At 37.8% G+C, this 120,247-nt stretch overlaps 2 protein-coding genes across 2 annotated transcripts in view; one reads left to right on the top strand and one right to left on the bottom strand.

The window, feature by feature from the left end:
* Nucleotides 1-7,574, bottom strand: part of LOC145985547 (uncharacterized) — a 9,986-nt gene extending 2,412 nt beyond the window's left edge. The window contains exons 1-2 of the mRNA XM_083119617.1: nucleotides 7,318-7,574; nucleotides 649-1,306 (exon numbers count right to left, since the gene is read on the bottom strand). Of these exons, the coding sequence (XP_082975743.1) occupies nucleotides 649-1,306; nucleotides 7,318-7,445 (786 nt within the window). The 5' untranslated portion in view covers nucleotides 7,446-7,574. The remainder of the gene's footprint in view (nucleotides 1-648; nucleotides 1,307-7,317) is intronic.
* A 9,085-nt stretch (nucleotides 7,575-16,659) lies between these two features.
* On the top strand, nucleotides 16,660-80,659 carry LOC145985802 (uncharacterized). Its single transcript, XM_083119889.1, has 8 exons — nucleotides 16,660-16,844; nucleotides 46,624-46,778; nucleotides 48,640-48,744; nucleotides 53,160-53,365; nucleotides 58,908-59,054; nucleotides 70,244-70,489; nucleotides 70,788-70,939; nucleotides 78,147-80,659. Exons 1-8 carry the CDS (start codon nucleotides 16,756-16,758, stop codon nucleotides 79,897-79,899), a joined length of 2,853 nt encoding a protein of 950 aa, XP_082976015.1. The 5' UTR covers nucleotides 16,660-16,755; the 3' UTR covers nucleotides 79,900-80,659.
* Nucleotides 80,660-120,247: the final 39,588 nt, after the last annotated feature.

Genomic DNA, 120,247 nt, shown 5'->3' with positions numbered 1-120,247 from the left:
CATTGCTACTACCATGCATACATCTCTATATACATGCTGAAGTCTATTGAGGATTTCAGAAGCAGGAATTCCCTCTCTAACAAGAAATTCAATCACAACATGTTGTCGAAACTAAACATCACTGTCAGTTATTTTGAAACAACTACCTGTGCTCACGCTATCAAAGCTAATGACGTCACACTACCTTGACGGGTTCAGTAAAGTCTATATTTTGCGATAATTCACTTCATTTGCGTGTACTGATGGATTCTGATTTTTGAAAAAAATGTTGCTCATTACTTTCATCAAGTTCCTCGTATGTATTTTCGGCTCTGTGACCTGTCAACTGGAAGAGGTAGAGACACAGCTAAAGTAAGCATCCAGTGACATCAGGGGGCATTGCAATTAATTGTTAGGGTGGCAACTTTCTGAGAGAAAGACATAAACACCTACTTCTGACTGAGGAATGTAAAATTGGGGTTCTGGTATATATTGTAACAGTAAATAATTTTCAAGTTTGTATCTATTTTAGTCATTTGTGACCTATTTATTGACTTCCTCTCGCACATTAAATCCAAATATAGGATCCTCAGAATAATTGTTTTGATTTAGCAAAACAAATTTGGCCATTCAGTTTACCAGAAGAACAACAAAATAAAAGCAGTATACTGTACCTGTTTTATCATGATTGCTAGTCTTCTGTGCCAAGCTTCCATGGTTCACAGCTAATAGGCTTCTAGAAACAACCTTTTTAGTAAACGTTCTACCTGCATTGCGAGAACTTCTCTCCAGTTGTACCTTGGATAACTGGCCAATATTTGAGTCATGTAATAAATAAGCACTAACGGAATCCACACTAGTTGATTTATTTTCGGATGAAAGTAATTTAGAAGTACTCATTTTCACATATGTAGAAGTGACACAAGAATCAGCTTCCATTTTATTATTATGATTTCTTATATCTGGTTCAGTCTTTACAGCAATTAATTTATTTGTAGTACACCTTTCCTGTGTAGCACAATTGCTCGTTAATTCTATTTTTAAGTTGTCATGCTTCTGTTGTGGCAAACATTGTGAATAATTGTGTTCACAGATATTGCTATCAATGCAGGTATCTTTGTCACTAGGAGTCTGGTCAGTTTTAATATTAAGCTTCCTTTCATACAGTGTTGGCATAGCATTTGGTCGTAGATATCTTCTACCACCAGACTCTCTCATCATGGAAGGTTCAAAGTGGTCACTGCAAAGCCTTACACTTTTATTAAGCCAGAGTGCAGAACATCTCATGTACTCATCTCGCAAACAAAATTTCACCCATTCTTTGCACCTACAAATAAAAATATCAAATGAATACTCGCTCTTAATTACATGGTAATGGTGTGGAATATGTCTTTCTGACCATAACATCTATTTCCAATATACCCTAGAAACAGTCATCCAGAAACGTTTAACATTTTCAAACATGGATAACTCAGTACCTACAAGTGATGTGAGTATAAAAATTCTATGTAATTAGAGTAGCAATTAAAAGACTTTCACTACATATAGTTTATTTAATTGTAAGTTGCATGCTTTACATATTGTTACAAGTTTAGCAAACCTAAAAGATAACACCAGTAGGATCATAATTATGGAGCTACAAATACAAAACTTGACATGTCCACTAACAACTGCAATGTAAACTTGAACTGTTAATCTTGACAATGAGAATGAATGATTAGTAAAATAATTAACACAGTGAAACTGGCAAGGATCTAAAATCACAATGTTTGGTGGTGAGCTAATGGGTCAACCACTCAACATGCTTAGGAACCAAGGAATGGCAAAACAAAACAGTCGGCTGCCATGGAGAAAGTTGTGTGTTACTGATGCTGTTAGGTCACCTATGTAGCTTCGTCATTTGAATTCACATTCAAATTCAATGTGAATTTCTCCAAACATGGAATTCTAAGAACAGAACAGTTTCAATGAGAAGGTGCACCAGCAGTAGTGTTTCAGTCTTCAGACCCTCCCACTCTGATGGACAGTAGCGTGCACAAAGGGGGGGGGGGGGTTGGTGAGGGTTATAACCCCTCTTTAGCCCAGTATTGCTAAAAATACAACATCACAGGTAGAAAAAAATGGCGAAATGAGAGCAGACTACCAGAAAGAGTCCATAACCCCTCCCTTTCAAAAATCCTAGGCACGCCACTGCTGATGGGTATATATACTGGATTTGTTTTTGAGAAAATTTTTGATCTTAAGAAGAATCTGATTATGTCTACAGATGATATTAAGTCTACAATAAATACATACATTCAACAACTGAAATCATAGCTAACATAAATCATATATTTGTTTTAGTTGTACTTCTACACTTACCTTCAGTATTTAATACAATAAAAATAATTGAATTGCTTTTCATTGGGTAATTCATAGGTAATGGTTCCAATCATGTAATGATTTCCACGAGTTGTAAAGGAGGATACGGAATATACTCAGAATACTGGAAATAAGTGTTGAAGTAAGTTTGAAGTTCAGAGAAATTCATTTGTGCACAACATATTAAATATGAATAATTAAGTACGGATGTCATGAATATTAGGTTGTGCAAGTGAAAACACTTGTCCAGTATTGCAATGTAAGGTTCTAGACATGAAATTGGATTAGAATAATCATTATGAACTGATTTAATTGAATTATCAAGTATTTTGAGGTGTCTGCTAACAAATCCAAAAATAAAAACTTGAGTATAACAGCCTGAATGTACGATCAACAAAAATGTGTTACGTGTGGTGCTTTAAAAATGTAGAAAATTTTGACTTTACTTATCTGTGAAACATACATGCTAATAATTTTTGTTGGTGATATGTGCAAATTATATGTATTCACAAACATTTGAACCTTCATGCAATTAGAAACAATAATAATTTTCAGATTCATTGATTTTGTTATTTACATGGGAGTAGGACCACTTTTCGTGGAATGCCTCCGTAAGTAATCAGAAAACCTATTCAGTATGTACTAGTAGACATGACTAGAATTTGAATGCATCCATGTATGTATGTGTGCATATAATGGAGGCATCGAAAATCCACAATCGGGACCCTGACCCGCTTCTTATGTACGCTTTACTTTGTAAAATGTTTCCATTTTTTTAGTCATTTTAAGTTGAAACAGAGAGTGGCACTGAACCTAATTACCTTAACTAACAAACTACACAAAAACAAATATTGTATGAGGGAACGTGTATACCTTACATATTTTTTTTATTTATTTATATATACTGAGCAGCGGTAGCTTAGTCGTTAGGGCATCCAACTACCATGCGAGAGACCCCAGGTTCGATCCCCACCGGGGGAGAACCAGGAATTTTTCCACCTGTTCAAGCAACTCCGGCGCCCACCCAGCATCGTATAAAGTGGGTACCTGGAGGAAACTCTGGGGCTAAAGGTGACCAGGGCCATTGCGCTAATCACATCACCCCCACCTTTGACTTGATCAAGAAAGTGTGGGGCCCTAACCCCACACGCCTTCATGGCATGGTGCATAGCACAGGGGTGCGCATTACCTTTTATAATATATATATATATATATATATATATATATATATATATATATATATATATATATATATATATAAAGGGGTATTCGGAAAGTTAGTACCGAAAGGGTGTAAAAAAATAAAGTAAAATAGTTTCGTACCTTTTCTTATTTGCATTGCATTCTACAGATCTTAAACTACTTTTCTACGTAGCTTCCACCGTTGTTCAAGCATTTGTCGTAGCGTGGCACTAGTTTTTGTATCCCATCATCATAGAATGTTCCCGCCTGTGACGAAAGCCATCCATGCACTGCTGTTTCGACGTCGTCATCCTCGTTGAAATGCTGACCAGCAAGAAACTTCTTCTTCAGATGAAGAAAGATATGGTAGTCACTTGGTGCCAAATCAGGGCTGTTGGCGGATGAACAAATTGTTCCCAGCCGAATGACGTGATAAAATTTTGAGTTTATTGGGCTGTATGCGTACGAGCATTGTCGTGAAGCAACAAAATGCCTTCGCTAAGCATTCCACGTCTTTTGTTTTAAATTGCACGATGCAGCTGGATTCATGTGTCACAGCAGGCATCTTTGTTGGTGGTCTGTCCTCTAGGCAAGAATTCAACCACTCTTGCATTGAGAAAACAAATCAAAGACCGGACTTCACAGTCGGCGGACCGATTGATTTTCTTGAACATTTCAAACCTTCAGAAAACTACGAAGAAAAAGCATGACCTGCTCTCATGCATGCCTGTGGCTAACTAACGGATGAAGGATGTTAGCGAGAACTCACACGGTCACGACTGAATTGCTACAGCGGCAATATTTGCAAACAGTACTTACTTTAGGAATATGCCTCGTGTGTGTGTGTGTGTGTGTATACAGGGTGTTTCGTAAGTTCGTTTACAACGCTTGGGAGGTGATTGTACGAGTGAAAATAAGGTGGAAAGTTCATGTAACGAAATTCCGGAAACGGCTTTCTTGCAGAGTTATTGACGTTTCAAAACGTGGGAAAATGATTTTCCGAAGTGAATAATGGCAAAACGGGTGGAGAGAAGTCGTTGGTGTTGGGCGGTCCACTAAGAAATTGGGTACGCTCTTGTCAAAAAATTACGCTGCAATGTTGTGCAATGTCGGCGCAAGGGATTCCCCAAAGGACGCGAACAAAGATGTTGATGGGAGTGGGGTGGGTGTGCGTTCTGCACATGGAGATGGCAACGATGAAAATGACGTCATAAATAGTCCCATCAAAAAACTCTCATTACTCCACTATAATACATCTCCTAAAGCTAAAAACAACACAAATCGTTCGTATAGAACATAATCTTCATAAATGACACAAAAATCATCGGTAAGTATCTGATTTCGCCCAAACGGATTTCTTCAAATTTACAGAAGAAACTACTTACTGAAATCACTTTCTGTATCATTGTCGAGGTTCTTCTAGGTATTTTCTTTCGCGGAAACTAAAAACTTCACCATAGAATGCTGCAGAACAATAAATAATCAGTTGTTACGTAAGAAACTTGCATCTTCTGTAACATAAGGCCATTGTTTCCATTATGTACGTGCAGATGGCACGAGCGTCGAAAGTCATGCGGTCTAGGCAGTGTTTCCAAACGTGCCTTTTTTTTACGAGATTTTTTTTTAACTATGCTTACCTAACCTTGCCGGAAATGGTCCGTGGGGCTATCATGAATGGTTTTTGGGGCTATCAGTCAATGGTGGAACGAGTTTACAATACCGGACCACTTTCCAATTTCTATGAAATTTCGCCTACTCACTAATTGTGAACTCCTTATCACGAATCTGCATGTAATAATTGGTGGTCAAGTATGGAAATAAGAGAAAAAAACGAAATAAACTATGTTTTCTTAATGTAACATAACCCTACCATAAGAACAATAGCTCCACGGAAGAAGCCATTTTCCCAACATGAAGAAATCAACAGGCAAGACAAGGTATAGTTCTCTTAGCTGAAATATTAATTTTTCTTTGTATTTATGCTAATGGAACCTAACCAAACCTTGTAGGCATTCCTCTTCTGATGTCAGCAAGATTGTTGTGCGTAAAGGAAGACCATTAACGAATTGCGAATGAAAGATGGTTCCGAATTGCTGTGTATGGACAATCACCGTGGTAAATCGCAAGGTTATTTTACAAGTTCTACACGTAAATGTACAATTTTAACAAGTGGCGGTACTATTATAGTATAAGGGAAACACCTATAAATCATATTTTTAACATTACTAACGTACTATTTTGGAATGCGGAACATTCTCTAATGTGAAATAATGCATTTCTAACTAAGATAATGTCTATTTCTTACATTTACGAGTACTTACTGTTACTTGTTATTTCGATTCTGTAACACTGCCCCGAAAAACATTCAGGCATGAGTTTACAATACCGGACCACTCTCCAATTTCTATAAAATATCGCCCACTTACTAATTTTGGTGCCTGATGACACATCTGTGGTTCATATTTGGCGGTCACTTAAGTACCATTATAGGATAAGGGAAACGGATTTCTTCAAATTTACAGGAGAAAGTACTTACGGAAATCATTTTATGTAGCGTTGTGGAAGTTTGTGAATCTAGTTTTGATCCATTTTAATGCGAAAACATGTAGTTTTCTGCGAAAATCTCTGTCCGACAAGCTGTTTCTGCTGCCGCCATTTGCTTTCTGCACGAGAGAACAATGTTCCGTGTGTTAAGATGATGCAACCCCATAGTCAGTGTTTCAGCCTCGCCATGTTTTCACTAGAACATGACGTGTCGAGTAATTTTTTTTTTAACTATGCTTGCCTAACCTAACTTAACCTAACCTTACGGAAAATGGTTTTTGGGGCTAACGTGAATGGTTTTTGGGGCTAACGTGAATGGTTTTTGGGCTAATGTGAATGGTTTTTGGGGCTAACGTCAATGGTTTGTGGGGCTAACGTCAATGGTTTGCAAGAAATTAGCATAATTTCAAATCTTGGCACGAAAGTAGGTATTTTCCGGTGAACGAGGTTGCAACACTGCATAAATCGACAAAACACTCACACAACGCACCCTGAACCAGTACGCTATCGCCCGCCATAATGTGTTACAGAATCGAAATAACAAGCAACAGTAAATACTCGTAAATGTAAGAAATAGACATTAACTTAGTTAGAAATGCATTACTTCACCTTAGGGAATGTTCGGCATTCCAAAATAGTACGTTAACAATGTTAAAAATATGATTTATAGGTGTTTCCCTTATACTATAATAATACCTTTTGGGGCTATCCATCGATGGTTCATGGGGCTATCGTGCATGGTTTTTGGGGCTATCCGTCAATGGTTTATGATGACATAATGAACACGAAAGTAGGTATTTTTCGGTTAAAAAGGTTGAAACACGGCTTACCCACTCCCAATCGACAAAACACAAGCACGACGCGCGATGATCCATGACGAGTGTACGCCATATTGTCTGTTACCCAAGCATAACAAGACAAATAATGACTCGTAACATGAAAAGTTGACACTAGCTTATGGAAAAAGGCATAATTTTACCTTAAAGAATCTTCCGCAATGCAGAATACGTAAGTATCAATGCTAAAATTAAGGAAATAAACGAATGAGAGATGTTCGGGCCTTATCGGATAAGTACCAGTTACTCTGTAATTACAATTAATTAATTAAACCGTTCTAATATTATGCATCTCCCGCCTTGAAATGGAGATATAATGATATAGAACAACTATTCTGAAATATAACATTTTCTCTTTATTTTTGCTGGTGTACACAAAGAGAGGATAGCTAAGAATATGTCCACTAGGACGTACCTTGATTCATCACTTGGGAATCGAAAAAGCGATAAATCTGTGCAACAGTTTCTAAAATTATTGCACCAAACTGCAGCACAAAACTGCCCTCTGTAATACATCCTTTTTGCGTTTTTCTCTGGTCCCATTATGACATAAGTGTCTACTCAAGCACGATATTTACAATAATTTCCATTTTGTAGGGTTCGGTCACATCGGATGCGACAAAAATATTGTTTTGTTTGCACACAGTGATGATGATCACACTCACAGATGAAACTTACGTTAGGTGAAGGCGGAGTGTTCTTTTTTGTTTGAAAACACAAACATCGTGGCAACATTGACTTGCAGACGACGCTAACAAGGATTCTTCTTCTTTTTTTCTGACCCTATCAACTGTTAATCGATTTTAGTGATCTTTCTGAGTTTTTTTGCAAAAATATGCACTTATTTTTCACAAGAATGAAAACACACACACACACACACATAGCCTATATATATATTCACACATACTGTTTGTTGTTAGATCGCCAAATTACATCTTCTTGCATATCCATAAAGATCGGTGAGCAGGGCAATTAGAGATGTATTATACTGAAAGTTGATATTTCTTCCATTAGCATACTGGGTTTGTTGGATTATAAGGTTGATAAATAAAGGATGTTTACAAATCTGATGATATGAGGAACTCAGCGCCATTAATACGCTTAAAGCATAGATGTTTAAAGCAGTAGCGTACGCAGGATTTCATAAAGGGGGGTGTTATTTTGAAAACTTTCTACAATTTCACATTACCATTGTTTTATTATACTTTAATTAATTAATAATCATAATTAATAACATTTATAATTAATTAATTGGTTTAATTACTAGTAATAATTACTACTAATGCAGCTGCGGTTACTACTTATATCACTACTATTATTAAGTAGTAGAGATCTACATAAATATATTTATATATTTATGAAAGCAATAGAACAAAATTACATTTATTTGTATATGATAAGTGAGACATTTTAAGTGTGAAGAAAATCCATAAAACAAGCAAATATATTAAATTTATTGAAATAATCGAAATATGAAACTCATTCAAGGAGCCGCGCAGGTCTAGTCTGACAACTTCGTGGGATATCCGGGTTCGATTCCCGGAATTGGTTGGAATTTATCCAGCCTTGCCTCCGCACCCAGCCTCATATCAATGGGTACCTGAGAGCAACCCTGAGGGATGAAGGCTGCCGGAGCATGGTGCTGATCACATCACCTGCAAAATGACCGAGATCGAGAATGTGTTGGGCTCACCACACCACTACGTGTGCCTTCATGGCACGGTGCTATATGCACGGGGAAATTTACATTACCTTTACCCGTGGAACTCACCCAGGATGATGATGAAGCGCGAGAATACGTGTTGCTAAATTCCACTGAATCTATGTTTTCGTTCAAAAGTAAGTTTATAGACATTCCAACACATTTATCACTTCTAGGTGATTCACAAAGCACTTCTTCAACATTATTTAATGATGTGGATGTAGACTCAGCATCACTTGAGAGTTCACAAGGGGATGTGAAATCAGTACCGGGAAGAACGTTTGCAATAAGGTCGGCACACTGAGACGAAGGCAGGAATTTTCTTAATTCTCGCGAGAGTCACTGCGCGACTTTTTTCAAAATAATTGCAAAATTGAACTTTGTGGCCGCTTAGATTGTGTTTGGAATGTTGTGCTTTTCTTCATGCTGCATGGCAATAATCATTCAAATTATTATTATTAGTATTATTATTATTATAACTGTCGCATAGCTTTGACTGTTATAAATTAACCATTTGTAATTTTTTCTATAGCATTTTCCATAATATTTCAAAAGCTCAAGGGGGAGTTAAAACACGGTAACTTGTCCACCTTGCGTACGCCACTGGCTTAAAGCATCTGTTATGCTAAGAATTTTTGCGTAACTTTCTGCAGTGAAAATAGAAGTGTCAGGTGGTAAACGGAATTGTTTGTTTATATTTTGATATGGAATGAAATAAGCACAGCTTTTACTTTTGAGATCACCACCCCCAACCAAAGTCGTTAACAATCGAAGAGGAAATAATAAATATGCAAAAAGCAGAGGGAATGTAAGGTTATGTTGGTCTACACCTTCTTTTATAATTCGGATCATTAAAAAAAGACGCATTCCTTTCTTGTGTTAACCGAGATTAGGGGAGTTAAAAATAACAGCCTTCCGCCTATTACCACTTGCTGCAAACATGTGTTGGGAAGAGGGGAAGGAGAGGGGAATGGCAGGCAAAAGTTCGTGAATAGGCTTCCGTGGGGTCAAGTGGTTTGTTATTTGTGTGCGTGTTTTCTCATTTTGGGTAATTCTTCTCCGAAAACAGTCATATTGCACACTGCATTGGCGGATCTAGGGCGAGGACTCCCCGGTTCACTTGCTCTTCCCAAAGGATGAAAAAGCATTCAAGAACATAAAATGATCGAGCAGTTCTTTTCCAGATAGTTAAAAGAATAAATCAAAGTTTGACACAAATGCATAAGGATACTTGTTGCTTGCAAGGCAATAACGTTAATTGATGGACTCAAATGGAGAGTATTTTTGATTGAATAATTCCGATGTAATTATGTCTCTTTCTGTAATCATTGCTCACACAAATACAACAGAATTTCATCTATTTCACACCTCTACTAATAATTGATTAATTGAGTTTAAATCCACTTTTATGCACAGATATGTTAATTCTACGGTTCTATGTGAGATAGGAACAACTATGTGCCTCCACCGGGTATCGAACTCTAATCCCGTTTATTAAAATGCGACGGCGGGGGGGGGGGGGGTGCTTTGGTGTATGCCGTTATAATAAACACGGTTCTGTTTCAAATGAGACAGTGCACCGAAAAAATGTGAAAGAGGTTTCGCGATGGCGCTGTGGTAACGTTGTCGCCTCGTAATCAAGGGGTCCCGGGTTTCATACCCGGTCCATTTAATTGTTGTCATACTACGGAGTATATTTATTATTTTACGGCCTTTATTGATTAAATGCATAATGTGCGTATTTCATGTGAATCGCCTGTCAAAATGTATACCTAAATATTTATGTGCTTCTATTACTTGGATATTAGAAATGTGTGATATATTGTTGGGATAAGTACCCAATCGCTTATTATTAAAACAAATATTTTTTTATTTTCTTTCGCTGATGGATAATCCTTCGTTGAAAAACCACGCTCTTATGGCTGTAATACCTTGAGTAGCATCATCTGTAATGTTATAGAAGCAGAAATCATCTGCATACTGAAGGGGGTGAAATGGTTGAATTGGTAATGCATGTATCTCATGCATATAAATATTGAATAATAGAGGGCTCAGAGGTGAGCCTTGAGGTATGGCGATTGAAGTGGAACGAGGATCGCTTAATCAGCTAACAAGGATTCACTTCGAACATCGAACCAGTGTTGGGAAACGAAGGGAAATTTCCCTATTTGCAGGGAAACTTTGATCTAATTTTAAGCCAAAAGGGAATTACGATGGAAAATATCAAAATTTCAGGGAAATTTGAAGATATTGGACTGAATAGTACGCATTATATTATGTTTTGCTTCCATATTCACATTTCTTTTATTGCTGGTATTTCCATTGCTTTGAAGCTTGTATGCATACTTTAATTTCTATTTTCTCGAACTTGGAACATCTGACCTGGTTATGTAAGCATTGTTAAACATTTTTCGTAAATACCAAGATGGACCAACGAAAATACTAGATACCACTAATACTTATTATTATCATCAGCATTTAAAGTAAACTTTATTATTATTATTGTACCTATGATTTTCTTTTGGCCGAGTCTGCTGACACGCACGTGTCAGCAGTAAGAATAAGCGAAAGTTTATGATTAGTGGGAACGAATGTACAGGTAATTTAGAACATTTTTCTTTAGAAAGCATTGAGGGCCGTTTTTTCAATGTTCAGATAAGGTTCATGTTAGCACGTAACTGGAAGTTAGTGAAAATTTCTGTTTTTCAATGTACATTTAGCTCGTAATTGGAACTCTGGTGGCGATTATCTTTACTGGTGCTTCTTCTTGCAGTTACCAGCCTAACTGGAAGTTGCGATGCAACATGGATGCCTCGTGCAGCTATCGAAGTTCCACACTCGCAACTTCACTGTCAGATTAAACAAGATATGATTCATAAAACTTTTAAATTGGTACAGAAAAAGACTCGTTTTGTTTGGCAGAGCTTACCAACATCCATGCAAATATGGAAATTAAGCAGCATAGTTGCTAGAATTCGTTTGGTAAGGTTGTTAGAGAATTTGTGGTCATGATATCCGGTCTACTAGGCGGGACAATCTCCCATCGGTAATTTGGTGTAGTGGTTAGCGGTACAACCTTTCGGAGCGTGTTGTGTTTTGTAATACGAGTTCGAGTCCTGGTCACGGGTATTTTTTTTCTTGTCAATTATTTACTATGTGTGTTGCATTTAATTCACGCCTTATTGTTGAATGATCTTCTCGGAGAAATATTACAGTAAATTTTAAAATTATTTTTACTCGTATCTTCATATTTTTAGAAGTTTAGAAAGCATGCTTACTATTAACATCATGTTTTTTCGCTCAACAACATGCATAGAGAGGTACAAAGCATGCAGTCAAATGTACAATATATACATATTAATAATAATAATAATAGTGTTTATATCAACAAACCGTTATTATTAATGTCTCGACTTTCGAGTTCTTCACGCTTCTTCTACAAGAAAGTATCTGCGCTTGCGCCTCATATCATCATTTCCCCCACGTGGAATTGGCCTTTATTAGAAGAAAACCAAATTTGTAGTGCTCTCTTTCGTTAATTTATTTCGTAAGCATACAAAATGGATGCGCAGCCATTGTTCCTATCGGTTCACAATGCAATAACGTGCTTTCGAGCGCGGCGTGCTTGTAGTTCTATATTTAAATGCCAGGCTGTGTGCCAGTCGACGCGGTTTGAAACTATACTAACAGATGGCGCGCAGATCGATTTCCTGTAATTTCCTTGCTTCAGAATTGCCACACTGTTTCGGAGAACGAACCATGGTTTAGTTAACTGGCAGTTACTTTCACATTGAAAAACCCGGTGCTGGTTAAGATTGGCTGTTATCTCCAACTGGCAGTTAGTTAACAGAAAGATTAACAGGACATTGAAAAACTGGCCCTTAGCGATATTATTTTTTTGTAACTACGAGAGCATTGAGGTTTGTTATTAGAAGAATGCTAAGGGACCTAATCTTAAAACATTTATGTGAAAGTAATCGCTACAACTTCACAGTATGTGTTACAGACGTAATTGCATACATAGCATGATGAAATCACGATAAAACAAAGACCGACTTTGCTGCCACGCGTATCTCTTTTGATGGTTCCAGCAGAAAAAGAACGTGGGAGTAGACACTACCATTATTTTAATGCTACGAGAGCATTTAGGTTTATTATTAGAAGAATGCTAAGGGACCTAATCTTACATGTTTGTGAAACTAATCACTACAACTTCACAGTATGTGTTACAGACGTAATTGCATACATACCATGATGAAATCAGGATAAAACAAAGTTGAGGTTCCAGCCAGTGATGTGCGTCTACGTGTAAACAACGATAGTCTACATTCTACATGTAGACTATTTTATACACGTAGATTACGTAATCTGTGTAAACAACATTGCGAAAGGTGATAACTTTGCAAAGGGCGCCGTGGAATTAAAAGAAAATTATACTGCATATCAGTTGTTGATGTGTGAAGAGAAATTTTCATACTCTTTCTTCCAAATTCGAACAATTTCTCACCTAGGAAGAAATCTAATATAGGAAATATTCTAGTGTTTTATGGAGAAAAGACCACTCTCGCCTCACGACTGCCATCTGTTGTTGTTTTTGCATACTATTTATCTTCTTCCATAGTTGATAATAGAAGAGGAGAGAAATTTTGGTGTAAATAGGATTCTTTTCATTTCGTTAGGAACCAATATAGTTGAAAATGTCACTTTCCTTTCATGAAACCCTTGAAAATTAATTTTAATGCACTTTAGATTGTCTACGTAGTTTATGTAACCTACAACCCAATGTAAAGCCCCTATCACACGGAACTGGATTTCTTTTTCTAGTAGGAACGCTCTAGTTGACGCTGGACTGACTTGTCGATAGTCTTTCGTTCCCATAATGGCGGCCGCGCGAGATGTAAACAACGTATCACTTCACATTTTTAAAATACGATAACTATTCAACCGAGAGGAATATCGCTTCGTATTAAATGGTTTTAGGTAAAGAAGAACGGCACTGATAAAATACATACTTTACAACGTTTACTATACACGTATGGAAGAATATTTGAGCTTTTTCAATTGTAAACATGCCTTTCGTGCTGTATGCACTCGGAAAACACAGACATAAAAGGCTACTTTGCAAACTCACAGATTATCTTCACATGGCCAAACGTTGCTCTGATTGGCTGTTCCACAGAATCTAGTCGAAGAAGTTAGTAGCAATTAGAACATGTCCTATTCCTCAAAACCAGTCAAGCAGTCAGCCAGGAGGCCATAATTTCTACCTAGAAAGTCAGTTCATCGTCAACTAGGGCATTCCAACTAGAATTCCAGTTCCGTGTGATAGGGGCTTAATCTACGCGTAGATTACGTGTAGACAACGCATGTAGACGTAAACTTATAGTCTACGGTACATCACTGGTTCCATCAGAAAAAGAACGTGGCAGCAGACCCTACCTTTTCTTTTAGTCGAAGGGAAAATTAGTCGGAAAAGGGAAATGTTGCTCCTTGCAGAGGGAAATTGTGCCATCAGATTGTGGCAACACTGCATCGAACAGGATATATGGCGGGAATTGCAATATTTTTGCAGGAATGCATGTAGTGATGGGTTCAAGCCGTTCATTTGTGCGAGTCGACTCATGAGCGCTCGCTCACTGAGAAGAGTCGTTCAAATGAGTCGTTCAAAAGAGTCGCCAAGCTTCTTTTTCTCGAAACACATGCCTGAAGAGGGGGAAGGGGGTAGGAGGTGTTGAAGCAGATGATTGTATTTAAGTAAACGAACACAACGTACGTCCTTCAAGATTAATAAATTGTATTGCATTTTTGTGTATATGTGTGTGCGTGTAGCCGACTAGATGGCCAAGATTCTGAAGTAATCGACATTTGATCTTGCCACAGAAGTTCCCGGGTTCTAGTCGCGGTCTGGTCAAGGATATTCTTTACGAGTGTCCCTTCATCTATATCATCACGCATCATCCTCATCGTCGCGATTACTTAAAATTTGAAGAAAAGCGGCATAAAATAAGAAAAATACAAATACGATCTGTATGTGTATGGATATACATATATGTGTAAACAGTAAACACACACACACACAAACAAAATTTATTGCACATACTTGTTTTCATTACTCTGCCTCATGAGTGAGATTTTCTATATTTGTATCTTGTTTCAGTTTACATTTCATGCTGCGGATAATGCAAATTATGCAGTACGATAGCATACACAGAAATGCTATATAATTATATCAACCTTTTATTAGTAATAACGTGCATTTACATATTCTTCCTTTTTTTCATTCGATCACTTGTTTTAATATCGCAACAAATGTGAGAAAGCGAGTCAACAAAATGCACTCCAGATCTGCGCTGCGACACATCATCGCTCGTTCACGACTCTTGAAACAGCACGAAGAGTCACAGCACAGTCCCACGACTCTTTCCCCATCATTCGTTCACGACTCTCGAGACGGCACGAAGAGTCATTAAGCACCTTAACGACTCGCTCGCCTTAGCGACTCTTCTGCTCACTCATCGTTCACGACTCTCGAGACGGCACGAAGAGTCGTGGAGCACCTTAACGACTCGCTCGCCTTAGCGACTCTTCTGCTCACTCATCGTTCGCTCGCGAGTCGCGAGCTCTCTTACACAAGGCGCGGCGGCGACAGTCTCGCCAGCAGACTGGATCTACAGTTTAAAGTAGGATGCACCCGCTCGCTCTCCGCGGATGGCTAACAGCTGTGTTTAAGAAATATATATCGCTCTTGAACATTATCCATGTCCATCCCATATCCATAGCTTTTTGTTGTTCTACAGTCATTCAATATAAGTTTCTGCCAATATCATAATGTATGATCGAATTTCTATAAAGCGGGCCAAATTATACGTATGTATTTTTTTTAATGTTGCTTTCTACTAGTAAAACACCTTAACGCGTAGGCTCACCGCAGATGGCCAACAGCTGTTTATATCACTCGTGAACATGACCCATGTCCATCTTACGTAGTTGCTCCTAATTCTGCAGTCATTCAATAAAAGCTTTTTTGCAGTATCATGTACGATGAGATTTATGATTAAACTTCTATATTTATTCTTTAATGCTGTTTTCATTAGTAAAATATTTACACGTTAATGTTAATGAAATATTTCACGTCATATGAAAACGATTTTGTCAGACAATGTTTAAAGTCCACTTTTATGCTCCAATAGGCTAATCGGGTCTCCCCGATGGCGTAGTGATAACGTCGCCGGTAATCAAGGGGTACCGTGTTCAATACAAAGTGGAGGTTCGGATCCTCCTTTAAACTGTAGGTCCAGTCCCGACTATCCTATCTGCACATAAAGGCTAATCGGAATATTGTAATCAAGAGGTCTGTGCCTAACACCTTCTCAAAATTTTTACAAGACTCCCCTAATATTTTTTACTAACATTTAATTTCTTGTAATTTTAGCGCTAATGGTTTGGCCGAACTTGAAACTACAGGACAAATTTGTTGGCTGTTCTTCGCTGCCCGTCATGGGCTGAGGTTGCGCGCTCTCTCTCTGCAAACAACACTCGCGAGTCGCGAGCTCGCGAGTCGACTCTTTCCTTCGTTCAAAGAGTCGCTAAGGTGTGCCACGACTCTTTGAACGAAGGAAAGAGTCGACTCGCGAGCATGCTCCTTCCCCTCTCATCGTACACGGCACGTTTCAGCCAGCTTTACGGGAAAAGGAACAGAGAGGACCCCCCCCCTCTCCTCTCCAGTCCCCATTTGCTGCCCGCAGAATCGACTTGCTTTCTTTCAAAAATTCCGGCCGCCAGGCGAGTATACACTTGCGCATGCGCCTTCCTCGCAAAATTCTTGGAAAGGAGAGGGAATAATGGAATAATAGTTGCTTGGCGGGGGGAGGAGTCGTGGCACACATACGACTCTTTGAACGTGTCGTTCAATTCTGGTGAACGAGTCGTTCAGCGCTCACAAGAGAGAGTCGTTACTTTTGAACGACTCGTTCACGAACGACCCATCACTAAATGCATGAGAATTTCTTGAGCTTAGTAGCAATTGTTATAGTAAAGTACGTTTATCTACAGTATACTTAAGACGATTTTATTAGCTTACTGACGACATTTAATATTGAATGTACCATCATGCCACTTTAATAGTTTTGCAAACCTGAATATAATTAAGGAATGACACATTGTGCAGCATGGTATTGCCATAATTCAAGGAAGGGAAATTCGTCTCTATCATTCTATCGCATACCACGGAATCAGGAAAGGTAAGCCAATATATATATAATCTGTTAAGCAAAGACCGCTCCTCAGAAACCTCAAGCAAGTCCTCTGCTGGTGGTTGTTGTCTTATTTTTAATGGGTCTCCTCGATGGCGCAGTGGTAACGTCGTCGCCTTGTAATCAGGGGGTCCCGGGTTCGATACCCGGTGGAGGTACATAGTGGTTCGGATCCCACTTTAAACTGTAGGTCCAGTCCCGATTAGCCTTTCTGTGCATAAAGTGGACTTAAAACAACAAATCAATCAATCTTATTTTTAAGTCTTCTATACAATATGAGGTAATTGATATTAACTATTATGGAGTTGAGTGTTTATGGGTGAGGATATTCACAGGTAATAAGACTTCAATAATTTAATTTTAGGCATTCATTACTTCCCTCCTGATATGAAAAATGATATTTTTGTTGAATATTTGGATGTGGTTATTAATAGATTTTGGAATTCTGATGATAAGATTGTGATTTTGGGAGATTTTAATGTTGGTGAAATTGATTGGTCACTTTACAAGCAAGGAATTTGTCAAACCAGGTATAGTTCTAAGAGTTCCAAAGTTATTAAAATGTGTGATCTTAATTTTAATCAATACAATATTGCTTACAATGCATCTAACCAATTGTCCGCACTTGATTTAGCTTTAAGCAATTTTGATGAAATTATTTTTAATACTGGTGTTGTACCTGTAAGTAAGGTTGATGTATTCCATCCACCTTTTGTTTTAGATGTCAGCTTTTCTCATATATCATGTAAGACTAATGCAATTCTGCCCTTAAATGAATCATATGATTTTAAAAGATGTATTTCTTAAACTTTATAATGATATAAAGGATGGTATTGAATCCATTAATCCGTCATCTGAATTAAATGAAATTGTAGAGTCTCTTCATAGTGTGGTACTACAATCTGTGGGGAATAATACACCTAAGAAGAAATGTTTTCCTCAATAAGAAGACAAAATGCTATAACACCGCTCTGCAATTTGAAATATTTTTTTTGATGTTTTGATTTCGAATGTCGTTTCCCCCTAATTTTGGGGCGCTGATTCCAAATATGTAAGCAGTTTTCTTCCATCACGTCCAGATTGTTGGGAAAAAATGAAAACAAAATTTGCATATTGAACCATTACCGACATATATTTATACCCTTGTACAAGATCATTGCCATGCTTAGAAACGTGGTGTACGTGTATATTATAATTATGTAATTGTAAACAAAATGTACGTACAGTTCACAAGAACTACCAACAAGTGATATTATTTACAGTGACCTCACTTATTTTACAGGCAGGAATTTTCGTCTTTGAACTTCTTCCATATGCATGAGAAGTACTTTCCCTTTTCAGAGACCAACAGTAGTCTACCATCATGTTCACAGTCCAACTACCATGGTATCTTCTTTCCATGTCTTTCAAATCCTGATGGAAACGTTCACCCTGTTCCTCGCTGTAAAATCCAAGACAGGTATCTGGAAAACAGTCAATGTGAGCATGTAGGAAGTGTAACTTCAAACTCATGTTACAACTTAGTTTTCTCAAATTTTCCAACATGGTGTTCATAATGGTTTTGTAAGCTGGACTCCTTCTGTTTCCTAGAAAGTTTTTTACATCTTTGTAGCTCTCCCAGGCTTGCTTTTCTGTTTGGCTCATTGTATCCTCAAAATTGGGGTCACACATTAATTTCCTGATCTGAGGTCCAGTATAAACACCTGCTTTCAGCTTATCTAGGGTCATCTCTGATAAACACTACATATGTACTAAAAACACTCACTGTCCGTATCTAGGGCACGTACAAACTGGCTCATGATACCCAATTTAATGTGTAGAGAAGGGAGAAGAACTTTTGTGGGTTCCACAAGGGGCACATGCATAACATTCTTTGTTCCGGGTATCAAGGGTCCTCTGGTTGGCCACTCCCGCCTTTGCCAGTGATTTTGTCTGTCTCGACTATTCCACTCACACAGGAAACAGGACATTTTTCTGTATCCCATTTGTAGTCCCAGTGAAAGGTTGATAACTTTGAAGTCACCACATACAACCCACCCATACTCTGAGTAATTCACACACTGCAATAGAAACTGCAAACTTGCATATGATTATTTCAAAGTAATAGAATAAGCAACTGGTACAGATCCAAGAACATTGCCATTGTGGAGTAACACACCTTTCAGGCTGCTTGCAGAAGAATCTATGAAAAGCCTCCATTGAGAAGTTACATACTTTACACCAAGCCACGTTACAAGTTTCGGTATGTCATTGCAGAAGATCACAGACCTTTCTTCTGAAAATAAAGAAACTATTTCTTGTTCCCGGGATCTGTAACATGAAATTTTAGTGCCAGGTAACAATAAATGTCTGTCTTTCAGTACAGAAGCTAACAGTTCAGAACTTTCCTTTGGTAACGTAAGATCACGTACCAAGTCATTCAGTGTGGTCTGACTAAATAGGTGTGGGGTATTATCACTTGTACTGATCCACTGATGTCCGTTGTATTGCTTACAACTTCCTTTCGAGGCGATGTACAGCTTGAAGATAGACGAGAAGGAATTGGTAGACTTTCGTCATGTTTGATTGGTCTTATTGCAGATCAAAATGTGGATACACTATGTCACTAAAACCTTGCACTTGAACTTGACAAAAATAACAGTCATCCGTATGGTGTAATTGTTCCCTCCATACCATTGGCAGAGCAAAATAGAATTTCTCTCTTTGTCCGTTCATCCAGAACCTCAAACCTTCAACACAAGTCTTACATACTTTCTGAGGTGCCCATTGTTTATTTTCATCGCCAAACACAGGTCCAAAATATGTAAGGTAGGGTTCTTTGACGAATGGCGTTATCTTTAGTCTTGGTTTACACAACATGTACTTAAGTATGTACTTAAGAGAAAGTGTTCCGGTCGTTAACTCTAAATACTCTCCATATCCTCCTATGGTATATAAACGGGAATTTTATGAAACACAAATTCCTGTTTTTCTCGAAAACCTGACGTGATAGGAAAAAACTAATTGCACCGTTGAACTCAGCGTGAAAATTCCATTTAGGAACACTCATTCATTTGAAAACCTCATTTTTACTGCAGAGCAGTGTAATAAGTTCAAATTACCAACAAGTTATCCTGGTATCTGAGATATGTTTCCCTAAGAAAGGAGGTTAAATTCGAAATTAGGCAAGCTAAGAAAAATTACTTGGTAAAAATTGACAATATAGAGAAAGTCTGTAATTTTGTTAATTTTCGGTATAGGCCTACTAAAAAATTTTGGTCTTCTAATCACGAATCTGTTGTTAATTTTCGGTATACTAACTAATTTTGGCCTCCTAATCACGAATCTGTTATGAAAAACCGGGGGGCACGTCTGGAAATTGTACATTCTGATGAAACATTGTTCGTTAGCCCCACAAACCATTGACGTTAGCCCCAAAAACCATCCACGGGTAGCCCCACAAACCATTGACTTTAGCCCCAAAAACATCCATGGGTAGCCCCATGAACCATTCACACGAAGTTAGGTTAGGCCTGTCAGGTTAGGTTCCATTAGCACTAATTTCACCCCTAAATTCATCGAAAAAATAGGTTCATACTAAAATTGAACATCATAAATCATTTTCTTGTAAAACAATGGCGTGGTTGGAGACAGGAGATTACATTTATATATATATATATATATATATATATATATATATATATATATATATATATATATATATATATATATATATAAATCAATCTGCTTTTTTCTTCTTCAAATTTCCAGACGTGACCCCCTGTTTTTTACAACAGATTCGTGATTAGGAGGCCAAAATTAGTTAGTATACCGAAAATTAACAAAATTGGAGACTTTCTCTATATTGTCAATTTGCTCTGTGCCACCTAACATTAGTGACAATGATAGGTATTATGAAAGTTTTCAAGAAACTTAAACCTAATGGCAACTCTGGTATACACCAAATTCCCAATCATATATTCAAAGGTTGTAGCTCTCTCTTTGCACCACTATTATGTCACATATATAATAAATCACTAGAGATAGGAATTTTTCCAAAACTGTGGAAAGAGAGTACGATTGTACCCATTTCAAAGAGCAAGGGTGATTATAGTATTTGTAATTTTAGACCAATCTCAATCTGTAATATTTTTAGCAGGATATTTGAACAGTTAATTTTTAATTCTTTCTCTTTTAACATGAAATGTATTTTAAGTTCATCTCAGCATGGTTTTGTTTCTGGAAGATCTACGAATACTAATTTATCAATACTGCTCTCAGATCTTAGTCAGTCTTTTGCTAATAGTAAACAAACAGATGTAATCTACTTAGACCTCTCCAAAGCTTTTGACAGTGTCAACCATTCAATTTTGTTAACTAAACTGGCAAACTATGGGTGTGCTCCTTTGTACTGTTCCTGGTTTAAGGGTTTCTTGTCTCAGTGAACTTTCAGAGTAAAGTTTAAGTCTAGTTTCTCCATCCCTGGTAATGTGTCAAGAGGTGTTCCTCAAGGGTCACCCTTAGGGCCCTTACTATTCAATATATTTTTGAATGATATTGAATATGTTATAAAACATGCAAAATATCTTATAACACCATTAAGCCTTGTTTCCATGATATGAAAAACTAAATATGCTGACCAAGACAGTAATTTATTTTATTAAAAACATAAACGTAACGTTTCAACCTTCTAGCAAGGTCTTCTTCAGACTCTGTATCAAGTACAAATACAAAAAAACAGGGCATTATATATACACAAACATTACTTCCTCCAGACTATTAGAAAGTTGTTCTGGAACTTTCTAGCAGGTGGCTTTCCCTTGTCAACTGTACTTTCACCTAAAAGGCTAAACATATTTACTTCCATATAGAATGTGGTTCGACATTTTATCTCACGCTCTTCCTTCATTTTTCTTCCTTCTCCTCTCATCTTTCTCTCTTGTCCTTTCTACTCTTTCCGACACCTTCTTCCATTCTTTGTTTAACTTCAGTCCCCCATTCCAGTTCATTGTGTCTTCTTCACCTTTCTTCTCTATTTCCTTGGCCTCCTTCCATTTTCTCACTAGCATTCTCTTCTCCCTACCTATCTGCTTAGCCTCATCCCACTCTATGTCATATCCTGTTTCTCTTGTGTGTTTAAATATCGCATTTCTCTTTCTCTCTTAAGTCGTACATAATTGCTATGTTGTTTCAACCTGTCTTTCAGCCTCTTTTTCGTTTCTCCTATGTACACACACTGACATTCTTTACATTTCACTTCGTAGATAATCCCTTCCTCTTCTCTGTTTTCCTTTTTCTTGTTAGCATTCTTCGCTATTCCTAAAATGCTTCTCCCTCCCTTCCTGTAAGTTTTAATGCCCACTTTCCTAAGCACTTTGCATATATTTTCTGTGGCCTTCCCTATACTCCTTATTCCAAACCTTCTCTATTTTTCTTTCTTTTCCTCTTTTCTTTCTCTTCCAATTCTCCCCTGCCCCTTTTCTTCCTTTTTCTATTAATGTCCACCCTATCCTCCTTCTCATAGCCATTCTTTTCCAGCTGTTTCCATAGGCTATATATTTTGCCTTCTTTTTCACATTGTTTCATGCATATTTTCTTGATTCTGTCCTCCATATTCTTTATAAAATTTCTTTTTGTCACCTCACTCACATCACTTCTTTTGTGGCAGAATATTCCTGTTGCACACTTCTTCTGATGCCAAGCGGTTTCAATTTCTTGTCCTCTCTTCCTTTTCATCAATATATCTAGGTAGATTAACTTGTCTTCTTCTTCTATTTCAAGTTCCAATAAAATCCCTCTTTCTTCATCTTGTATTTCTTTGGCAAAAATGTCGAGCTGCCTCTTCGTTACCTTCCATATGCCAAAACAATCGTCCACATATCTGCAAAACAGAATTATTTTGTCACCTCCTTTTTCTCACTTTCTTTTCCCATTCATTCATAACCAATTCAGCCAATGCTGGGCTTAGGCTAGAACCTATATTCAGTCCTTCACCCATTAACATTATTTTATCTCCCATTATACTGTAACCATTATTCTAAATGGTTTCCGTATATCTTGCATACGCCGACGACATTAAATTATATTTACAAATTGATAATAATATTTCTCATGAGAAACTTCAGGATGATATTAACTCAGTTTATGATTGGGTTAATGCAAACCAATTGACCATAAATTCATTAAAATCATTTGTGGTAACATTCTATGGGAAAGGAAATTTCAAAATTTTGAATTATTTTATCAGTAATAATATCATCAAACATGTGAAATCCATGAAAGATCTGGGCATTATTTTGGACAGACGCTTAAAATTTGAAGACTATATTAATCACATCATAAATAAAGCAAGAAAGCAATGTACCTTTGTTATAAAAAAATGGAGTTGTTCAAATAACTTACAATTTCTAATTTTAATGTTTACAACTTTTGTCAGACCTATAGTGAAATACAATATTCCGATTTGGTATTACGCATGTAGTGCTAAGATGAAACAATCAATAGAAAAAATACAAAACAGATTTTATCACATTTATAGCTATATTACAAATTCAAGCTATTCAAATACTATTATTAGTATGATAACCTGCTGAATCACCTAGAAATAGACAGACTGAAAAGAGCTGAAAAGCGAATTATATCTAATATGGAAGGAATCTTGGAGGGAAATTATATGGTACCAAAACTCCTTCGTATGATATGGCTTAAGGTGAAATCATGCAATTTGAGAGGAAATAGTGAATTATTATGGCTTGATAAGAACTACAAAAATAACAAGTATGTTCTGTATCTCATAAACAGTTATAATTTGAATACCGTGAGATAGATATTGATAATGTTGTTAAAACAATTTCAACTTCATATAAGGATAATTATTTAAGAAATCTTTTATATGTAGTTCTATAGTTGAAATGTAACAATTGTATATTCTTTAATGCATTTTTAAAATTATCGTAGTTTTAGGTTATATTTGCTAAATATTTTGAAATGCTCTCTTGTCCAACACTGTGGTTTTGGATACTTTGTAATATGTAACCTTGTAACATGCAATACTGCTGTATTAAGGCTGAAAAGCTGTTCTCTGCAGTTTAAAAACACTTTTAAGTAAATAAATAAATAAATCTACTAAAATTCAGATTGTGAGAGCATCAAGTAGATCAGCAGAAAAAAATCACCAGGTGGTGAGAATAGCATTATGCTATTTTCCCCAGGTGTTGAGAACAGCGTATGGGGCTATTTTCACCAGCAAAAGTAATTTTCTGACCATGGCATTGTATTTGTCGCAAGTTCCTTTTTTATTGAGATTTCATCATGCTACGAATACCACTTTGGGTAATTTTTAAGTTGTTTTTTTTCAACATAAATAACTTTTTTCAAAATCCAAACAGTGTTCATTACGTTAAGGAAGGTTCAAATTTCATGTGACAATGATTGCTAAAATTCTATGATAATTAGTCTTCCTGCTAGGATAATTTGAAAAAATCCTAGAACAATCGGAACCGTTGCCCACCTTGTAATCAAGGTGTACTAGGTTCAATACCTGGTGGAGGCACATTGTGGTTCGAATCCCATTTTAAAATGTAGATCCAGCCCCGATTAGCCTAACTGTGCATAAAGTGGACTTAAAATCTCACTAGCAGTAGTACTTAAGTTACTGCCAAGGAGTTAATTTAAATTAAAATTGGTGGAACTACTACTGTCACATAGTAATAAGAATAGCAGAAAGTGCTAAGACCAGAAATTACATGGTCTGGTGTTGGGAAGTATTTACAGAAATAATTTTAATGCTAACAGCCCTAAACCGGACCTGCCTAACCTAGCAACGAAAGCAATTTGGAATTCAATACTCCTTCATACTTATGTCACGTGACATATTAGCAACACCAATTCATATTGGCACACCTTGCGGTATTTTTCCAACTTCATAGTGTGCACAAGAATTACTTGTTGTCCATACGAAAATAAATGCATTCTGACATTAGCTTCATACACATCAAGAACTAAAGCATACACACATACATGTAGTAGGCCTGGTTGTAGATCATGTATATGCGTGGTTTAAAATCTGGTGAAAATAGCTGAAAAGCTAGCTAGCTTCACCACCTGGTGAAAATAGTCATTCTGTAGAATTATAGTACAGCATTCAATATTCTTGGCCAGTGAGGTACTAACTAGTGTCTTGGCAGATATTTTCTGCCAAAACTTTGGATGTATATGTTTCCCATAAAAAATATAGGTCTGATATGACATCACTTCCCTACGAAAAGAAAAATCCTAAACTTTGATTTTTCTTCAAAATTGAATATCAGTTTTGGTCCTAAATTTCAGTAACTTTCATTAGAGATGGTGAAAAAAGGTACAGAACATAAAATAATGCTTGAAATGTACTGAAAACAATGTTTTTTTACCACAGCTTTCTATCATTTTTCTTAGCTGAGTTATCCTTATTAACGCAACTGTATGCAAGTGCCAAAAATGCCTGAAGTCATGAAACCAAAAATTTCCACCATTTTTAAACAAAGTCACGTTTTAGAAAAATAATGCCTTTTTTGAACTACCCTTGCATAGGGGTTAGAACAGTGCCGGATCTACAAGCTGCAAAACCTCGCAGCGCAAGTTGGCCCGGAGACAAGTAAGCCTTTAAGGGGGGCCTCAGCCATTGACATAGTAGAGGCTTCGCATATGTAAACGTAGCTGCTCAGGGGTACAGAAACAAATAAAACATGTACAGGTAAAGTTAAAGTTCCCTGTGCACATAGCATCGTGCCATGAAGGCACATTTAGGGTATGTGTGGGTACCTCCATTTGGTGCAAGGAGCATAAATCTTCATCTTAAAACTCAGCTAGCTTATCTATAGAATATGGTTCTTTGTAGGCAATGAAACCAGACAGCATGCCTTCCAATGGAGACGTTTAAACGAATATGTTATTTAAACACAGGATGCATGGAGTAAGAATATTTACATGATAAGCTACTTTCTTCTATAATTCTCGTTTACAGTCAATTTTCATCTCACGATGCTTTTTATTATTTCTTTTCTCTATTTGAATATTCTTCTATCTGGACTTCCTTCGTAATGGACAGATCTGGATCTGGACTTCCTTCTTAATGGATGGTCTAGAGCTGGACTTCCTTCTCAATGGACGTTCTGGATCTAGACTTCCTTCTCAATTGATGGTCCGGATCTGGTAGTTCCTTCTCAATTTGGAGGATCTGGACTTCCTTCTTGTCTTTGTGAACTTCCCTCTGGATTTCAATTTATTTATGTTTTGACGATTTTATGAATTCCTTTATCTTTCTCCAGCTTTTTCCTTTAAGCTTTGGGAATAATACTAATATCCTCCGTTACGGCTGCGATAGGAATGCGCCAACACTAACTGGGTACAATAGAGTGTATACTTGGCGTAAACGACTGACACGCACATCCAAGTAGGTGCTACAGTTGAAACGTGCAACCAAAAAGTGCTGTGGGGCGTCGATTAGAACACTGGAGATTTGTAAACAAAATTTCTGCTATGGGAATGATAAATCAATCAGACAGCTGCAATATCTGTTCAAAGACACAAATTTGTATCAGTGCTTTGACTTCTTTAGTTTTCTTATTAACTTACATATGATCACTGATTTAATTTATCGTGCATATATATTAATTTATTTCTTTTATACAGTGCATTCAATTTAAAAGCGGTACGTAAGGTATATTTGAGTCTTGTTTTTGTTGTTGTCGTCCGTTATGTTCCGTTCGTTCCATTATGCCCATTGTTACAGGAAAAGATTATTGTAGCGGAAAAGAGGGAAGGAGAGGGACGGGGAGGGAAGGGTAGTTGATGAGGGGGGTAGGTGACGAGGAGGGGGGAGGGAGGGGATGGACACATTGTCAGTTGCAGGTGTTCCGCTGTACTGCTGAGTTGTGTTTGTTCTTCGTTGAGTTGAGTGAGTGAGAAATTGCCCTCTACGATGCCATTTAGTGTTCAGACATTTCAGAACAAATTCATTCAAAAAAAGCTGCAGTAAATTCACGGAAATGTTCGGTAAGAGTGCTCCTACTGTAAGTTCAATTCAGAAAATGGTCAATATATTCCGTGAAACGCCGACGTAGGAGGACTGTACTAACACAAGAGGCTGTGACTAATGTTAATGAAATAATGACAAGATTTCTCCACAAACCTTTACGACGCCTAAGCCAGGAGATGCAAATGTCCGTAGGATCAGCCCATACAGCAGTGAGGAAAATGTTGAAATTATATCCATATCGAATTCAAGTTTTTCAAGAATTAAAACAAATTGACTACCCTAATCGTGTACACTACTGTCAAAGGTTGAAGGACTTTATTGGGAATGACATCACTGTGTTGGACTACGTGTTATTTTCCGATGAAGCATGGTTTCACCTTTTTTTTTTTTACACACAATAGATAGTGAAACTTACCAAAACATTATAATGCAGTTTGTTGCAATGCAGGAACCAGAGGAGCTTTGATGCTGGTTTCAGCAGGATGGCGCAACTCCGCATACTTCCAATGAGACTATGGCTATGTTAAGAGATTTCTTTGGACACAGGATTAATTCAAAGGGACTGTGGGCCGCCAGATTCCCAGATCTTTCAAGTCCGGACTACGGCTTATGGGGAGTTTTGATGCAAAAAGTATACAGGCAGAATCCACGCACCTTAGAAGAGCTGAGGCACCACATCACTGAGGAAATTAGGAGTATAACTGTAGATGTCCTCCATAATGTTGCAAGAAATATGGAAAAACGTGTTAACCTGTGTATTCAAGAACAAGGTCATCATTTTCAACATTTGCTTTAAGAATCTTACTTGTATATTTTGTATATTGTATATTTGTGCTCCATACCGCTTTTAAATTGAATGCACTGTACTTATTCTTTGTCTTTTTATAATAGATTCTATTGTTTTCATTCTTTCCAATTTGCTTTGTTCTTATTTATAAAGTTATTCCCATATATTATGCTAATTCTTAATCTTGCATGCCTGGTGCTGCCATCTCTATTCTTCTTTGGCAAACTATTTACAATACTTGGTCCTATTGGGTACATAACACAATATTCCCCCCGTTGGCCATAAAATTTTTCATTGTAAAAATATGAAGATAGAAAATTTTTTCTTCATCCTAAATTTCTTTTTTCCTTCATCTATTCTTTGATCTTCATCAATCTTCACATTGGATTCACATAATTCTTTATGTGCACACAGCTCTCCTTTTCACAAAACTATATTTAGCATTCGCAGCATCTTATTTTGGCTTCTGTTTCATTGCTTTCTTTTCAGAAACTGGCACGTCTTTATTCTTTTGTTTCTCCTAAAATGCTCTATTTTTATAATTTCTGTAGCACTCAACTCTTTTCTAGTCGGCAGATATCAGTATTTTTCTGTACATGACAAACATATATTAAAGATGGTCTAGGCTCTTCATAAATGAAATACTACGTTTCAAATAGCACATTTTTTGTTTCTACTGTCTCTACTTTCGGGACAATCTTGCGTGCATCATCTTCATCTCATGTATCATCGACATATGCATTATAATTATCTTTCATTTTCACTATTCATTTCTATAACTCATATGTTATTCTTCATCTTATACACAAGATTCTCATTTTTAATGCACATTTCCATTTTTCCTCTTCGCAATTTCTTTTTCATAACACGTAGCCTATTCATTAATTGTCTTCTTGCCTTCCTTCGTTAACGTAGATCATGTCCAGCCTATTTTTCTCAAAATGTTGTTCCACCTTTGGCATTACACATTCAGCTTTTTGGTAAGGTTGAGTCGTCAGTGAAACTTATTCCTTGGAGATTCATATTCCCATCAACAGTTCCTATGATATTACGTTCCCTTTCTATGGTGATGACTTGTCTGATGTCTTCAGGTGACCTTGTAAGTCTCTTATCTGAATAATCTTTTGGCCTCTATTTAACTTCTGAACATATACTTTCCTCTTCGAACAAAATTTCTGTTTTATCTACGAGGACTTATCAAAAAGTTTTGAGACTAGTTCTGTAACATGCCAACAGATGGCAGTGCAAGGTTGCACACACAGGCACAGGGAGCACCAACCTTCATAAGTCAGTGTGCCAAGATACATCGTCCTGTGTACATCGTGACCTGTGCAGCTGGTGCTCTTTTGACCACGTGCGTTACCACGTCTGCGATTTCATCATGGACAGCAAGTTAGAACAACGAGCAAACGTGAAATTCTGTGTGAAACTGGGCAAATCTGCCACAGAGACGCTTGACATGATTCGGCAAGTGTACGGTGATGCTGCAATGAGTCGTGCGAGGTGTTTTGAGTGACACGCACGGTTCAAGAGTGGAAGACCATCACTGGAAGATGACGAGAGATCTGGACGAGCACAACACCCGAAAATGTCGAAACCATTCGGCAACTTGTGCATGAGGATCATCGGCGAACAATCCACAACATAGCCTACTGCTCAGCAAAGAAGAGAAAACCCCCGGAAAATATGCGAACTAAAATCCACCCCACTTGTTTCTGACCCGGTGAACGGTAGCAGACGAGAATCTGGGGGAAAACCTTTTCCTCTGCTCTCAAATGGCACGCTGTTGCCATGTTGCCTCACAGCTGTTCTCTGACAGATGGAATTCTGGCTGACCTGCCGCAAAACGCGACGTTCAGGGTGCCGCGGTCAGTGGTTGAAAAGAATGGATAGCGTTCGTGACGATTCCCGATTTAAATAATTACTAATAACAATAAAATCTCGTCATGGTTGTGATTCTTACTATGCGATAGTAAAAATTACCATCTAGGAAACAGATTTTATCTTTAATTTAATTATTAATTATAATTATATGCTTAGAGATATTGGTGGCGATTGGGGGGACCAGGCCAGAGGCGCTAACTTAAGATAAATTTGGGGGGCAAGGTTCGCATAACAATAATTATGTAAATAAATAACGTCAAATATACACACAGCTTACATTTTAAAAAGAAACAATGATTTGAAGAGGTTTTCTCGGGTAATCAGCCAGGTGATTTCCGGATAGGCTTTCGAGAGCTAACGTCACTCTCATCTTCAGAGATTGAAGGGAATCCCTGAAGATGAGAGTGACGTTAGCTCTCGAGAGATCGCTTTGTAGCTTGATTGACCGGAAACATGTAACATCCTTTTCTCGCTTCGTTGTCAAGAAATTTAACAACATTCGAAATCACCTCTCGGCTCTCACTATGTAAGGTTTTGCCCTTCATTTCGGTACAAACAACATACACAACAGACGCACTCAAACTCAATGCAGGGCCGGCGGAAAGGGAGGGGGGGGGGCAAACCGTGCCACTGCCTTGAGAGGCAAATTTTCAGGTTGGCAAACATTGAAGAGAAGAAAAACATAAGCCTATGGAAAACTTGAAAGTTATATTATATTATAACTTGGCAGTTAATATATGCCAACCCACAGTTTTGAAGGAACATATCAGTAGTCTCACTTTAAAATCACTGAGTGCCACAAGGTGGGAAAGCAAATTCGATGCCTTAACTTCGTTGAGATATCAAGTGGGAGAGGTCTATGATGAGCTCCTTCAAATAACTGGCGACAATAAAACTGTCCAAATGGTTGCACATGAGGCTCAGTGTATTGCAAACCAGATGCGTGGCTTTACATTCCTTTGCTCACTAGTTACCTGGTATGACTTTTTACTCCACGTAATGTAATGAGCAAATGTCTTCAAAACATTAATCCAGATGTGTCAGATGCTGTTAGATGATTTCTTGCAAACATATCAGTGCTTTGAAAAAAGCAGGAGTGGTTAAAATTTTTAGTTTCTTAGATGCCACTTGGCAGCCTGGCAGGGCCTCCCTCCCTCCACTCGCGGAGGTGTCAGGGGGCGGCGACCTGTGAGCCCCGGTTGATGAGAAAGAATTGGCATCGAATAATAGATAGAGATGATCCACAGATAGGCAACACTGTACAGGGCCGAAATCGAAAGAAAGAGTTTCAGTATGATGAAACTGTTGAAGATCCACAAAAACGGTACAAAGTTGACTTTTATTAACAGGTCCTAGACGATTATTTTAGCTCTAAGAGAAAGATTTGGTCATCTTAAACATCATAGTGAAATTTTCAGTTTGTTATGATATTAGTAAGCATAAAGACATGCCATGTGATCTTTTGTCTGAAAAGTGTAGAAAACTTGCCGGAATGTTAACACATGAAGGCTACTGAATTAAAAGATCATCTAAAAGTGCTTTCGGCTATAATAAAACAATTACACCAAAGGAGACCTTAAACTGATAAAGGGTCATGATTTTGCACCTAATGTGAGTGTAGAACTTCGCATTTTATTAACTTTGTCGGTAACCGTGGCAAGTGGCGAACAAAGTTTTTTTTGGAAATCAAGGGTAATAAAAATACTGTCTTCCGTCAATCATGTCTGAAACACTCTTGTTTCCATTTTATGCAAGATAGCATTATACGAAAAATAATATTGCATGCAAAGGTAAAGGTCCCTGTGCATATGGGGGCTATTCACCGGATTTTTGTATTTCTGTGCTTCGTTGGAGCAGGCGGGAACTTTACTCCCGGTTGTCAATACAATAGCATGGAGTTCAAAGGTGTAAAGGCAGGGTCTTAAGAAAAGGCGACAATCATTGTGTGGCTTGTGGTTACGACACAAGGTTGGGAACAAATATTTTTTTCTCGGGTATCTATACATAGTTTTCAGACAGTGGATTCAGGCAGTAAAGCGAAATGATTGGACACAAACACGAGGGAATATTTTACGTGTTTCGAAAATCATAATCGTCTAACACACATGTGTTGACTATATTTAAAAATTTGAAACTGTTTATAATCATCCAGAATTCCAAAAATTATAATTTAATGTAATCGCTGTAAATTTTATTAGTAAAATAAAGTCTTTTTTTGAACGACACTTGCAAACAATAAAATACAATAACTGGGCATTTCAGTATTTTAACTGTTGTGCTGGATATGCAATCGAATAGCATTAATAAATATATAATAATAATACATTTCGAATACATTTTGTTTATTTCATTAGTTTAGTAATTATTTATTGGATAACATTTATAACAATTGTAATAATAATAATAATAATTATTATTATTATTTCTACTATTCTACTCTTATTACTGGCCTTTACCCCCTACAAAAATTTCTAACGACGCTCTCTCCAAGCCATATGATAAAATTAAAGGGGCTGTGTTTGAATGCACAATGTCGAAAATTATTCATTTTACTGTTGTAAAATTGAAGTATTTCAATTTTCATAATTTATGTAAGGTTTATTTCAACCTGCACAAGTCTTCGCACAAAACTGTTGGTAGAAGATCAACATTGTCTTGGAAAATGTTAGTATTTTGTCCCTTTATATCTGCATCTAAAGGATTCGGGAATTAACCATTTTTTCCCCAGATACTTTCGCTTATATCGATCGCTTTCAAATCTGAAGCGATCCAGTCAGTATGCGATCTTTTGTTACAATATATGCTCGATGATAATCTGTATCCCACTTGTTTACATTGGGAATTTGGTCAAACCAGAAGTTCTTTCCCCGCCATCGATAATCGAATTGCCTGATGGATTATTATTTTTTTTGTTTACTCAGGAATAACCCCCATATCACTATGTCATGGAGGCACATTTAGGGGATGTGGGCTAGGGCCACACACATTCTCGATCTCGGCCATTTTGGAGGTGATGTGATCAGCACCACTCTCCGGCTGCTTTTACCTCCCAGGGTTGCCCCAGGTACCCATTGATTTGAGGCTGGGTGAACTCCAGAGCCGCTTTATGCAAGGACAATGCAGGAAAGAATTCAGACCTTTAGATCACCCACGCGGGAGATCCGGGAATATTGCATGTAATTCTTTTAAAAATCCAATCATATATCACAGACCTAGAACGGTAACCATATGAAGTCAAGCCTTCATTTCTTTCCTAATACTTTTTACATTTAAGGTAAGTTTAAAAGAGAGAGAGAGAGAGAGAGAGAATGTGTGTGTTTTCATAAAATATAATAATAATACAAAATTATTGTTGCATTTTTTAAAGTTTCAGTGTGGTCGAGCGAGATATTATTTTGTGCTTAATAGTATTAAAATAGCGTAACAAGTCTCAATATTTATTTTATAGTTTGATGTTTTACTTAGGAATATATCGATTTTCAATTTCCCGTTTCTGCGTAATGACGGGGGGGGAGGGGGGTGTGTCGAAACGGAGCGGCACCTGCAGCCACCTCCCAGGGTGGCAAAATGACTAGCGCCGGCCCTAACTCAATGACCTTTCGTCCATGTAAGTTTGGCATCATTGAAAGGGTGTTAGAAATCGAGCAGTCCTTGCTACCCCCCACTTCCCACCCGACCCCACTCTCCAACAAACAAGTTGCCCACAGGACAGCAGCACCAGAGAGACTTTCTCACCTTTGCTGAGCAGTAGCTGCCATTGTCGGTGTGTCATACGGGACAGTGCAGGCAATCCTCACGTGTAATTTGAACATGCGCCGTGTTGCTGCAAGTTTGTCCCCAGGCTGCAGACCCAGGATCAGAAGGAACACCGCATCCAAGTCTGCCAAGAACTCTGTCAGCGTGCTGTCTTCAAATGATGTTCTTCCACTCTTGAAGGGCGCGTGTCTCTGTGTCGGATTTGCCCAGTTTCACACAGAATTTCACGTTTTCTTTGTTCTAACTTGCTGTCCATGATAAAATCGCAGACGTGGTAACGCAGGTGGTCAGAAGAGCACCAGCTGCACAGCTCACGATGTACACAGGACGATGTCTCTTGGCACACTGACTTATGAAGGTTGGTGCTCCCTGTGCCTGTGCATGCAGCCTTGTGTTGCCATCTGTTGGCATGTTACAGAACTAGTCTCGAAACTTTTTGATACATCCTCGTATATAGATTATTTGATCGATTATAATTTCTTCTATTTACAAATATTTACATATAGATTACTTCTATTTACAGTTTAACGATATTACTATATTTTCATCTGTTTGCCATTGTATCTTGTGGGTTTCGGTGATCTTCTTCCTGCCATCTTTCTGGAAACCTTCTCTCGTCATTAAAGTAATTCCTCGTCAGTTCTATTGCTTTGTTTCTCTCTTCTTCCAATGGTTTATTTCGTCTTTCCATTTCTTCATTGGACACACTTTCTCGGTATTCTCTTTCGTTCTGTTCATATCTGTTCCTCCATCGCTGATTTCCTCCTCTTCCATATTTTCGGAAATTATTCCGGCCTCTAAAGTTTCTACAATTTTCTTGATATCTATCATCGTTTCTTTCTCTTTCTTCCACAGAGTGTTTCTTTTATATCTTCCATTGTTTCTTCCTACATCTCTTCTTTCTGTATCTGGTCGGTCTCTGGTTTCTGACTTCTATTCTTCTTACATCAAATTCCTGTCTCCTGAATTTTGGCTTTGAATGGCCTTCTTCTTCTGAATGTTGCCTCTTTCCATAGAATCTTCCTTCCTTATCATTCCATGAATTCTGAGTTTTCTTAGCACATCCTCGTTTCTTAAATATTCAATCAAATCATCCACTGCTTTTATCTTAACCACTGCTATAGCTCTCTGTATTCTTAATGGCAATGTTCGGACAACTTGTTTAACCAGCTCCTCTTCACTGCATCCTTCCTTTAGGTTTTTGAAGCTTCTAAGAGTCTCCCATGTATGTTCTTCCAGGCTGTCGACTTTTGACCAATCTACATATCTTCTTTTTAATGCTTCTAGCTGCCTTTCCTTTATGTCTTCACTGCAGTAGTAATTCAGGAATTTTCGGCTGAACTCCTTAAGATTCTGAATTTGTGCTGATTTAGTTGATACCATCCTGCTGCTAACTGTTCAAAACATGTCTCTATGACATTCAAAATCATTCCTTCGGGGATCCTCATAAGTCTGACATTTGTTGTTAGTTCCCGTAAAAGCTTTCTGGGACATTTATCAGATATATTCCCGTTCAATTTTGGAAGATGCTGCAATTCTTGTGGCCTAGGTATCCTGGTCCTATAGTTCTCGTCTCTCGGGAATTCATTTTCCAATATGTCTAAGAGCCTTTCATTATTACTTCCCTCTTCACTACTCTTCCATTTCCTTTTCTTGTGACATCCCGCTATTCTATATCTCCATCTCTTCTTCCTCCATCGTCGATTCATCACTTGAACTTTCTTCTCTCATCTTTTTCTTAACATTTGTTTCTTCACTTTCTCGAAACCTAGGTTTTATGTTTCCTTCTTTGACGAATAGCTTTCCTAACTTTCTTTCCACTTCTTCTACTTTCTTTTCTGTCTTCTCTATCTTTGACACTGCCTCATTTAATTTATTGTCTAATTCCTTTTCCTTCTTATCTGCTGCATTAATTTTATTTCGATTTTCCGCAATGTCCTTCTCCATACTGCTAGTTTTTCTTGAACTTCTTGCAGTTCCCGCGTGCTTACTTCTCTGAGTTTTAGAACTTCCTTTTCCATTCTATTGTTTATTTCCCAGCTTCTATCTTCCATTAGGATCTTTGCTTCCTCTATCTTGCTTTCGTTTTCATCTACTCTAGAATATACTGCTTCTATCTGCGATTTATTTTCAACAATTTGTCTTTCCATACTGTTGGTTCTGTGTATATTCTCCTCTCTAAGTTTTGAAACTTCTTCCTCGATCCTCCTATTTATATCCATGCTTTTGTTCTCAATTAGCAGTGTTGTTTCTTCTATTTTCTTTTCCAATGATCTTCTATTTTATTCACATGTCTCAGTTATTTTTTCGTACATTTCCTTGCTTTCATTTCTTACTGCTTCTAATTTTCTACTATGTTCATCAAACCTTTCTTTCACTTCCTTGTTGTTTTCTTCTAACTTCTCTTCAAATTTCTCTTCTAATCTTCTGCTATTTTCTTCCATTCTCTGTGCGTTAACTTCCATTTGCATTGACATCTTTTGAAACAATTCTATTAAGTTTATTTCTTCTGTCTTCTTCTATTTTTCTATCAAATTTTCTTTCTTGCTGTTCTTACATATGTAGCCTTCTTCCCTTTCGAATATTGATATATATTTTTTCTTTCTTATTCCTTCGCCCATCCAGTGTCTCATTTCCTTACATGTGGTACAAACAATAATTTCTTCTTTGTTTCCTTCCTCTCCGCAACAAATTAAAGTTTCCCTCTTTTCTCAGTCTTCCTTCATTGTAGCTTCTACATTCTCATTTCCAACTTTATCCTTTTTATCCATTTTCAATTATTCTTTCTCTCTTCGCTGTCTGGTCCTAATTCTCTAGCCCCAAGAGTTGGTCGCCATTTATTAATGCTACCTCCATTTGGTGCAAGGAGCATAAATCTTAATCTTAAATCTCAGTTAGCTTATCTACAGGGTAAGGTTCTTAGTAGACAATGAAATCAGACAGGATGCCTTTCAGTGGAGACGTTTAAACGAATATATTATTTAAACACAGGATGCATGGAGTAAGAATATTTACATGATAAGCTACTTTCTTCTATAATTCTCGTTTACAGTCAATTTTCATCTCACGATGCTTTTTATTATTTCTTTTCTCTATTTGAATATTCTTCTATCTGGACTTCCTTCGTAATGGACAGATCTGGATTTGGACTTCCTTAATGGACGTTCTGGATCTGGACTTCCTTCTCAATGGACGTTCTGGATCTGGACTTCCTTCTCAATATGGAGGATCTGGACTTCCTTCTTGTCGTCTTTGTGAACTTCCCTCTGGATTTCAATTTATTTATGTTTTGACGATTTTATGAATTCCTTTATCCTTTTCGAGCTGTTTCCTTTAAGCTTTGGGAATAATACTAATATCCTCCGTTACGGCTGTGATAGGAATGCGCCAACACTAACTGGGTACAACAGAGTGTATACTTGGTGCAAACGACTGACACGCGCATCCAAGTAGGTGTTACGGTTGAAATGTGCAACCAAAAAGTGCTGTGGGGTTTCTTGGAACGCACACCACTCATGCAAACAAAATTTCTGCTATGGGAATGATAAATCAATCAGACAGCTGCAATATCTGTTCAAAGACACAAATTTGTATCAGTGCTTTGACTTCTTTAGTTTCTTATTAACTTACATATGATCACTGTATTAATTTATCGCGTATATACAGGGTGTTTCATAAGTTCATTTACAACGCTTGGGAGGTGATTGTACGAGTGAAAATAAGGTGGAAAGTTAATGTAACGAAATTCCGGAAACGTCTTTCTTGCAGAGTTATTGACGTTTGAAAACGTGGGAAAACGATTTTCCGAAGTGAATAATGGCAAAACGGGTGGAGAGAAGTCGTCGGTGTTGGGTGGTCCACTAAGAAATTGGGTACGCTCTTGTCAAAAAATCACGCGGCAATGTTGTGCAATGTCGGCACAAGGGATTCCTCAAAGGACGCGAACGAAGATGTTGATGGGAGTGGGGTGGGTGTGCGTTCTGCGTGATCTGGTATCGACGAAAATTGGCATGTGTTTAATGGCACCAAAAAACAAAGAAAATTTCCTGAGCGAAGGGCACCATGACGTAAAAACGAAAAAAATTAACTTTCATAGGTTGCATACCCTGAAGGGCACACAGTATGCTTAATGGAGATGTAAAGGGAACCTAATCACAGACGGTTTTCAAAGTGTTCACAATGTACTTCCAAGCAGAGGCGACAACGGCGAATCAAGGATTGTCTAGTGCGACCCAACAACCCCGGCGTTTCTGCTATCAATGCTGCAGCTACATTGATACGGGCAACGAGGTCCTCGGCTGACACGACAGGTGTTTCGTAAACGAGGTGTTTCATCTCTCCCCAGAGGAAGAAATCCAGGGGCTTAATATCAGGCGATCGAGGTGGCTATGGCACAGGCCCTCCCCTGCCAATGCACTGGTTGTGGAATACGATATTGAGGAAATGGCGCACATTCCGATCGAAATGTGGGGGTGCACCATCCCATCATGTTGAAACCACAGTCTTTGTCTCAGTGCCAAGTGCCTCTAGTAGTTCAGGCAAAACCTCACTGAGAAATGCTTGATAAATGGGTCCACATAGGCGGACAGGGAGAATGTACGGTCCAATCAAATGGTCATGCAGTATCCTGACCACACATTCACTGCAAATCTGTGCTGATGATGTCCCACTAGCAGTGCATGTGGATTTTCATGTTCCCACACATGACTGTTTTTACTATTGAACACACCAGTTTTCGTGAAGATAGCCTCATCAGTCCATAGTACCATATTCTGAAAATTGGGGATAGTTTCAATTTGATGAACAAACCATTGGCGTCGAATAACATGGGTACCTGGGGGAAACCCTGGGTGGTAAAGGCGGTCAGGGGCGTGGTGCTGATCACATCACCCCTACTCACGACCGGATCAAGAAAGTGTGGGGCGTTACCCCCACACCCCCTATACGCCTTCATGGTGTAGTGCTAAGCACAGGGCAACACTTTACCATTTACTTTTTTACCATTGGCAAAAGTCCTCACGTTAGCCAAAGTCCCAAGGTAAAAGGTCTTGCACTTTCTTCAATTTGTATGGGTGCATCCCCTCTTCTGCCAGGACTCGCCACACATTCACATGGGAGGTGTTTCGTTCGTGGGCTAGTGCGCGCGTACTGGTGCCTGGATGATCCATCACTGCAGTTAGCACATCTTCCACAAACCGTCGTATTTGCACATTTCGCGGTTGTCCAACTTCTCGTCGAGGTGGCAACACTGATCCTGTTTCCCGAAGTCGAGTGTCTACAGTTTGAAATAAGGTGTGCAATGGTAACACCCTATTTGGAAAACGTGCCCCATACAGACGCCTTGCAGCACGGCTACTACCTCCAGCCTCCCCATAAATCAGATGCATGTCCGCCAGCTCTTAGGACGTGTATGCAGCCATCCCTTACACCGGGCTACAAGTGTTTATGGCCGTTAACACTAGTACACTTCACAGAACATGATGGGCTGTGGCTAAGAATTAACACGTAACACTGCTAAGTCAAATGTTTGCCCAACACTACTGTCCAAGAACCTCACGTCTTTCCATTCAACTGTGAATGTTTAACAACCTGCTGCTGGCACAGCACCTGAAGCACGAATGACACAGACATGTGCGCTCCTTCATGAGGAAACCTACACTGTTGGCGCCTCTAGTGGGAAATGTGGTACTTAACGTCAGATCACACGGACACCCATCTGCCCTTCAGGGTATGCAACCTATGACAGTTCCTTTTTTTTTTGTTTTTACGTCATGGTGCCCTTTGCTCAGGAAATTTTCTTTGTTTTTTGGTGCCATTCAACACATGCCAATTTTCGTCGATACCAGCTCATGCAGAACGCACACCCACCCCACTCCCGTCAACATCTTCGTTCGCATCCTTTGGGGAATCCCTTGCGCCATCATTGCACAACATTGCTGCGTGATTTTTTGATAAGAGCGTACCCAATTTCTTAGTGGACTGCCCAACACCGACAACTTCTCTCCACCCATTTTGCCATTATTCGCTTTGGAAAATCATTTTCCCACGTTTTCAATTTTCAATAACTCTGCAACAAAGCCGTTTCCGGAATTTTGTTACATGAACTTTCCACCTTATTTTCACTCGTACAATCACCTCCCAAGCGTTGTAAACGAACTTACGAAACACCCTGTATATTAGTTTATTTTTTTATTTTTATTCTTTGTCTTTTTATAATAGATTCTATTGTTTTTCATCTTTCCAATTTGCTTTGTTCTTATTTATAAAGTTATTCCCATATATTATGCTAATTCTTAATCTTGCACGCCTGGTGCTGCCATCTCTATTCCTCATTGGCAAACTATTTACAGTACTTAGTCCTATTGGGTACGTAACACCCCACATATTTCCACTGTAGAAAATCTTGGAGGTGATATGATCAGCAACATGCTCCGACTGCCTTTACCCCCATTCCCCCACACACACATACCAGGTACCATTTGATTTGAGGCTGGGTGCACCCTGGAGTTGCTTTATATGGGGACAATGCCGGAAAAATTCCAACCTTAGATCACCCACCCCGAGTCTTCAGTGTTGCAGTCAGACTCGATTCAAATCAGGTTAAAATTTTATGAGCAAATGTATCATTTTCCAGGTGTGAGAAAACAGTGTCATATATCACATCACCACAGGCACTGAAACTGGGGGGCTTCGGAACCCTCCAGTGTCCCCTCCCTCCCTTTTAAGGGGCCCAATGTATAACTTTCAACATATTACATAACTTTTACACACACAACACGTGGTAAATTACGCAAGAATCTGCTCTAAAATGGGCACAATCAATAATGTCTTTAGTGTCAATAGTGTCTTTCTTGTGCTTGTCCGTTTACTATTTCAGTATTTCCTTTTTCCAACCGACAATGAACGCATGGTATATTATGATTGATTGATTGAATTGTTGTTTTAAGTCCACTTTATGCAAGGAAAGGCTAATGCACACCACTATGTATATATTATGAATGATTATATGTGAGAATAGAGGAAAAAGCATGGGCATACTGTAGTCTTCATGCTCTTGAATGAGCCAGTTCATTGCAAAATAGGCACCTTTGTTTTCCTTCACAAAAGTTAAGCAGAAGTTGAAAATATTCTGTTTTCAATATGCCACTGTTCTATATAATCTGGATTAGTATTTTTTTACATGCACCTGTAAACATGTGTGTGCTACTTCATACTACATTGATCTGGCTGAAAGTTGCAGTGTTACATATTTATACTAATGCTTAACCAACATTCAAGACAATACGTGTATATGTGTGTGTGGTGGGCTTAAGAGCTAGGTGACCCAAGCGATTGCCTAAGACACCACCCTCGACGGCACCAGATCGGGACGTCCCGATGTAGAGCCAAATTCTCATCTATGATTACATAAATGTGGAATGTGGATATTTGTTTTATGTTGGATTTGTGTAGAGAAACAATTAGTTAAAGTTACTTCTCAATCACAAATGTATATTGCAAAATCATGTAGCAATTTCAACTAAGAGACTACTGTTATTTTTATATCAACCAATAATATACACGTTCTTTGACATTAAAGCATTGAAAAAACAAGGCTGTAAATATACAACACGGTCATGTTTTTTATTGGTCGAAAGTGGAAAGGAGTAGGATCAGGGTAGAAAGTTGAGGCAGGGGGTGACAGGGTGGGCAGTTGGGGGTGCCAAAAATGGACCTTGCCCAAATAAAAATTTTATCTTGGGCCTTCCTTTTTATATGTAAATATGTGTGAAGATATTGAACTCCTATAAAGGATTGTAGGAATACGTATTATAAACCGAATATGATAATCAAATTTCTCAGTCAAAAGTTACATGTAAAGCATTATGTGGTATAGTTACATAATGACAGTAGTACAGTGATTTTTTTTTGGCCAACTAATGTACGATGTACCCTGATATATATGTTTTGTTGTCAAAGCTAGTTATTGCAAGTACAATTTTTCAAAGGTTAACTCAAGTGTATTAGATCCCAACCTAAAAAAAAATCACCACTGCCCCCCTTGCAAACAGAGAGAAGTCAGTATTTTTGCTTTACTTTGCTTTGCCCTCCCCCAAATCTCTGAAGAAATCGGCACCTATGCACATCATTCCCTCCTCCCTTCCCATTAAAAATTTTTGTTTCGAAATCGTTATGGCGGATTTCCGCTTGGAACACACCAATGTAGTTCCCCAAAGCCTAACCTGTTTCTCTCATTACCAATTGTACCCATCGTAACTCCAGCACTTTTTATAGGGGGTGTTAAGGGACTTTTGAATCACCCTGTAGGGCCTTGTATGTGACTTTGTGTTTGTCAACATGAGATCAAGAATTACAAGGTAGGTAGGTTGGTAATATTTTGTGGGGGGAGGGGGGACAGGATTTGTATACCCGGCATTTGGTTAGAACAACAAAAATATTGAAAATTTTAAAAATTGCCAAGCAACCAGTGCTGGACCATTTGATATGGACTGACCCATATGCATCCTGAATAGAAACTCTGGTCTTTGTACAATTTCTGTGAGCTAAAAGTGGATAAACATCATAGTAATACCTCTCCCACATATTCAAAATTTCTAACAATATTATGTGTACTCATATTAGTGGTAATTTGTGAGTATTTTAACCTCTTAACTGGGTATAACGTAATACTCCGTTCTGGCTGTACTGATTTATAATGGGCATGACGGGATACTACGTTCTCATGTTCTTACTGCTGATATCTGTTGTGTATGACGAGATACTTCGTAAAATTACTTTCTTCTTTGTTTCACCAGATGGCTCTGACTTCCAGACTGTTGTAACCGTTAGAGTCAGCGGGAAGCAACGAACACAGCCCGACGTTCAGTTCTATCGCGTATGCAATAATGGCTCAGGCAAATCGGAAGCGACGGCGTGTTTTTCCTGCTGAGGAAATCCGAGATATATTGGATTGTGACGACAAATCGGAAGAGTTTTCGGGTGAATCTAGCAATGATGGCTGGTGCAGTTCAGATAACGATTATTCCAGCAGTGAGGCGCATCCTGAAAGTGGGACAGACAATGAAGAAGAGGAAGAATTGGAACCTGCATCAAAGAGTTTCGTAAGTAACGGAGGAGTTAGACCAAAGTTTCCATTTGTTGCAGTAAGTGGTTTGCATGCTCAATTTGATGATGAAAAAGACGTTGTAGAGTACTTTGATACATTTATAGGCAGTGATATGTGTCAGTTGATTGCCGAGCAAACAAATACGTATGCGAGTCAGTTTTTGTTGGCGTACCCCAACTTGAAGGCTCGGTCTCGAGCAAGAGACTGGGTTGATACAAATAAAGAAGAAATAAGAACTCTGATTGGTTTGTTGCTATTGCAAGGAATTGTTCACAAACCAGAGAATGGCATGTATTTTTCTAAACGTGTTTCTATTATTACACCATATTTTCTAGAAATTATAAGTGAAAAGAGATTTCATTTGCTTCTGAAGTTCCTCCATTTTGCTGATAATTCTAAATTTGATCCCCTTATGCACAACAAAAAGCTGTACAAGATTCATCCTATTCTTGACCATGTAAAGACAAAATTTTCATCTGTATACACTCCTGAACAAAACATATGTGTCGATGAGTCGCTTCTTCTCTGGAAAGGGCGGCTGGGATGGAAGCAATACATCCCTTCAAAAAGAAGTCGCTTTGGAATGAAAGTGTACAAGCTCTGTGAAAGCAACTCAGGATATGTGTGGAATTTCGTAGTGCACACTGGAAAGGACACTGATTATGGACAAAGACATCCTGGTGAACAAACTTCTTCACGAATTGTATTGGAACTTGCCAATAACTTGCTTGACAAGGGATATTGCCTGTACCTGGACAACTGGTACACCAGTCCCAAACTAATTGACACATTATGAGATCGAAACACTGATGTTGTTGGGACAATGAGAACCAACAGGAAGGAGTTCCCTCTGTCAGTGAGGAGTGCCAGATTGAAAAAAGGAGAAACAGAGGCAGCATTTCGAGGTAAATAGATGATCATGAAATGGAAAGACAAGCGGGATGTTACACTGGTCAGCACATTTCATAATGACAGCATGGAAAATGTAACATCAAGAAAAGGAATTGTACAGAAACCATCTGTTGTACTTGATTATAACAAAAACATGGGAGGCGTAGATAAAAATGATGGTCAAATTGGCATCTACACAATGGCTAGAGAGCGTTTGAAGAAATATTATCAGAAGATGTTTCGCTAATTACTTGATCTTGTGTGCCTGAATGCCTTTATATTATACAAGAAAAATGGTGGACAATTGTGTGGGCTTGATTTTCTCATGGTATTAGCTGAAAACTTATCCTCATCTGGTTGGGTACAGAAGTCTGCCAGCAGACTTCCTTAATGAGAAAATTGAGAATTTAGTAAATGTGATAGTATATGTGGAAACAAAGATTGATTGATTGATTTGCCTTACTTTACTTCCCTTCCTGTGCCAGTTCCATCTAGAAGTCCAGCACCAAGTCGACTCATGCGACGATGTTTTCCAGACACGCTGCCTGCAACTTCTAAAAAGTACCCTACAAGAAGATGTGTTGTATGTTGGAGCAATGGAAAAAGAAAGGAAACATCATATTGGTGCCCTGACTGTGAAAAAGCTCTGTGCGTTGTGCCATGTTTTCGTGCATATCGCACTGACAAAAGTTTAAAACTATGAACTATTTTAGGTGTAACTATTGTATTTGAAAGCATTGTAATTGTAAACATTGTAGTTGTAAACATTGTAACTTTATAATTGTAAACAATATATTTGTGAACATTTCATTTGAAATCTCGACATTTTAAAAACATAGATGATTTTAAACCGAACTAAATATAAACATTCCTTTTGTAACCATTGCAATTGTAAACATTGTAATTGTAATCATTGTAGTTGTAAATCTCGCATATTGTAAAAAGTACAACAAGGACCAATAAAAGAATAAACAATACCTAAATGGTATGCCATGGAGCACAGAAATATTAACTAAAATATTGGTTTACGAAATTCATCAATTTATCAACAAAAATTCCCAGGGCAGATTGGGCTTTCGACGAGGAAATTACCCAGTTAAGAGGTTAAAGCCATTTGTCAAAAGTATAACTGTGTGCCAGTGGAAGAATGCTTCATACATTAATTACTGAAACCTGTGATATTTTTATTGTGAACAATATTACCTTTCTGATTTTTTTAATACATTGTGTCCGAGAAAAAATATACCAATAAAGAATTTAAATAACTCAACAATCATTAACGACAGAAATGTCAAATAACATTTATTTGGAAGAGAAAACCATAGAATTTTTTTTAACCAAAGCACAAGAAAAAAAAATTCACCTTAGTTGATCTCAATGTGTGCTCCTTTGGTGGCGCGACAAACATCAAGGCGGTACTCAACCTTCATCCAAGTGTTCTTCAACATTTGATGAGTGACGGAGCCACATGCATCGATAATTCTTTCACAGAGATCATTGAGGTCTTGCACAGGTATTTGGTAAACCATAGTCTTCACATAACCCCAAAGAAAAAAGTCCAAAGGAGTCAAGTCTGGTGACTGTGGTGGCCATTTAATGGGTTCACCCCTCCCAATCCAATTACCAGCAAAATTGTTATTAAGGAAGTTAGTAACACAACGGGCATAATGTGGGGGGGGGGGGGCCATCCTGCTGAAACATGTACCCATGAGGTATACGAGGTACAGATACTGTTGCAACATTTGCAGGTAACTTGCACCTGTAACTGTAGCTTCCTCAAAGAAAAAGGGCCCAATCTCGTGTCAAACCACACCACACATTCAACTTTGGACTGTCGCGTTCATGATCAATAACTGCATGGAGATTCTGCTCACCCCATATTCTACAGTTATGCCTATGCACTTTTCCGGAAATGTGGAAGGTAGCCTCATCTGAAAATATTACGCGTGTCAGGAATTCATTGTCATCATCAATGCGTGATAGCACTTCACTAGCATAATCAAACCTAGCAGGTTTATCACTGCACTTTAGTTTCTGAACAAGCTGTAACTTGTAGGCTCTAAGCCTTAACCTTTTATGTACGATATCATGCACAGTAGAACGTGGAATTTGAAGTTGAGAACTAGCACGTCTCACAGATTTACGCGGGCTTCTCTGGAAAGCTTCCTGAACTACAACCACTTTATCCTCGCTCACGCGCTTCCGCCCACTAACTTTCTTCCTCAACAAAGACCCTGTTTCCAGCAATTGTTTATGCAACTTAACAATGTAATGACGTTCTGGTGCTTCCTGTCCATATTGTTGCGGGAATCTTCTTTGTACTGTTACAGGAAACTTCAATTCTGCAAACCAAAAGCAGCACTCAACTTTCTGACGAACAGTAAACGGCGCCATTGTACAGACTACTCACGAACAAAGCCGCGCATGTGCTTAATTATGTTACGATTTTTTTTCCTTCTGGCGGTAAAAAAATGCCTTTCTTTCCTCTTCCAAATAAATGTTATTTGACATTTCTATCGTTAACGATTGTTGAGTTATTTAAATTCTTTATTGGTATATTTTTTCTCGCACACACTGTATTATGTTGAACCTGTATTGATTATGCTGTGTAACAATTTTCATTGTGGTAAAACCTGGGACTCAATATCAAACAATTACCCAAAGTGGAGTGTCTCTTTCATCACAACATATTAGTTTCTTTAAAGATTTTTTCTACTTTCTGAGCAAGTAAGAGTGCTAACACAGTTATTTTCTGTTGGGAATGTCCTTCTCCTCTCCAACAATACCTAAATCATCACAATATTCCATATAGTTCATTCGTCCACTCAATTTCTGAAAATCTTCAAATTTTTACAAATTTGGAACTTTCAAAATATTTGTTGGACAAGTCTAATATTACATATTTGTCATATTGGACCAAGTATGTATCAATAAAAAAATGGAAGCAAATCTATGACTATAAAGCAACCTGCTCTGGTTATTTCACGTGGAATGACCCTTATGCATTTGTTGCTGTTTTAGAGTGAATGAAAGTTACTTATCAGTATTGACTGCAACCTTGTACTCAATTTCATGATTATGATGATGATGGCGATTGCGAAGAAATCTTACGTGATGGAGAGTAATGAATGCTGTGCTATTTTCCGACTTCCATCCAACAAAGGAAAGATATCAAGTGTAAATTTAGTTTTTACTAATATATTGCATATATATTTGTTACAGATTTTTTTTTGTTAAAACTAACATGAATTTAATTCCTTGTTACTCTTGATGGGAAATATGAAATTGTTGAAAATTGAAAGAAGTTTAGTCAGTACCAGGAAAAATGCAATAAAATATTGTTTTTCAGAGCAAAACTATGGGTAGAAAAAACATGGAGAAAAGATTTATTGAAAAGAAACTGGTATAATTTTCGAGTGTGCAGTCAGCACTTTTCAGATGTGATGTTCACCAGTAAGGAGACTTATCAGTTGAAGAAATCTGCTTATCCAGATGTAGAACCAAGTAAGTAGTTTTTAACAATTTTAGTTTCATGAAACTTAGTGAAAAATTTAATTTTTGTATTCTTGAGTAAACGGAATATTTTGGCCGCAGTGGCTCAGTCGGTAACGCATCTGACTACCATGCCAAAGGTCCTGGGTTCGATCCCCGGCTGGTTCAAATCTGGGAACTTTTCTAACGTTGGGAGTGGCCCCGGTGCCCACCCTGCATCGAATGACATGGGCACATGGGGGAAACCCTGGAGGGGGGGGGGTAAAGGCAGTCAGGGGCATGATGTTGATCACATCACCCACCCCCACTCACGACCGGATCAAGAAAGTGTAGGGCGTTACCCACACACCCCCTATACGACTTCATGAAGTGGTGCTAAGCACATGGGAGCACTTTACTTTTTTTTTCTTGATTAAACTTAACCCAAACATATGTGTAGGAAATAGTTCTACTGGGACAGGTTTTGTTCCAACAACACTGTCTGCTTTCAACACATCAGTTATTTAATATGTAATGTATTCACAAAATAATGCATGCATTAACAGTTACGAACTTGATAGGTTGCAGTCTTTGAGCAGGTGAACTTGGAGCCTTAGATTTGCCAACTGGGCAGTCAAGTATGCCAAAAGAACACTGTTTTTCAGCACGCAAAGCCTTGGTTTCGTTTCCTGCTTGTGTTGCTAACCATGCGGTCTTAACACTACATAATTGGGTAATATTATGCCTTACACGGACATACTCTAAACATGGGGGATTTTTAGATGGATTAAAATATTTACTGATGATATGTCATTATGGAAGTATAAATAATAATTTATGTTCCTATATTTGTGGATGTGTTTAGCACTACAGAAGAGTTCATCCTCAACAAAATACTGCTAACCTCAAAAGATGTCAAGAATGGAATTCTTTGAACTACAAACAAACCAAAAATGCTACAGTTGCTTGAATAAAAGCCCTAAAACAATATCAACTCATACACAGAAACCTAAGTTTTACAACAGTACAGCACAAATAATTAAAGATGGGTACATACTTACAATGTAACCCTAGAACAGACTGACTGGGTCTGTGAGACCCAGGTGGTAATATTTCTCTGAATCTCCAATAAAGTTTTCAACATACTGTACTGGCCTATCTCCCGACTGCCAGTCTCCCTCCCACAATCCTACCTAGAGGTATGGAAATCTTCAACCGGTAATGGGGTGACGTGGGTTCAGCACATCGAACCCTCAGCCGTTCGAGGAGATTTCCAAGACCAGGTTATGCTACTCACTCATAGCTCCCCAATTGCCTCACAATGGTGGGTTCCCACCGGTCCTATACACAGGCCAAAAACCTAGAGACTGAACCCAGGCAGACTCGAACTCATGCCATCCAGCGGTCGGAGTCCAAAGCACAGTGCCTTAGACTGCACGGCCACAGAGATGGACCAACTACTCTATAATTTATAAAAAAATTAAGCTTTCACTTTCAGAGCGAATTTTTTTTTGGGGTAATTTTTTACCATTTTTAGGTCATCAACTTCTGAGTCCTAGTATTAATTGTTAATGCTACAAGCTATCCTAAAGGCTCAGCAATTATTCCCCACCTAAAACTTTCCACTTCACCCTACACTACACTCTACAGAAATGTGTATGTCTTCATCTCTCGAACCGAGTGTGGTGCAGGGGGATCATGTTCGCTTACAGAATGGAAGGTCGTGGGTTCGAAATCTATTTCTTTGCAAAAACCTTTTTTGAAAAAATAAACAGATTTGGACAAGAATGCTTATCTTAGAGCATCAATTAATTTGTCCCATCTCTAGTAAAGATATACATTGAGTTCATGTATGTTCCTTTTTGTGCATATTTAATATTTCTCAATCTTTCAGGTACAATCATTACAAAGAAGACATACTTGGAATCAAAGGGCAGAAATCATATTTCACCAGTGCATAACTTAGGAGGAGAAAATATGATACGTCATTGTGTAACTGGTAAGTTTCTAAATGTACAGGTCGATAATGCATAACTTAAATCAGGTGTTACAGTTTTGAAATTTTTAATTTAGTAAATAGTAATTTGTGTTTGTGTCATAATTTATCATGTATGTTCCAGTTTGCACCTTAATTCATATGAACCATTGATGTACAGGTAGAGTTGGATGCATATGTATTACGAGGCCAATTACCCATCACCATGTATGATCTCAGTTTTATGCAATGAGAACTTCGGGGAATTGAAACAAAATGCCAGACAAGCTGCTGACAACCTGTGCACCAACATTAATAAAAATCCAGTCCATAAAAACACATACCATGCAAGATAAAATTAACTAAAATAGTGATGGACAACTTTAAAAGCTGAAATTAATGAAAATAGTGATGGACAACTTATAGCATTTTTATTGTAATGTTTCTAGAGATTAACGCACGGCCATGAAATTAGGTGCATGCCAAACGTTAGTGCTGTTGCCACGTTGGAGCGTAACCTCGTGTGTTGGAGGTTTAAGAGAATGAAAGATCTGTTTGTAGAGTTCGTTTTTGTAATCCATGTGACACAAACTGACAGTATTTGCTAGAAAGGTCAGGAATGACACAAAAGTGCCCCAGAGAGAGGTCAGTCGGACGCTCAAACTAGACAATGCAGCCTGGTTGACGTTACCCCACAGTGCACGGGAACCTGCGACTTTTGTCCAGTTCGCACTCTGCTTTTCCCATATATGGCACCAGCGCAATTCTGCTCAGCTGCCTATTTTCATGGCCTTGCATTTACACACTTCAGACATATTTGCAATTCACATTTTTTTTGTTGAGAGGAGAGTCTGTGAGTGTGACAGTGTTTGCAGATTGATATCACTCCGATATCTGTGTTTTGGCTTTTGGCCTCGTCACTGACATAAAAGTGCTTCATTCCCCAGATGAATGCATTAATCTTGCTACTGTATCATGGGAAACCAGTCTTCTAAGTTGCAGGAGTTGAAATCTGCAGTGACTACACAGCAGCTTTCTTTTCATATAGGAACTTGATCATGATGATTTCCTCAATTTTTACTGCAATCTTTAGTTACATGAAAAAGAAAGCATGTTTGGAACTCAGACAGCTGTTAATTTGTCAGCCGTTGCACGTAGTTTAAAACATTGATTGCATACTTGAATTTCTATTGAAATTCTGATGATTTAATTGATATGTCATACGCCCTCCTTTTTCCATTCACTTCCAATGTAAAATTCATATTAGAGATGGCAGCCATGTCTCAGTCGTAATGTGCAAGGTAGGCTCTTGTGCCCATGACCATGGTGGTATGCCCAGATTGTCATAACTAGGGAACTGAACTTTAGGTAAATAAACTTTTTTTCTGCAATAAGATAGAGATCCTCATTCTTGCCAAAATTCTGATCATATGTGAACACAGAAAATTTTATTTTACATAAAAACACATATTTTCCACTTTTCCATATGTAAATACATATTTTGCGAATTTTCATTTTAAATATATAAAATTGCTCATTGACTTCAGCTACCTCAAAACTGTCTCAACGAAAAATTATTTGCTAGTGTGTAGAGAGCTAGCTGGGGCTACACATGTAACGATAGCAAGGCTTCTTAAAGAAGCAATGCAGCTATTGTGGCCGGAAGGCATAAAATTTGACAATGTTCTTCTCCTCATGACAGATGCTGCAGTAGGCCTTGCCGTTAGCTATCCCAAAATGGTGCACGTTACACGTGTGGCTCATGCGTAGCATAGAATATGTGAAAAGATACAATAAGAGCTCTTTATTCCAATGTCGATAAACTGGTTTCAAATGGGAAGAAAGTTTTTATCAAGTCTCCTAGAAGTATAGACATTTTTATACAAAAAATATCCTGAGGTTCCCCTTCCCCCTACACCTGTAGTTACTTGATGGGGCACTTGGTTGGATGCAGCTGTATATTATGCCCAGAACTTTGAAAAATTTGTATCTGTTGTAAATGATCTCGACAAAGAAGACGCATCTATAGAAATTCTGTAAGAACTGTTGAAGGATTCCTCCTTAAAAGTCGAATTGGCATACATCTCAACAAACCTGTCCTTTCTCTCTAATTCCATACGAAAGCTTGAATCTTCCGCGAACACTTTGGCAGCTTCCGTGGGTCAAGTCCGTATAGTAGAAAGGAAACTGAAAGAACGCACTGGATCTAACGCACAAGTGCTAATGTCTAAATGTACAGACATTTTTGGGAGAAACCAGGGTTTTCAAACTTTGTGCCAAATTGCATGTGTTTTGGAAGGTGAAGTAGAGGAAGAGGAAGCTTTGGAAAACTTCAGCATTCAAATATGCAAGAATTGATTCTTGTGACGTGGAGCGATGTTTCTCACAATATAAGATGCTTTATAGAGATAATCGTCACAGGTTTACAATGCAGAATTTGGAAAAAACTATGGTGATCCACTGCAACTCTTCAAAAAAGAAAAAAAAAAATAGCTCGCTAAGAGGTAAGCATTTAGAAACTCATTTCAGGTGTTTAAAATGCATGTAATATTTTGTTTTTGTTACCAAATGTTTTATTTTTTTTATTTTTGTCACATATTTTCCTGTTTTTATCTCATTTTCAACATTTATGACACACAAAAGAAAATATTTCTGAGTTTTTTAGCACATAAAGTTCCGTTCTCTAGTCATAACCACACATATTTTGGAACTACAGGACTTCCAGTGAACTTATTGAATAGGATTGAATTGTAGTTTTAAGTCCACTTTTTGCACAGAAACATTAATCGGGACTGGATCTACAGTTTAAAATGGAATCTGAATGACTATGTGGGTCCACCGGGTATCAAACCCAGGACCCCTTGATTACAAGGTGATGACGCTACCACTGTGCCATCAGGGAGGCACCAGTGAACTTGTGACTCACACTGTATATTAGAATGTAAATATTCTGGACAAATTTAGTATTGGCAGTACTTGGAATCTGTAAGAGTATTGGAATCAGTTAAGCTCTTAATTATAGAATTAATAGAGGAGGTGTAGTAACATCTACATATCTTGCTACACATACCATACTGTAATTTTAATGCTTTCCACAGTATTTTGTGCACTTTTTGTGCAAAGTGTATGACAGCATCTTGTTTTGAAATTAGAGGTGAACTGCCATTATTTTTTTTGTGTTTCTGATACTGATAAAGTATTGATATAAAATTACTGATAACCAAAACTCTAGCGATCCAATATACATTGAAAATGCTTCTTGATGAATGCAAATAGCTCATTAACCTCCTTAATTTATGTTTGTAACCAGATGACATTGCAATGGACATTACCTTTGAAAAATAAACTGCTATGAAAGCATTTGCTTTATAAAACTATGATTGATTGATTGAATTCATTTGAATTGTTGTTTTATGTCTACTTTATGCGGTGGCTCAGTCGGTAATGCGTCTGACTACCATGCTAAAGGTTCCGGGTTCGATCCCCGGCCGGTTCAAATCTGGGAACTTTTCTAACGATGGAAGCGGCCCCGGAAAAAGATTTATTGAAAAGAAACTGGTATAATTTTCGAGTGTGCAGTCAGCACTTTTCAGATGTGATGTTCACCAGTAAGGAGACTTATCAGTTGAATAAATCTGCTTATCCAGATGTAGAACCAAGTAAGTAGTTTTTAACAATTTTAGTTTCATGAAACTTAGTGAAAAATTTAATTTTTGTATTCTTGAGTAAACGGAATATTTTGGCTGCAGTGGCTCAGTCGGTAACGCATCTGACTACCATGCCAAAGGTCCTGGGTTCGATCCCGGCTGGTTCAAATCTGGGAACTTTTCTAACGTTGGGAGTGGCCCCGGTGCCCACCCCGCATCGAATGACAAGGGCACATGGGGGAAACCCTGGGGGGGGGGGTAAAGGCGGTCAGGGGCATGATGTTGATCACATCACCCACCCCCACTCACGACCGGATCAAGAAAGTGTGGGGCGTTACCCCCACACCCCCTATATGCCTTCATGGCGTGGTGCTATGCACAGGGGAGCACTTTACCTTTACCTACTTTATGCACAGTAAGGTTAATTGCGACTGGACCTACAGTTTAAAGTGGGATCCAAACAACTTGTGCCACCACAAATATTGAACCCAGGACCCCTTGATTACAAGGCAACGATGCTACTACTGCACCATCAGGGGGCTCTTTATAAAACTTCAAAAAATGACATGTTTATAGCCATAAAATAGCAACAAAACAGCAGAATTTTGCACTAAATTGCAGGCTATTTATAAATCAATTCACCAGTATGTCTACATCGGTGATACCATTAGGGTATCAATTAATTTGTCCCATCAATAGAATGTAGCATAAAGAACTATAGTTAATTTATTTTATGTGATTGCAACAGTTTAGAACAAAGAATAGCATTGTGTTTTTCTCGTTTCATAACAGAAGATTCCAACTCACCTCAACTAGATGATGTGGAAGTTGTAATATTTGGAAACAGTCCAAACCCTGAAAAGGAAGTGGAAGGTTTGAAAACAGAGAATTTCTGCAGAGTTTGTGCATGTGAAACCAAAGACTCTGAGCCTATATTTAAGAATATTGGAAGCCAGAAAAAAATTGCCAAGATGATCCATACCTGCCTTCCTATAAAGGTAAGAAATCTTATTGGTTAATACAGTAAAACCTTGTTAATCCAGACTAATGGGGGGATAAGTTGACCGGTTTAATGAAAGTCCGGATTAACTGAAATAACCTGAATGAACAGTAGAAAGTGCATGAAAACTCCGTTTATAGCAACAAAACCAGTTTATTATGGTGTATTTAAAGGGCATAGGTCTAAATACACTATACAGTGCAGTACAAAGTCTGCGGGAAATAGAATTTCATCAGTGGTTGACTGCCTTTTCTTTGGGAACTACTTTCTCTGGAACAGTAGGAGAAGGCTCTTCGAAAGACATTTAGCCATACTTTGGCCTTTTGCTTGGATGGATGGTTGGATAGTGCATGGATATATTGGTTACCTGCATCTGGTTTTCTGAAATCTGTGGTTGTGAATTTGTTGCTCCCGTGGCTGGTGGTGAGGTCCAAGAAATTAATTTTGCCCTGCATTTCTTGTTCTATGGTGAATTTTAATCTGGGGTGGATGCTATCTAGTTTTTCCAATAACAGGTTGATCCCTTCAGTTTTTTTGTATATGACTATTGTGTCATCAGCGTACTGTCCATATCTGATGAATTTGAGTTCTGGAGTTTGGAGTATGTTTTTTTCAGTCAAATGCATAACTATGTTTGCACACTATGCCTGGCTTCCTTTACTGGAGCAATTAACACCGGTGAACAGCAGATGACACATACGCAGACATACAGGTGACAACAGCACACCTAGCGGATTTAGGAAGAAACAGCAGAAATGCACCAAGCAATGACACAACGAATTCCAACGAGGATGGTAGCAGTGGCTACCGAAATTAATAGAAAATAACTTAAAACAGCTTCATGGAAAAACTTAAGTAGACACTAAATTGTGTTTGTATTCAAAGTTTCTTTAATACATATTATATACAACATATATTATTAAAACACATTACACAATAGGGTGTATCGAAAAAGGCCTCAATTTTTTTTTTCAGAAATTCAAAAACATATAGTGTGCAAAAGTTGCATAATGGTAGCAAAACATCTCATAAATTTTTTATGCCAAATTGAAGATTTTCTAGCCGTGCCTCCCGAGGCATCTAGTTATTGTGACCAATGGAAGAAAGTGCAGCTCTTAGTTTGATGCAAACTGCAACTTTTATAACGAAATGTAACTATTTAGATTTCGTTACAACAAAAAACAAATATAGCAATGAAACCAAAATATATCCATGTGCACGCAAGTGCGCACGCGCATGTCTGGTCTAGTGTAGTATAATGCTGCAGGTTGCACCAACCCAGAACTCACCGTGTGGAGGTGGCTGCCAGCAAGTTCCATCCCATCCACCACAAACAGATGCTGAAGCCTCACTCACTATTTTAACCAGTCTCTCGACTGCTTGAGTATGACACGGGAAGGATGCAATTGTTGTTTCTGCAATATTCTGATCATGTTTTCCTTGCCAAAGCATCTAAAATCCTTCTCACAGATATTTCTCTGACTTCATGGTTATCATCTGTCAGCATACTGAGCAACAAATTCTCTGGATGAGCAAAAAATGAATTCCTGGCGATCACCTTATTCACTACGGTTTTCAAAGGTTCCTCAAGGTACCTTGAGAGCTTAATTGCCAGATACAAGTGCCTAGCATCATCTTTGCATGTCGGGTTTGATTTCACAGAGAACCAAACAGGGGCATAAACATACACAACAAACTTAGCAAGGATCTTCAGTTCTTCTGTTGGGTTTTCTGTGGAAATGTAAAGGCGAAGCATGCAACAGGCAGTAGTAAGCCATCTAGCATGAGATAATTTTCCGGACTTCTTGTTTCCTAAATGTGTGTCGCACTTGCCACTGATTACAGCTTGACATATTTGCAGAAGGTACTGCTGATGGCTGGCATTTTGGCAGGTATAGCCTCGAAGTGTGTAACTGGCCTGTCCTCACAATTATGGAGCATTTTTCCTACAGGGTCCGAAAATGTATAAGGTCCTGTTGTGTGTCCATCAATTGTCTTAAGCACATGTCGAAGTGGTAATTCATTGAAATGCAGGAGGCAAATTAACCGCTGCAAAGATCATTGAACCTGGTTCTCGAGAAATTTTATGAGTCCCCCCCAGAACTCAGACATTAATATTACTTCCATCGCAACCAACTGCCCTCAGATCTATCAAGTCCACATTATTATCTTTCAGCTTCTGAATTATCGAACTTCCAATGTTAACAACAGTGGATGATCCTGACACCGATGCATGGCCAAGGTATCGACTGTTTGGTTCTTCAACTAACACATAGTGTTCCTCATTTGCAGTTCTTTTGTGTTTTTGATCGCCAATCTTTTTTAACATTACAGTCTCATCCTTCGTACCGTCAAAATATAAACTTTGAGGTTTAATGCCTTCATTAAGTTCTTTTCAGAACAGTTTTAGTTTCCATTTTTCTGCCTGTTCTCTGCTCTATAATAAACTGTCTCTCCTTTTCAGATTTTTCAGATCTGCACGAACTGAAATCCACACATTTGCAACTAGCAATATCAAAAGATTTTGGGAATCATCTTTAAATTTCTCTAGTTTTTTCTGGTTGCTTATTTTTTTCATATTTTTCAAAATAGCCCTGACACTTTTGTGATATTCATCTATCATATAAGACAATCCTAAAAAAGGAAACTGTGGGAACAGAGGATCGAAACCACACTTCTCCCAACTTATTTGCCACTTCTTCACAAATGGAATGAATCGCTGGTTCTTTACTCCCCTCTTCTTTATATTCTAGACGAGTAAGTCTGTAGCATCTCATCACATCTCTGTATGAAGGTAACATCCTGTAACTGAAAGCACAAGGAGTTCCGAATAGAGATTCGTAACACATACTTATGTTGCTTCTTGTACGAACAGATGATTTAGCGGTAGCCATGGTCACCACAAACACACACACGTCCAAATCTGTTCTCAGTACAAACACTACTGAAAACTGAAACTTCGATGTCGAAACTACAATGCAGGGCTGAAATTAAGTGTATGTGAAAACTTTTAGCACATCCGCATGAACCACTTTGTCAGCAACCTTTCGCCCATGCAGTAGCATGTGGTGACGATGGTCTCTGGCCTCTGCTCCACTTTTCCTTCCCATTTCCAACCATATAGACCCAAAATTTTCTATTCTCGCTGGTTCATTGTACTGTGTAGATAAACACAAAGCTATTTTCTTCACCTTTTCCCTTGAATTTAATTACACAAGACATTGTAAATCCACCAAGTGCAATCTTAATGATATAATTGAAGAAGTAAAAGTTCAAGCCCAAAGAGGGGCAGCTAGAAATCTTTCAATTTGGTTAATTTTTTTTTGTGTGATGTATTGGTACAATAATGCAACTTTTGCGCACTATATGTTTTTGAGCTCCAAAAAAAAAATATTTCGATACACCCTATTACACAACCAATTCATTCATCTTACAATAAACCAACAGCAAAAATTACATAAATTGTCTAAAATGTGCAGGCTCTCTTTTCTCAAAACAATTGTTCATGCATTTAAAACAAAATCAATTAAGACAAGTCTTATTTCTCTGTCTGGGAATTTACAATGCATTATAGAGAACAATGATATATTGTGAGCGAAGCGAGCAAGAAAATTTTTGGATCCAGTTTTTTTCCAGGCTGAAATCAATATTGATTTAATAGGGTGCAAATAATTTCATGGGACGCCAATGCATTCTCTCTTTTACAACTTTTGTGCCTCCCCGATGGTGTAGTGGTAACATCGTCACCTTGTGATGAAGGGGTCCCAGGTTAGATACCCGGTGGAGGCACAAGGCACAGTGGTTCGGATCCCACTTTAAACTGTAGGTCCAGTCCCAATTAGCCTTTCTGTGCATAAAGTAGACTTAAAACCACAAATCAATCAATCAATTTTACAACTTATTTAATTTAGATCGTTTGACACCTAGGGCCATTTAATTTAGATCGTTTGACACCTAGGGCCGACTCCCGCGGCTCTTTAACTACGGTTCTGAATTCCATAGGACCAAGAAAAGCAGGCATTGCGAGCGAAGCAAGCAAGAAATTTTTATGAATAGTATCTTTATTTGCATAAAATTTGAAGTTGTGGGTGGTAATTACCCTCTGCAGGTACACTTGGCCGTCAATGTTTGCCCCCCCCCCCCTAGAACTCATTTCAGTCAAAGGTTGCGGGGGGGGGGGGGCAATGCTGGTTACACCACTGGTTATAATATGTCCTCACCGTGCCATAATCTATTTTATGTAGCTAATTCAGTTAGTTCCCTCAGTTGCAGACAGATGGCATTAATGTCCACATGTCAAAGGTGAGAAGTTGCATAAACCTGAAGTAGTGAACATTGTAAACTTACACAGTGATCTCAGGTGTGGAATTTGTTGGGAGGCCAGAAGTTGGCTATGTAGCTGTGTCATGGACAACCTTAGACCAGGTTATCACACATTTTTTTCAATAAGTTTTATCATATTTGCTTTTGCTCAGCATGTATATGTTAATGTAAGTATACATGGCCTATCTAAAAAGTATCCGACCTTTTCTTTTCCTGCGGAAAATATATATGGTAGGTTGGCTACACACTCCACAGAGGTGAAGGGAATCTTCATGCACGTACACACATGTTGCTGGGCATGTAGGACCCGTCAATCGATGAGAGGCAGCTGGCAAGTGAGGTAGTGTTTCTGTGTAATGTCGCATTTTCTTGTTTGCCAAGATGACTGAATGCGTGGAGCAGATATACTGCATGAAGTTTTGCCAGAAGCTTGGGGATTCACAAACGGAAATAATTCGCAAGATTCAACAGGTGTTTAGCGATGCTGCTATGGGAGTTACCCAAATAAAGAACTGGTACAACCACTTCAAAAAATGGTAGCACATTGGCGGAGAGGGAGGCCATCAACAACCTGGAATGCAGAAAATGTTGAGAAAGTTAAGTCCTTGATAATGGAAGATCATTGTTTGACAGTAAGGGTAATTGCTGAGGACATTGGTACTAGCAAAGATTCTGTGCATTCAATTTTACGGGAGGATCTAGGCATGCACAGGGTAGCAGCAAAACTTGTGCCCAAGCTGCTTTCGCAGGAACAACTAGAATTTCAATGTGACGTCACACAAGACATGCTGGAGACTGTCAACAGAGATGCAGAGTTTCTCAATACCATGATAACTGGAGATGATGAGGATGGACATGGCTCCATGCGACTTCTGGTTGTTCCTGAAGCTAAAATCTCCACCGAAAGGCTCCTGTTTTGACAGCCGAGAGGACAGTATGCACAACGCGACAGCGGAGTTGAGAGACATTCCAAAAGAGGTATTCCAGGAGTGCTTTCAGCAATGGCAAGCTCATTGGGCTAAGCGTGTGAAATCCCAAGGAGGCTACTTTGAAGGGGAATAGGACATGAACCATTCCAGGCAAGTGACTTTGTCTTCCCGGCATAAAGTCTCATGCTTTTTAGACAGGCCACGTATGTTCAAATTCACTAGTTGTCAATTGTCAACATTCGCAATAGTTAAAAGTAAAATAATGTTGTCCTTTTATATATGTTTCAGGTATCCCCCAGTGATAAACTTCCATTGCAGATATGCTCAGTGTGCCTCAAGAAGCTCGATGCATGCCACAAACTCTTGAATTGTTGCACTGACGCTAATGTTAAGCTCCTGGCTTTATTTGGAGGGAAGCTTACTTCTTTCAAAGAGGTATGTATACTTTCAGGTCTCCTGCTCAGCCAAATTGTTAGTGCTTGATCTCTGCTATGAGTGATTCCAGGTTCAATCTATTGGAAGCTCTAGAATTGTTGGTGTTGACCCAGTGTCATGAGGTCATTTGGGGAGCTACTTGAAAGCCAAAAATGGTGGTGATGGGACTTGATGTGCTGGTCACACATGATACAATGAAAAGCCACATGGCAGACCTTCATCATTTGTTGCCAACACAGGAACTGGTAATAATTAGGAGAGTGATCTGAATGAAATAACGAAATGGAATTAATAATCTGTACTGGGGAATTAGTGGTTTGTACAATGGCTATGGAATCTCCATGACCAAATGTATTTGTTGTTGTAATTCTTCAAAACTAGTAGAATGCAAAAGTCTAAATTATGATCAAATAAGCTAATTTGGGCTCATGTCCATGTTTGTACATAAGCATTGGTATCGGCTCATTCCTATTTACATCACATTATTCTGCTTGGTAAGATGTTAGAGAGTGTCAACCAACTATACAGCGTACGTTTTAGATTCAATATCGGGCAGGGCCATGCAGAGTGTCTTGATGACCAGCCTATGGCAGGAATGCAACGTTGTACAGTTAGGAGACATTCTTGCGTGCAAGAAGTTTTCATGAAACTCGCCACTTTAAGGTTCATCATAATATGGGGCAAGACATTTTGAACCTGACAGTCCAAGTCCCATAAATTTTCATCGCCAACAGCCGGAGTTATCTTTTCTTGAAGAAAGACTGGAAACAGCACTTCTCAACACACGCCGCTGAGGAGTTGTGTCTTGGGAAAGCCATGGGTGTTAAATTCGTCTCAATATACACAATGACCCTTCATTGTCGTGAGCGTTCATGAACATTGATAGTCTGAGTAAGTTCGAGTTCAGCATTTTCGTAGCAAGGGTGGTGTAGATTATTCTACTCGTATGCCACGAAGAACAGTTGTGAGAGGATTCAATACAGCCCTAATTGATTGTTTGATTTGATTTAGTTATTTTGCTTTGCTTTTCTGTCACTTTTGGCTAATTGCGAAGATGAGGATGAGTGATGAAATTGATGAAGGGACTCTTACAAACACCGAAGCCCGGGTGAGATTTGAACCCGGGACCCCTGGCATCATAGCATTTAAATCACTTTATATAGATAATTTCTACAATAATGTATATAGGGATTTTGTAGATATCAGAATCACTTTGGTGAAAGTACATTAATCTTGCAATCATTTAATGTGTTTATTAGGGTCTAAGAAAGTAGAAGAAAGGAATCAAAATATATGTACTGATGGGGTGAAGCTCATACGAAAGAAAATGTTATATGTAAACTAAATACACTTCAATTTCTCTTGATTTAAAATTCAATAATTTTTATAGGCAAAAACAGTAAATATTTTGTGTAGAATAATATACAAAATATTAATCATGTTAATCCGTAAATAGTGTCATTATCATTAAACTAAATAAACATAGTAGATGGTATTTTGCAAACTATCATTTAAAAATTGCCAAAATTCAGCCTACAAGAACTATAAAAAAATATTAAGTTACAATCATATAGTACATCCAGAATTTTTTATTTTCACTGGAATAAAAGTTACTGAAATTATTACTGTTTCATTAACACACTCGACAAACATTTCCATAGTGTTCATATGTATACAGTATTAGAAACTGAAAAATGTATATTTCGATGTAATTTTTTATTTGATTTAATCAATCTCTTCAAATATTTTACAGGGCCATTTACCAGAAAAAGAATTTCTATTAAAAACCATGTATATATGTGTATGGTGCGAGAAACCATTCAAGCAATTTTAATCATATTTTTTTTAAATAAAACAAATTGATTTCAATATAAAAAATCATCAAAAATGATTTTTAAAAATAAAAATCATAATTTTTATCCACCGTGTATTATAGTCAATTTTCTGATACCACAGGATCTAAACCTTTCTACGCATTCCTTATGTAAGCCTCACAGTCCAAAATCGTTGATATCCTGTCACTTATATTTCAGTTTCCCTAAAAGCCTCTTACAGCAAGCATTCCTATAAGGATTCATTGGTATTTTCCTACTCCTACACCTATACCTCTTGTCTGCCCTTGTAAATCATCTGATCTAATTGTTATATTCATGTGATTCAAATATCCCCTTGCAGTGTTGTCCAATTACCTCTCTTCATCTCTTTTAGGTTCCAATCATCTTCATGGTATTTTATTTCTCTCCTGTGAATTTGTCATTTCTGCACAAGAGCATGGACAGAGGTATGATCCAAATGATATAGGTGCTCCAAATGAATGTTGATTTGAAATTTCTACTGGTACTAATACACTACCTATATAAAATAGACTGATACTGATAACTAATATTCTACTGATCTGGTGTAAATTTTCAAATGTTCCATGAAGAACCTGAATGGTTCATTTACCTCCTCCATTAATGTACGGAAACAAGTTATGCTAATGGGTTTTGCTTTGAAACAGAAAATATATACACTGTACAAAACTAGGACATATGAATTTTATGTGTGTTAAAACTGAGCTGATATCAATGCCAATATGTATATTGATATTGGCCAAAGTCAGCGGTATTAATATCAGAAAGTATAGGTTAGAATTTATTCACCAATACCACCTGATACTTTCCCGGAGTATTAATGTGAAAATATGGATTTTGTGATTAAATGTCAGCCATTTTAATATTCCGATGTAATTCTTGAATATTTTCAAGCAAAATATATCTAAATTGATGCATTAATTACAGTAAAATACTTCCATATTAATATTAATAAATTTTGTGATCTATTTTTAATTTTAACAATTTTTAAGCAAAGGAATCAGCATCAGGGAAAATCTGTAAAAGAGTATCAGTATCGGTGGTGTCAGCTCAGCTGTATTTTATATTCACACAAATAATAACAAAATGGCAGAATTTTGCCTAAGTTATGGCCAATGTTGTTAGAGTATGAGTTAGTCTGTCTCATCACCATGGGTTTGTGTTTGAAATTGTTGGTAATAATATAAATAGCTTGTAACTTGAGTAAACAACTCTGTTATTTTTGTATTATTATAAATAGATTGCACAAGGGGCTTCCCCGATGGCGCAGTGGTAGCGTCCTCGCCTTGTAATCAAGGGGTCCCGGGTTCGATACCCGGTGGAGGCACAAGTAGTTCGGATTCCACTTTAAACTGTAGGTCCAGTCCCGATTAGCCTTAATGTGCATAAAGTGGACTTAAAACACCAACTCAAACCAAATAGATTGCACAATAAATTTTTAAAACTTAGCTTATTTTTTCTAAGGCAAACCTATCAGTCCTTAAGTAGATGAAGCAATGATTTTTGCACTTTGTCAAATCATTATAGAAAAGTTTATATTAATATATAATCGTTATCAGTAGAAATTATATGTTAGTCTTAGACCTATTCAATATAATTTTATAGATACACTAAATATTAAGATACACAGACTGACTGACACTGTTGAAAAAATATGCTGAAACTTACAAGAAAACTGAATTGGTTAGTGATATATTGATACATTGACCAGTTATAGTGGTCTTATTGCAGTTGATATCCTTCTGGGTTCTGCAAGAACATCATTTAATATTGTGGCAAGAATGCACTTGATAAATGCCAAACACTCAAACAGAATAGAGAGGATATATTATTAATAGGGAGCGGATTTATATCCACTAAAAAAAGCCAAAATATACACTAAAAAAGGCCAAAATATGCACTTAAAATTTTCAAAACAACCTATTTTAAGGTTCTGTGCACCTTATATGGGAAGTAAATGTATCAGTAATTTACTGAATGCAATTTAGAAATGAAAGTGTGATAAATTGTGCTATTTAGAATCACCAAGAAATACTAATTGACAAATGTTTTAAGTTTCATGTAACTTGGAGGCTCGCTCTAAAAACTGCAATATTGCACTTATAATAAATAATATACTATCTTGTTGAAAATACTATGCTCTTTTCGTCACCCCACACTTTTGCCCCTGCAGTATGCAAAACCTTATCTAAGAAGGGAAATATATTGTTTTTGCCCCCCCTTCAGTTTTGGCACCTTACCCCCCACTATCTGTTTTGGAACCCAATCACCGCCACTGACCAAAGAATAAGAAGAGCATAATTTTTTAAACATAAATTGTGCAGCAGCTTACGTATGAGATATAATTCTGACAATTTCCCTTATCGAAACCATGTTATACACCCATAAAAAAGACATTAAATATATCAATAAGGACATAAATCCCACGGACGCTATCTCAGTTTCTATAGGATTGCCATCTTTCTCCTTCCAATTACTTTTATAGTAAAATTATCACTTTCCAATCACTACTACTTTCGTGAAGAAAATCACCCCAAAATCATGTTTAATCCTCACAAGTATGATGTTTGAATATTTAGCTGCATTCCATCGACAGACATAATCGCAAAAAGTTATTGTAAGGGGTGTCTCAGAAATATTTTCGTTTTTGAATCCGCTCTCTGGGGCAATTCGCACATTATGGAGAAATGAGATAGATCGCAAACGCTTGGCAACATTGTTAATATTTAGTTGCCATGGAGCACTTTATGGGGCAGCAACATGCTTTTTGTGTTCGTGCATTTTTATTATGTCTAATTTAAGAATAAAATACGCTCACAGTGCATATCTTCATCACCTGACCATGATTCCCTTAGTTTCTACCGTCTTCTTATTTGGAACTGAAATAACACAATGATCCTTCACTAGTTTATACAGAAGCATTGTCCGTAACAATTAACATAAGTTTATAAAAATCACAATGTCCAGGCCTACGCACACAACAAATGTTTTCTGTTACCAAAAATGAAAGCTCTGTTTGAGCATGGTAAATTTGCATTTAGGCAAATTTCCGTTTTAGCTGCCAAAAACTACTCTAAATACCTGAAATGTATCACATGTTTAGAGCATACTTGAAAATAAATAACTGCTTGCTGTGGTAAACGCATCGTTATCTTCTACCCACTGTTGGAGCAATATGCTGTTACTTCTTCTCTCCTTCGGCATTTATTGTCACTTCTGCAATGCACACACACACTCACAGATTTATCAAGATGTCACATTAACAGATAAACCTCAAATAACGCGACCCCAGTGTTGTTACTGGAATTTGGAAATGTGACTCACATCTATGAAAGGGTGGGTTTTCTCTATTTTCGCAACCAGACTACCTGCAACGCTGGAATGTTCTTGAACCAACTAGTGCCCATGACCAGACGAAGTAGGCTATTTTTTAATGCTGACACAAAGAATGGGGAAAATGAAGCAGACGAACTTGAACAATTACATGAAAATTGGTGCCAAATTATCAATATATGCAAATTATATGCACGTTAAGCTAAAATATGTACTAACGTTCCAAATATGCATTTATATGCACTATAACACTTTACCAGAGTAATCCACATCAAGTGAAATGGATAAATCCGTTGAGAGCATATGAATTTTCCTCAAGGGGAAAAGATGCAAATATGCAAAAATCCGCCCCCTAATTATTAAAGTATGTAGTTGTGCATGTTTGCATGCTTGCATGCTTGCTTTGCTTTTGGCATGTGAAATGTTAGAGTAATTAATTTTGGTGTTGAGTGAGTATGCTTAATTAAATGGCATTCCTTCCTGGTTAGTTTGGATATTATTCCTCAGATACTTATCTTTTGTGCCACAATTGTTTTCAAATAGGGAGATATTGAAACTGCATCCTGCATTTTTAACAGGTACAGTAGAGCGTCGATTATCCGAAGTAATTGGGGGACATGGGTGTTCGGAAAACTGGTTTGTTCGGATAATCGAACTGTACATGTTTATTTGCCAAAAAGAAGTACTGTACAGTAAATTTATTCATAAAAACAGGCATCTCTTTAAGTATTACAAAGTAACGTACAAAGGCAACTTTAGTAGGAATATATAGTATGTGGTACAGTTTATTAAACAAAAATATGTACATATTACATACGCATTTTGCATGAACAATACATACACCGACAGAAGTGTGCTGATTGTTGAAACACAGCGACTGGCGGCTTGGCCGGTCAGCAGCGCCTTATGAAGGCCCCATTAGAAGCAATGTTCCGCCAGCGGTGGCTCAGTGCGGCGACTACTGTGGGAAACTTGGTTTGGGAGTGAGGGGGATGATGGACGGTAGGGTGGGAGAGTAACAGGTGCGAGCGAGTACACAGTTCGGTTAAGCGGTCGTTCGGTTGACCGACGTTCGGATAATCGACGCTCTACTGTAGTATGATGTATCTGGTGTGAGAATATTTCAAAATTCCTTATTGAAAAATTAACAAAAAAGTAAGTAAACCACAATTCCATTACAGTTCTGGACATTAGGAAAGAAACTCAATTCTATCTTCCTCCCAGTCTTGTGTAAGCATGACGTGACACATGTCCACTTGAGACACTGATCCAATTTGTTTAAGGAGAGTGTCCAAAGGAATTCAGCCAGTGGCCTTATTTCCTTTTATTCAGAACAAGATTTCCAATCTGTTTTCTGCATTAGTTTATGGTACTGAGTCACAAACATGTGGCAACACTGGAAACATATCTAGCTATCCCTAAGCTATTTTCCCCTTACTCCATCTTAGAACATGTAAGGGAGGAATGATTGAGGGTTTCTGATCTTTCCCAGGGAAGAAGTTTCTTTATTGATGTCAACAAAAATAACTTTAAATATGTAGTATTACATTAGATATTATTTTACATTTTGGAACACATAGAAGATATTCTTTCACAGAATCGTAGAAGCTACTGTTCAACCATGACTTCAGCATGACTTTTTTGTATAAGTACCATGCCATTGTTCAACAAACTGAACTGCTCAGTTAATCCTAGCCTCCACAAAAATGAACTGAAGTTAATATATGATGATTTACTACTCGAGTATTCACAAATCAAGTAACTCAAAACGAACAGGTTCAGAGCAAAAGTTTGATTTATTTTAAAAAAATTAACAATGCACAGATAAAAACACTCATTCCTACATGTTCACTACCATGTATACCAGGAATAGCCAACTACAGGGCATGCAACCCTCGAGTTATTTTCCTTTATTTCTTATTCACTGTGGCAAAGATATTGTTGATTTTTTAGTCTCCCAAAATTAAGTAACTTTGCAAGATGGATTGCTTCCATGTTTGGGAGTACTTACATTTGAGAATGTGATTTCCTCCATAAAAGCAAAAAATCTACTCTGAGAAAGACTGAATGACACCCACCTCCGTAATTTGTTAATGTTGTCTTCTTCTCCCATTGAAATTGACTTTGAAGAAGTGATTACCTCTCATGAGTGTTCAGTGTTCATATTAAGAATAATAGGAAGTAGTGTTAAGTGCTACAATCATTGCACATCTGAAGAAGAAGGTTAGTACTTAAAACTTTTTCATATACAGTGCACCCATAGTTTTCACATTAAGAACAATAGCAGTAGTATTAAGTGATGGTTGTACTAAGTTTGTAACAGGTAACAGCATGCTTAAACCCAAAGCTTTTGGCACTCTTTCTGGTTCATCAAGAATTTGAAGGTGAGTTGTTAGAGGAAGGAGAAAACCTGGGAAAGTTAGGGAATTTAATTTACCCTGCCACTGCTGTAGCATGTCACATCCCATACAGCCTCAAAATATTATCAATGATTTTACTGATCCAATATTTCTATAAATAGCTTGTAATTTAGTGGTCTTTCATTTTGTTTCTACTTTTCAAATACTTTGGTTTTCTGTAGGAAATGTTCAAATATGTATGTTCTTTTTCAAAGGCAAAATCCATTACAGTCACCTGGTAACATACATTATTAAGGGGGTTAATGAACTGCAAAATATTAATAGAATGAATTTGAATGAGGAACTCTTGCTCTAGGGCAGTTGTTATTTATCTTTAAAGGGCTGGATTACAGATACATTTCTCCTATTTACACTGACAGTACAGATAAGAGATAAATAAGAAGGAAAGTGAATACTTGCATTTAAACAAAACTATTTCTGCAGGTTGTCCATAAAGTCTCTTTACAACTTCAAGCTTTTATTCCAAACAAATATGAAGAGATAATTAAATGAAATTTGTCACATAGTAGCAGTATACAGGGTGACCTGTAATTAGATGTATTCCCCGAAAGTGGTTAAAGTAGAGGCAATTTGCAATAAATTTGACCATATGATACCCTCTTAACTCGTGATGTGATGGTGTCTTTGATGTGTTGACCAGCTGTTAAGATCCTCTCCCTGAGCTCTTCTTGCAAGTTTACCAGTGTCTTGTAAACTAAGTCTTTCATGTGGCTCCAAATGTAGTAGTCGCAAAGCGTCAAATCGGGGTATCAAGCGGGCCAGGGAATCGGGATGCCTCGGCCAATCCATTTCTTTGGGTAATTTTCATCCAGCCAATGTCGCATGCCCAGGCAGAAGTATGGATGGGCGGCATCAATAATCATTTGATCGAGCCATTTTTCCTGCCCCAAATCTTAAATGTCATCACTTATGAACATTTTTTGAGGAACGGGATGGCAATGTTGTTGGAGGATGTGACTCTAGCTACAAGACGTGACATGATTTACCAGCATGATGGCTGCCCAGCTCGATCCCCCGATCGATTTGACGCCTTGCGACTTTTTACATTTGGAGCCACATGAAAGACTTAGTTTACAAGACACCGGTAAACTCGCAAGAAGAGCTCAGGGAGAGGATCTTAACAGCTGGTCAACACATCAAAGACACCATCACATCACGATTTACGAGACCAAATGCCCATAAAACCTGCGTGCCTGCATTCGTAACGGAGGTGCTCACTTTGAGCAAGACGTATAATGTTCTTTAATTGTATTGTCATTGATTCCATTCACATGAAGATGAATGAAGTATTATTTCTCGTACACAAATGTGAATGTTAGCAACATTTGTACCTTGTTGGATAGCAGATGACACAAGGAAGTAATTTAAGTAATTTGTACGCTTCGTGTCATACCATTTTTTTATTAATACGTTGCCAAGTAAACTAAGAGTGCATTTTTTTTTATCATCTCTTGTAAGTTTAGACCCACCCGTTACTTACATGTGATTGTTATTTGGGACAAACTTTTTTCCAACCAACCACTTATTTGTTAGTTATCAGAAAACGAAATATGTGCCATACAATGAGCTGTTTTTTCTCAATTTGGATTTTTATGTGGAAAATTGTCATTTAAAAAAAACAATAGAAATTCGATTATCTTGAAAACTACTAATTTTCGGACGGGGTATCATATGGTCAAATTTATTGCAAATTGGCTCTACTTTAACCGTTTTCAGGGAATACATCTAATTTCAGGTCACCCTGTACATTGAAGTTTTTTTTTTTTTCATAACTTAATAAACCTCATTATGGGCACCATTGGTTGTACGAAGGACGTTAAGGTGAAAATTGCCATGTCCACTCTAGCATAGTCTCATCAATGATGGCAATGGCATCAGTGATCCTTTGCTTGAGGTCAGTAATGTTCCATACCTTTGTTCGATACGCAGTGTTTTTAATGTAGTCCCATAGAAAGAAATCTAGGGGCATTATGTCTGGTGAACCACCTACCGAGAAATGTTTGGTCCAGGAAGTCACAAACATTTAATCCCTAATGTGGTGGTGCACCATCCTGTTGGTAAAGGCTGGTTGGTTGAAGGACAGCCAGTTGTGGTGTCACATATTCAGTCAAAAGGTCAAGGTAAACATTTGCAGTAATTGTTTGCTCCGCAAAGAAAAATGGACCAATGATTTGATTGAACATCAGTCCACACCACACATTCACCTTTGGACTGTCTCGTTTAAGGTCCATTGTCACATGGGGGTTTTCTGGGCCCCAGATTCTCGCATTGTACATGTTCAGTTTACTGGAAACGTGAAATGTTGCCTCATCAGTAAAATACACTCGGATGAGGAGCATTGCATCCTCCGATATTCGATGAAGCATATCTACTGCAAACTTCTGTATTTCGGTTTATCATTGGGCTCGATGGCATGCAACAGTTGCACCTTATATGCACACAATTGCAGGTTGAGGTGTAGGACCTTGTGCACTGTTGATCGTGGTAGCTGTAACTGTCTGGCAGCAGTGCGAATGGATTTCTTTGGAGAATTAATAAAGGCTTGTCTTACACGTAGGATGCCTTCCTCTGATATTAGTTTTCTTCCACTTCTTGCTTTATCCAAAATTGTACCAGTCTCCATGAATTTCCTGTGCCGTTCACAAATTGATGGACGTGCTGGTGGTTGTTTCCCATACCTAGTTCTGAAGTTTCGCTGAGTCTGAGTTTCAGATTCTGTTTCAATGAACCATGCCACACTTTGTGCCTTTTCTTGCGGAGTAGCCATTTTTCTTTTGAGGACCTCTCTTTCTTCACAATGTCACCTGAAGTACACAAATTGACTATTAGTACAATCTTTAATAGTAAACGAGTAGAATAAACTAAAAATCACTCAAATAGCTCATCATTTGCATTAGTAGTGAATTTTTGAAGTTGTAAAGGGATTTTATGGACACCCAGTATTTTGAATGGAAATGTCACATTCTGATGATACTTCATGTATTTTGAGATTTATTGAAGCTATTAAGTGTTGTAAAATGATATTTTGTTGTTATATTGAGCAGACAATTTAGAAAAAATGTAAGGGCAAGATATGTTAGAAGAAAATATGCCATTTACAAGTGATGAATATGCTGGCTTATTGGTCTACTTTTGATCTGACTAGCTGAGTTTCATGGTTCTAGTCCCGGTCCGGGCATGGGTGTCTTAGTGACACCCATCTTATCTCTGATAATTTAAGTAAACCTAATTTATCAAATATATTTTCATAATGATAAATAAAAATGGTAAAATTTAAGATCTAAGTAAATCCACTGATTTGCAGCATCCTGCTAACCACAATTTTTTATGGTCTGTGGTATGTCCATATCTTTAGCTGATAATGTCTGTCATACAAATTATAGTTGGTTATTATTTCTTTGGATTCAGTTTTAAATGCCAAATCAAATGTTATGATTTTCATTTCAGAAAGTTAATCTGGCAGATTTAAGGATAGAAAAGTTTTATGTAATTTTGTAAATATATATAAAACAAAAGAAAAAAATATTTTCCTGAAGAATCTTAAAAATTAAGGGGACCTGGTTTCATTGTGTGTTTCTCACAGGTTGAAGAATGTGCTGACAGAGCCTTGAACAAATGTTTTGTTGAATGGAGAATGAAAAGAAATGGACATAATGCTCCCACCACTGCCTCATCTTCCACTTCAAGTACTTCGAAGATAGAAACTATAAAGGAAGTTAGCATGAGTACAGAAGCAGGAGCTTCTGCTGCAGATAAGAGGCATGTAGAAGTGCAGGAAGAAGTTGTATATCCAGTGGAGGTGGTGTGGCAATACAAAAGGCAGACAAAGGTATGTTAATCAGCTGTAAAAATAGTTTGTGTGTTGGAATATTCATTATTAGCAGGCTCATAAGCCGATGAAAGTTATATTTCTTTCGACGCTTTGAAGTAGAACTTTCTCACTTTACTCAGAACTAAAATACGTTGTGTTCATTTTGAATTTTTGGCATATTTTACTTTTTTTTGTTGTTGTTGTTTTTGTTGTTTGAGCACCAAAACCACTTGGTAGCCCCTGAAAACGTTTTAAGAGTGCAGACCTTAATCATCTACAAAGTAAGAGCAAAATTGACTTTAGTGTTTTCTTACAGTTGCTGCCGAAGCCAAAGAAGTACAAAGTGGTTTTAGCAAAAGTGGTCAAGAAGTCCAGATGTGCACCGTGCGAAGAAAGCTGGGGAAATCTTAACAAGTCCCATGGGCACAGCACAGATGCTTTGAGACTTCGAACTCAAAACCTCAATGAGTATGTCTATTCCTGTTGCACTTATATGTAGTGAACTGTCCTTGTTACAAGCACTGAAACACTAATTGTAACATTTCAAGTTATCCCATTATCTGGTCTTCGGAAGTAATTTGTGACTTGAAATGCAGCTACAAGTAACAGTTACTTTCTTTGCTAATGATAACTGCAACTAGTTACTTTTTAAATTAAGAGTTAGCTTTACAGTTTATTTTCTTAATGTTTTTGAATTGATGAAACAGTAAATAACAAAATTAGTTTTCTAAGAGAAAAGGGAAAAATGGATAGTTAATTTTCATTTTGAAATACAATAAGGGTTAACTTAGAATTTTATAATCTCGCATACTTTTTAATTTGGGAAATGCATAAATATTGTAATTTAAACATAAATATTTATTCATTTAATTTTTTTTATCATCAGTGAAATAAAAGAATAGTTCATTTTCAATTCATGTATGAAACATGTTCTACGAGTTTGATCTTATCTAGAACAAAGTAACAAAAAGTAACATACATTTTAAAGGACTCACTGAGTTACTTTCTCAAATGATTGGCTGTAACTAGTTACTTTTTGGTTGATGTAAAAGTAACTTTCCAAACGCTGCCTTTATCAAATCTGCACTCAAAAACGAGGAATATGAAGTTTATACAATGCATTAAACAATAAAAGTTAAAGTTAAAACAATAAATATTGATGATATAGTCCATTGTAGTTTGTAATATTAACAGTCAAAGTTACAATGAGTAATGTGCAAGAATTACCACTTTCTTGGAATTGCATCATTTGATTCAAAACTGGTAAATAAACCACTGACACAGTTACAGTTCAACTGGGAGAGAGAAATATTTGGAAAGAATGGGATGGGAGCAGCCACGATTAACGCAGATAGACTACAGGAGCTGCCCATCTTGAATCAATCTGTCCCTTTGAAAGCATAAGTCTCTCATTTTGCCGCAGGTCCTTATGAACTGTTGCACATGAGAGTTCGTACTACACTGCCTTGCTTCCTGTAAAGGACACACAACCATTTCAATAGCAAAAGACCTGTCACTGCATGGTTGGTCAGTGGTAGAGTGCCAAACAAAATTATTGTACATTTGTTTTTCCATTATTTTGTCCAACCCCCATATGTACCCTTCAGAAGAACAAAGTAAAAATAAATTAAAAATGGAACATATTAATCAGTGTCACTATATACGATATAGGCATATCGTTGCAGTGGTAAAATTCCAGCATAGGCATGCACATGGGGGCAAGGGGGGGACAAATGCCCCCCCCCCTAATCAAGGACGTCCGCATATTTTTTCCATGGAGGGACAAGCAAGGTATTTTTCCATGGGGCATATTACCCCGATAATAGTGTTGCCCCCTCAAAAAGCACCTCTTGAATTTTAAATTATCGCATTCCTGCATCCCCATTATAATCAAATTATACGTGCGAAAATGTACTTTCAGGTTGACATTCGTTTTATAGGAGGGGAGATGTGGCTATCCTTGCCCCCCCCCCTTTCCAGACGTCCTCCATGCCCCTATATTATTATATTTTCACCTAGAAATTTAGGATGGGGGAAACTTATCGCTGTTATTAAACGATATTATGTATACTCTTAAAGAAAATGAAGTATTTTCAAGCCGATGAAAGTTCAAAGCATCCCAGATGGAAAGGCTGTAGTGGTGCAACCACAGGGGGTATTGGGCCCCCAACCTTGGACGGAAATCAATTTTAGGGGCAAACATGGAAGTAAAAGAAAGCAAGACTAGCAGACTCTAAGAGTAGCAGGACAAAAGGATACTTAAGATGAAATTAGGGGGCACAGAGCTGCAACTGCCCCCTCGATTTCAAAATTTATACAAATAAAAATAGATTTTGTAAAATTTTCTTGCAGTCTTGTCAAGTTCAGAGTCTTAGCTAGGGGTTGGCGGGAGTAGGTTTTTCTTTCCCAACTGAACTTTCATCAAGGCTTTTGCCCCCCTAATCAGAAGGTCTGCGCACGCCTATGAATTCCAGATAATTTTGCTGGTGAGATATATCTATAAATAGACCGTACTTCAGTGCAAAATAATGCCATTTTGTTGTTATTTTTAAGTGTACAGACTGATTTAATAAAAAATGACACTTTATAGAAATACCTTAAGAACATTGTATGTTTAAAAAATTGTCAGAATCATAAAAAGTACTTGCATTCTTAAGTGGAGAGTTTCTGTAGATTCAACAGAGAATGGCATGTAGAAAAGGTGTTCTATTTCTTCCTCAAGATGTTACATGAAAATTTATTTTCTCTAGCATTTCAGAACAGAGCCAGCTGTAAAACTATGATACAATTAATGTTTAGCATATGGGAGCCTCTCCAAACAGGACTTTTCAAACTTGCTGCGATTTACAAAAAAAATTGTAGCTTCAGAACTAATCATTGTAGAGAGATTAAGTCCTTCCCCCAGAGTAACAGGCTTTTTAGCAGAGGTGAACTTTATGCATTGTACCTCCCAATAATGAAAGTTAAAGGAAGAAGATAATCAAAATTTTACGAAAAAATTTGTGTTCAGCATGCCTACGGCCACCATAGTAGACCAGAGTGAATGAAAAGTGTAGTATGGAGCAGTGGTACATTCCAACAACCATGCAAAGGTGCTATGAAAATAGGCCCATACTTCTTGAAGCGAAAAATAATAACACTATAAGGAAAACAGTGTTGCCAGCTTATATGAAAAAAATCCAGAAAATTGCTTCTAGCGTCCATAGGGAAGAACGACAAAATACCACTCTTTGAGGGCATGTAATGCCCATCACCCAATTTTGAAGCAAAATGGAAAACATACACAATTTTAAAAAACCTGTAATTTTTTTGGAAATTTTGAAAATTGGACATTTCCAGCTGAACCCCTAATTGTTGAACATTGTGAACAAGTTCTTATGTTTTCATTGTTTCATGTATAAAGAAAAAAATATCATCAAAAAGCGGTGGTTGAATAGTAATACAGAAGGTTGTTCACTTTATATCCGACCATTTTTGACGGGTACTCACCTTAAGAGATACTGCGCCGCCACCACCGATCATGTTCTATTGGACCCCCAGCATCGTGGACTATCGCCCGGCATTGCAGTTTCCATTGCAGCAAGCTCCGGCGCAGGACAGGCATGGAAATTCTGTCCCACTCCTCCCTGCAAGCTTTCCATAGACCATCCAGGGTGCGTGGGCGGCGATGTTGAAGACGTCGTTTCAACAGTTCAAATGTGCAAAAATCCATTGGACTAGCATCTGGGCTTTTCACAGGAATGTCTTCAAACGGAATGACATGAATTCCTAATTCCTCTGCCATTTCCTGATAAAACGTAGTGATGTTCTGGCGTTATAACTCGAAGCCTTGTCCTTGTCCATATGGATCATCACCTGGTTCGCGTCTATTCCATACAATTGTGGGATGTCTCTCTGATAGATAGGTGTCAGAATGGAGTCTTGGAAGTATCTGGCATTCAACTTCACGTTTTTGTCCACCTTGCGTATCATCAACTTACCCTCATATCCGAATCCCATCACAACCATAAAGCCACGAGGGAAACTTTCCCTGCACTGACGAACAAAGTTGCTGCAAAGTTGCTGCACCCCTTGCTGTCAATGTCACGGTATGTGATCGCCCGAATGTGACCACCAGCAGTGAGATGGACATACATATGATTCATCCATTGTGACAACTTTCTTCCATTTGGAACCAGCCAGGTACTTTTCATACAGTTTCCTGCAGTTTGTCTTACGTTCTGCAATGTGACGTGGTAGAAGGTGGTGTACACGAGCCTTCTGCACACACTTCAACCTGAGGCGCTTGCGAATTGTTTTGTTCACAGTTTACGGTGCGAGGTGAAATCTGTGGGTCATATCACGTTGAGTCGGGGGATTTTCTTGGCACGCCAATCAACGGATCCCCCTTCGCACTACGGGTGACACTTTGCTTGCAGCCCTTCTCCTGGTGGTTTCCGTGGGTGAATGTTTCGCAAAGAGATCCTGTTGTGTGTAACGGGCCACAATAGCTTTCGCAGTAGTCACCCCGAGTGTTAACCCATTCTCCCGACACTGTTTCACAATGCGTACATATGAAAACTTAGCATGGAAAAGGGTCATTATGCAACCCTCCCAATACCGGTTGATTTTCGGTTCCATTTGATAACATTCACTACCAACACTCACGCACCTACAAGGTCAGACACAAAACTGCTCCCGCCAGCAGACACATAGTTCCAGCCATGGGCGTCCGCAAGGGGGGGCCGTGCCCCCCCCCCCTGGAAAACGAAAGTCAACCAAAACTTACATATTTCACACATATAATTTAATTTCAGCCACAATAATGTGTGTTAATTATTGCACGAACATGATAAATTCATATTTAAGCAATGTTTTTTGAGGGATGAACACTATTATTGGGGAAAATATGCCATGTTGGCCCCCCCTTGGAAGAAAAATACCTTCCTTGCCCCTCCCTGGAAAACATCCTGCGGACGTCCATGGTTCCAGCATGATACGCCAGGTGGCAGCACCAAATCGAAAATGGTCGGATATAAAGCGAACAACCTCTGTAGCACATTTTAAAATTCTATCCCAGCTGTCCTCTGAAGACTGTCCAATCATGGTGTTGCTAAAATGCTTTCATATGCAGGTAGAAGTGTAATCTAACAATGAAACTGATTAATCAAATATGTTCAAAGTTCCAATCATAGCAGCTACCACATTTCCCCTCCTCTTCCCTCCAATCTCAATGTTAAGCAAGAAATGTAATCACTAGGGCTCGGAAGTTGATGACAAATCATATTTTTTTCTGAGCCTTGAAAACAATGCTAAACGTGATACTATGTAGTCAGTTTCCCATAAGTTAGAACCAGAAAATATTGTTTTTATTTTGCATTTTTCAGTATATTTTGCCATCTTATTGCATTTTCTTTCATTTTTGAGATTTATTTTTGTTCTCCCCTGTTGTTGTGTGAATTTTAAATGCATTTGCTAGCATAATTTATGTGTTTAAATTTCCTGACATGATCTTTTTAGCAAGTTTGCCATTAATCGAAAATATGGTCAATGGAAATGCATTGGAATATTATTTTTAACTGAAAGTTTGGCAATGGATGAAATAATTAATTGTGGTAAATTTATTTCTCCTCCAGCACTTAAGATACTGTGTGTGAAGCCTACTTTGCTGGCCAGCATAATCGTTTAATCTTTGGTTTTAGTCACAATATAAAAAAAAATATAATCTGATCTACAAAAAAGAAACAACAGTATTTTCAGATGCTAGCCGACACTGTATTGTGCAAGGCCCACTCTGAAAGGAGGTGAATGACTGACACAGAAACGCCTCGAAGTATACATAAGGGAAATTACCTTAGCACTTAATTGCTGTTTTTCCCTTTGCTTCAGCAGTTTAAAACACCAAACAATGGGTTTTGTCTAATTATTCAAGTACTCTGTACAAGAATGAAAATATCAAGCTTTCATTTTAAGAACGAAAATTATATAATAACTTTAAGGTCATTCTATAGGTCCAAGCCCTAGTAATCACACTCACTCCAAATTAGAAGAGCCTCATCGTGTAAGACAGCAGAAAGTTTTAACCCTTATATGTCCGATACATTTTAACTGTAAGTCTAGTACTACTTTGGAAAAAAAATGCTAATAATGGCACAAATATACCTCATTTTACCTTTTATTTGGCACACATAGGTGATGTACTACATAGAAATTTAAGAGAAAATATAGGTTTAATGAGGTTTTGAACTCCATCTCTAGCGTGCCGTGCCATTGCTCTACCAGTTGAGCTGCGAAACCAACCAGGTTAAGACAGCAGTAGCAAAAAATCAAGCGACACCAGGTCTGACTTGGTAGCTCAGTTGATAAGAGCAATAGCATGTTTTGCCAGACATCCAGGTTCAGGTCCTGGTCGAGGCTGCATTTTTTCATTTAAATTTATACATTTTTCTGTATATTTGTATATTTTGGTAATTACAAGTAGATGAACAAGAAGAAATTTTTAAAGAACAATTTTTCCATGAATAATTGACTTTATCCTCAACCTTACAAGGTTGTAAATGGTAATGAAATATTGGCTGATATAGGATTTACTTTCATGCATTACTTTGTGAAAAAATTATAATGTTTTAAGACAAAAACACCTGTCACCATAAAAATTATCAGATATTTTATTATGGGGTTCAGGCTGTTTACGTGATATTGAATAGTAGAAACAGTAGTAGTAGTAATCAAATGATGATTACAATAATCCATTATTACTTTTTTATTGTTATTATTATTATACGAGAGCAATTACTCATTCTACTTGAGCGGATACCTACCATAACTATTTTCTTTATTTTTCATTTCATGCTGTTAATATAAAGAAATGTATAGTTATTCTATTTTTTTATTATATTCTACACATTTCGTTCAAGAAACATCTTTGGAAGTTAGATGGAAATTGAAGTCATGGCATTTATGTTGTGTGGCCTCTTTACACAAGAATCTCATTTTTAGAATTTTGAAATCTAATGGAATAATTTATTCTGTCGATCAAGTAGGAGTATGATTGTTTTACTGGAAAAATAATAAACTGGAATTTAGTCCTTTTATGGGCTATAACTAATTAAAAATTAACAGTGCCAATTTCCAGGGGAGGAATCGACTGACCCTTCCTGATGCCTACACCTCTCATTTAAATCTAAAAAAATGGAAGTTGTTACCTTCCTTCGCCTTTTTTTATGTCATATGTCCATGGCAGCATTAAACTAATCGTGAAACACTTTAGTGCAAATGTGAACTTCAGAACATTTCATGGACTACAGTATGCTCCCAGTGTCACTTATTAAATTATATCACCTCATGGTACAGTGGGATCCATGAGTGTTTCTGTGCAAATTGTCCATCACCACTTTCGTGTACTTTATTTGACCCAATAAGAGCTTCAAGAATTAAAAGAAAACTCAAAACAAGCTGTTGACAACTTCTGCACCAGCATACATAAAAATCCATCGCTTAAAAGCACACAGGATGCAAGAGAAACATTAATGAAAATAGTCATGGACAATTTGCCAAGAAATACTAGCGGATCCCACTGTACATACCCTGTACAAAATCAGCATTAGCTCAAATACTTAGTATTGTAGTTTAGTTTTAGTTCCATGAGCCTAGAATAATGTGAGATTTTAATTTCTTATTTTTCTAACTTCTATAGGTCAGACCAGCAGTCTTTGCCTGTACTAAACCAAAGCAAAACCCTCACTGATAAATCTATGCCAGGGAAAGAACAACATTTTCATTCAGTTGAGCTGCAATTTGAATCAGACAATAGTAGTAGTTCTGGACATCAACAGATGAACTCTTGTGTCAGTGCGTTCTTATGCTCATCCTGTAATGGAGTGTTTGTGGATGAAGAACAATTACAGGGTCATCAATCTATGGAACACTCAGACTCAAATTTCCAAAGGAACAGCAGAAATTCCTTGAAAAAGAAAGAAGTTTGTGCAAAGGTTGAACATGATAGCAAGTTAATTAAACTCTCAGATAGGCATTTACTCACAGGTCCTGCTGGTGTTCAGGTTGCTAATATGGCAGAAGTTGTGGTTGAAGTGAGTGCATCTAATGTGGATGATTTGAATGCCTTAGACATCCAAGGAAATGTTCCAAAGGCATTCAGGGATGTTGAAGCCAGTGTAAAGTCTCAGATAATTCAGTCTATTCAAAGGATTGATGCTCTTAGCATGATTCCTTTCAAAGCTTTTAATTCTGCGCAGGGTGAACGAAATGTGATGGTGAATGTTGAGAAAAGAAGACAGATCAAGGGCAGAGAAAATATGTGCAGGAAGTGTCATAAAATCTTTACTTCAGAGAAGAAATTGGGTATGCACATCATAAGACATGGCACGCCTCTGACGCACCTGTTTGCTCTGAAGGCAAAATATGCTAGGCTCAGATTTAGACTGAGATCTGTGACATTTCCTTGTGGAAAGTGCAATAGAGTATTGCATAGTAAACAATCGGTAGCAAGGCATGTAACTGCACATCAGGCATGTAGATGCGGTGCATGCAATAGGCAATTCAGTTCTTTCAACAGCCTGATCGTTCATAAGAAATCCCACACTTCCGAAAAGCCATATCTTTGTGGTCTCTGTGGGAAAAGTTTTAGAAGTAACCATAGGTTAAACACACACATGCTTTATCATAACAGTGGTGGTTGTAAGAAGACATTTACTTGTGAATTTTGCAGTAAGCATTTCCCCTCTCTTCCAAAGAGAAACTCTCACATGAGAGAGCATGCTGAGAAAGCACCCTTCACTTGTCAACTCTGTAGCAAAGGCCTGTACACAAAAGCTACACTGAAGCAACACATAGGAAGCCATTTAGAACCTTGCCCTTTTGTTTGTGATGTGTGTGGGGCTAATTATAAAAAGCAAGCTTGCATGAATATTCACAAGAGACTCCACAAGAACATTCCCTTCACTTGTCAAGTTTGTGGTGTTACCTTTTCGGATCGTAGAAGGTGCAAGTGCAGCATGGAAAATGTGCAGTGTAATGTATGCAGGAAGATCATCGTAAGTAGATCCATGTTTACCCACTTGAGGGTCCACAGAAGACTGAAATCATACTTGTGCGACATCTGTAGGGAATCTTTTGCATACAAAGTTGCCTACAGAAACCACTATAGAATCCACTTGCATGAGAAGCCTTTCATTTGTGACATTTGTGGTCGGAGGTTTACTTCAAAAGTAGGCAGAGACTATCACCGCAAACTCCATACTGTTGGGGCATTCTACTTGTGGCGTACATTTAGAAAGGGTTTTGGTTCTGGAGCTGTGCTGAGACAACACAATGCTGTTCACTCAGAAGAGTTTTATTCATGCACATTGTGTTCAAATAGATTTCGAAGGTTAGCTGTATTAAAAATGCACATTCGTCAATGTCACACTGCAGAAAACCTATCCTTATAAAAGTTGTTTACATTGCTTGTTCAAACTTACTAGTTTTGAAACACAATAATTACAGAGCAATTTTTTTTTCAAAATAGGCCATGTTTTAGTTACATATGGAACTTTTTTCTTGTCAAAGATAGTTCTTAATTTGACAGATTTATTTGATTGTAGTGGTGTAATAGTAAAACTCTACTGATAATTGCTTGAAATAGTACAGTGAGGATACTAGAAAGATCCTTCCCCAAGCCCTGCAACAGACCAAAAATTGCTAATCAAATAACGTTTTAGCCAAAATATGAATTTTAGATGCAATATTTATATTGAATAACCAATAACAATGCCCACCCCCACCCCTGGTACAGAAATATATTCTTTTAACCCCCTTCGTTTTTTTGGAATCATACTTGGATGTTTCAAGCATTTATAATTATTCAGAATGGTTACCATGCTCAAGGTCCCGGGTTCGATCCCCAGCCGGTTCAAATCCGGGAACTTTTCTAACGGTGAAAGCGGCCCCGGCGCCCACCGAGCGTCGAATAACATGGGTACCTGGGGGAAACCCTGGGGGGTAAAGGCGGTCAGGGGCGTGATGCTGATCACATCACCCCCACTCACGACCGGATCAAGAAAGTGTGGGGCGTTACCCCCACACCCCCTATACGCCTTCATGGCGTGGTGCTATGCACAGGGGAACACTTTACCTTTTTTTTTTACCTTTTTTTTTTTATAAATAATAATAGTCTTGAATTATAAAGCAGGTGAAACCTGGAATAGTTTGAGTTTTCAAGAGTTAATAGTCCCTGGAGATGAGAATGGTACAACACTCAGTAACTGGGAATCCTTTTCAAAGCTCAGGTGATCAATAAACCAAGAGATTTTCACCTAGTAGTAGACTTTACCTTAGCAACCATTTATATAAAAAAAAAGTATGGCATTAGAGAATCCATTGTACAATTGTTGTGCTTGAAACTGTAGCATTTGTTGTATTAACATGTGAATATCCTTAATGTGTATTTTGTAAGTAACATATTAAAAAGGTTGAAATTGGATTCATTGATGTTTTTATTTGTTCATTGAATATTTATAACTGTTATTATTAATACAAGTATACATGTTTGAACAGCAGCTCGAAAATCTAATTTCCATATTTAATGTGCATGCAATTGAGATATAAGAGGAGTAATCCAAAATTAAGTTTTATTTTTCAGTTAGAGTGATGGGTGGGAGTCCAACACCCCTCAGTTGGTTAGTTTAGCCAGATTAGCATTACTGTGTAAAGTGGACTTAAAATACCAACTCAAACAATCAGTCCATTTGTGAGCTTAAATTCAAAATTCCTTTCATATTATCATAAGAGATATGGTAAGTAAAATCCCCAAACAATTGTTTCGTAAGAATTATTGATATAAGTGTGTAAACTGAAAAATGTGCATTTAGATGCATAAAATTCCATCGGACGTGTAATTGATACACGAAGATGCATCAAAAGACACACTCCAGAGTCGAAATTCCATTTGATGCAGTGAAAGTGCATCAAACCCCGAAACAATTTCCAATAATCCAAGATTACACATCTAGGTGTGTCATTTGATGCACTAAATGTCACTTCGATGCATTTCGAGTTCTCTGTGGGGAACCAAATTGATTTTTCGTAAATATATTTTTTTAATAAGCGGCAGTATCTGTGAATTTCTAGAATCATATAAAATTTCAGGGGTATAGATAGAGAGAAAATATTTCTATAACTTGGGGCCCCCTGCATTGCGGGGGATGCAGAGTTGCTGGTATGGCACTGATTGTGATAATAGCAAAATAAAACAACATGTCATGTCCTTTTACTTGCTTATTTCATGAAAGAAGGTAGAAGGAAGGAGTTTCTAGTATTTAAATAACTTCTTACATCATAACCCTATTTTCAGAAGCCACGTAACAGTGCTCGAATATAAACAATTGTTCCTCGAAGAAACAAATGTAAACATTTTGAATGCCAACAATTGAAAGTTAAGTAGAGGGATATTGACGGTTGAAATCAACATCCTTGTTTCTCAGTATGCGACCAGTGTGGCTACTGTAATATGTCAGTTTCTTTTCCTTTGGTATGTGTGCAATATTAGTGCTGTGTGGCGAAATTTATAGTGCAAGTGGTGCTTATAAACAAAAAATAAGTTTCATGAATATTTTTTAATTAGATGTGTCTATGTTTCAATGTTTACAAGTGTATTAATGCAGAGCATGTAGTTAGTGGAAACAAAGTACAATGATAAATGAAAACTAAATATTAATATTATTAATAATAATAATGTCGGCAGGACCCAAAGGATAGTGGACCCGGTGCAGTGGTAGCATTATCGCCTTGTAATCAAGTGGTCCCGGGTTCGATAACCGGTGGAGGCTCGTAGTGGTTCGGATCCCACTTTAAACTGTAGGTCCAGTCCCAATTAGCCTTACTGTGCATAAAGCGGGCTTAAAACACAAACTCAATCAATCAAACCAAAGGATAGTTTATGGGTCCAAATTTTATAACCCCCTCCCCCCCCTTCCCTGGTAATGAGTTCAAGCTAGACATCTCACGTATATAGTTTATACCAATATCGAATCAGGCACCCTTTAGTGCAAGGTGGCCACGTTTACCACTATTATAAGGGCAGGCCCGAGCCTTCTGCGTCATCTGATTGAACACTTCTAGAATTATGACAATATGTAGGAGATTTTATGCACATCTAAGTTCTTAAAATTAATGTTATTTGTGTGTGCAAAACTGAATATATGATGGCTCTTGTGTTTGGTATGACAGGTTCAAGATTCGATCCTTGGTAGGAGCTCCAAAATATCTGTGTGCTGTTCCAACATCGTGAGGATAACTGGGGAGCTAATTGAAAGCAATATGGAAGCGAATTCTGTTCTCGAAACTAGATGGGACTTGATGTGATGACTACGTGACAGCAAACGAAAAGCCACTTCACTGGACTTGTCCCTCAAAATTAATTTTACTGACTAATTGTAAGTTTTTAGATGACCTAAACATGGCTTTTTATGCTCCATACAATGTTTCTTTCTTTCACCCTACCTTTACAGTTTTCTTCCAAAGAGTTCCACTCCCGACGTGTAAGCATAATGTCCTACGAAACCAAAGGTCCCAGGTTCGGACCTTGACAAGGTATGGTCGTATCATGTCTGTTGCATCGCCATTCCTTCAGGTCATCATTCATCCTCATCGTCGCATTTAACCCAAGAGGTATGAAACAACATAAAATAAGTAAATAGAAATGATTGATTTGGTTTATTTTACTAAACTTTTCTGTCACTTTTTGGCTAATCGTGAAGATGAGGATGAGTTATGATAGATTAAATTGATGAATAGACCATCACAAAGAATACCCATGCCCAGGTCGGGATTCGAACCTGGGACTCCTGGCGTCGTAGCGCACCACTAGTGCAACCTCCCTTGGGTGCAAACCTTTATAATATACAACGGCTAATATATCTTCAGGGTAGGGCTCTTGTTAGAAATGAAATCCGACAGTAAGCCTACCAACGGAGACAGTTAATCGATTATATTATATCTTTCTTTGTACATGAAGATTATAGTTGAGAACACATGAGAATATATTCATATGGAAGTAATCGAATTTTTACAGAAATTTCAATTGCTATACCCTTGATTCAAATTCCAGTTCTTATTCGTTTATCGTCACATTTACATTCACTTGTGTGGGCTTCCTACAGGAACTGGGTCTTGACGTGGGCTTCCTTCTGGATCCGGGTTTGGACTTTATTCTCAGATTTATCTTCTTCTATCACAAATCTTTTGCTTTATTAATTGCCATATTTGAGTCGACTAAATCCCAGAAAGTTTTGAATTTTATTTTCCCAATACTAACATCAAATCCAATCTATTAACCCACCTTGCGGCATCGATTAGAATGTGCCACCAATTATACTGTTCTCGACCACAAGTGTAAACTTGGTGCTACGGGTGACAAAGTGCTCCCAAGTCAGTGCAGCAATCATAATGTGTAACCAAAAAGTGCTGTGGGTCGCAATCGGAATGCGCCACCACTGATGTAATAAAAAATTTCACCAAGGGGATCGTAATAAGCCAACAGATCAGAGATCTGTTAGGAGACCCAGATTTATATCAGTCTTTTCACTTCTTTACATTTCGCATATACTTGCATATGAGCACATTGCTAATTTTGCCATTATCTTTATTAATTTGGTTGTTTTTATATCTTTTTTTTTTTTACATTGTATTTTATTATTGTTCATCTTTCTAATTTACTTTTATGCCCAAATACACTATCATTTGTCTATAATACAGCAATCTTTCTTTTTACCTGCCTAGTGCTGCCATCTCTGTTTCAACTTAGCAACTATTTACAAGTGTTAGGCCTATTGGGTACGTAACACAATATTCCCCTCGTTGGCTATAAAAGAATTTATGTTATTATATGAAGAAAGAAATTTTTTGTGTTATATATATATATATATATATATATATATATATATATATATGTGTGTGTGTGTGTCTATCCCTTGATCTTGAGGTTTTCCTTCTTGTCTTCCATGCAGTTATATCTTCTGATATTGTCTAGATTCTCTCTTCTTTCTGCACCTGTTTCAATATGCTTTAGAAGAACTGTATTTTAACCTCATAGGGACCTTCATATACAAAAAATAGCTGCTTAATAGCTTTTTCGGAAGCTTTACTCACTGGGTGAGTCTTACAAAATACTAAATCTCCTTTCTTAATGTTTATTTTCTTGCCTTTCTTCTGTCCTTAGTCTTTCTTCTTTTTCTCTTATTATATAACTCTGATAGCACTTCCTTCCTAAATTTTCATGGTCTAGTGTTCATAAACACCGAAACTGATAACTTAAGCCTATATGGTAATCTTCTGAATTAAAATAATCTTGATCCATTTCTGAATGCTGTATACTTTCTTGAATTCCTCTCTGTCTCAACTTGAAAATATCCTAGGTTCAGATGAAAGGAAGTAAAGTATCTGCTTCCTGCAAATGAGTGTAACATCTCGTCTATTTTATCAACCTGGTTCCTTGGCAGCAACACATGTTTGTTTAATTCTCTCAGGTTCAATACTGGTCTAACTCCTCTGTTAGGTTTATCAACTACATGAATAGAACTAACATGTATGTTATTTGAATCTTCGATAATTCCCCATCGTAACTATTTCTGAAGTTCTTCCTCTACAGCTTTTCTTTTTGTGAAAGGTATCGGATACTGTTTAGATACTATGCCTCTTTCTGTATCTACTTCTTTTTCGTAGGAATACGCTCTTATGAGTCCTGGTTTTTGACTAAACAGAGTTCTATGTCTCAATAAAACTTCTTCTAATTCTTCTCTCTCTTCTTTGGAGATATCTTCGCAATCATCAACCTTACTTTATATATCTTCCACAGATGCGGTATATTTATCATCTTCTTTCTTCATTTCACTTTTAATTTCTTAATACCTATCATTTGACACTGCCTTCATCTGTCCGTACATTAAATTTAGGTTGCCAATGCATTTTTCCCTCTTCATTTCGCTGCTTATAGTTTCCATAGGAACATCTAGTCTTTCTTCTTCCAGTGACTCTAGATTCAATCTCTTATCTTTAATATAAATATGACCATCATATTTTTCTAAAAAAAGGTATTCTTAATATCATATCACTTCTTAAACCTTTCACAATGAGGAATTTAACAGGGAAATTCAATCCTTGAAGGTTCATCATGACAGCAACTATTCCTTGTATTTTATATTCTTCTTTTCCTGCTGCCCTGACCAATCTTATTTTATCCTTTTCTGGTGCATCTAGACGAGCTTGTGGATATCTTCCTTTTATTCTCTTCCAGCATTTGTAGCCCATTACTTCTACCACACTACCACAATCTATAAGGCACTTTACTTCTAAATCTATAATTTTAGCCTTTACATAAAATGTTCTCCCTGGCTTTAGATCATTGAGATTGGGCTCTTCTTAAATATAACTCTAGACTTTCTCTTTCGCTATTTACACCTCTATTTACAATTTCTCCCTGCCTTGCATTTTCTTCTACTTTCGCTCTCACACCTGGGAGTTGCTGGTAGAGCACTACATGTTTGACCCTCAATTTTCTTCTACATTTTCCTAATTCTTTAGCCACAACATTGGTCACCACTTAATTATGCAACCTCCCTTGGGTGCAAACCTTTATGATATACAACGGCTAAAATATCTTCAGGGTCGGACTCTTGTTAGAAATGAAATCCGACAGTAAGCCTACCAACGGAGACAGTTAATCGATTATATTATATCTTTCTTTGAACATGAAGATTATAGTTGAGAACACATGAGAATATATTCATATAGAAGTAATCGGGTTTTTACAGAAATTTCAATTGCTATATCCTTGAGTCAAATTCCAGTTCTTATTCAATTGTCGTCACATTCAGATTAACTTGTGTGGGCTTCCTACAGGATCTGGATCTTGACGTGGGCTTCCTTCTAGACTTGGACCTCTTTCTGGACTTGGACTTGGGCTTCCTTCTGGATCCGGGTTTGGACTTCCTTCTCAGACATATCTTCTTCTATCACAAATCTTTTGCTTTATTAATTTCCATATTTGAGTCAACTAAATCCCAGAAAGTTTTGCCTTTTATTTTCCCAATACTAATATAAAGTCCAATCTATTAACCTTTTGGGTCCCAAGCATTTCGGTCGAGATACCCAAATGTAACCCTCGTGGTCCCAAGCATCTCGAATGAGACGCTGTGTCAAGGTCGTAGTTTTTACGTTATAACTTTTCTATTTTTGGCTAGAATTTCGATTTTTTTTCTTTAATATTGTTCCTAACACATGTATTTAACAGAAATGTCTCTTGCACTTTTTTCTTCATGAAAATGGAGGGAAAAAGGCAAGAAAAGGGACTTTTCTTTTGGGTCTCTTTTCAAGGCAAAATTTTTGCCGACAAAGGAAGACCAGCTTTGTTGTTCTAAAGCAATGCTTTTCACTCCCGCCTGGTAACTGCATTCGAAGGAAACTTGTTTATCAGTATCCGATGTCAAAATGAAAGTTTTCCGTGCGGGTGCAAGCAGGGGTTGGGGGAGGGGAAAGACTGGTTGTTGAATCTGCATTGTGAGAATGGAATTTCGAGGCACGCTGAAGGAAACCTTTGTTTTTGAGCACAAGTGTTCCACAAGTTGCAACACAGGTACACCGAATGTGCATAAATTATATATCGTCTGAATCTGTGATTCATTCTGCGTACAACGGTATATCTTTCATATCTCTAGGGCATTTAGTTTGTGAGCTATAGTCATTTCAATGTAACTGTGCATTTCGCTCAATTTCGAAGCTTGAGACGGTGGCGTACAAGCCTTTCGTTTCAGGGGTACATCTCGCGTTACATTGGTCATATGACAATGATGCAAATATTTTTCTGTTTCTTACAAACAAAAAATTTGTCTCTCAATGAAATGCTGTTTAGAAGGACTGACCCCTCCACCCAAAGAAAGGTTGCCACAGACGTAATATTTAATTTTGGTGTTATTGGACCTCAATATCATTATTCATAATTTTAACGCTGCCACTTCTTTTCGATAGACTATTGATCATATATTTCAGACTTTTTCATGAAACAAGAACCGTTTTATTAATAGATCATCAGTGCTCGAATTTGCATAAGCATCCTCCTCCACCTATATACCCTGTATCAGGTATCTCTGGAGCAAGGCCGCGCATAGCGGCAGAGAAGGGAGGGTGAAATCGATTGGGCAGAGCGGAGCAGTACAAGCTGCTGGGAAGGCTGGTAACTGCAGTCGCTCCCCCCCCCCCCTCCACACAATCTACTTCCTCTCACTTGTTCATTGGTGGAGCCGTCTGCATTGTCTTCAAACTGATCCATACAAGGACCCTTCCTCGAACAAGGAAATTTGCAGCTAGGAATTTCCACTTCGAACACTGTGATTGTGCAAATCACAAAATCTTAACACATTGGAAAAGAAGAACTAGTTTGACAGAAATGTCGCAAAATTTCAATACAAGAAAAATGAACTTCACAAAATTACACAAAATAAGGGACAGATTTAACTCATACGCTTTATATCCTGCGTAGCAGAGAAGGAGATAATGGCCCTCAGGGCAAAGAAGGATAATTGCCCCTGGGCCCCACCTTCTACTCAATTTTTGGGGCCCTTTGAAGTAAAACATATCAGTTGTAGACAATGTGAGAAATTCATTTCAGCTCTTATTTCAATATGAAAAGGCTTGGTGCCCCCTTGAAAATATTTAATGTAACGTTACATTTTATCTTTTCATCATCTAATGGATTAAATATGGTGCATTTAAGGCGTAAAATTTTTTCATGAAATGTTGAACTTTATATTATTTGAAGGGAAAAATCCACCCCAAAAATCTTGATGGTGCAGCTTGCACCATTATCCCCCCCCCTTTCTGTGGGCACCCCTGGTAATTATGAAGAGCAGTGGGGAAAGAGCACTTCCCTGTTTTAATCCATTACTGAAGCACTCCGTTCTTCACACAGCTCTGATTGGCCTTGTATGTGCTCTGCACTCTACACACAATCTTTTCCTCGAATCCTTCCTCTCTTAAATTCTTCCAAATCTTTGTTGTGTTCATGCTATCATGTGCCTTTTCTATATCTAGGAATGCCATAATCAAATCATTTTCATACTCGTAGTGCTTTTCCTGTAATTGTTTTATGGTGAATATCAGATCTACTGTTGATCTACCTCTTCTAAATCCAAACTGTTCAGCTCTGTTAATCTTTTCTCTAATATTTTCTCATACACCTTTGCTGAATGACACATTTGTGTTATTCCTCTATAGTTTTTACATTTCTTTCTGTCCCCCTTCTTGAATATGGGAACTAACTATTAGTTTCTTTGTCAAATCTCTTGGCACTTCTCTCTTGCCACACTGTTTTCAACACTCTGTACAGCCACTGTACACCAATCACTCCTGCATTTCCACTGACACTGCATCTATTCTAGGTGCTCTACCTCTCTTCAGTCAGGGATGTCGGAACGGGGGGGGGGGGGGGGACTTGCCTCTCACTTATCATCGAAGGGGCCAAGATAGTATTCTTGCCCTCCATCCCTCCCCCATCCCCCCAGTCATGTGTTAAAAATGAGACACTATTATTTTCCAACTTATGTTTAGTTTTGAAAAAATGGACAAAAAATGGCACATGTTAAATGAACACGACTCAAGTTTTAGCTACCAGCAAGAAGTATGTGACAGAAAAATGTACGTGCAGATAAGAATCACAGCCACGTCTGCAAATCAAGCGTAAGGTTGAATTATCCCCCTTGGAATTCGCTGCTTCGGTTTCCAGTTTGCCTTTTTGTATCTACCAGGTTTTGTATGTACAGGTGCGGTTGGTGTGAAGCAATAAACCCAGTGTACCCCGATGGGAAGGGAGGGGGGGGGTCAGATGAAGCTTGAGCCTTCTAGCTTAAAAGTTCAAGGTGGAAAAAATTCAAGACGAATGCCAGAGGATGTGGAGGTCTAGTTGGTAGGGTGTCTGACTGTCATGCGGAGAGCCGGGTTTATTTCCCGGGGTGGATGATCTAAGGTCGGAATTTTCCTGGCCATTTCCCAGCATAAAGCGGCTCAAACAAATGGGTGCTGGGAGCAACCGTGGGGGCTAAAGGCTACTGGAGCGTGGTGCTGATGAAATCACCTCCAAAATTTTCGAGATCGAGAATGTGTGGGCCTTACCCCCACATTTCGTAAATGTGTCTTCATGGAAGGGTGCTATATCCACGGGCAAAAAACAAACAAGTGAACATAAGAATAAATGGTGTTACTTCTCTCTGTGGTCTAAAACTAAGCCATCACCCCTGAACATGATGTTTAAAACAAACAGTGAACTTTTATTAAATCTAAATGGCCAAGAAACAAACGTTCCTTGGTTGATCAGCCTCTATCCACAAATGCTTTCGTTATTGCCTGATGTGAAGAAACCACAGAGGAGGGGCAAGATTGTATTTTTGCTCCCCTTCCCACCACACCAGCACCCTCCGGTCATTCCCTAAAAACGAGACTCCATCTATTGAAACTTATCTTGGTTTTTAAGAATATTTGGAAAAATATTTTTGTACTAGATTTGTGAACGTGCACTCAAGTTTCCGTTAACATCAAGAAGCACGTAACATCGCAGTCAGGTCTCTGCACATAAAGTATTCCCTACTTCTGTTTCCAGTTTTTCTTTGAAGCTCACATATAACAAACAATGCATTGGGGTAGAGGGGACAGAGGACAGCTTAACTTTAAATCTCCCGGTGCACTTTCCAAACAAGAGCTTTCTTTAAGGACCCATTGCTGTCAAAAAGGTCATCGACCATAGAAAACTTGCATCTTGCAAGTTCTTGGAAATTCAAATCTAGGCTAATCTCCCCTTCCCTTTCCAAATGTAGACTTTGTCAGACGACGCAGTCATTGTTCAGAGTAAAATAACTGCAGAAGGTGTGTTTCGGCATTTACTCTGGAAATTATAGTGATGAGTTTGGATTTCCATCCGCACCAAGCGATATAACTGTGTGTATATATACGTGTAAATCATTTGCAGAAAGTACACCGACTGCAAGGTCACGTCGGAAGATCACTGCACTGCACTTAGTCACCTGATATAGAATCTAATGACTGGTAAGTTTTACTTCTCCCCTTACGTTTTTTTACTAATTTATACTTTCTGTGTGAAAGGGCAGAAAAGACGAGACTAGAGACAGACAAGTATCGTCTCGATATACCATCTATCCATGGACATCCGCAGGATTTTTTCAAAGGAGGGGCAAGGAAGGTATTTTGTTCCAGGGGGGGGGCAAACGAAGGCAAAATTTCCCCAAAAATAGTGTTGTTCCCTAAAAAACATTGCTTAAATATGAATTTATGGTGTTCATGCAATAATTAACACAAATTATTGTGGCTAAAATGAAATTATATGTGTGAAATACATATTTTTTGGTTGACTTTCATTTTCCAGGGGGGGGGGGCGGCACGGCCCCCCTTGCCCCCCCTTCCGGACGCCCATGCCATGGACGTCCGCAGGATTTTTTCCAAGGAGGGGCAAGGAAGGTATTTTGTTCCGGGGGGGGGGCAAACGAAGGCAAAATTTCCCCAAAAATAGTGTTGTTCCCTAAAAAACATTGCTTAAATATGAATTTATGGTGTTCATGCAATAATTAACACAAATTATTGTGGCTAAAATGAAATTATATGTGTGAAATACATATTTTTTGGATGACTTTCATTTTCCAGGGGGGAGCATGGCCCCCCCTTGCTCCCCTTCCGGACGCCCATGCCTATCTGCCCTTTTGGGTTTTAATGCTGCAAATTTTGGAGTGTATGAACCACCTCCTATCGTGGGAAGGGAGGATAATTTATTCCTTGGACATTTTTATTAAAAGTTTACTGTTTGTTTTAAACGTCATGTTCAGGACTGATGACTTAGTTTCAGACCTGAGAGGGAGGTAAAAGAAAAAGAAAAAGTAAAGTGCTCCCCTGTGCATTACACCATGCCATGAAGGCGTATAGGGGGTGTGGGCCGAGCTGGGGGTGATGTGATCAGCAGAGAGAGAGGTAACACCATTTATTCTTATGTTAGCAGGTGATTTATTTTTACGTTGGGAGTAGTAATTGTTTAGTTTTAGGTGGCAAGGTCGAGGATTGATCGATATTTTAGACCCATATTTGATACCTCGGCTCTCTTCAACCATGCACTACATTTGAAAGTCTTCGTTGGAACACTTTAGCTTAGCAAATGCTCTAAAATTACTCAGAGTTTCATTTTTTAATCTCAATTTCTGAATAGCAGTCTGAGATTTGCAAATATCAGTAAAAGGTGAAAGAATCCTTTATTTTTTGCCATCTTTTTATGCCTTTTTAGAAGCAGAGATGTTTTATATTTTAAAAATATAGCGCCTACAAAATAAAATATACAATATTGCCTCAATCTCATCAACTGTCTTTGCGATTAGCCAAAAATGGCAGAAAAGTGAAGTAAAGTAAACTAAATCTATTATTTCTTTCTAATTCTTTCATTCATGTAATTCTTCCGTAGTATGCGATATTTTGTTAAAATTATTCGACGATTTATGAAATGATAAATGAGAACATGGGCAACACATCGATCAGAAAGTTTCAGAAATATGGATTTTCTCAATATGTTTGCACGTGCACTTCATCCCCTTTTAAAAGTAGCGCATTTTCAGTTATGTTAGTAACCATGAAAGGAATACCTCAATACCATCATGTAAGGGCCTCCCCGATGGCGTATTGGTAACGTTGTCGCCTTGTAACCAAGGGTTCCCAGGTTCGATACCCGGTGGAGGCACATGGCACAGTGGTTCGGATCCCACTTTAAACTGTAGGTCTAGTCCCGATTAGCCTTCCTGTGCATAACGTGAAATTAAAACAACAAAATCAAATCAATCAATACCATCATGCCTAACTGCATGCGAAGATCGAGTACCAGGTAGGGATGGAAATTTGCAGTAATGGAATTTTGACATAATATTTAAGTTTTTTTGCAGGAAGAAGAGATTGTAAAATCTGGTTGAAGGATTTGAAAACCTGTCCCCCTACTCCAAAATAAGTTCCGACATCCCTGTCATCAGTGCTACCTCTACTTCTTTCCATGTGATGTTCATTTTTCCTTCCTGATTTTTTTTCTTCACTTCATCATCTTCATTTTCTTTTTTCACGTTTAGCAATTTCTCGAAATGCTTTCTCCACATTCTCCTTATTTCTTCATCCTCTTCTACAATGTTTCTACTTTCATTCCTTAGCTTGCGACAGTCTCCTCTACCTCTTCTCCTTTCTCTCACAAATCCATACAATACTTTCATGTTTCCATCTACATCTTCTTGCACTTTGGCCCATTCTTCCATCCACTTTCTTATTTCCTCCTTTACTACTGTTCTTGCCTCTTTCCTCTTTTCCATGTACTCTTTTTGTCCCTTTTTTGATTTAAATTTAAACCATTTTCTAAATGAATAACTTTTGTTTTTCACTGCATCTCTAGTTCTTTCATTCTACCATGATGTTTCTTTCTTTTCTTGCTTGTCCATCCACATGACTTTTCAGCTGCCTCTACTAATTCTGTTTTAAATCTTATCCATTCTGTTTCTACTCCTTTGGGTTCCAGTCTTGGCACTTTAGTATGCAATATTTCTTGATATTTCTCTTTTATCATCTTGTCCTTCAATTTCCACACTTATCCTTCTCTCTTGTTCCTCCCGTATATATATTTTGATTTCAATCTTCTCACATCTCCTGCTACAGGGTGCCTCACAAAAAAAAAAACAGGAAATTTGTTTGAGCTCATTTAATATGACTGTACCTTTGTTACACTTTGACATATTCAATTCAAATGTTCAAAATGCTTCCCATGGGCTGTTACACAATGCCGTAGACGGTGTAACCAACTTGCAGTGGCATTGTGGATAGTGTCAAGCAGAATATTGTTCCAAGCTTCTGTCAACACAGTTTCTAAGCAGTCAATGTCTGTGATTTCTCTCCTCTGTATTTGAACTAGGTGTAACAGTAGACCCCTTATGCAAAAATCCATTACGTTAAGATCTGGACTTTTTGACGGCCAGTCATTAGATTCAATAAAGTCAGGAGTATTGGCTCTGAGCCATACCACAGTGTCCCTGGCTGTATGGGCCTTTGCTCCATCCTGTTGCCACGTCCATTCATCCCAGTCCATTACTCTGTTTACGTCGTGGAACATTTGGGTGCACATTCATCTTTATACACAACCTGGTTTACTGTTTGAATTTACAAATTCAACAAATGCGTATGAATTTGTTTGGTCATGCCAGATCCACGTTTACAAACTTTTGCAGCAGGTGATCCTTCATTTTTAAGTACAGCCACAACATCGGAAAACTGATATTTACTTATTGAACTAAAGAACTCTGGCAAAATGTCTTTGCTTTTCGTCAATCCCCACGTTGGATTTTTATTTCTTGAAGAGGACAATCACCTTGCGTTGGAAATTTGTTAACTGAGCCATCCTGGAATGAAAAAATGGAAAAAGGGATATTACACATTTACATTACAAATAATCTTCACAGTGAAACATTAAAACAACAAAATAACATGTATAAAATACAAATAACTTTAAATTTCCTGGTTTTTGTGGGGCACCCTGTAGTAAACCGTGGTCACTGTCTAAGTTCTCACTGGGTATTACTTTAATGTTGTTCATTATCTTCTTTACTTCCTTGTTTACCAAAATATAATCTATTACAGACTCTTTTGTTTATTATTCCAACTGTATCTTGTAATCTTCTGGCTGTCATATTTCTTCTTAAACCAGCTATTGCCTACTAACACTCCGTTTCTTTTACAAAAGTCCAGTAGCCTCCTTCCCTCCTCATTTCCCTTCCCTGTCTCTTCCCACTTATGCATTAAAATCACCTATCACAATTTGCCATTCTTTTCCTACTTGTTCCAAGTCTTCTTCAAATTCTTCTTTCTCCTCCCTTGTACATCCTGTTTGTGGGTCATACACTTGTGTTATTTCTATTACTTTTTCTCTTACATTCATTTTTAGTTTTATAATTCTGTCATTTACCCTCTCTACTTCCTCACATATTTTACTTCTGACCACAAACCCAACCCCTCATCCCCTGCCATCTTCGGTACCTGCCCAGTACAGTTTATAGTCTTTCCTCAATTTCATTTCTCCTCTTCCTTTCTATTTCGTTTCACTCATTCCAAAGATATCGATTCCTCTTCTCTCCATTAGATCCACAATTTCCTCAGTGTTCCAATATTCAATGTCTCTATCCGTATCCTGCATTGTCTCCAATTTCTTCTTTCTTTTCTCGATTTTTTTATGTTTTCGGCTGTCGGCTAATCGGGCCTGGTACAGCCTACACCTGGGTGATGGGTTTGCTACCTGTGGGTTCTCAGGTACACCCTTGTTTTTCTGTCAGGGTTCCAAATCCCTTTCCTTTCTGGATACCTCCAGGCCCACAGGGCAGTGGGGGCAAACACTTTAATGGTGGTGTTTATTCGCCATGACACAAGGTTGTCGATGGGTATCTGTAGTATTTGCTGAGTATATTCATGCCACTGGACACTCTCCGCACCCTGATAGCTTTGCCACCTCGATCCGGGACTGCTTATTTGGGTATCCCCTTATTCACTGCTCCCCATCATATCTGAGTGAGGTTGTGAGGTTTCACTATCCGCCACCTATGACCCATCCAGTAGCTGAGGCTCACCCTGGTTCTACTTCTCTTATGTCTTCACAAAGCACTTTTCATAGAGGTAGTGAATTCTGCTACAACTGTTTTTTTGTTGTTTTTTTAATCATTACCATTGGCTGGTAGCTTGTTTGGGGTGTGGTAAGGTTAGGCTTGTTGAGTTTGGTTCTCTCTAAGAATACATAAAATGGTTGTAGCTGCAATGGTAGTGATTGCGGGTCTTCCTCTCCGCACAACAGTTTTGCTACCTTGTGTTCAGACGTCAGACAAGGAATGCCTACGAGATTAGGTTATGCCTGTTAGGTTAGGTTCCATCAGCATAAATACAATGAAAAAATATTATTTAGGTTAAGAGAACTAAACATAGCTAGCCTAACCTGACAACGTAGGCATCTAGCCTAAAATTAAAAAGCATTCTCCCATGACGTCAGAACACAATGTTGCTCAAGTGTTGTGCAATAAGTGAGACCCAGTGATTACGGCCACTACAGTTTTTAACAATCTGATTGGCTGACATCCAGTGCCAGATCTACAAGCCACAAAACCCCGCAATGCAGGGGGGCCCGGAGACAAGTAAGCCTTTAGGCAGGCCCTCAGCCATTGACATGAGGGCACGTATATGCGTATGTAAGAAACAAACTTAGTTACTAAGGGGTACAGGAACGAATACAATATATACAAGTAAAAGAAAAGTTAAATTCCCTGTGCATATAGCACAGTGCCATGAAGGCACATTTAGGGAATGTGGGGGTAGAGCCCCACATATTTTCGATGTCAGCTATCTTGGAGGTGATGTGATAAACACCACGCTGTGGCAGCCTTTGCCCCCCCCCCCCAATCCCATTTGATTTGAGGCTGGGTGAAGCTTAGAGCCGCTTTATGCTGCAACAAAGCCAGAAAAATTCCGACCTTAGATCAACCACACCAAATTTCCCGCGTGGCAGTCAGACTAGAATCAAATCAGGGTAGAATTTCACAAGAAATGCAGGAGTGAAGGTTTCTTCAACCTATCTTTAATCAGGAAAGAAATATGACTGCATGATTGTAACAAATGTATCATTTTCCATGTGTGAGAAAACAGTGTACTATATGTATCACATAACCCCCTTCCCATTTAAAAAAAATTGAGTTGGGTGGGTGTAGGTAGAGGGTGGCCTTTGGTAATATTTTGCAGGGGGCCCAAGACTTGTAGATCCGGCACTGCTGACGTCATTAGTGTGAGCACAAACAAAATGCTGTACTAATGGGGCTGTTCATTGCCAACATCGCCACCCCTGTTGTTTCCCTAAATAATTTTGTTCCTAATTTGGTTGCCCTAAGCTTTACATTGGAGCACGATGAGATGGCTATTCAAACGTTATTTTCAATGAAGGTAAAAATTTCTCGTGTAAATCGATAATAAAAATGGGTTTAGCAAAGCTTAAAGATTATGTAGCCAGTCATAAGTTTCCGAAAATTACATTCTCCTGAACCTAAGAGAATTAATATATTAAAGCCAACAGAATGGTTGCGAAAATAAGCTAAATAGTACGTTTATGCACAAAGAACACTAAACTTAATGTCATTTGGGTCGTCTCTAGCTGCCATGGGTCGAAAATACAAAAAAATAAATTTTTACACTATGCTTTGTTTTTTTTTCTGGTTGCGTAGGGTGACCAGACATACTCTTTTTAAGAGTATTATACTCTTTTAGAGGTTCATATACTCTATACTCTTTTCAATTTGCAAAAATCCCCACATATAATCTTTTCCTTGCTACTTAATTTCATTCATTATTTTACGCGTAAAAATGCCTTAAAATCCACAGAACGGAAAATGTCAAGATGTCAACAAACTGAAGTATTTACTCCTTGACTCAAGAATTTCCTATGAACAATATCAAGAGTCATATTTCATCAACAAGCAAAACAATTTCAAATTCATTGGAATTTAATGATAATGATTAGGGCTGAGCCGATACCACTTTGAACCGATACCGATACCTATGCCGATACTCTTACCAATTCCCACCGATACCGATACCGATACTTGAAAATTGCAATAATTAAAATTTGTTCAAAATATTGATCAATATTGGTGTGTAAATATTCTCTCCAATTATATGCATCAACATACCAAGAAAATTGCTTTAGAATGTTCAAGAATTGAATTAGAATATTAAAATAGATATTATGTAGTCACAAAATATAGTTTTTCGTACAAAATTAGTGTAAAATAAAAAGGAAGTTTTAATTTTGCATAATTTCCAGGATAATTAGACTGTCAAGAAGTCGGGTGGGATTTTTGCAGACCCTGTGAAAGACCGAAATGCCGGAAAGTATCGGTAGCTGATTTCCAACCGATACTTTCTGATACCAATACCACTGGTATCGGTATCGGCTGATCCATAATAATGATATTTTTGAAACTTACTGTGCAATTTCAAAAGCCGTTGAAAAACATCTTGAAGATTGGGGGGAAAGAAAAGAATCAATGATGTGTAAGTGGAGGTCAGTGTGCGAAGATTTAGTACAGGCTGGGTCAAATTTAAAAGTGATTGTGCCTCTTATAAAATTCTTGTTTACTCTGCCTGGTACAAATGTTGGTTGTGAAAGACTCTTCAGTGTTACTAAAACTTATTGGCGAGAGGAAGAAAGTACACTCCTAGTGTCAACACTCGAACAAGTAATGAAAATGAAATTCAATGTGGACATGACCTGTGAAGAGTTTGGACTGGCAATAAAGGACGATTTAAATCATCCCAGAAGTATGAACGATGGTGCCATTGGTGAGTAAGTATTTGTAATTAGCTAATTACATTAGACCCATAAGTAATTTGACTCTGTAGAGTGTAGGCCTATTTTATAGGGGCTATAATAGAAGCAATAACAAATAGCCACCCTTATTTTCATTTTCTTTTTATGTTTTGTGCATGCACACCTTCAACCTATAGACTATACTCTTTTTGGTCAACAAATATCTGGTCACCCTATGGTTGCGAGCATGTGTAAATAAACGGCGGGTAGGAATCGGAGAAACTCGCAAAATTATAAAGAAAAATGTATTATGTGCGTAAACGCATGATATATATTATTATTATACACTATGACTGATATTATGCCCTATCCGATAATTTAATATTAACGTATGTTTTAATTGTATTAAGCAGATACTCCCCTCGAATTTTCTTCCTTCTTTTTCTTGGTAACAACATTTTTTTAAAATTATAATTCCTGTAAATAAGATAGCCCTAGAGGTTGCGAGACATAAAACAGAAGAAAAATATTTTTTTGTAATAACCATTCTTCTTGAAGATAAATGTGTATATAAAACAAAGGACCATATTTTCTAGCTACGTGGAAAAGTATAATATCACATGAAAAAAGGTCAGGTATTAAAAACAACTATAAAAATAAAAGTTTCAGTCGCGCGGAATTATTATGAATTATTCTTTATCTTTACCGGATTCTCAACAATAGATCACTTAAATTGTCAAAATGGAAATTTCCACTTTCACATGAAAAACGTTTTAAATCCATTCATTTTACAGATAATGATACAAACATGAGATGTGCAAAATATCTCGGCGATATTTGTTTTGGTTCTCGAGAAACACGCCTTCAAACACCGCTGAAATTCACCTCCTACGTCACTGATTTGAAAACGTCCTCTCCACAGACATGAGGCATTACCTTCTCTATCTGAAAGCCTGATGGCTTGCTCTGGTCACGTGACTAAACGTCAGCAACTGGAGGCGAGATAACTGCCATGTTTGATTTGCTTCTTGGGAATCAATGTTGGACCTTTTTAGTGAATGTGGAATTGTAATGAAAATTTATGAACTGTATTCGAGTTTACATGACGTGTAAATATGCTTAAATGTACAAAAGGTATTGCGTATAAGTGTTGTGTGCTCAATTGCAGAGGCAATTATGGTGAAAAAGGTAAGAGTAACGTTCACATTTCTTCAAGATGTTGCTGAAAATGAGAAATGTGTAGGGCAATTCCATGTGATTCCTACGAAAAAATGCAACTTAAGTAACAAATATTCATACTCATAAATAAATAACAGAAATAGTTCATGATGTAAAGATTTCATGTGTCCGGAATAGGCATCTAATGCGAGTGTACTCTTAGATTTGGTCAATTTTAATCTCTTGTTAACAGGTTGTTTTTTTTTAGAAATATCAAATAATTTATCTAAATCTGAATTACAACGTTAAGATGCGTTGTTGCTTATGATTGCAAAATAATTTGTTTCAAGATTTAGTTAACGTTTAAAATATTACGGTCATATCTACCAAAGCAGTTTGTTAGTGTAACTGTTATGCAAGCATTCGATAAAATATTCATATAATTTACACAAATTTTCAGTTTCAAAGTATGCATAATGAAAGAAAGCTATACAACTGGGCCAAATTGATACATGTGTACATTTACATTCTTATTTTACTCCGCTTTTATGCTTCTTTAGGCTAATCGAAGGCTTATGGAAGATACGAATATGTTATGAATTCAAATACAAGGGTACGATGTGTAACAAGAACTTTGATGAAATATTCGTGTGCAAAATTATCCAAGAATATATTACTTATGTTTCAAACACAAATGTTTTCACACAGAAAGCATTTTATTACCTAGCTATGTTAATATGAACTACAAGTGTAATACATTTTATAAAATTGTTTCATGTGAACTGTTATTCTATTTTTTGTCTTTGTGAAGCTTCGATGTTCGTAATTTTGATTATTAAATCAGTGTTAATGTTTCATAATTCACTAACATTCTTCACGATTTTATTAACAGAGTGTAAACACAGTGCAAGGAAATATTCCAAATGTTTATTTTCCAAATGAACGCTAAGATCGAAGTATTAATCTGTTGTTTTTTTTTCAATAAAAATGTTGAAAAACTGTCACACATCCTACTAACGACAATCAAAAGATTCAATTTGTTTAGTTTATATTTCGTTCAATAAAGTCAAAAGGGTCGAAATTACAATGTGACAAGTGATTTAGGTTTAGTCTTTATTCTTTATTCACATAAATGTAACATTGCCCTTGTACCAATTTCTTTCACATTTGCTGAGAGGTTATAGAAATTAAGTTTTTGTATTGAGATTGTATAGCTACACAGAATATCTGCATTATCTGGTTGATTAATTTTGGGTAAAGTTAAAGAAAATTTAATTGATTAGATATCTTGGCAAGTTTACGGTCGACCTAACATGTGGGATTTTGATTTAATCCATTGATTTTTACATACAAAAGTTCATACAAAAGCTGTAACGAGTTTTACTGTAGCTGACAAATATTTCGGATTATATTTTTCAAAGAAATACAATGCTTAATTTTTTCCGCCAGGAAGTTTCTAACGGTTTTCAACTCTTTCTTTGTGCTATGGAAGGAATTTTTGTTATGGCCATAGTGACTTACTGAATGAAAATTTCAGTGTAAATATTCAATATTCTACTATTTTCGTCGGGAGGGTAAATATCAAAATTTAACACCATAAAATAAATTAATATACCTTAATTCTCTACAATAGAAATACGACAATGGGTTTACACGTCCGTTAAGACGATCGCCTACAGATGATGACTTGTTGACTGAGCGCTGCGGCCTGAATCTCAAGATGGTCTTGCATGAGGTCCTCTGGCGTCATCACTTAGAAATGAGTGCAGGCAGGGCTTCTCCTCGTCCCGTCAACTTATTCGCGATTAAAATTACCACCTGATACATGAAAGATGATATTGCAGAACCTATGTCTCCACCCAACGGTCATGCGCAGTTCGTTCTCTCGCAGAAGCCGCGGGACAAGGCTCCGTTCTCGCTGCTTCCTCCCTTCCAGTGTTGCTGTGCGGGGTTCAAGTTTGAAGCGCACACATTAAGTATTCAATCTTCTCTTGTATCTTTTTTGCACCGAACTTCTTGGAATAAATGCAAGATTGTGGCAGAGATGGATGAGTGGAAACAAATAAAAGCTGGAATTAGATGCGATGAATTAAAATAAAGGAGGTACTGTACATTACCAAAATAGCTCGTGCATGCATTCAGAGGTTTTTCCTTAAAGGTGGAAACACTTCGTGTTCGCGAAAGAGAAAGAATGGCGCGAAGACGTGACTCGCTGTCGCTCTGTGTCAATCGTCTCAAGTTTGTTAGTTTTTGAAGTGCTTGGATACTTGTTGGAATGTATTAAGTGATGCTGCGAGTGAAGCGAGGGATGGACTTTGCCTAGGTTATGTCATTTGATGCAGTGTAGGCGTTGCTGTCCGCGCAGATAAGAAATGACTTATAGAAATGCACGTAATTAACGTAAACAAACTTCCTTGTCCACTGAAAAAAAGCGTGTGCTGGTCGACCAGCCCCAAATTTGAACAAAGCTGTCTCGTATCAATGAAAGGGTCTCAGGTTCGATTTCTAGTATGCACATGCCATTAGTTGCCATTTCCCTTTAATAAATGTAGGACCCGTTCTGATTAGTCGGTATGGACGTCCGGAAGGGGAAAAGGGGGCCGCCTCCCATGGAAATTGAATGTCAACCAAAAATTATATATTACACGCATATAATTTAATTTCAGTCACAGTAATTTTTTGTAACTATTATAAAATCGTTGCAGTAACTTCAGACTGAAGGAGTGTTTTTTTTTACCCCTCCTGGAAAAATAATATATTCCTTGTCCCTACTTGAGGACGTCCATGATTTTCCAACAAAACCCCACTTTTTCATAAAGGCACAATTTATTGTAGTTTCAGCCCTAAATTTATTCGCATGCCCCTACTACAAAACTTTATACTTCCAGATGAAAAAATTCTGAACAAATCTTTTAAGCCCTCCCCCCATCCTTTTGTCAGGCGAAGGAAGTCTATTTGCGGAAACTGAATATGTGTCACATGACTTCAGTGAACCCCCGGGTAAATAATGCACGAGCCGCGCCTGGTTTACACGCCAATTTCTGCAATATAAGAGGTGATACGGTATAAAAAGTACGGGGCGTTTTTAAATTTCCTGCAGTAAATAACAGCTTTCTTCAGTTAATATATATATATATTACAAATTTTTGTCTTTATCCTACTTTTACGTCGCTTTTCCGTCACTTTGTCGCGATGAGAACGCATGGTTAATTTAGTATGTATCTTCTCTAACATCACATTTCTTCCCACTTTTGGCTAATCGCTACAATGAAGATGAATGACTACAAGCAGTATTCGATGTCGGGGTGCAGGAGGAACCTCCCTCCCACACACACTACCACCACCACCAACAACAACAACAAGCACAATCTAAGTATCACCCAACCTGCCACGATACGAGACGAACTTTTCTTCTGTCCCATCTCATTTCGAAAACATTCACTTGTCCCATCTCCTTTTATGAGACGAGACGAAAAATGTCTCGTCTCGTGAGCAACACTAACATTAACAATAGAAGCAACCCTCTAGCTGTCCCCAAAGTCTCGAGCAAACATCCTCCCATGTAACAATTTCCAGTTCAATGAAATGTCACTCACAAGGAAACAGTCATGCCAAGGTCGAGAATCAAACCTGGAACATGCGACTTCCTCAGATAAATCATGAAGTTTGTGTATAATAATTACAACGCCAGTTCATTCCTGGTAATTTTGAATCTGCGGTTTGGTTTGCATATATAAGCAGGATAATATCCAGTTTTCGAGGGCTCGTACCGTCGAAACGAGGAGTCAAACAAAAAAGAGACAATTAAGAAAGGTTTCTTTTTGTATTTATAATATCTATGCACTGTGAAAGTTTGTACGATAAGCCTTTGCACACGTTCTTAATTCTATATTTTTCGAGACTTGAGACGAGAACGAGAATTACCCTCCCAAACCGAGACGGATGTCAATGAGACATTTACAAATAAACACGGGACAGACATTTACAACTCTCAACGAGAACGAGACCAAGGCTGCCATGTCTCGTCTCGATAGGATCCTTAGTGGTGAAGTTGTGAACCAACCAATTAATGCGTTCGGGGTAACAAGATGAGGCGGCTTTTTTCGCAGTACAAAATTCAAAATATATCGTACCATTTCAGTATGGAATATTGTTATACACATGGGCGTATATATAGTTCACGTGGGGGGTTCAACTTTTGGTATGATTAGGGTTGCTTTATTGCGTAAGTGAAAATCCAGGACACTGCTGGCCGGAAGCTTTTTGGGGAGCAAGGGGGAGGGGGTGCTGGACCCGACAAAGTTGTGTGTATGTAGTCACGAAGTCATGCTACTTAGTATTGATACTTTTCTTTTCATCTTGTGTCACAAACAGTAATTTGGTGTAGTAGTTAGCGGCACCACCTTTCGGAGCATGCTATATTTTGTAATACGAGTTCGAGTCCTGGTCACGGATCTTTTTCTTTTTCTTGTCAATTATTTATTATGTATGTTGCCTTCAATTCATGCTTTATTGTTGACAGTGGCGTCTCGTGGCCTCAAATTTGGCCGGGGCTTATTTTTTAAAGAATTTAAAATATAATGACAATTCACATGAATTACAAAAAAAAGGTATTTTTTTCTTCTAGACTACAAAACTGGACTTACTTTTTTGAAAGAATTTAAAATGTAATGACAAATTACATGAATTACAAAAAAAGGGTATTTATCTTCTTCTAAACTACAAAACTGGACTTATTTTTTTTTAAAAGAATTTAAAATATAATGACAATTCACATGATTACAAAAGAAACAGGTATTGTTGTGAAACATACCTTTCTACGAACGTTGATTACTGTTCTTCTGCTCAGCAAATTTTGTTATTACTTTTTCGTTGAAGCCCTCTATGTTTGAAATGTATTCTATCTCTATTGTAAGCAAGTGCCAAGGCATTTGGTCTGTCTTGTCCCATTGCATTTCTTAAGCAGGTTTTAATACGCTTCAATGTGCTGAAAAATCGTTCAGATTCAGCTGTTGCCACTGGAGTTATTATATCTTTGTCATTTTTACTGTTTCTGAAAAGGTACCCTCTAAATAATTTTAAATAAAAAATGAATGCAATCTACTGATAGAGTTTATGTTTTTCAACTCTTCACTACAATAAAGAACACGAAGTTCCCTCTTTAGTTTTCCCTCTTCTATGAAGGGATAATAAATCTGTCTGGGAAGATGCTTCTGTTTAAAGATTGTTCTCTTTCATTATGTCCTCGTAGAGCAAGTTCATGTCGACCACAGAATTTTAAGCAATCGATAATTCTATTTAATATATGCCTACTTTTCCGGACAAATTCATTGTGTCTTGTAATTGACAGCCTATGTCCTTCATCAATTTATGTTCGAACATCAACCCTGCCAAACCAAGACCATCTTATGGCCGTGTGCACGAACGAAGATCAAATTTTAATCTCGGATCGGAAAAGGATCACTGGAAAATTCCATTGCACGAAGACGGTTCAACACTTGATCGCGATCTAGGAACATCAAAACGAGTTCATCTTCTGAACGGCCATTCGCCACCGTTTTGGTGGCCGATCCTGGTTCACGATACTGACGCTTCGACTGCAGGCAGTTGTTTTTGAATATAAAAATAGCGGAAAGTTATATCGAGGGTGTGCAAACACTAGAGATGTTGGATGTACAATGCTGATAATTCGAGAGTTGTGTAAAGTGAACTAAAAACCGCCAAAATAATAATAACAATTTGTGGTTCTGTGGTGCAAAGTCGAAATGTTTCTAAATACTGTACTTTCTATCCCAGAACACAAAACATGTGCAAGTGCAAGGTAAATTAGAACAGAGCAATGTTACGATATTGCTACATGCTGTTGCTACACGACATGACAATATAAATATATAAGAATTAAGAAATGAAAAATTCAAATACTTACCACAATACAGTAATAATAATAATAAAATATCTTTATTGAGCGGGCGAGTTTCAGCGTACGCTGTTCTCTCGCGAATGCATTTCGTAAGGCATTAAAGTCCCGTAGAAGAAGGTTCCATGCTTTCTCCTTATTCTTTTGTCTTATGCGTCAGTTCTTTTTTAAGATTATTATGTCTTTACACCCTACTACATCCTTGTACTCGTCGACATGGTTGATCAGTACATTTCTCAAATTCAGATAAGTTTGCGGCCCGAATTACTTTCTTCTCCTACACGTTGATACCTTAACACATCACACTATTCGGTGGGGTTCTTGATTGTCATTTGTTTTAGCCAACCAATCAGGTATATCCTTACAAATTAATCTTGGATCATTTGAACGGAATCTCTTGAACGTCGTTTTTCGTTGGTGTAATGCAAATCTTTAAACCACGTTCATTTAGAGTGGATCAAAATTGATCCCGCTCATCTGAACTTCGAAATAATCGGCGTTGGTGCACTCGGCCACTAGAGACTCAGGCCGCAGCGCTCAGTCCTGACGTCATCATCTGGAGGCGATCATCTTAACGCTCTAAAATTTTTCAATATTTCATCGTAGAAAATTTAAGTTCGTTTGTTTCTTTTTTGAATGACTGGAATCTCAGAGGAAGTCACATTTTAACATTTACCCTCACGTAAGTATAGTTAGAAGAGATAGAAAAAAAAATGAATATTTACATCAACATTTTCGTTCAAGAAGCCACTATGGCCACCACAAAAAATACCTTTTATAACCCAAATTCATGTTGAAAATCGTTACAAACTTCCTGGTGGATTTTTTTTAAAAATGCATATATTTATGAAATATTATCCGTAATATTTTTAAGTTTTACATAAAACCCGTTACAGCTTTTGTAAGAAAAGTATAAAACAAAATAGAATAAGTTAATCACCGCCTGTTACGTTGACAGGAAATTGATCAAGTTGCCTAACCAATTAATAAACTCTTAGACATATCGCTAGAACTTTCATTATTATTATCATTTAATTTTCTTTCTGATAGCACTTTGTAGTACCAACACCCAATTTTTTTGACAATTTAATAATGCACACAGCAAAAACGTTTAAAGTGTGGAGAGTTTTCTTCTTTTGTATCGGCCTTCAACAAAGTTATTTACACTTTTACAATAATTATTTAACAAAGCATTTATTGAGGACCACAAAATTATTCTCAAAACGTTTTCGCATTCGTGTCCATTCTTCCAGCTCACCAACCACTTATCTTCATCTTCTTTCAACTTCACAAGATTCAAATTGAATGCCACTTCCCGTTGGTTTTCTGCTTTCAAGAATTCCACTTCATATTCACGGCTTATCTGTTTTTGACAACAACATAAGTGATCAGCACAATATCCACAACCACCTCTTAAGGACACAACAATCCACCTCTATCCGAACTTTTTATAAAATCCAATTAATCATTTGGAATATCACATAATCTTGTCCAAAACTAGAATATTGCTACAGTCATTGCACGTCAATATTTTTCTTGTAATGTAAGAGCAATAGCCTGCTAGGTATATCAAAATAGGATGATCTCTCTTCGCTTCCACAATATCCGCAGCACGAATTTTCGAACTCTGAAACATAGCCAAGTCTGTAACTGCCAGGGTAAATTCAGATGTACCATACTCGTCAATTTGATTTTTAAAGATGTCAGCATATTTTAGTGACTTCAGTTTCAACTTCATTCTGCTGGCAAGACGCAGTTTTTGTTCCGTCTCAAAAACATGATGGAGACATACGTTGTACTGGGCACCACCCAACTCTCGATATTGGCCATATCTTGCTTCAAGTTTGTCTGATTGAAATTTTCCTGGTAAAAGGTATTGCATTCCTAACTCTTCTGTACGATATCTGGTTATTTCAATTAGCCCATGTGTGGTTATTTTCAGGGCACTGGTAGTTTCTCTGGTGAGTTTCCTGACGAGACGTTCAAACTTTCCCACTTTTCCAACAAATGAAGGAATTTATGTAGGTACAAGAGCCTCTCATCTGAGAATTCGTTTGTCAGAGGATACTGTAAAATATTTCTTAAAATCGCACCTTTCCATGGAGACTTGACGTTGACTACTTCCCACCAGTTTAAAACAATGTTAATGAACTATGCAGTGTCTTCATAGTTCGGCAAATTGTGTTTTGGCCCTTGTTGCTTTAAACTTTCAATGACCATATGGTTGAAAACTTGAACAACTAGTTGCATATTTTGTCTTTCTAGAGACGTTGGCCACAGAGATTTTAATGATAATTTATAAGCATATTTTAAGATGATATCACTTTCCATACTAAAGAGTGTTCTTAAAGTTGCAAATGATGCAACATGAAAATCACACAGGTTTTCAAATTCTGGATGAACAACACTCACATTTTTTTTCCTAATTGAGCCAGTTGTTTCTAATACACTTAAATAAGTGCACAGTGTCCACAAGAAAAAACAAAGGCCTCTTCTTATCAGTTGTGTGAATATACTCCAAGTTCTGCCTATGGTCAACATTAAACATTTCCTATTTATCATGTTGTTATCTGAAACAACACATATAATCTTAATTCCTAACTTTTCAAGACCCAATATGACATTTTTAATTACACAATGTTATGACTGAGCAGTTACAGTTTTCACAACTTTCTTGTACTTAGAGAGCACACTGTTAATCATATACCTATATACATGAACACTTTTTGCAGCTTCACAACTATCATAGGCAGTGCCAACAATTGTACCTCCCTTATAATCGATATAGGATTTTATATGGATTTCATCCAATATCAATGAGCAGTACAACTCATGGTATTTAAGGTGAACCACTTTTTCTTGCATTTGCATCAGAAAATTACCTTCACTTTGCTCGACAATTTGACTTGCACGGATATCTGGACATAATTTCTTCAAACTATTTGGATGGGGTAAAATAAAATATCCTGAATCACGGATGAACCTATATGCACTTGGAGACATAAAATTAAAAAATGCGAAAACAATAATCTCAGAATCATATCTCAGTCGTTCCTTTCACAATCGTATTTGGGATTTTATAAAATGAAGCACTGACACTCTGTGTTCATGCACAGTGTATTTTACATTATCCAGAAGGATTTCAATGGTTTCTAAAACATCACTGATATTACATGCTGATTCTACACTGTCGAACATTTCCAGGAAGTGTATTGTATCTTCAATAGCGTGTGTATAGTTGAAACCTTATGTGAAAATCTCCTTGCATTAATTTCAACTCCACGATAAAACATTAACAAAGAGAGTGAGTCATTTACAACAACATATTTAACTGCATGAGGTTTTTCAGAGAGGTTGAGGGATAAGAAAATTATGCAACTTTCCTCTTGAAAATATCACACTGTGAAGAAAGATGGATCTTGTTGATCCAACCCTTCAGTTCACTTCAGTTCGAAAATGTGGAAGTTGCGTCATGCTCCTGTGTTTATCCCTATTCTGTCTGCAATTGACATTCTCACGCCTCTTCATTTTGCGTTCCAGAAGACAGGTATGACGGACATCCAGAGAAAATAGATGGGATTGCACCTGGACGTATCCAAGGCCTTGCCAAAGCAACTCTGAAGACTTTTCCTGTACGGTCATCAAAGTGCACAGTATCCCATTCAATGTCCCCAGTATTGAAATGTGCTTGGCACACCTGGAAATAGCATAAGGAAAAATGTCATTATAACTGGGAACATAAAGGTAAAGTGAGATCTTTAGAATGAAGTGGACTATTAGGTACTTGCTTTTTACAAGCAGAACTTAAGTTATAAGAGAATTGAAATCTTGCAGAAATTGTGACCGTCTTTGAAATACAGAAATACAAGTGTGTGGTTACCATGAACATTATCAGTAAAATCATGACGTGGGGTTTACAATGCCAGGAATTGGCAGTAAAAAGATCACAGGCGGGTATGACATTCATTTTCACCAGCATAGAATGAACAAACTAGGAAAAGGCTTGAAATTATTAACAATGCACATCTACAGTATATAGGTACTTAACCTGCCCTCAAGTATACATGGAATACTTTCGTTGAATGGAAAGTAATATTCTCTCCTGGAGGTCACCTGATATCAGAGCCGACCTCCGTGGCTGAAAGGTTAGCACCCAGCGCTACAACGCCAGGGGATCCGTGTTCGAATCCTGGCCGGTGATATTTGTGAGTGCTCCTTCATCAATTTCATCATATCGTCATTCGTCCTCATCGTCGCGATTAGCCAAAATTGGTATAAAAACGACGCTAAATAACAAAAATAAAAAATGACATCAGCAAGTCTCAATACATAGCTATACTTTATTTTTTTTAAAAAAAAATTGAACCAATACTTTTTACAAAACGATTTAAGATTTTAGGTTACAATTGGTACGCGGAAAAAATATTTGCCTAAACTAAAGAAAAAGGTTAGGTTGACAGTTTGGCCTTGATCAGTTCGGTGATTTCTTTGTTTCCAATAACCAAACATCTGAAAATTTCTGAACCATTTTGTTTAGGAATAAAAAAAAATATCACATGAAAGTTTGTAGAGCCAAAATAATTTATACACGTGGAAGTACAGAATTTTATTAAATACACTCAAGAAAACCCAAGTTAAAGAAAATGACTATGTTTGCTTATTCACATAACTCGGTTAAAAAGTATGCTTTTTCTGTGAAAACTTTTATTTGAAACATAAACAATATATTCTTGTATAATTATACAAGGAAATATTCCATCGAAGTGCTTGTTGTTATACAGTGTACTTTGTATTTCAATGCATAACATAAATATCAACTTGTCTTCCATTATCTCCGATTAACCAAAAGAGGCACAAAAGTAAGAATATAAATGTTCGTATTCCTCAATCTTGCTAAGTTCTATAGTTTTCTCTCCGTAAGCATACTTTGAAACTGAATATTTGTATAAATTATGTGGAAGTCTCGATAACGAACATGCTATCGAAGCACTAGACTGCTTTGGCAGATGTAACAATATTTTATAACGTTGTACAATTCATTTTGCAACGATAAACAACTATGTAACGTTAACCAAATTTGGTAATTCAAGTTAAATTATTTGACATTTCTAAATAAATTAGCTTGGTTATATTTACCAATTCGATACTGGTGATCAAAAATGATTTGCAAGAAACAAGTTAAAAACAAACTTCAGCAAATCTAAAAGTTTGTAAGATGGCTATTTCGTGCACATTAAATCTTTACATTGTGAACTAAGCTATTTCTCAAGTTTATTGATAAGTATAAAATCTGTGTTACTTACCCTGAAGTTGATCCTAGGGATAAAATTACGTGGAATTGCCCTAATCCATTTATCTTTTCTAGTAACATCTTGAGGAAATCTAAACACATTAGTCTTACTGTTCTCATCATAATTTCCTCTACACTGGGGTACTCAACACTTATAGACCATATTTCTTGTACGTTCACACTTCACTTAAATTTCGTTGCAGTTCTTAAAATTGCACTGCAATTCCACATTCACTAAAAAAGTACAACATTTCTTCCACCACATAAATCAAACATGGCGGCTGTCTCGCCTACAGATGATGACGTCGCTCACGTGACTAGAAGAAGCCATTCGGCTTTCTCCAGTTTGAGAAGGTGATGGCCAAACTCACTCAAACATAGCAAAGGAAAGCCACCAAAACACTACAGAACAACACGCGAGATCGAACGCGACGCAACGGAGCTATACGACGCACGCTTTTAGAAGCGATATCGGGTGGGGTGGCGATCAACCAATGGCAGGAGTGCAACGTTGTACAGTTAGGAGACTGCGGCGCGGAAGTTAAAAGCCGTGTTCTGTATTTTTCTTGCGCGCAAGAAGTTTTCATAAAACTCGCCACTTTAAGGTTCATCATAAGATGGGGAAAGACATTTTGAACCTGACTGTCCAAATCCCATGAATTTCCGTCTCCTACAGCCGGAGTTATCGTTCCTTGAAGAAACAAGGGAAACACCTTTCATTTCCTTCAGCCTGTTTTTTTCCTTGCCACCGTGTTGACGCAGCTGAGTTGTGGTGTCTAGGGAAAACTGTGTTAAATTCGCCCCGATATAAACAATGACCCTTCATTGTTCTGGGCGTTCTCGAACATTGCAAGCCTGGGTCAGTTTGAGTTCAGCGTTTTCGTAGCAAGGCCGGTGTAAAATTATTCGCTTATCGTTCACTCGTGCGCCAAAGGGCAGTTTGTGAAAAGATTAAATACAGCCCTTTCGTGCGATAGTGTATGTTCCGTGTGTTCTTTTTATTTTAAATAATGTCACTCTCAAAACTTAGCACCAGTAGTACAAGCACCAAGGGTGCAAAATCTAATCATTAACCTCCAGGAGAGTGATTCGGAAATGAGTGAAATCAGTGACACGGAGACCCATGGGCGTCCGGGAGGGGGCAAGGGGGGCCGTGGCCCCCCTGGAAAATGAAAGTCAACATAAAATTATATATTTTTCACATATAAATTCATTACAGCCACAATAATATGTGTTAATTATTGCATGAATATGATATTCAAATTTAAGCAAGGTTTTTGAGGGAACAACACTATTATGGAGGAAAATGTGCATTGTTTGCCCGCCCTGGAAAAAAGCACCTTCCTTGCCCCTCCCTGGAAAAAATCCTGCGGACGTCCATGCGGAGACCGAGGAAGACGACGAGAGCGGTGATGAATAAATAAATAAATGCCTTCAAGCTTCTTTCAGGTATGGGTTTCTCGTATATGCTACAGTGATATGATATTATAATCATGTGTAGAAATATTCACTATATTATTTCACTGTACTCATATATACCGTGCATGCATTATCAAAAATAATGGACACATCGCGAATTTTCTGTCCTTCCCTTGCGCTAGCCGTTAGTTTGGCAACAGCGCAGTAGCACTGGCTGGGTATTGGCCGAGTTCATGTTCCTTCTAAAAGAGTGCGCCGTATAGCCCCGAATCAGCACGCGCCCCGGAAAACGATAATTGACATCAATGCCGCTAGGAGCGCTGTCGTATCCATTGCAACAGACGATGAATTTACGTGGGTAAAAATCGACTTTTAAAAGACTGTGTGATAGTTATGCGTTATGGTGATTGATAATTACGTGAATACGTCCGTTTTTCTTTAGGGGCTAAGCCCCGGAAGCCCCAAGGGACGAGACGGCACTGATTGTTGAATGATGATCTCGGAGAAATATTACAGTACCTGTATACTTACGAAATAAATTAACAAAAGACAGCACTACAAATTTGATTTTCTTCTAATAAAGGCCAATTCCACGTGGGGGAAATGATGTTATGAGGCGCAAGCACAGATGCTTTCTTTTAGAAGAAGCGGGAAGAACTCGGAAGTCGAGACATTAATAATGCCTGTTTGTTGATATAAACACTATTATTATTAATAATATGTAAATAATGTACATTTGACTGCATGCTTTGTACCTCTCTATGAATGTTGTTGAGCAAAAAAACAACATGTTAATACTAAGCATGCTTTCTAAACTTCTAAAAATATGAAGGTACGAATAAAAATAATTTTAAAATGTACTGTAATATTCAGTGACGTGCACTGAGGAGTAGCTAGTCTAGCAGAGATAGATCAATCAATCTCAAATCTCTAATTATTTTCAAATCACAATATTTATTGTTTTGTTGAAGACACAGTTCATATGCAACACTTTTTTTTCACGCGCTTCTCGTCCCTCGGTGCGTTCAGTGGCCTAGCTCGCTCTTTCTCCGCCTCACAGTTCCAGGTAGAAACGGGTTTTCGAAGGGAAAGGGAAGATTTCTGTCTCTACCTCCCTTGCCCCCTCGCCCCCGCTCCAATGGTTGAAAGCCCGTGGTTTCAGGTCCTCCAGTCTATCTCCTATAGGACAGATAGGGGATTGGATTTCCTTCGCTTCCTTTGTAAATCGTCTAAAGAACTAAGGGGAAATTTTTCTGCAGTACTTCTGTTCTCTGTATTTACACTACTTTTTACACGTTGTACAATATGTATGTATAATATTGGATGTACTTTTATTATTTATGCAATTGGAACGTCTTATGTGCAGACAAAAATGTTAGGCTATGCTTTTTTTAAAAATATGGAATATATAATGATTAATTAACAAATATTTGCTCACGCTCTCTCTTGTTCTCGTTTTAGTAGTGTTTAATTTAAATGTACTAATCTCTTGGCCTCCAATAAAAAAATGGATAAGCTAAACAATCATAAATACGGATGTACTTATTTGGGCAAGTGAACGCGCGTTCTAATTCTTGTTGTTGGTTTAGTTTATTTTACTTCGCTTTTCTGCCACATTTGGTTATCGCGAAAATGAGGATGAGTGATGATATGATGATAGTGATGAACGGACCTCACAAAGAACAATTCAGGCCGGAATTCGTGACGAGCGTGCATTCTTGTTTTTATGTGTTGTACTCTGCCTGCAGTGAATAATGAAAAAATTGAAATGAAAAATGTATCCCAGAACTCAAAAAGCCAAATGAATATCATTGAAGAAAGTAGGAAAAAGGTTTGTTTAAAGGTGTGTTTTGTTACCCATCGCTTTTTCTAGCTGTATAGATTTAATCGGAATAAGTAGCTAAGAGCTTGGAAAGTCATAAGGGACAATCATGAACAGAGAATTCTAGGCTCCTGATTTCACAGTGCCCTGCAGATGCACTGGGAAGAAATTATTTGTATTTTCTTCTCTCTTCACCTAATTTCTGCCATGACGATGAACGTTGATTAAATTAAACTCGTGAAGATTGGTTGCAAAGAAACACTCATGCACAGGCCAGGGCTTGAGCCCGGATCCTTCAGTAACGAGATCGTGAGATGGGGAAATTAGGGAAATCAAGCAATGCAAAATTTTTGAAAAAAAACGTTAATCATATATAAAGATGGTATTTCAAAAATGCAATTGAAAATTACTACTCAGGAAAAATGCAATTTGCTTTACCGATACCCACGTATCCGAATGGTTAGCGCCTTCCTCACATGTTTGTTGTCGGCCGACCTCTGTGGGGGAGTGCAAGTGGTCCCGGATCTGTACCCGATGGAGGTATATAGTGGTTCGGATCCCACATATAGGTCTAGTCCCGATTACTCTTTCTGTGTATAAAATGGACTTAAAACGTCAAATCAACCATCAAATCAACCAACCGGGGGGGGGGGGTGAGTGATTACCACAACGCGCTACAACACCAGGAGTTCCGGGTTCGAACCCCTACCTGGACATGGGTGTTCTTTGTGTTTGTCTCTTCATTAATTTTGTCGTATCATCTTCGCGATTAACCAAATGTGTCACAAAAGCGAATCAAATCAAATCATTCATTGATTGATTGTTTGATTTGGTTTATTTTACTTCGCTTTCCTCCATTTTTGGCTAATCGCGAAGACGATACGATAGAATTAATGAAGGGACACACAAAGATCACCCATTGCCAAGCCGAGATTCAAATCCGGCATCTCTGGCTCAGTAGTCAAATCAAATTGTGGGTGGAAGTTATGTGTACAACTTTTTTGTACTCATTCCTAACTTTGCAATTTTTCCTGTATTTGACGTTCTTCTTTTAGGAATAATGGACCCTAAAAGGGGGGGCGGGATTATGACCCGTTGGGCACGCCACTCATTGCTACCCCAAGTGTCGACGTCACCGCACGTCACTGGTAATATTTATCCGAGAAGATCATTCAACAATAAAGCGTGAATTGAATGCAACACACGTAATAAATAATTAACAAGAAAAAAAATAAACGTGACCAGGACTGGAACTCGTATTACAAAACACAACACGCTCCGAAAGGTGGTGTCGCTAACCACTACACCAAATTACTGTTTGGTGATTGTCCCGCCTGGTAGATCGGATATCCTGGCCACAAATTCTCTAACACAACCTTCCCAATCAAATTCTAGCAACTACGCTGCTTAATTTCCATATTTGCATGGACGTTGGTAACATCTGCCAAACAAAATAAATATTTTTCTGTACGAATTTAAAAGTTTTATGAATCACATCTTGTTTAATCTGACAGTGGAGTTGCAAGTGTGGAACTTCGATAGCTGCACGAGGCATCCATGTTGGTTCGCAACTTCCAGTTAGGCTGGTTACTTCCAAAAGAAGTACTTACCATAGCTCTTTTCAGTTCTTACGGCGGGCGCTCTAGAAGCTGGCAGGGGAAGTGGGGAGCGGGGATTACGCAACAGACCAACCAGTCAACAGCAGTGGCGCCGATAGACACGACGTGGCCGGAAAAAGTACTACGTGAAACTCGTTCTGCGTTCTGCTGCGTTCTGCTGCGTTTCTTATCGTGCTGGATTGGTCGCTTCCCTGTTCCCCACTTCTCCTGCCAGCTTCTAGAGCGCCCGCCGTAAGAACTGAAAAGAGCTATAGTAAAGATAATCGCTAACTGTACATTGAAAAACCGAAATTTTCACTAACTTCCAGTTACATGCTAACATGAACTTTAATTGAACATTGAAAAACCGGCCCTTAAACTAAACTAGACCTCAGAACACAATGTTGCCCTAGGGTTATGCGATAAGGGAAACCCGTGATGCATCTCTAATTTAGTGATGGGTTCAAGCCGTTCATTTGTGCGAGTCGACTCATGAGCGCTCGCTCACTGAGAAGAGTCGTTCAAATGAGTCGTTCAAAAGAGTCGCCAAGTTTCTTTTTCTCGAAACACATGCTTGAAGAGGGGGAAGGGGGTAGGAGGTGTTGAAGCAGATGATTGTATTTAAGTAAACGAACACAACGTACGTCCTTCAAGATTAATAAATTGTATTGCATTTTTGTGTATGTGTGTGTGCGTGTAGCCGACTAGATGGCCAAGATTCTGAAGTAATCGACATTTGATCTTGCCACAGAAGTTCCCGGGTTCTAGTCCCGGTCTGGGCAAGGATATTCTTTACGAGTGTCCCTTCATCTATATCATCACGCATCATCCTCATCGTCGCGATTACTTAAAATTTGGAGAAAAGCGGCATAAAATAAGAAAAATACAAATACGATTCTGTATGTGTGTGGATATACATATATGTGTAAACAGTAAACACACACACACACAAACAAAATTTATTGCACATACTTGTTTTCATTACTCTGCCTCATGAGTGAGATTTTCTATATTTGTATCTTGTTTCAGTTTACATTTCATGCTGCGGATAATGCAAATTATGCAGTACGATAGCATACACAGAAATGCTATATAATTATATCAACCTTTTATTAGTAATAACGTGCATTTACATATTCTTCCTTTTTTGCATTCGATCACTGGTTTTAATATCGCAACAAATGTGAGAAAGCGAGTCAACAAAATGCACTCCAGATCTGCGCTGCGACACATGCTTGCATTTCCACGAGCATCGCTCGTTCACGACTCTTGAAACAGCACGAAGAGTCACAGCACAGTCCCACGACTCTTTCCCCATCATTCGTTCACGACTCTCGAGACGGCACGAAGTGTCATTAAGCACCTTAACGACTCGCTCGCCTTAGCGACTCTTCTCCTCCCTCATCGTTCACGACTCTCGAGACGGCACGAAGTGTCATTAAGCACCTTAACGACTCGCTCGCCTTAGCGACTCTTCTGCTCACTCATGCGTTCGCTCGCGAGTCGCGAGCTCTCTTACACAAGGCGCGGCGGCCAAACTTTGCTGTGATTGGCTGTTCCACAGAATCTAGTCGAAGAAGTTAGTAGCAATTAGAACATGTCCTATTCCTCAAATCTAGTCAAGCAGTCAGCCAGGCGGCCATAATTGCTACCTAGAAAGTCAGTTCATCGCCAACTAGGGCATTCCAACTAGATATCCAGTTCCGTGTGATAGGGGCTTAAAGTAGGATCCACCCGCTCGCTCTCCGCGGATGGCTAACAGCTGTGTTTAAGAAATATATATCGCTCTTGAACATTATCCATGTCCATCCCATATCCATGTCCATAGCTTTTTGTTGTTCTACAGTCATTCAATATAAGTTTCTGCCAATATCATAATGTATGATCGAATTTCTATAAAGCGGGCCAAATTATACGTATGTATTTTTTTTTTAATGTTGCTTTCTACTAGTAAAACACCTTAACACGTAGGCTCACCGCAGATGGCCAACAGCTGTTTATATCACTCGTGAACATGACCCATGTCCATCTTACATAGTTGTTCCTAATTCTGCAGTCATTCAATAAAAGCTTTTTTGCAGTATCATGTACGATGAGATTTATGATTAAACTTCTATATTTATTCTTTAATGCTGTTTTCATTAGTAAAATATTTACACGTTAATGTTAATGAAATATTTCACGTCATATGAAAACGATTTTGTCAGACAATGTTTAAAGTTCACTTTATGCTCAGATAGTCTAATCGGGATTGAAGCTACATTTTAAACTGGGGTCTAAATCACTGGGCAAGGTGCCTCCACAGAGGATCGAATCCGAGACAGGAAGCGATTTCCTTACCAGGATTTAACAAGGAATGAAAGGATGGCTGAAGAACATAAATAAAACATACTCGATGGTGCATGTTATTTGTTTCTTGGTTTCCATGTTGGCCAACTTGAAATAATCTTGGAGTGACAGATAAGTGGTGTCGCCCTCCTCAAAGTAAGCCTATTGACACAGAAAGTTCCGGGTTCGAACCCCAGCCCAGAGATGAGTGGTAATCTGTATTTAACCTCTTGTCAATTACTCTAATCACCATCCATCCTCCGTCGTTGCCTTGTAACGATACCTGGTGGATCCCACTTTAAACTGTAGATCCAGTCCCGATTAGCTTATCTGTACGTAAAATTCATTCATCCTCGCTGTCAATACTAAGTAATTAGGTATAAAAGATGCTTAAAATACAACAAAGCGTGTTAGGCAGTTAAAATATTAAAATTGAATTAATAAATTATAAAATATAATTACTGCATGCTAATTTATAAGAAATTATAGCATTTTAAAATTTGTTTGTTCCTTAATGGGAAAATAACTAGTAGCTTATTTCTTCTGTTCATTCTCATGTTAACAGATTTGTTTTCTTGGATAAATAAAATTGAACGTGTAAATTAAAAGGTTTACATGTGCACGAAGCGGAAGAGCAACTCGATCGAGTATCGTGGTGAGACAAGATGACTTGGCACATCGTTTCAACTCGTGAATGAGAATGCATATCTTGTTCGCGATTTGATTTCAAGTTAAAAACACCTGTCTGGTCTTGTTCGCTTATCGATTTCAAAGCATAAATCGGTATCGTTACTCCAATGAGACGAGATTCTCGGACAGTACATTTTACACAGAGTGTCTCTCATCATCTCACCAACTTTGGAAGGGTTGGCCCTGTTTTCATTGCGATTTTGTAATGTCCTGCTACTTGTCAAACTGATTCACTTCCAACAATTTCAGTCGCCTCCGTGGAGGAGTGGTTAGAACAGTGCGCTAAGAGGAGTCTCGGAATTGAGTGTCACTTCATCAATTTCATTATATCATCACTGATTTTCATGTTCGCGATTAGCCAAAGTGGCAGAAGAGCAAAGCCTGGGCAAAAGTGGTATCCCGAGCCGCTATGTGTTTCCACCGAATATCGGCCTCAGGACTCCCTGCCCTCGTGCCGCGATGTGCTAACCACTCCGCCACGGGGGCCGGCCCTCCCCATCACATCTCTGTTTTATAAGGCTATGATTGAATATGAATTTAAAATTTTGTGTGCGTCACTTAGGCTATTTTGCACCCTTCACTTTATACGGGATCCAGCCCCTTACCAGAACTAAAATAACATAACTGTAATGTCCTGTAGTAACTAAAATATTAAAATAATCTGACCGGTTAAAAGCTGAGGCTGTAAAGGCACTCAGCACACATAAAGACAAAACACAGGACAACACACACACACACACATTCCTACGAAAATTATACTGGCCGTAGGTATAGATGCCAGAGCCTCGTTAGTCTGCAAAATGCAGTCCAGGGTGTACTATGTGGAAGTGAGGTTGACAATTGGGTGTACTACGTGGAAGGATCATCCCTTACATCCCTTAAACTATATTTCTCGAGACCCTTGATGTGCTAACCACGCCGGCATACATTATAGAATACTTGAGTTAGTTTTGTCAATATTAATTTTATTGATTGCATTTTTGTTTTGCAATGATTTTGCGCACTGAATTTTCATATTTATCTTTGCTTTTCATTTGTGTTTTACTTTTATTTTGTATATAATGCTGTGTTTCTATTGGCGTAAATTTGTGATTCGTCTCTAATAACTTTATCATTCCAATGTGATTTAAATTTTAATCTTCTAATCTCACGTGTATAATATGTAAGTATATGTATGTACACATGCATACAGAGAGAAAGAGAGAGCGATTGTATTGGGAAATTGCATGATATGATCGTTAGAGGGGAAATCCCCACCGTTCCCCGCATAATTTCAAATTTGTTCCTTGTATTACACAAAATATATTAAATTAGTGTTATAACAAATTGAATATCCATTATAGATCGGATTATAAGAAATTATGTATAACTGCGTGTGTGAGCGTGTGTTTGTCTCTCAGGTTCTTTATAAAAAAAATCAGAAAAACAGAACATAATGTAGTATTCAAATATAAAAAGACCTTCATTTCACGAGTCCACTTATAATTAATTCATTATCATGTGGTTTGTTCTATTAGGTAATTCTTAACTGAATATAAAAAATTGTAAGTTATAATTTTTGTTTTAATACATGTTTCTTATTTTCACTAAAGGTTTATCATTTGAACTTGTGCTTGCTGCTTGTATTACGTCATTTTTGGATTTGGAGTAACAGAAAACAAAAGGTGTTTATTGTCTTTGATCTTGCTTTAGAAAATAATGATTGGTTGATTGATTTGGTTTATTTTACTTCGCTTTTCTGTCACTTTTTTGGGGTAATCGCGAAGATCAGGATGAGTAATGAGGTGTACTAACCACTTCACCATGGAGGCCGGCGCTTTAGGAAAATAATTAAAAGTAACAATCGCTTTCCACACTAAGTATTTTGTGTTGCAAATTATAAATTACTGCCCCCCTTTTCTGACTCACCCTAATAGCATAGTGGTTAACGCTGTCATGTATTAAAATGGTTTGCTTGCAAAAATTGTTATAAGTCCACTTTTATGCTCCAATAGGCTAATCGGGTCTCCCCGATGGCGTAGTGATAACGTCGCCGGTAATCAAGGGGTACCGTGTTCAATACAAAGTGGAGGTTCGGATCCCACTTTAAACTGTAGGTCCAGTCCCGACTATCCTATCTGCACATAAAGTGGACTTAAACAATAACAACTCAAAATAGGCTAATCGGAATATTGTAATCAA

Source organism: Lepisma saccharinum, chromosome 3 (assembly GCF_977018435.1).
Source record: "Lepisma saccharinum chromosome 3, izLepSacc3.1, whole genome shotgun sequence".
NCBI classification, from domain to species: Eukaryota; Metazoa; Arthropoda; class Insecta; order Zygentoma; family Lepismatidae; genus Lepisma; species Lepisma saccharinum.
The sequence above is the reverse complement of the archived record's forward strand: the minus strand, read 5'-3'. Positions and strand labels throughout refer to the sequence as shown.

Coding starts and splice junctions, on each gene's coding strand:
- LOC145985802 (XM_083119889.1), top strand. CDS start 16,756: ATGACACATTGTGCAGCATGGTATTGCCATAATTCAAGGAAGGGAAAT. Junction 46,779..48,639: donor TTATCCAGATGTAGAACCAA/GTAAGTAGTTTT, acceptor TCAATCTTTCAG/GTACAATCATTACAAAGAAG. Junction 70,940..78,146: donor CGAACTCAAAACCTCAATGA/GTATGTCTATTC, acceptor TAACTTCTATAG/GTCAGACCAGCAGTCTTTGC.